This window comes from Lepidochelys olivacea, assembly GCF_965140295.1.
Source record: "Lepidochelys olivacea isolate rLepOli2 genome assembly, chromosome: 9".
Taxonomy (NCBI): Eukaryota; Metazoa; Chordata; order Testudines; family Cheloniidae; genus Lepidochelys; species Lepidochelys olivacea.
This window is the reverse complement of record NC_140419.1, coordinates 4,297,032-4,439,970: the sequence shown is the minus strand read 5'-3', so window position 1 is coordinate 4,439,970 and position 142,939 is coordinate 4,297,032. Positions and strand designations below refer to the sequence as shown.

At 49.3% G+C, this 142,939-nt stretch overlaps 1 protein-coding gene across 4 annotated transcripts; it reads left to right on the top strand.

Moving 5' to 3' along the window:
* The first annotated feature begins 29,716 nt into the window (after positions 1-29,716).
* TPRG1 (tumor protein p63 regulated 1) lies at positions 29,717-136,986 on the top strand. Of its 4 annotated transcripts, none has more exons than XM_084639827.1 (6): positions 29,717-29,764; positions 75,990-76,198; positions 79,604-79,695; positions 92,776-92,952; positions 132,449-132,602; positions 135,414-136,986. In XM_084639827.1, exons 2-6 carry the CDS (start codon positions 75,998-76,000, stop codon positions 135,606-135,608), a joined length of 819 nt encoding a protein of 272 aa, XP_084495953.1. In that variant the 5' UTR covers positions 29,717-29,764; positions 75,990-75,997; the 3' UTR covers positions 135,609-136,986. The 4 variants fall into 4 exon arrangements, with proteins under 4 accessions (XP_084495953.1, XP_084495950.1, XP_084495952.1 ...); XM_084639824.1 differs by lacking the exon at positions 29,717-29,764 and adding an exon at positions 41,336-41,472; XM_084639826.1 differs by lacking the exon at positions 29,717-29,764 and adding an exon at positions 61,801-61,976.
* The last annotated feature ends 5,953 nt before the right edge of the window (positions 136,987-142,939 follow it).

Below are 142,939 nucleotides of genomic sequence, written 5' to 3'. Positions count from 1 at the left end.
AGAGTAGGTTTGGCAGGAATGAAAGTAACCTGATGGAAGGTTGGTTTCCCCCTCCCGATTACTAACAACATTTTAAATTGGGCTCTAGCACAGGGCTGTGGCTTGTTGGCAGGCTTGCTGCACTGCGCACCAAGGTGGTGGTAGCCAGCAGGCGAGAGAAATGCAATCTCCACCCCCCGTGCCAACCCCCGACCCGGGAGGAGGGATCTGAGCCCACCTGACCCAAGCCTGAGAAGGTCAGGGTGTTTTCAGACCCGACCTGGCCCAAACCCAACACTTATAGCCAGGTCCTGCTAGTTGCAAGGCTCTATGGAGAGTTAGTCAGTACCGTGCATAGTTTACCTGAACTGGGGGGATTGAGCTGAAAACAGGATGAATCTGCTCACGGCTTAGGTTGCTCCTAAGCTGCTCTGCTGCAGAGGAGGTGACTTCTGCCCAGGTGGCAGGGTGGGATAACCGAGCCGGGCTCCGTTACCTGGCACGTCAGCCGCATGCTTCGCTTACAAGAGGGGTGAGGCCCGGATATGCCCACTCACGCTTGGAACCCGCATAGACACCTGTGTAACTTCCCTCAGGTGAGTCTCGTTGAAGTCAGGTGTCCCAGTGCCGTGGTGATGGGGGAGAAATAGTTATGTAGATGATCACTAGGTGCATAGGTGATTGCAGGATTGAGGCCTTATAAAGCCTTGTTAATCACCAACTGTTAGCCTTGTTCTTTTCAATCCTTGCCCATGAAATTTAAAAAAACAACCAGAAAGCAATTTTATTATCATTAACCAACATCAGGTTGATAGGTCGGCGAGATATAACATCCCTAATTCCCCAGGATCTCTGAATCTTTTCCAGACTCTGGGCCCGATCCTGGTCTCTGCCACACTGGTGGGAATTTGGGATGGCTGCAGGCCCAGGAATCAGATGAAATGCAGCTGGAGGGAACCTACAGAACCCACGTGCAACTTTACACAACATTTTCCTGTTGCTCGCCCTCATTTGTCTGATCGCTCTTTGAAACCTGTGCATTGATAGCAGGGGCAACATGAATGTTACTTCAGAAAAGGGCCTACTTAAGTATAAGCTTCTGATTCCACATGCAGATTTTACAGATTTCTGCTGCTGGAGGAAGCCGGACAGCCCCTTTAGAATCAGAATCTGAGCGGGGCTGAGGATAAGTCTGAGGCGATTTATAGGCAGCAGAGTGGGCTGGACAGGTTTGCTGGCAGCTGGCGAGTGGGTTGGGAGAATGTGATGACATTGCTGATGTACAGGGTTAGTGCAGGTGAGGGAGACGCCCCACTCAGTGTTAGTTTTGGGAAAGTCACTTCCCCAGTATCCAGCACAGGCTCGGCTATAGGATAAACGGGGCTCATTTCCACCAAACCGTCAGACCCACTTCCTCAGCAGAGCCGTCCAACCTCCTAGCCGCTGGGTTCAGGCGAGCCGAGCCGTGTATGAATCACTGCTCTTCTGTTATGGCGCCGGATCCTCAGAGACCAGGGTGCTCTGCCGCCAACCTAGAGACCCTCTCTGAACCCTGAGCTACTCCTAGGGTAGTGCCTTAACCTGCCTCTGAGCCTTTCCGCTCCGCTGTCTTAGTGTGAGGTGCTGAAATTTTGTATCACCTCAGCTGTTACTTTAGCTTCTGCTATTTTGTGCAAGTATCAATAAAGATTAAATATTGCAAAATCAGCCTGGCTGAATTAATGCAATTGGCCAAAAAAAAAAAAAAAAAGAGAGAGAGAGAGAAAGAGAAAAATGCAGTAGATGCCATATATCTCCCAACCCTGGACTTATGCTGACATTTCCGGCAGAGCTCAGTGGAAAGTACTCTTGGCAACATGAAGACCATACAGATTGTTAAGATGCAGCATTGTTTCTCCGAAAGCTGAATATTCCAGGTGCTCTAAAATTCTCCAGCAACACAGCCCCCCCTACTGTCACAACAGTGAATTAGTTTAGCCCTGAGACAGAAAAAGGTGTAAAACTACCAAAGGCCTGAGCCAAAGCCCAGTAGCTTAACAGGGAGAAGGTTACGGGGTGACTCGGTCACAGTCTATAAGTACCTACTTGGGGCACAAATATTTAATAATGGGCTCTTCGCTCTGGCAGAGAAAGTTCTAACATGATCCAATGGCTGGATGTTGAAGCTAGACAAAGTCAGATGGGAAATAAGGTGTACATTTTTAAGGGTGAGAGTAATTAACCACTGGAACACTTTACCTAGGGTCTTGGGGGATTCTCCACCACTGGTAATTTTTAAATCAAGATGGGATGTTTTTCTCAACGCTTCGCTGTAGGAATTATTTCTGAGTAGCAGCCGTGTTAGTCTGTATCAGCAAAAAGAAAAGGAGGACTTGTGGCACCTTAGAGACTAACCAATTTATCTGAGCATAAGCTTTCGTGAGCTACAGCTCACTTCATCGGATGCAACAGGAATTGTGTTGGTGCAGATCTCTGGCCTGTGTTGTGCAGCAGGTCAGACGAGGTGAGCGCAGGGGTCCCTTCTGGCCTTGGAATCTATGAAGCCAGAAGGCTACGGGGCCTCTTTCTATCCACCGCATCAGGCCCTAAGTGGTGAGTGCAATCTTGGGGGAATTCACCCACCCCACGTACTGACGACGCTCGCTCCTCCTGAGCCTATTGGGTCTGACCCATGTTGTGGGTGCTGAACGGCCAATGCCCTTGCCCGGAGAGCATTACCGCTGCCCTGCAGTGAGTGGACTCCGCCCTGGGTGTGTTGGGAACAGGCTGCGTGTATGTGCCGGGAGCCCTGGTTTGCTGCTGCTTTTTAAAAAACCCTTGTCTGATTTTATTTATTTATTTGTTTATTTATTGCTCAGCTTGCTGAAAGGGAAATCAGAAAACCCAAAGAAACTCAGAGGGGTTTATTTCTTTTTTTGCAAAGCACCAGCATGGCACGTGAAAGCGATCTGTTGTGGGGGGGGGGAAGGGGGAGGGAACAGCCAGGTCAGCTCCCTGGCCAAAGGGACAAGAATGTGTCGCTTTCCGAGAAGCCACCGAGACGGGACCCTATTTGAAAAGCAAGCAATCAAAAGCCCCGGCCGTGTCGGATCCCAGTCCTGGAGCCCAAGGGGGAAGGGACTGAATGGATGCGTTTTCCTCCTGAAGATCTGGCATAGCTTTTAAAGCTCCCACAACTGATTATTTTTTTGATTGTGTTGCAAACCCATCCTCCCTCGGTGAGTCCTCAGACCAGTTCCCAGCATACATTAGGCACAAGAGTAGTGCGTTTTTTCTTGAGGTGGAGGAGGGAATAACGGGCACAAAACTCCGCTGGGGGTGGGGGAAGAGTGTGAGTCGGAAGCTGCTGCCGAGTGACTCACTCTGCAGGACAAATGAAACCTCACTCATCCCTCTGCCTTCCTCCTCCTCCCTTCTGGTGGAAAGCAGAGAGAGCTGTGGAAAAACATCAGCTCTTTTCTTTTTCTCGCCCATGGCATCTGGACGCAGGGAACCGTTCCAAGCCACAGCAGTGGCTTCCTGTGCAGCTTGGGGCATGATCCGTTTCCTTTTAGTAGCCACCTCGGACAAGTCTCCCGGGTGACCTTGGGGAAACGTCTGTGCCGAAGGCCGAGGGGTGTGTGTGTGGGCAGGGGGTCTCGGCCCCTGGTGCATTCATGCTCTGAGGCTTGTCTTTAAAAATGCTTTCCAATGAAATTGAAAAAAAATCAAAGAATCACATTTCTGAGTGGAAGGGGGCGGGGTGGGTAGACAGAGCGGCCTGGCCGTAGTTCCGACTCTAATATACGCCGGGTTGTCAAAGTCGAAAGGGTGCTTGGGGGGGAAGGGGGGAGGCGGCGAGGGGGAATGTGCTGCCTTTCCTGTGCTCAGAGGGGCAATTAGCATTTTTTATGAAGCACAAATCAAAAAGGCTGGGGTTATTGCCGTCGCAAAGCCGCTGGGTTTTTCCAAACCAGCTCCCGCAAATGGCCGGGACGGCCTGCCAGCAGGCCAGCTACAGTGCAGCCTGGCTCCACTGTGGGCAAGGCGGACGATTAGGCAGTGATGTCGCCCTCCCAGCAAATTGCTCTTCGGTTGCAGGGCGGTGGGGTTGAGTGGTGGCGAGGATGGCCCAACAAAACCCTGCTAGGGCAACCTTTCTCTTTCCAGGCTGTAAGTCACCCTGCTCGAAAAGGCCGGGGTTTGTTGGTTTGTCTTAATGATTGGGATCATTTGCATGAAATGGGGCGTGCCTGCCCGTGTGAAAGTGGTTTGGGGTGTGGCGAATCATCAGAATAGCCTCTCGTTTTTCTATGGTGCCTATCATACAAAGGGTGGCAGAATGGGACGTTTAGGGCAAGACCAGGCTAGGCAGGAGCCCTGCCTCACGCACATGCCCGACCCTAGCACCATCCCTGGTTCTTCTGTCTGCCGTTCTTATGTGATTGGCTTCCGGCTGAATTCTCTGCCCGCTCGCCCCTGCTCGCAGGGTTGCTTGTCAGCTCCATCTCTTGGTTTGTGTGTCAGGTGGTCAGCACAGGTTGTGGATCTTCAATCCAGGTGTGTGGGGGAGCACTGCCCCAGGCTCACAGGGTGTGACGAGCAGCAAAGAGCTGTGGGGTGCTGCACAGAGGTGGTGGAAGCCAGCCAAGGATGGAGGAGCAAGAGCGGCAGGCCCATGTATCTGTTAATTCTTGTAGGGCCCTACAAAACCTAGATCCAACATGCACAAATGCCAGGAAATTACTTCCACTGTTTCTGAAGTGCAGCAACCTCTGGGGTGTAACTTGGCACAAAAACGCCACACGGGAGCTGAGAAAAGTAGCTGGTCTATCTAAGCATGCAGAAGGATGTCAAGGGGGAAGGATGTCCTTTCCCAAACAGGGAATACTGGGTTTCGTACCCCATGCAAACACTTTCCCGGTCTTGCAGCAGGTTTGAAGACACTACCCTGCAGTCACATATTTCTAGCCTTGCAGGACCAAGATTGCAGCTGCACATCACAGTGGACGGAGACCAAGTGGCAAATGGGGGTGTGGAACACAATACGGAAACACACACATGCACAGCCCCCTGCTGGATCCATCCCAAGCTCGACACATGGCCTATCGCATGCATGCTGGGAATGGTGAGTCAGTTCCCCGTCGGCTGCCAGCCCGGCTGGCTGTGCTCAGTGAAGCAGTTGGTACCTTACCTCAGCACTGAATTTTAGGGGCTCTCGTCAAAGTCACAGGGTTCGAGACACTGCAACCGTTTGACAGGTGGTTGCTCTGAGCGTGCTTGGGATGTTACAAAGAGAGGCCTGCGGTGACAGCAGTGAGCCACTGCCTGTGGCTGGGCTGGCAGCCCTGCAGTGAAGAAGTCCTCTGTCAATCTAGAACTTGGAGGGAACCTAGATAGAAGGGGTGGGGTGGGGAGTTTGGATGCCATGGCCCATGTGGCTATTTTGTCTCTCTCTCATCTGCGGCGGCTCTATCTCTTTGCTTCCCCCCTCCATTCCTTATTATAACTAGCTCTCTGTAAAGCATTTCAGAGCACGTTGGTAAGGGCTATGCTGCCATGGTATGGTGTCATGGGAAGGCACTGAAGTCTAGTGCTCAGAGCAGGAGGCTGGCAGCTCGGTCTCCTGGGTTCTGTTCCTGCTGCCAGACCCGTATGTAAAAGACGTGTAATAATAACAATGTTTCGCCAGCCTCTCAGAGCTGCAGTAAGGGTTAGCTCATCAGCCATGTTTGCAGATTGCTTTGAGGTGATATTGAAGGGGAAAGGATCTGATTATTACAAGCGTTTTTCTGTGTTTCACTAACAATAGAGATGAGCTTGAGCAATACCCCCTGTGCCCTAGTGAGCATTAGACTCTGATCCGTTATGGTATGTCTCTAATGGATGGGAATATCGGGGGCAGCTCTGGATCAAAACTTCCTGTCTCTAATGAAAAGTTAGATGAGTTCCTTCTCTGCTCAGCAGCTGGTGGGACTGTCTCACGAGACACTATCTCGCCATTGTCTCCAGTTTGCAGATACAACCGGGCCTCAGTTCTTGGTGTCAGACATTGTCCTCTCCATGTCAACCATACGCTAAAGTGCAGGTGTTTTTCAGAGGATCTGTAGTCTCTGTTTCATCCAGACAGGACCATACCATACATGCCAAAGCTCTAAGCAATATTCCATATGGACTTCTTTGCTCTTAGTCCCTAATGCTGTGGGAAGAATAGTCAGGAAGGTGCAACTTCCAGGATCAATTGGATGATGTGTAGGGTGAAATATGGGCCTCTGGGTTCTTTAGTAACTGGCTGGTGTTAATGAGCGTAAAGCACCATGCAGAGCCATTTAGCACGTTAGTCATAGCTTGAATCTTTTATGCTCCTTTTCTAATGGCAAGTATTATCCAGCAAGCCTTGTTCTAGTGTGGTCTGTGGAAGGCAAGGAAGTTAGTAATGATGGTGCCGGAATGCTGTTCCAGAGAGCACTGCTATAATTCACAGCAGATAATAGAAGTCAGAGCCAGACAGATAATAAAACTGACTGAGATCCATTTATTGCTAAGAAACTGTCTGAATATTTCTGTGTAGCCTAGCCCATTCTCCCCTCCTTCATCAGATTTCCCAGGAGAAAAATACAAGCCCAGGGAAGAATGGTAAGAAAGAGATACAGGCAGTCTGCTATGGATCCGTAGGCTTTTCTGTGGCCTTCATCTCCAGAGAAGCAGAGCAACTCACATCGTTAATTTATCCGCGCACCCCAAGAATGGTAGAGAAGGATTACTACTCTCACCAATGGGAGACTGAGGCACGGAGAGACAAATAACTTGCCCAGGTCACACAGCTGGAAATTGACTCCATGTCTCCAGCGTCTTCGCCTAGTGCTTTAACCATGAGTCCATTCCTGGTAACAGCTACGGAAGTTGTGGGCGCTCAGTGATAAGCATCATAGAAAAGTCTACAAGTAAAGCCAGCGGGAGTTGGCGGTACTCAGCACTTCTGAAAATCAGGCCATTTTTATTTGGGTGCCTAATTCTTGCTGTTTGCTGCTTAGCGGCGTGCCCCCAAGGTAGGAAATCTTGGCCTACTGCTGTGGAGTGGAGTGTTAATTGCTGGTTCTTTGCTGCAGCTTTGTTGATCTCATGTAGAAACCCTGTTCTACCAGCCCACCACATGATACATTGTGAAGTCTCAGGTCCACATCCTACTATGCAAGGGGCTCTACCTCCAGAGAGGCTGTTGCAAGATGGAGTCCTCAGATTGTCCCCTCAGATACGGTGCTGCCAGTTGTCATGATTTTGGATGTTTTTCTTAAAGCCCCATTTCCTGGAGTCCTGTGATTACAGGAGAATCTCAGAATTTTGAAGTAAATTTCTAGCCCTCATGATTGCAGAGAAAAGTTTGAAAACATAAATCATAAAGATGCAAAAAACCTGAAGGTCATTTAAGGGACTCCCAATGCTGTTTTTTTAATTCCTGATTTTTAAGCCAATCTCATAATTTTGGGGCCTGACTCATTATACTTGGACGCTTGAAGTTGTCAATACTGGGGATTTTCTCTCTTTTTAAAAAATAAAATGTTTCAGTTATTAATATTTTCTTTCAACAACAAAAATCTCCCATTGCTTTAAGTGAATACAGACACGAGGTGACAACCTCACCCGCTACCATCTCTCCCACCTGCCTAGGCTTTCCATTCTCCATTATACAGCTACCCGCCCCCTCCCCAATCCTTGGTCAGGTTTTTAGAGCACTTGATCTTTTTCTCCCATCAGCCATTGCACCAGTCTCGCTGACGTTCAGGCATATGGTATCCTGTGAAGGTGATGCTGTTGTGCAGAGTTCTGCCTTCCTGGTTTCCATTTCTGGCCACCTTTCTTCCCTTTAACAACCTGTTTTCAAACCTTTCCTGGTGCAGGTTTCTGAGAGAGAGAGAGAATCCATCAAACAGGTAAGAAGGGGGCTTACTTTTAAATGAACGTGTAGGTTACCTTCTAGCTTTCGGGTATTTAGCTCCGCACTCCTGTTTAGGAGCTGGGTATTAGTGTGCATTGACCATGCTCCTTCCCCAAGCCAGGAAAAGAACTAAGGTTTAGTGGAAGAAACAACTTGGGGAGAGAGGCCAAGCATGTAGGTAGCATCAGAAAAAGCTGGAAAGCCAAAGAACAAGAAGTCAGTCAGAGGCGAGGATACCCCCCCGATAGCTTAACTTCTGATTGCGTTACCTCTTCTGGATGTGGCTCAGGGCAGCCATGCCCATTCCTCTCTGCTCCCATCCCTTCTTGCCAGCTCTCCTTTCCACATGCTGGCATGCGTGCCTCCAGCTAGGGAGGGAGCTGGGTGCCACCGGTGCAGCTGGCTGAAGGCTGATGGTGGGGACAAAAGTTGGCTTTTTGCTGAAACACGCTTTTGCTGGAAAATGTCCATTTTTGTCATCCGAATGACTGAGGTTGCTGTTGAATAATTGAACCCTCCCCCCCATGACAGTTTTTCAGTCTTCAGAAGCCAGATCTTTTTTTCACTGAAAATACAAAAAACTAAAATTTAAAAAAACATTTATTTTTTTGGCAGAAAATAAAATCCATTTTTTGTTCTCACGCTGCCCAGCAGCCCCATTGATTGCACAGAAAACCCGTGTGCCTGGCACGGCATATATGTTCCCAGGACAGCTCCGAAAACACTTTATCCCGGTGTTCGACTGGCTTTCGGGTAGGGGTGCAGGCATGTGGCGTTTGGGGTGGGCTGGGGTAAGAGTCTGTGTTGCTGGGTGAGAGGTGGCGTTCCCTGCGATGAGTTGCAACAAGACGCTTCTGCTGAAAAGCAGGTTCTGAAGTGCTGAGCGCTAGTCTTTAGAGTGGAAGCCCAAGCTGGTGACTACGTTTCCTTTAACAATATTAGCACTTCTATGGAGGCACTGGGAGGTTTCTGCTGGTGTTTCCTTTTCCTCCTGCCCTCGCACCTCGCTCTGCCAGCCCAGAGAAAAAGCAAGGGGGCCAGGCTGTATGTGCAAACACCACTTTAAAGCGGTGCCCCTTTAAGCAGCAACAGGGCTGGGTTCCCACGCAACTTCTTCAAGCAGAACAGCTGCTGGAGCTGAGCGTTTTGCGGGTGGGCTCAGGAGGGGGGAGCAGGCTGTGGCCTGGTTGGGTAGCCAAATGCTATTGGCTCCTCAGGGCACACCTGTGTCATTCCTGTTGTGCCAGTGGACAAACCGAGGCACAGAGCGGGTAAGTGGTGCGCCACAAGACAACGTAGGCCCAAGTTCTCCCAGTGGCTAGTGCCGTGCAGTAGCCCCTGGCCTGACTGCCCTCTCGAAGAGACTGGGGTTGTTTGCCCATGCTGATGGTCTGTCTTTGGATGCTGGACAAGAAGTCAGTCCAGCCCTGCCCCCACCCTGCCCTTTGCTGGGAAAGACGAATGTCATAACTGGAGCACGTGCCTGGGAGTTCATGGTCTGAGGCGCTTCTGGCTCCCAGACGTGAGTGCCGTCCAGCTGCAGCGGGTCCTTGCCAAGCCAGCCCACAATGGCCATTTATCTTCAGGCTCTGCATTTTTTGAATTTCTCTCTGAGGTCCTATCCTGGATGGAAAGTTTATGAATGGGCCCCTCCCTGCTTGGCCCTTCGCGCCATGCCCTGTGTTTTGTAGTGCCACGGCAGGGGCGAACCATGTGCAGGGTACAACAATCGTTAGCCCATGTGCAAACCCATGGTGTGGGCATGTGAACGGACAGACCATGGGGATGAGTCATCCCTGCCTTGCATCAGCTGCTGCTGTTCAGAGACACAGCATTGGCTGGGGGCTAAGACACTGGACTGAGGCTCCGGAGAGATGAGGCCTAGTCCTGCCTCTGCCCTTGGGCGAATTACTTGATTTGTGTTATTATTTGTACTGCCCTAGGAGCCCCGCTCACCCACCAGGAACTAAGTGTGCTATAGCTGTACTAGCATGGACAAAAGGCCAGTCCCAAAAGGCCAGCACAGAGCTGACGCTTTGCCTTGCTTTGTCCTCTGTGCTTGTCTACTTAAAGTCTCAGCTGTTTGGGGCAGGGACTGTCTCTCACTGTGCGCAGGGTCTACCCCAATGGGGCCCTTTGGTACGACAAATAGTGAACAATAGTGATAAGGGTGTAACAACCATTACCTCCTTTTCTGTCTGTGCAAACAAATGCACGTGTACGTCCCTGCTTTTATCCTAAATGATCATTTACACCTGTGCGTAATGGGTGTGAAACGCTAGTGAGTCGGAATTTTCCCCTCACACCCAGGCCGATGTTTTGCACTCATTTTGCACAGGTGTAAACGATCACACAAGGTGTGGGGCAAGAAGAATCGGAATTCCTGATCTTAAATCTCCACTCTAACCCACACTGTGGTTGTCCCTATTATGGATTAGTTGTGTCATGGCAGTATCTAGAAGCTAAGGACACATTGTGCGAGGTGCTGTACACATGTGATTATGCTCTTTTGCCTGCAAAACTTCCATTGACTTGAGCAGCCTGTCCCCATCGTGGGAGGCATGTGCAGTTCTCCAGCAGGTGCGAAAATACATCTGTGTCTGGGGAGGCCATTATCCTTACTTCTTGTTTAGTGGCTATGATTCCCATCAGAGGGTTAACTAGAATAAGCCCATTGCTTCTGCTAGTCGCTGATGTTAGTCTCCTGGTATTCATTAGCATTTCTGTGCAACCAACAGGCCTGGCGTTGATCCATTTCCACCATGAGACCACGTTGTACAGCCTGGAATATTTTCTCTCCTAAGGTTAAAGGCAATGACCTCAGGAATCCTGTTTACCTCACAATTATAGGATCCCATCAGTCTGGGTAGAAGAGAGTGTGTTTTTCACAGGATCTGTGTGATACAGTGGAATTCACCCTGTAGGGCTGGTGGAATCTGAATACTCCCAGAGTGTAGACTGTGTTTGAAAGGGATTGGTCTCCCCAAATCACTCCAATCCCAGGTAAATCCCAGACTAGGGTTTGGCATATTTCTCTAACACGTGCTCTCATCTTAACAGGAATTCACCGTTTATGCAGGAGGCATCCCCTACCCTTAAAGCCAAAGGAAGGTGCCATTCATTCAGTTCCTTCGCGTCCACAGGTTGATTCATTTATGCAACACCCTTCCCGAGTCTCATGGCACTTGGCATTCTCCCAAGAGGAGGGATCTGTTGCAAGCCCAGCAGGTGCTGAATGTGTGCATGGCACGGGTGGGTTAACTCGTAATGGAGCCTGAACTTTTTTGATGGCCGCGTTCGGGTATCTACGTAGACCAGCTCCCAAAATATAGAAGGTGGCCAACATTTTCCAAAGTAGTTGCCAGTTAGCTCCAGCTGCAGCTCTGACCCTGGTTAGCTGCGTGATACTGGACAAATCGCTGAACCCTCCATGCCTCAGTTTCCTTACCTGTGGAATGGGCAAATAGCCTTATTTACTGGACGTGCCAAGTGTTATATTATCCTCAGCCATGGTGGAACCTGTCTTTGCCACAGGTTCTGGTGGCGATTTCTTAGCAAGAGCAGAAAAAGAGAGACCCCCCCACCCCCACCCCAAGTATGGCTTTCAGTTGCTGAGCCATGAGCCAGTCTTGGTGGAGACTGTTTCCTGGCAAAGTGAGTGTTTTTTTCCTGTTGCCAGATGTTGATGGCCTGCTTGGATCCTGTCTTGTGCTTTCTGTTAATAGGAGACAATTTCCCTCAAACCGCACCAGCCCCCTGCACACCCAGTGCACTCAGCATGTGCTGAGAGCCCAGCCAAAGTGGGAGCACGTTAGCAACACTACCAAGAATGCAAGGGAAAAAAAATCCTCGTTCAGATCCAGGACCCCTCAGCATGAACTTGCCTTTAAAGATGGCCCAAAATGCTTGTTAGTAAATGCAAAGCACATTAAAGATCCCTCCTCGCCCACACGTATGTTCTGTGGATAATGTATTTCAAACCAAAGCATCTGAAAACCAGTTCCTCCATTGACTTGGCTGGCCTGAAGTCAGGGTGCTATCTCTTGCTCTAGGTGACACTTCCACCCCATGAAGCTGTGTGAGGGATCCCCAGGAAAGTTAACCAGAGGCATATGGAAGAGGGCAGGCTAAACATTGAACCCTGAAGTCAGTTCTTGGTAGTTAAGCTTAGCCACTTGCCTGTAACCTAAGGACCTAAGGATGGCTTCTGATACTGGCTAAGGGGTGATGGTAAGACAAGGGTTAAGGAGATGCTCTGGCGACGGCATGCTGCCCCATGCTGCGAAAGCTCCCAGTGGAGGCAGAGCTCAGAAGGGAGCAGCGCAGATCAGTCTAGGTGGACAGAGCAGGAGGGCAGTTGTGTGGTGCCGCCCGGGCTCCAAGCATCCAGGACCTGGCCCTACGGTCAAGCTGCTGCAGGCCCTTCAACCGTGGGGGCCGCAGATGCCGAACCCCTGCAGACAGGGAGACCCTCCAGAGAGAGCCCCAAGGGGGACCCAAAGACACCGCTGGCACCAGCCGAGGATCCGAACCCAGAGTAGGAAGTGGCCCAGGGAGCAGGCGGAGGGGTGCCCATCTCCTAAGCTGCGGATTTTTGAATGATTGTTTCTTTTGGGCCTTGGGTTGAAACCCGGTGGAGCAGGGAGGGCCCAGGTTCCCCTACTCCTGGCCACTGACACTTGCCATTGGGCACCACAGCCTCTGAATCCTGCCACGCAACATGGCAGCCACTGACCCTCATCCCTGGGCGACACAGTCTGGACCAGCATTGCCACTGATGGCCTTGGACTCAAACGGCCTCCTTTGGCATAAGGCATTAGAGTTCGTTCTGCTGCAAGCCTCTGCAGTGGTCCATTGCGGGAATATCTGTATTATCTGGGTCCACAGCTAGAGCCACTTGAGCGCTATTCACACCTAATTAGCAGTGGCATTAATAGGGTAATGGATGGTTAACAGGACATAGGGAGCCTTTCCCCACTCGGCTGTCCATTGGCATCCAATCCCAGCTGGCGGTAGATGAAACTCGTTACCATGAGTGGCTATAGGCAGCTCCCTGATTGGCAGCATCAATAGACAAGTTCAAGGTCTGAACGGGCCGTGGAGACGGAGCCATTCTTCTCACCATGTTAGCATTGCTCCTGCCTGCTCTGTGCCCATTCTGTAGCTAGACCGGGCAGGTCGCTGATGGAACTTTACACCTGGAACTTTTCCTGAGCATTAAATTAATGCTGTAAACAGAGCTGCTGTCCACTGTCTTGCATCCCAGAGCCTTTTGTGACCGCGGTCTGTCTACTGCCCAGGTGGCCATGTCATTGCAGGGCCATGGCACTTTGCGGGGAGAAGCTACTTCCTGAGCCCAGGGAGGAGAGAGCAAGGGACCTATTGTATAAGACAAATACAGTGCAACCCTGAGTTAAATTGAGGCGGTGTGAGATGGGGCAGCTGGCCTACCCGCCCAGTGGGATTGGCCGAACAACTTGTGAAGAGATTGTGCTCCGGGGGATTGGGTGCTCAGTATACAGTGCGGTGGCTCTCGTTAGCGTGAAAGTGGCAACGCTCCGGATCCGGGGCTCTGGCTGTGTGGATAGGAAGTGACCAAGGCTTGGGGGAACTGGAGCAGCAGTGAAAACGGTGCTGCCGGTTTGCAGGAAGGTGGGAGAGGCCTGTAATGCAGTGAGGTGCCACGAGGCAGCTTTAAAGAGCGTGCACACCTAGTCTCTCAGACCTGGAGGACAAGGAAGAGGCAATAGCTACCTTCACAAGCCAGCTGATTTCACTGCTTCCTGGGGCTGGTGCTCTGAGGTGCAGGCTCTGGCCGGAGAGGGACAGTAAATGTCCCAGGGTCCATAACCCAGTTTGGGCAAGCAAACTTTCAGTCAGCTGGGGTTGCCCTCTACCGGAAATTCACCGCTTTATAGGGGCAAACCACTTAGTGGGACTCTGAAGTGGATTAGACATTTATATTTATATGAATACTAAGAATATCACATGAACCAACACTGCTTAAGAGACAAGACACCCATCCTTCTGCCTCAGGATATAACCAAGGAACTGCTTGGGGTTAGGAAGAAACTTCCACCACAGGCATGTTATTAGAAAAGTGTCCAGTAAGAGAGTTCTCCAAGCCTCTAGGACTAGTAGGGTTGGAGAATGGATTAGATAGACCACTGCTCTGACCCAGTCTGGCATTGCCAGATTTCCTACAGCTCATGAGACACTCTGAACTTGAGATTTGCAGCCCAGTTTAAAGACTGGAGCGATCTGGTTAACCTTCAAAAGAACACTGAAGTGGGGCCCTTTGAGACTGAACTTCCATAAATTATAAATGAAGTTTGGCCCAAGGAGAATCAGAAGTCAAGCCCAGGAATTCTCCATGGGTAAATGAGCTTCCAGGGGCACAGCGCCAGAACCTCAGCTGGTGTAAATTGATCTAATTCCAGATCTCATGGGATTGCACACTTGGAAATTACCAGCATGTAAATAAAGAGAGCGTGTAGTCCCAGTGGTCCAGGTTCTTCTCCATCAGCACCCCAAGATGTACAGAGAGTTCTCATGGAGGGGTACGCCAGTCCAGGATTTGGACTCCTATGAAGTTATGAAGTTCCTGGGTAGTTTGAGACCACGGGATGCAGATGTTTTGATTTTGGCAAACAACGCGAAACTGCAGGCCAGAACTATGCTGAAAAATATCTTGTTGTTCAACAGAGCAACTCACTACTTAAAAAGACTTTATCACACAGCAAAGCCATAAGCCTTGATTGGAAATGTAAACATGGTATACGTTCTCCTGCTGGCTCCGTATTTCAGTAAACGTGCACCCGATGTAAATCCGGTTCAAGGGAATGTTTTTAGGGACATGTCATAAATATAAAGGGAAGGGTAAACCCCTTTAAAATCCCTCCTGGCCAAAAGAAAAATCCTCTCACCTGTAAAGGGTTAAGAAGCTAAAGGTAACCTCGCTGGCACCTGACCAAAATGACCAATGAGGAGACAAGGTACTTTCAAAAGCTGGGAGGAGGGAGAAAAAACAAAGGGTCTGTATCTGTCTGTATGCTGCTTTTGCTGGGGACAGAACAGGAATGGAGTCTTAGAACTTTTAGTAAGTAATCTAGCTAGGTATGTGTTAGATTATGATTTCTTTAAATGGCTGAGAAAAGAACTGTGCTGAATAGAATGACTATCCCTGTCTGTGTGTCTTTTTTTTTTTGTAACTTAAGGTTTTGCCTAGAGGGATTCTCTATGTTTTGAATCTAATTACCCTGTAAGGTATCTACCATCCTGATTTTTACAGAGGTGATTCCTTTACTTCTATTAAAAGTCTTCTTGTAAGAAAACTGAATGCTTTTTCATTGTTCTAAGATCCAAGGTTTGGGGCTGTGGTCACCTATGCAAATTGGTGAGGCTTTTTACCAAACCTTCCCCAGGAAGTGGGGTGCAAGGTTTGGGAGGATTTTGGGGGGAAAGACATGTCCAAACTATGTTTCCCAGTAAACCCAGTTAAAGTTTGGTGGTGGTAGTGGAAATTCCAAGGGCAAAGGGTAAAATTAGTTTGTACCTTGGGGAAGTTTTAACTTAAGCTGGTAAAAGTAAGCTTAGGAGGTTTTCATGCAGGTCCCCACATCTGTACCCTAGAGTTCAGAGTGTGGGAGGAACCTTGACAGGACATATGGGAACTATCAATTCTACGCAATCCAGTGCAGGGTTTAGTGCTGCTGATTGGCATTTGGCTCGACTGTGTGTGAGCGAGGCTATGGTTAGGATGAATTATGGAAAAGTCCCATATCCATGTATTTGGTAAACATGGCAGAAAGGAAAGAACCCAATAGATGGGAAAACACTGTTCCAAACCGAGATGAAAGGAAGAGCAGAACTGAGGGCATATGGAGAGACCTTGGAGTTCATGAAACAGTCTTTCTTGTACCCTGCTTACAAAAGAATGTTTTGGAGTCATACACTGGGGCGAAAGTGTGGGTGCTACTGTTACATTCATGGCCTACACACAGAGGAGTAAATTAAAACCCCAAATACTCTTGCTGGACGGTTGCAATGTAGCATGATTTTATTTCTTAGAACTCAGAATGATAACATACAAGAACCCCAAAACAGAGAGAGACCAAACAGGCTGCTCCCTAAAAAAAAAGAGGCACAATTCCCCCCACTTTGCTATGAGTTGGGTCTCCGCAGACTGACTCTGACGTCACACTTCCTTATCGAACCCGTTAGCCTTCAAGCAGGCCAAGAAAACCCCTTACAAATTAAAGTGACAACCTCCAGTTCCAACACAGATTTCAAATACACCCTAGCTGCCAGCCTGGAATATAGAACAGAAGCTAACTGCTGGATGGCCATCCACAAAGTAAGCAGCAGAAATCATGGACCTGCGCTGTCAGCCATGAGGTGTGGAGCCAAACCTGGCAGGTGCCCTGCTTGTTGCTTAGAGCAAAGCATAGGGGAAATTATTCCTGGCATTGCTCTGAGAGACAAGCGCCCTTCACTAGAAAGGAAGGCAGTTTTTAGCAAATACAAGGATGCAAAGTGATGCCGTGTTAGTTTCACAGCCATAGAGGGGTCTGGCCCTGCCATCCTTGGGTGTCAGCTCAGTCCCTTTGCTGAGTTTTACATTTGTTCCAGAGACCACTGGACTTCTGGGAAAGGCCATCAGAGCTGAAAGAAGATCCCATGGAAGTGTGTGTGTGTGTGTGTGTGTGTGTGTGTGTGTGTGTGTGTGCGCACAGGGGAGGGCTTCCATTGTACTGCTTGAGGATGTCACTGTCTGCAAAGGAGCAGAAAATAAACCATGCACAATGCCTGTCATGGAACATTCCATGTGAGGCAACAATCTATGAATAGCCTCTTATAATGTAATTAGCGCTGATCAGCTTTTCTGTTGTCATCCATTGTGGCAAAGACAATGGAACTGCAAGAGGGTTTTCAGAATGCTGCCTGATTCATTAATGGGTTAATGATTTTTGTGGAAGAAACTGAAATATTAAGCTTCCAGGTGAAAAGGGGAAAAAAGAACATGCATAAAACGATCTAGGAAAGAGAACAACTACAGGGTTGGGTTTCATTTTAGTGAGTCATCTTGTGCTGGGAGAGTAAAAAGTATTTCCAGACCTGGATGCCTGTTCAGATTCCGGGATCGGGGCCCTATTGTGCTGGGTACTGTCGGTGGATGTAATCAAAAGCCAGTCTCTGCCCCAAAGGGTTAGCTATCTAAGTACAAGATGAGAGGAAACGGTGCAGGACAGGGGGGCAGCAGACAGATGGATGGGAGCACAAATTAACAGAGAGGCTGTGATAGGTGGCTGCATATGGTAAAGATGTCTGAGGAGGAAGAGTCTGATAAACAACAGTCACCGTACCCCAGCTGCCTACCCATTGTAAGGTATGGTACGTGACCAGTTACCTGTCATTGCAGAACCCTGGCCAAAATGAGCCTGGATCCTACTCGTCTACTTCTGTGTGACTAATTGTTCTCCACCGGGCCCAGGTTAGTCAGAAAGAATCATTTTCCTTTTACATCAGCAAGTTGGAAAATCTCCCGGGATGGTGTTTTTGGAAAGAGTGTGTATGGCAGCCTCCGAGATTTAAACACAGAGACAAGAGGGATTTGATCTCCTTCGCAGGGTTAGCACATTCCCCAGTGGGCTCCCCTGCCCGGAGACTGTAGCATACTTTCTGTGACTGTTTACACATCACAGCATTTTGCAAGGTCAACCTGACACGGAGTTGAGGGAAGAAGCCACCACCTCCTCCTGTCTAAATGAGCTGGGGAAACAACCTCTCCCCCAGGAGCCAACCCATTCTGAAATAAGGCAAACGCACCTATGTTAATCATGCTGGAAAACAGCCGTCTGGTGGGAAGATTTGGGCAGCCATGTATTGCCTCTGTCATAAATATAAAGGGAAGGGTAAACCCCTTTGAAATCCCTCCTGGCCAGGGGAAAGCTCCTCTCACCTGTAAAGGGTTAAGAAGCTAAAGGTAACCTCGCTGGCACCTGACCAAAATGACCAATGAGGAGACAAGATACTTTCAAAAGCTGGGAGGAGGGAGAGAAACAAAGGGTCTGTGTCTGTCTATATGCTGGTTTCTGCCAGGGATAGACCAGGAATGGAGCCTTAGAACTTTTAGTAAGTAATCTAGCTAGGTATGTGTTAGATTATGATTTCTTTAAATGGCTGAGAAAAGAATTGTGCTGAATAGAATAACTATTTCTGTCTGTGTATCTTTTTTGTAACTTAAGGTTTTGCCTAGACGGGTTCTCTATGTTTTTGAATCTAATTACCCTGTAAGATATCTACCATCCTGATTTTACAGGGGGGATTTCTTTATTTCTATTTACTTCTATTTTTATTAAAAGTCTTCTTGTAAGAAACTGAATGTTTTTTTCATTGTTCTCAGATCCAAGGGTTTGGGTCTGTGGTCACCTATGCAATTTGGTGAGGCTTTTTATCCAACATTTCCCAGGAAAGGGGGAGTGCAAGTGTTGGGAGGATTGTTCATTGTTCTTAAGATCCAAGGGTCTGGGTCTGTAGTCACCTAGGCAAATTGGTGAGGCTTTTTACCAAACCTTGTCCAGGAAGTGGGGTGCAAGGTTTTGGGAAGTATTTTGGGGGGAAGGACGCATCCAAACAGCTCTTCCCCAGTAACCAGTATTAGTTTGGTGGTGGTAGCGGCCAGTCCAAGGACAACGGGTGGAATATTTTGTACCTTGGGGAAGTTTTGACCTAAGCTGGTAAAGATAAGCTTAGGAGGTTTTTCATGCAGGTCCCCACATCTGTACCCTAGAGTTCAGAGTGGGGGAGGAACCTTGACAGCCTCTAAGCAGCAATCAGAAATAATAGGCAGAGTGGCGTTTCTGGGATGCTGTGGAGAGATAACAAGACCCTAGAAAGGGAACAGCCTCTTCTGGATTAGTGGGTAATTCCCAAAATGTGTTTATTTCTTGACTAATTTTTAGGGTGAGTGAAAAGTGCTGGATTGACAGTCCTCGAGTCTGATGTCCTCTATTCAAAGAGGCTGGACACTGGCACTGCAAGCGTCCCCTATCATTCCTCGGCAAAGGGCCCCACCTTTCAGCTTGCAGCAGTGGCTTCTGGGGGAGAACAGACTCTATCCATGGTCCGCACTTGCTACCTGCACTGAAACTATCAGCGAAGAATGGCTAGTGATAAGTCTGTGACAGGTTTCTTTTCATATGGGCACCTTGATAGGAACTGGGTTGGGGCAACCTTTCTGTTTCACTGAGCAGTCACTCTGAGGGCAATGACTTCTGGTTGCTACCATATAGAAGCAGATCCTAACCTAGCTGAGGAAGCATTCATATCCCATTGCTGTTTCCCAGAGCCATTCAATCTTGTCGGGCTTACAATTTCACAGCCTTTCCAGCAGAGGGAGTGTGTAACAGTGTATCCTGTCCTCCTTTAGTGGCTGATCCATGGAGTAGATAAGAGCCTTCTGATGCTACTGGTGGATGGAGTTACTCCTTTAGCCTGAAGTGAGAAAGGTCTTAAGGCTTTAGTGCTGGGTTAAACCCCAGCTGCTGACTCCTGCTGAGGGTCGTTACAAGGAAAATGCAGTGCTATCCAACCATCCATGAATGAGGTCATTCTGTTCTTCTTACGTGCAGATTTTCTCATGAATGTCAATGGTGGGAGTTTCCAGTATGTAGGGCAAGAAGCTTCTGCCAGTTAATTGCTGTAAGACTGAGAAAAATCCAACAGGTTAGGGATGAAAATAGGTGCTCCCCCCGTGAGCTGCATGTGTTCCTCCGATGATCCTCGCCACCTGCACTGCATTGTTTGGCTCCTGAGGTTGCAAAGAGTTTGGAGCACAGGAGTGTCACTTCAAGGGGAGAAATGTTGTCTGAACTGCCCGGTTTATGTTCCTTTGCTACCTGGAGGCTTGGCTGGTCGTGGAAAAGGCCTGCTGCATGTTCCTTGTTTTCAGTAGCTACTGCCTGCCGGTGCGGCTGGTTTGCATGGCTCACCCATGCCGAGGACATGATGGGCTCCATTTGCAGATACACAGGGATCAGGCCGCACCCGATAACATGTGCCCATCTCAACTCCATTTCAGGCCACGAGGAGTCTTGACTCGAAGTCTAGGGTTGCCACCCGTCCGGTTTTCACCCAGAGAGTCCAGTTTTCTGCTTGGGTACCCGGGTGTCATTTGACAAGCCCTGATGTCTGGGTTTTTTTTAATCTGTGGCAACCCTAAGCAGAAGGAAGGAGGCAGCGTGGCAACAGCAGTTGCCTCCGGAGCCAGGCTGCTCGTGCGGCTTGTGGCGGTGCATAGCGTGCAGGGGAAGAGGTGGAGAAGGGGGCAGGGCATGGGGGAAGAGGCGGAGCAGGGGTGGGGTCTTGGGGGAAGAGACAAGGCAGGGGGTGGGGCCTTGCGGGAAGAGGTGAAGCAGGAGCCACCTGTGGGGAAGGGGCGGGGCCTTGGGAAAGAGGCAGGGCAGGGGGTGGGGCCTCGGGGGTCCAGTTACCAGCCATGAGAAAGATGGAAACTTTGAAATTAATGCCGGAGGATTGGCTGGCCCTCTTATAAAGTGAGGTGCAGCAGGTTGTTCCTTCCCCTGGAACAAATCCCAGGGGAGACGGGATCTGGAGCTGCCCTCTGGGGAGAGGGGTTTGCTGCCTGGTGGAGGGGCGAGGGATCAAATTCTGAACCATGATGGGGAAAGCACATGCCAGCCCTGCCTATCCTGGGGCAGTGGGGCGTCTCAGGCCCCGTCCCGCCTCGCTGCCGCACCCCACTGGAAGCACAAGCTGAGGCTGCCCGCACGGACACCTCCCGCGCTCACGTGCCCAGAGGAGCCGGTGAATTGGCAGCATTCATTTCCACTGGCTTTTCAGCTGGTGCTAGCAGGGAGCGTGCTCCATAGAGGGTGTCTTCCCCCAGTACCGCCCTCCTGCCTTGACATGCCCCCCCAACACGCAGAGCCAAAGCCTTCCTGGAGCAGAGGGCAGCCGCTGCCCCACTGTCCTTGGCATGCCCACCCACGCAGCCACCCCCATGCTGTCTTTGCTCTGAGGAGGGGCAGGCAGGCAGCCAAACCAGTGCCATCCTCCTTTCTCTGGGCAGAGGGCTCTTTGTACTTCCTTCCCCCGAGCTCTGTCTGCTGCAGGGTAAACATTTGGCTCTTCACCGAACTCCGTGCTTGGTCAAAGCCTCCACGGAAAATTCCCCTGGTCTTTCTGCTGGGAGCTGACACAGCTTCAGCCTCTCCCTTTGAAGATAAAGACCAAATCAAGGGTGACTTCGTTCTGCTGTCATACCAGTCTCACTCTGTTTAATAGCTGAGGAACTATGGCACAGGGACACTAAGGTCCAGAGCTTCAGAATATGTAGTCACCTAACTCCCTTGGGTTGAGAGTTCAGCCCAGCTTCTCCAAGGTATTTACATGCCCTAGTGACATGCTTGAAGTCACACAGGAAGCCTGTGATGGAGCATGGAACTGAGCCAGGGTCTCCTGCGTCTCAGACCAGCCTCGTAATCACAGGAGCATCCTACTTCTCTTGCCGAGGGGCAGGTTATCACTGTCCATTATAGAGTTTCTTGCCCTTGCCTCTGCTGCAACTGATGCTGGACACTGCCAGAGACCCAATCCTGGGTACGATGGGTCAGCGGTCTGATCTGCTCTCAGCTGGTGCACTTTTCTGTTACTCTTTAAGGTGCCACTGGACTCCTTGTTGGTTTTACCCCCTCCATTGTGCTTCCACCTTGGAAAAACACAAGGGTCTTTTATGTGTAATCTCCTCCTCCTTCTCCTTTCTCAGCTGCGCCATCTGGCGGGTCATATGCTGGCCTCACCTTTTCTGACCCTCGCAAGCAGCTATGAATTTTTGAAAAGGCCCCTATTTTGTTCTGCCAGCGCTGCTCCCCCTCCTACCCCCCACCCTTCCCGGGAGCCACACTGAAGCTGCGCTTTGCTGTTCTCCAGGAAATAAAGTAGGTCATGGTGTCACGTAAAGCAGTATTAATACACAGCCAGGCGAGCGGAGCAAAAACCACCCCCATCCCTGCCAGACTGGAGATGCTAACTAAGCAGCTGTGCGGGATACACATATAAGGAGAGAATTTATTAGGGAGCAAACTGGAAAACATAGTAGCCGGGTGCACGGATGCATCAGGGGAAAGTGCTCAGTGTTGGCTTGATAGTGAGGTTCTGGTTCTCCATTTATCTGCGTGAGACTGTAGCGGAGCAGGAGCCATCATGCCTTTCCGCTGCAGTTTCCAACCTGGTCAGGATGCTCTCTGCTGGCACAGGTGAGGGTCGCTCCCTCCAAATTTCCTTTCTGATCTCTTTGGCAGACAATATTTTTATTCCACCATTGAGCCCAAGTGGGCAGTTGCAGAAAGCTTCAGGCATTCGTGGAAAATCAAAGGCCTGTGATCCAAGACCCTTGGTTGCAAATTGTATATTTTCCCCCTGAGTTTTATGGATTCATTAATCTCCCGCTTCTGCAAAATTTACAGATGAAAAAATCAGCACCTTTCTGTCTCAGCAGCCTCTGGCCATTGTAATTCCTCACCCAATTTTAGTCACTCGGATTTGAATCAATCTCCTTTAAGATGGGCTCAAGTCACAAAACTTCTCTCCGAATCAGGATTTCAAACACTCTGATGGTCAAAGAGGATGTTCAGATCTGGGGATTTGGTTGGGCCCAGTATGAGCATGGAGGCCACTTGCAAAGTGGGGCTCTAGATTAGGATTTCTAGCACCTGCCAACCTTTAGAGGTGCCTGAGGTTTTATTTAAACCCTATCTCAAAAGGCAAAAGCATTTGACATCTGTGTCTGTGAAGAGAATTTGGGGTGTTGATATTCTTGCTGTACTGCAGTATCTGTAGTGACCTTGCATGTCAATTTCACCAGCTGGTTTGCTATGGTGCTGCTCTTGACAGGGATTTCCTCTGAATGTGGCTAGGCTCAAATTACAGGGCTCCCAGTTCTGGAGAGCAGTAGGACTAGGACGGGGTGCGAGTTTGCTTGAGTGCTTTACCAGGTTAACAGAGTCCCCGCTCCAGAAATTGAGAGGGGCACTGGATGAAGCTGAAGACCCCATTGCTAGAAATGTGGGAGTGGGAGGCTCAAATTCTCCCTGCCCGGAAATTTCAGAGCGGAGGCCAAGATCATCCCAGACACCCCATTCCCAGAAAACCGAGCTCCTCTCAGGAGAATGGAGTCTGCATCCTGCTCAAAGCTTCCATTCCCCAACATGTGGAAGCCTCTTAGGGGATTAGCTTCCAGTTCAAACCAGAGGCACCCTTCCCAGGAGTTTGGGGAACCCCCACTGTTCAGTTATTATTAGGTGCCGCAAGTTAAAAACCTGTCACTGTTTCCTTCTTTGTATGCTGCAGGTCTGACCGACGACTCTGAGGGCAGTGCCATCAATGAATAACCATGCCTGGCAGGTTTCACCGAGCCAGGAGGGTAAGCGAAGTTGGCAAACAGTGTGCCACCATCATCAGCCTTCACTGCTTGAGCCACATGGGGAGGTTCTTGCTAAATCCTAGGATCATGGGGCAGCTGTGCCTAAAAAGGCCCTGAAACTGATGTCATCGGTTGTACTCAGCTGCCCTGACTGTCCTGTTCAGTTCTGTTTAGTTTTTAAATATTTTGGGAAGCTGGGGAACAAGGCAGGAAACAGCAGTCTAACCTGTAGTCCTCCTGCCTGGTAATGGTTGGTGAGGTTGGATTTAAAATGATACCGCCTGGAAAGAGCAGGAGAACAAATGGCGTAAGTCTAAAGTCAGGAGCGTGCTTAGCCCCCTGCTAATATTCACAGACGTTATGTCCAGAAGGGACTGTTCCAATCAACTCGTGTGACCTCCTGTATAACACAGGCCAGAGGCCTTTGTCCAGTGAGTTTGGCAGCAAGAGCTGTGGTTGAGAGGGAGAGCATCTTTCAGAATGACATCCAATATTGAGTTAGCCGCCATGGGATGGAGACCCTACCCCAAGCTGTGCCAATGGTTAAAAATGAGCATCTTATTTCCAGTTGGAAGCTGCTGCCTTCCCCTGCCAGGGATATGCCGCACTTCTAAGAGGTCTCTTAGCCCAGGCTCCAAAGCGCTTTGCAGACCTTGGCAGTCCCTCACGACGCGCCTCAGAGAATAGCCGGTGAGCATGAATATCCTCATTGTACAGCTGGGGAGCCAGAGAGGGTGAGGTGACCAAGGTCACGTAGCAAATCAGCACCAGAGCTGGAATTCCTGGCTCCTAGTCCGCTGCTCTAAGCACTTGCCAACTTTCCCTGCAGTCGGAATGGCACAGTCTGTCCTGGAGACACTGGCCTGATTTATGAGAGGAAACAAAGTGCTCACCTAGGGGAACACAGGCACTTGTTACTTCTCTCATCCATTCAGCCTGAGCTCAGAAAGCAATCTGTTGAAAGACTGAGGAACAGACGCACTTGGCTTGGCTCTGCTGGAGTCCTCGGAAATGGCACTCCGTATGCTGAGACTCTGCCACCCTCTCCCTCAAGTTTTAGAGCAGTCAGAATATATTCATCCTCTCGCCAGTCTCACCGCTTGGAGGCAGAGAACGGCAGCAGCAGAGTTCCTATTGCCATTGCAAACGGGGAGGGAAGGAGGGGAGCGGCAGAGATGCCCTTCAGAATGAGCAGCTGGACTGATATCAAAGCACATTCCACGGTCAGATTGCCAACCGAAAGATTCTTTTCGTCCTAAATTCACACTGTCCCTGACAATTCCAAGGCTATAAATCAGCTCATGGCATTTAAAAGGACTCACTCAGGAAATCATCTATTTAGAAGGGTTTCTCCCTTGTGTTACTAACACCTTGTTGGGTTATTAAAACCAAAGGATGTTCAAAATCTGGCCAATGGCACCTTTACTATCTAGTCATTTTCTCGTGTTTCCAACATTACCCAGGGCTGTAATTCCAACTCAGCCATCTTCACCAAATGGATTTTTTTGAAATGTCCCCAATTAATATTGTTTTGTAACAACCACCTCGCCCAGCCGTGGCCTGAGTTCAAAATATTTAGTCACCTCCAAATTTTGCAAATTTATCATGGGTTGAACGAGCACTCTGACTCCAAACACACCCCCGCCTTGGGGCACTCAAATTGTGGGTCTGATTGTTGTGAGTTATGCCCTAAACCATGATGGTTACTTACCCTGTTCTCTTAAGGGATGTCTACACTTCTAGCTGGAAAGGGGCATTCCCAGCTCAAGGAGACATATCTGTACAAGTACTGAGGGGGCTAGGGCGCTACAAACAGAGCATAGTCAAAATGGCACAAGCAACCGAAGGGGCGAGCCTCCCCGCTTATGTCCCTTTGCTTGAAGTGGCAAAGCAAGCTAGCTTTGTCTCCAGAGAAGAGATGGCCCATGAACTCTAGTTTCGGGAATGGAGGACCCCTTCAAGATTGGTGCAGCAAGATCCACGAGGGGTGGGGCTAGATATACATCGAGTCCACGTGAGAATTGCAAACGGCTGTTATGTTTTGCCCCGTACAATAGGTGTCATCGATTCCAAGCCTGAAGGGATCATGATGGTCATCTAGTCCCATCTCCTTCATACATAGGGCAGAGAATCTCATCTAATCATCTACCCCATTAGCTTGGGGTTCAACTAAAAGGACACCCAGTCTCGAAGGGATGGAGAATTCCATTGGAGCCACAGCACGAGGAGGCCCTGGTACTCCAGGTCCTGATTTACACAAGAGTGCACACTAATAGCTGACATGCATGTCGTATCCTTCCCTCAAAGATCCCAAGATATACACAGGTCAACAACTGTTTCATAGTCCTAGATTTTTTTAAAGTCCAGAACCCAGATGGAGCCTCTGCCTTCACTTATTGTGCAACACAGTTACCACGAGGTGGGGTGCGGGGGGGCGCCAAAAAACCCGTCAGGATAGCCAGCGAGAATTCTAAAGATACTCAGCGGTAACTATGGAGGAGCTCAGTAATTACCCACTTGCAGTCTGCTCAGGACACTGGGGATAACACTCCTACTCGTGCCAAAAAGTGCCTTGGGCTTTTTAATGCCCGCAGGTCGTTAGGGCTTCCATTTTACGTCACACCAAAAAACCGGCTTCCCTCCCACCAACCCCAAATGTGGTATAAAGTTTAAGTCTGCAATGTGCTTTTAACTTACCAGGGTCTCTCCATGCCCTACACCTTGAGTTGGCAGCATATCTGAACTATGAGGTGTCCAGGATGTTTCAGGTTATCTGTTGCTGTATTTCAAAGCTGAACTAAGTCACAGCCTCGTGGTGAGATTGCTGAATGACATGTTTGTACTTAGGACGGTTTCATGAAAGAACCCCAGAGGAAACAGCCAGGAACACACACAGAGTAATAACCCCTCCAGAGAAAAGCTCGTGTTTCTTTTCCTCTTCCTATGGTACCGCTTGTCCTTGGTGTGTTTAAAGGCATACCTGGCACAGAAAGCACAAATTAATGAAGGGAGACTTTTTTTTTTTAAAGCAAGGGCAGATGATGATGAATTCTAATACAAACTTTATCTTTCTGTCTTCCTTGGGGTTTTCTTTAGCATCTGTTGCTATAGTATTTAGGGGTTTAGCTTGATTAATTAGCCCAGCGCTTCAAGTGGAACAGGGATTGATAGCTGGAGTTCTTCTGTAGTAGCGTGGGGTCTGAGCTGCAACATATCATCTTCAGCTTAGCATCTGGAAGCCTCTGAAGTTTTCATGGAAGAATGCTTTACAGTGCCCCTTTCTTGCCAAGACCCATTGGAAGTTTCAGTTCTGACAGACAAGTTGGTTAAGCTGAACCCAAATGATCTGTCTCCTTACCTAGTTTCGCAGACCCAGGCTGAGATGGACACTTCCAAAACACTCACATGAAAGTTGCTTTATTACTTTGCCCAGTTTAATTCTCTTGGACTTTCTAGTCTCTGTTTTCCTAAGGGAAATATAGGCTGGATTTCCCAACAGTGATGTCTATTACGCAATGGGATGATTTCCCTAAGGGAGCCTGACTGTGAATCATTTAAAACTGGATTGGACAAGGTGCTGGCTGGCAAATATACAATACTGTACACGCCAGAGACAGCAAGTTCCAGGCACTGGACTAATAGGAACCCTGGACTCTAGTCCCAGCTCCGCCACTGCTTGGCTGTGATCTTGGGTGTTGTCGCTCACGAAAGCTCAGGCTCAGATAAATGGGTTAGTCTCTAAGGTGCCACAAGTCCTCCTTTTCTTTTGCGAATACAGACTAACACGGCTGCTACTCTGAAACCTGGATAAATCATGTGGTTTCTCTGTGACTCAGTTTCCCCATTTGTACAACAGGGCTAGCAGTGTTCACCAACTTTTCTAAAGTGCTTTGAGATCTCCTGATGCACTAGGAGCGTTAAGACCAACACTTCCAAACTGGGGTGTCCAAAATAAGGCAGGTACATCTTATTGATACACCTGCCTAAATGGCCTGACTTCCAGAGATGCTGAGCACATGCTGCTTAGCACCTCTGAAAACTAGGCAACTTATTTAGGTACCTAATTATGGATTTAGGCACCTAACTCTAAGGACTCGAGTTTGAAAATTAACCATTGGAATTTGGGGTTGGGGGGAGTGTCAGCCATTATTAGCAGGTGCCCACGTCTGAGAGGACTCTCTGTGATTTCATCTTGCTTGTAGGATTTCCACATTCAAGCTGGCATGGCACTCTGGAATGAGCTGTTCAGTTTCATTACACTTCATCGTTGACATTACAATACAATAGAAACGGTGACTGCTCTGATAGATGAGTTTAAAATGCTGCTGGCACCCCCACTGACCCCAGCATAGAAGGATATTTACATCCTGGGTCTCGGGGTTCCTATACCTTTGCAAGAACCTAGCCACATCTCTTCTTGAATGGGGCTCGTCCAGCTTGCACAGCAGCTGAAATCACCGTGGCTTGTAATTCAGCAGCGCCAGATGCCAAGTTCCCCTGGAATGTGAGGCCAGCATCGGTGGAATGATTGCTGTCCCCATTAAAAGAGGAGATTTTCTAAAAGATCTACTCCAGAAATTATTTTGGGGAAATTCTCCAGCCTGTGTTCTACAGGAGGTCAGACTAGATGATCACAATGGTCCCTTCTGGCCGTGGAGTCTAGGAATCTATGAATAGCTGGTACTGCTCAGAATAAGGTACGGGCTCTGTTTTTCGTTGCCCTGCCTAGGACACTGCATTGTAGACTGCACTGTGCTGATGGTTAGTTACATGGGCTAACAAAACAGCACTTCTGCACTCCAGCTGTCCATACCACCACCAGGATGCAATTTGACAGCCGTCCTTTGACCTCTGCACCAGAATCAAAACAGTCTTCAAGGTTGGGAATTGTTTCAAATCCAACCCCAGACCTGGATTTGAATTGTGCAGCTGGCTTTTATAATGGATGGCAGATGAGTGGCCAGCTCATGGCGCCCCCTGGTGGCCTCAGGGCAACCACGCATGCAGTGCTGCCCCTGAGTTTCCCTTCTTGGCTCCCCAGATAAACACCTCACAGGGTTTTTCCAGTCCTACCGCAACAGCCCTCCTTAGGGGCTGATCTATTAACTTAACATTCAAAACTAAACACAAAAGTCTCCCCCTGCAGCCTTCAGCCAGGGACAGCCCAAACTCCCCTGGCCTGGTCAGAGCCCTCCCTGACTTAACTGACGACTGAATTCCAGCCCTTCCGAGTGGGACCAATTCCCCTGGTCTCAGGATCTTCCTTGCAGGATCCTCTCTCACCCTTTGCAGTCTCACTACAACCACCTGAACTTCCCAACCTCTGCTCTTTATAGGGAATGTCTGATTCTCCTCAGGAGGGGTCATTCTGTCCACAGGGTTGCCTTTGTCCCAAACTCTCCAGCCCAAGGTCAAGCCACCTTGTTCCATGAACCAAACATCCTTGAATTGGGGGGCAGGGAAATTGAAACATGGGGGGGGGTGTAGAGTCAGAGGTTGGAACCCATCTTGGCTTACACCTGGCGTCCAGATGTGAGAACATGCCTTGAGAGTGACTTATTCTGGTGTCTCCATCTGGGATTGGCAGGGCTGAGGATCACATGAAGGAGCCTCGTCTCTTGAGATTCTCCAGGTTCAAGATGTTCAGATCGTTCAAAGGGCCATGCAAGTGTTGGGCTGCTTCACTTTATTCCAGACTGCACATGTTGTTTGCTCAGATGCTGGGTCAGACCCAACCAATTAGTGTAATCCTCCTCCACCTCCTGGCTGGGCTTGCAGAATGGGGAGGGTAACTCCAGGAAAATGGGTCTGGTGTCAGGAGAGGATGTATCTCGGTATGACACCACGCTGGGGCCAAGCTGCTACCACACAAACTCGAGAAGCTCAGCATGTAACACTGACCTCTCCGCATGCTGAATATAGATCTCTTTCTTACCACTCTGCTTGCCTGCCGCATCATTTATTGCTACTGAAACAAGTGCTGCATTTGGCAGCCGGATGAGGCTTGTTGGCCTTCCTAGGCAGCGACAGCCAAAAGGGAAGGTGGTTGACGCTGACAGAGTCCAGCGAGACTTCTCCTGGTTGGAAGGCAGCGTGTGAAGCTAATTTATATGTTGTGGGACTTGGAAAAATCGGAACGGAGGTTTAAGATAACAGTTCGATAAAATATCCGAGGCTGGTGCTAATTATGTGTGAAAATGCTAACAAGCTGCTGTATTGCTGACTCAGAAACAAACCTTCTGAACCTGTGTGAGGTAAATACAAACGCATCCTTGCTGCTGCTTTTGATTTTTGGAAGGCGTTTGGCGGGGAGGAAGGGACTGATGCAAAGCCAAGCCAAACTGGATTTTTGCGAAATCATGTAGCAGAAACTAATGAACCAACATGGTAAATGCCCTCAAACAAAGAGCACCTGTAATCTCCAGGTAAGAGCATCTGTAAATAACTGGCTGCTTAGAGGCCGGTGGCTCTTTTAAGCGTGTGGGAATGCTGAGGATAGGAACAGCGAGTGAGTGGCAAAGAGACACTCAGAACCAAATGTAAGGAGTATTTAGACCATGATTCATCATCAGGTTCAGTTCTTTCTCTCTCGCTCCCTCTCTCTCATGGGTCAGGGCAGAACTACAGGAGAAGTGCAGAGGACTCTAGGATTTCTTCTTAAAGTAAAACTTAGTCTGTTTGACACTCATAAAAGCACTTCCTAGCAATGCCACCGGGGCCCCCTTCAGGCATTGATAACTCATGCAGAGATCGGCGTTCTACCACTTTGGCAATGAGCTTTCTCTTCATGGGGCCTTTTCTCCTGAGAAACTGGGCATTAGGCTGTATGGCTTCTGGGGCTGGTTTGCCCAGTGTGGCCCAGTGGTTTGAGCACAGGAATTTGTGAGTGCAAATCCCAGCCTTGACACTAACCCTCCGGATGACCTTGGATGAGGCACTTAATTTCTTGCATCTGAGGAAGTGAGCTGTAGCTCACGAAAGCTTATGCTCTAATAAATTGGTTAGTCTCTAAGGTGCCACAAGTACTCCTTTTCTTTTTAATTTCTGTGTGACTCAGTTTCTCCATCTGCACAATGCTTTCCAGGGAGTGTGGTCAGAGTTACTGACTTTTAGAAAGTGCATTGATACTTATAGTTGGCCTGAGTGCTAAGAATTATGACAGTACAAAAGTCCTTGGATAACTTTGTCCCTATCTTGCCTCCACACTTCATGAGAGTGTTTAAATTTAAACTAGCACAATGATATTGCACGTCAATGTAAGCCTTGTTTCCTGAAGCATAAGGAGCTCTCTGCTCCCCATCCGTTGGTGAATAACAGTAAGAAGGGGCACAGAGTTACTTCATCTTCATAAGCTATTTACCCGGAACTCCAGATAGACAAACTCCAGAGGGAAGGAGCTCGCTGTCCCCCTCTACTGATGAATGGGGGGAAATTTTCTACAAAGAGAGCTTCATTTGCATATGCTTTCTATCCAGAATTCCTCCAGTGACACTTTGGGAGTCACCCTAACTGTACACAAACTCAGAATTGGTTGGGTAATGGAAGTGACCTAACTGAAGAAAAGAAAAAGGCTTCTGATATACAATAAGGAGTGTAATAGATGTTTGTGGCAATGACTGCTACTATGTGCTACTCTTCCACTAAAGAAAGCTGAAATCACTATCGCTAGTTTACATGGTGGAGCCTCCAGACAGGACCAGGCAGTGCTTCCCGAAGGACTGGAGAGCAACCTGTCTGAGCCACCGTAGGACTATGCTACCCACTGATATCAAACTGTGAGTGGGGTTTAATGGAAGGGAAGTGACATGGTAAAGAGATTTTTGTCTATTGGATATTTGCACTGGTAGGAGGGGAGCTGAGTTAATAGACTCCTGCCAGAGTTCCTGTGGGGGAGTGTTTTATTTATCATTTGTATTGATAGACTGTTGCTGGGTCTTTCCAAGTCGATGCTGTGTTCCTCTCCAGGAAATTCTCCTTGTTCCAGACTCACTGCTCATTAGTGGGGAAGTATTGCCTCTTAAGGGCTGCCAGGGAAGGTATTTAGTGGGGCCTAGCTGGGGTCTCCAACTGGGGCATATGACATTATCGGGGTTCAAATCCAGACTGGTGAGGGATTGTGTCACTGCTTGCCTGGGCGCCTTACAGTCCTTTGCTGCTGGAGCTTCCTCCTGAGATGCTCACAACCAGTCTACACAAGCATGCAGGTCACACCCTGAGTGTCTGTGAGCTAGATAGCCCTGGTTCAGCAGCTTGGACCCAAGTAGCCTGTCTGCAGCCCCACTATGGTTTCCACCAGCCTGGGTTACAACCAGCAGGGTGACCCCAGAATACTTCCAGCCCTGAATTTCCCCAAACTGTGTGACCTGAAGTGTCCAGCCCTCCCTTGGACAGCTCAGAGAAATCATAAGGTTCATTGCTCCTGCAAAGAGACAAAACCACATCACTACTCATTAACTAAACTGGGGTGGATACACTCTTCCCTTAAACACAGCACTGAGTTGGTTTATGGTAAAATAAAATGCATTTAATAACGATGGGGCAGAGGGTAAGTGATGCCAAGTAGAAGGAATAAGGTTAGGAAGATTTATGAGTAAATAAAAGTGCCTCTAAAGGTCTAAAACTTAATCTAGCAAGATACAGGCCCGTTCAAGATGGTTTCTCTCATCAGACCACCTCCTTCCCAGCCGTGGCTCTTTCCCTCAGTCAGGACCTTCCACAGACACACAAGCTGCTGGCTTCCCTAATCTTTTTAGGTGAAAGATCTTTGCCTAAACAGGTTTCTCAGCTACATTCAGTTCCAGAGACTTCAAAGCCCCTGCCTTGTTGGCTGAAGGACCCATCTTTCTCAGCTTACAACAGCTCTGTTCCCTGGTGTCTGTCTCGCCATGGATGCCAAAGATGGCTTCTGTCTTTGCTTATATATCCCAAAGGCTCTCCTGTGTGCTTAGCTTGCTGTGTCCACCAGGAAGCTGACCTGATACTGGTCTTCCCTTCCTGTGGGTTTCCTACCCCTCTGGGTGTAAATGGGGCTTCCATTGTTTTGATCTTACCTCATGCTTAATTTACAGAGGAGGTAGGTAAATAGCTGCTCCTCTCCTGTCTGGGTGGGAGCTGTTCCTTCCTTTGTGCAGCCATGCACTTTAAAATGAAAAGGAGGACTTGTGGCACCTTAGAGACTAACCAATTTATTTGAGCATGAGCTTTCGTGAGCTACAACTCACTTCATCAGATCCACAGTATGCATCCGATGAAGTGAGCTGTAGCTCACGAAAGCTCATGCTCAAATAAATTGGTTAGTCTCTAAGGTGCCACAAGTCCTCCTTTTCTTTTTGCTGATACAGACTAACACGGCTGCCGCTCTGAAACCTGCACTTTAAAACATAATATCAACAACTATCCAGAATTCCTCCTAGAGTGTTAATACAGACATTTCACAGTGCTATTAATCACCAGCCTGCTACAGGTGTTCATAAATGACCTTAGGTGATACACTCATGTTGTATTCAATCAGTTGATTCAACTGCTTATTATTTGAAGTTTATACCCCACCCCTGTTTTTATAGCTTTGCTAAAGTTTCTCTTCCTTGTTGGGGTGTAGCCAAGCTGTCTCTTCCTCTCCCTTGTTAGCTTGATCGCTTTGTTTATCTGATATGTAAATGCATTCTCATTGTCTTTCAAAGCACTTTGGAAGTAACTACCTGGTGGAGAAACCCTATTCCTTTGTTTAGGGAGTGGGTAACTTCTGAAAGCTCATGCTCAAATAAATTGGTTAGTCTCTAAGGTGCCACAAGTACTCCTTTTCTTTTTGCAAAGACAGACTAACACGGCTGTTACTCAGAAATCTGTCCGAATGACAAACACATTTTAAGGATTATAATTTCAGCCTATGTCTATAACTTTGCATCAGTTGCTCGCACCTACATGACACAATGCTCTCCACAACCAGTGTGCTGTGGACTTTCCAGTGACTTATTACGTGGCACCTCTTGCGTACAGATTTAACAATAAATTGGGGTCTGCTGGGCTGGTCAGGCCGGCAGCTGAAACTCACTGCTAGAAATCAGGATGCCCCTGGTCTTTGGGCTGTATATTGTCACAGGGCAGTTGTTTGTTTTAAGAGGGATCCGTAGCTATTTGAACCAGGTGCTTGCTGCCGCTAACACCTGGCAGAAGGGTCTCATAGCAAAGTGCTCATCCTGTTCCATCTGCTAGCTCTGCAGGTTTCTGCAGGTTTATGTGTGGTTAATGTTCTCCCCGATCTGGTGGGCATCTCCCCAAGCTCCCCCGGCACCCTGCACCCGAGGCCCGATTGTGTCTCTCCAGGCTCTAAATTTTAGCCCTGCAAGGTGACCTTGTTTAGTAATGAATTGAAAATGGGCTCCCTGAACTGCGCCCTGTTGTTCTAACATGGAAGGGTCTGGACCAGCCCTGTTGTTGTGGAGAGGAGGTAGGGGGCGCTGCTCCCCCGCCCCCCATGCTCCCACAAATAGCTCTGGTGTAAGCTGGGTCTGCTCTGAGCAGCTGTGGGCCTGCTAGCTGCCGGTGAGCAGAGAAGCTCTGTGTGCTCCATTGCCTGAGTTCCTGCCAGGCATGGGATCCCCAAGGAGAGCCTAGGAGAGGCCCTCGAAAAAGACGTCTCTCCTCCCCCACACAGTCAGCCCCAGACGAGAGGAAAAATAACAGAGGATGAGAAGAAACTGCTAGTCCTGGCTCCCTGATTCTCTATCCCAGCTCAGGCTAGAGCAGCCTTCAGGTTGCTCTAACCTGCAACAGCTGGCAACAGTCCCCTAGAGCAGCACCACATTCCTACCACTCTTTCTCCCCACCCTGGACTCCCCGTCTGTGCAGGGGCAGTGGGGAGGGAGCTGCAGGATCCAGATGGGGATCCCCAGCAGGGGAATTTGTGACACTTGAGTTGTACAAAGGGAAGTGACTGGGGCAGAGAATCTCCCCGAAACCCAATTGTGGGTTTTTGACCATAGGCTGAAATGGCTGGGCTCCGCTGTCCTTGCATCCGTCCTCGGGCCAAGGAAAGTGACTACAGCCCCTCTAGAACCTGTCAGCCTCACAGCAAGCGACACCCAAGAGGTGGCAGGTCACTTGAGAGCCACCTCCCTTTTCCAGAGATCATATACGCCACTTGGATTTGAACTTGGGATCAACCAGGTGAGGACATACCCACTGGCTGCCGCCATACCAGCCCTTCTCCCTAAGTCATTTTCTTCTGGTCTGGAGGTTCAGTGGCATTTGTCTGTCATGTTGAGAAGGGAAACCTGCATGAGATAGGATTGCTGGGATGAGAAAAGCACAGCGTGATAGTTAGAGGCTGTTTGCCCTGTTGCTGCTGATTGGAGCAACACCTGTCTCTGTGTTAGGAGGGTGCAGTTGTGAACTCCTCAGAAAGGCTGTATTTCTTTGGCTGCTGCTTGCAATACCCATTCAAATGTATCCCTGCACCAGCTACAAGAACCTAATAAACCAGATAGGAAACATCTAGGCTGTAGGGGACAGTCCCACGGTAGCAAATGAGGCAGGGGATGGTTCAGAGCAGTGGCATTAAAAGAGGAAGGCGGCCAGGTGCCAGAGAGCTGCATCTAATGTCTTAAATTTGAGCTGATGGCAGCCGCCCTCATCTTTTCTATGCAGATGTTTGAATTGTGCACAGACTACAGATCCCGGCACGCAGTGCTCCATAGGCCTGGAGGCAGGCCTATGCAGTTCCCATGGGCTGCACCTCCATATTAAAGATTAGGGGGGCATCATTGCAGTGCTGCATTTAGCAATACCTCGGCTGCTCCTGGCTTAGGGCATAAGCACATCCCGGTTCAGGAAAGCACTGAAGCGCATGCTTATGGCCTGGCCTGAATCTGGGCCTTTAAACCTGTGCGAAGTGGGGCTGAATTGAGAATGGTTTGCAGGGTTTGAGCTCACTGCTGGGGGTGACACAAATCAGATGTCAAGAATTATAACATTCATAAACCAGTCGGAGAACACTTCAATCTCTCTGGTCACACGATTACAGACATGAAAGTTGCGATATTACAACAAAAAAACTTCAAAACCAGACTCCAGCGAGAGACTGTTGAATTGGAATTCATTTGCTAATTGGATACAATTAACTTAGGCTTGAATAGAGACTGGGAGTGAGTAAGTCATTATGCAAGGTAACCTATTTCCCCTTGTTTTTTCCTACCCCCGCCCCCAGAGGTTCTTGTTAAACCCTGGATTTGAGCTGGAAATGGCCCACCTTGATTATCGTACACATTGTAAGGAGAGTGATCACTTTAGATAAGCTATTACCAACAGGAGAGTGGGGTGGGGGAGAAAACCTGGATTTGTGCTGGAAATGGCCCAACTTGATTATCATACACATTGTAAGGAGAGTGATCACTTTAGATAAGCTATTACCAGCAGGAGAGTGGTGTGGGGGGAGAGAAAATCTTTTGTAGTGGTAAACACCCATTTTTTCATGCTTTGTGTGTATAAAAAGATCTTCTGTACTTTCCACAGTATGCATCCGATGAAGTGAGCTGTAGCTCACGAAAGCTCATGCTCAAATAAATTGGCTAGTCTCTAAGGTGCCACAAGTCCTCCTTTTCTTTTTGCTTTAAACAGATCTTTAAATGCTTCTGGTGTCCTGGGCTCATGCTGGAGTGGGGGGTTGAGTGCTGGCCTCTGCCCACTATGTGATTGTATCCACAGAGAATTAAGCCAAAGACAGGAGGAGCAACTTTCCAACCGATGGTGGCATGTCCTCCCAGGCATGAATTGAAGAGTTGGAGGAGGTGGCAGGAGTATGTAATACCGTACATGCGGGTTGTGGGGAGAAATATTCCTCCCTGGCTTGTGCAGTGGTCAGTGGTCGTCTCTGTCCAGTGGCTTCCTTGATGTCTCTTTGAAATACAACTCGCTGGTTCGATAGCTGTGAGGCTTAGTGCTCAGCAGGCCAAGTGGAATTTGCAGCACCAGCAGAGTCCTGCTGGATCTTTGACAGAGCCGTCAGTAATGCCGAGGCACAGAAAGGTGTGATAAAATGAGGAGACTTCTTCCCTTGGTTTTTTCCGTCTATGAAACTGCTGGAAATCATCATTCCACTGCAATTTTGTATTTTTTTATTCCTCCAAACAGTACTGGATGTTCTTCCCGTATTGATTTATTTGTGGATTACACAGTGTTCTAGGCAAAACATCAGTACGGGCCACAAAAAATGTAACACAAGAGTTCAGCTATAGCAAAACCACAGTGACCGTCTATGCTGCTAAATAATGACTAAGTGAAATAGGTGCAGCTGTGTGGTCTAGTGGTTAGTGCAGAGGCGTGGCAGTCAAGATTCTTGTGGTGTATTTCCAGCTCTTCTCTTCCTTGCTGGGTAAGCTTAGTCATGGCTGTTTACTTCTCTGTGCCTTGGTTTACCCTCTGCACACTGGACATGATATCTGGCTAGCTGACTTATTGTGAAGTATAATTAATTGTTGCTAAAGTACTTTGAGATCTACAGATAACAGGGGCTAAATAAAGGGGAAATAGGATCTATCTTTTAAAGACAACACATTGAGATCCCAGTTTTGTGATACAGCCAGAAAAAAAAATCATCCTTTTCCCTTGCGAGCGAAGCACTGTTGGTTGGGAGTTGGTGCAAGGCGACATCTGTGGAACGCAATCCTGCCAGTTTTGCAGAACCCCACTGCATTTTAAACCTCAAAGTGTCTGTGGGGGGGAGGCGGGGGGGTTAGAAAGAAGGAAAAAGGGGAGACTGAATTTCATAGTCAGCAGCTGATTTGGGATTTAAACACACCCTCATGGTGCTGTGGACTAAAACACTACAGCGCTCTGCTGGTGTACCAGAACCAGAAAGTGAACTTGAGTGTAACCTGGGAATGAAGCAGACGAGTCTATCCTTTCTGTCTAAGCTGAGTGAAATGCCCAAAGGTAACAAGTCCTATAAGGAGTGGGCAAAGGAAAATTAGATTTTGAGACATTTCCATTTTAACAATCGAATCTGTCATAGGTTGGGACAAAGGAGATGGGCCAGGAGGTGTGGGGGGAAGAGAGCGGTGGGCAGGGCACTAGCCTGGGGCTTGGCACACATGGATTCAGTTCCCTGCTTCGCCACAAACCCTGGGCAAGACACGGGACTGGATTCACCCACAGACTTTGGCGCCTAACTGCCACTTTAGGCACCTAAATCCCAGAGTCAGGCCCCACTGGGGTTCACAAAGCCCCCTTGTTACTTTTAGCCCAGTGGTGTGGGTGCTCCGCTGGAATGTGGGAGACCCCAGCTTCCAGTCCGTCCCCTCCGTCTGTCTGTGTCGTCCCCCCCCGCTTTGTGAATCCCAGTGGTTTTCTCGGCCCCTGAAAGTTAGGTGTGGTGATGCTGAGCGTCACCACACCTAACCTTCTCTGTGAATCTAGCTCTTAGTCGCTTGGTGCCTCAGTTTCCCTCCTGGGCAATGGAATAATGGCCCTGCCCTGCCTCCCAGGGGTGTTTGGGAGAGTAAGTACAATAAAGATTGTGAGGCACTCAGAAAGTGTGGTGATGGGGGCCAGATAAGCACCTTAGACAGAAAAGGAAAACGAAATGTGGCCTTGATTGCAGACAGGTGGAAAGGCCCCTTGCCAAGTTAACTCGGTGGAGTGAGGAATCCAGCCCTCTCTCTTTAGTTTCAGAGTAGCAGCCCTGTTAGTCTGTATTCGCAAAAAGAAAAGGAGGACTGGTGGCACCTAAAGAGGACTAAAAAGAAAAGGAGGACTGGTGGAGGACTAACCAATTTATTTGAGCATTAGCTTTCGTGAGCTACAGCTCAGTTTCCCTTTAGCAGGGAGAAATGCTTTGCCGACATGGGGCTAGCTGTTCAAAGAGCTCAGGGCCAGGTTTCCAAGTGCTCAGAACCCAAAATGCTCAGCAGGTCTGAAAATCTGGCCACTTATTTCGGTGCCTCGGAGGGAGCTGAGGTCTTTTGAAAAATCTGGTCCTTTCAGTCTTATCCGGCACCGCAGTTGTCAGTGGGAGTTTTGCCACTTCACTTCAGTGGTGCTGGATCGGATCCTGCGTTTGAACCTACCCACAACCAGTTCACTTGCCAACTGTGTCCCCGGTTAGGGCTGGAACAAATCAAGATTCTCTCCTCTGACTCCTCTCTCATCCCTCCCCACCCACGAACACGCTGGGATAGAATTCCTGTTGGGTAAATGGTGCCCTCGTGTCGGGCCAGCAATTTGTCCTGGCTCGTACCGTGTGGTGCAGAGGGTTCTGCACGGTGTGTTCTGGCTTCCCCTGCCCAGGACCATCTGGAGCAGATGCTTTGCATTTGCAGCCAATTTGTAAATGTTTGTGACACCCGGGGGCAAAGTCCATTGATCTCACCTATAGTACAAGAGGGCAGAGGCAACAGCCTGAAGGCGCTAAGATATTTTGAAAAAAGAACAGGAGGACTTGTGGCACCGTAGAGACTAACAAATTTATTAGAGCATAAGCTTTCATGGGCTACAGCCCACTTCATTGGATGCATAGATATTTATATACATACAGATAAGTTGGAAGTTACCATACAAACTGTGAGAGGCTAATTAGTTAAGATGAGCTATTATCAGCAGGAGAAAAAAACTTTTGTAGTGATAATCAAGATGGCCCATTTAGACATTTGACAACAAGAAGGTGTGAGGATACTTAACTTAAGGAAATAGATTCAATGTGTGTAATGACCCAGCCACTCCCAGTCTCTATTCAAACCCGAGTTACTGGGATCTAGTTTGCATGTTAATTAATAAGCTAATAAGCTCAGCAGTTTCTCGTTGGAGTCTGTTTTTGAAGCTTCTCTGTTGCAAAATTGCCACCCTTAAATCTTTCACTGAGTGGCCAGAGAGGTTGAAGTGCTCTCCTACCGGTTTTTGAATGTTTTGATTCCTGATGTCAGATTTGTGTCCATTTATTCTTTTGCGTAGAGACTGTCGGGTTTGGCCAATGTACATGGCAGAGGGGCATTGCTGGCACATGATGGCATCTATCACATTGGTAGATGTGCAGGTGAACGAGCCCCTGATGGCGTGGCTAATGTGATTAGGCCCTAGGATGGTGTCCCCTGAATAGATATGTGGACAGAGTTGGCATCGGGCTTTGTTGCAAGGACAGGATTGTGGGTTAGTGTTTTTGTTGCGTGGTGTGTGGTTGCTGGTGAGTATTTGCTTCCGGTTGGGGGGCTGTCTGTAAGCGAGGCCTGGTCTGTCTCCCAAGATCTGTGAGAGTGAGGGATCATTTTTCAGGATAGGTGTAAATCTTTGATGATGCGCTGGAGAGGTTTTAGTTGGCGGTACAGACTAACACGGCTGCTACTCTGAAACCTAAGATATTTTGGTGTCTAAAGCATCTAGTGGAAGCGTTCGATGCATTTCTGCACCTTCGGTGCCTAAATACCTTTAAAAATCTGACCCTAAAGGTTCTCAGGTCTCCTACTGAGCTCAGAACTTCATGGGATTGGGCCCACAGTGTAGGCCAGATAAGCATATTGGCCGCCCCAGTGCTATACAAGACACTGGGACGTGGAGGGCTGGAACACAGGATAAAGGGAACACCCTAGGGCAAAAGGAATCTGTTTATTGCCAGGGTCCCTTCCCTGTAGTATATCAGCACTTAGCTCTATGGGGCCTGATTCTCAATTATATTAGGGCCACTTCATGCAGCTCGGTCACTGGCACCCACTTCAAGGCCCCTTGCGCAGCTGGAGAGGAGTAAAGGAGACTCGGGCCTGTAACAGGGAGACCAGGTGCGTTGGCTTCTGGGAGACAAGACCCCAGATTCTCAACCCCTATTCTGGCCACGTGGCCCCACTCAGGTCATGCAGGGTGGCCATGCTGGGCCCTAGCTGGCCATCTGGCATCGGCATAGAGGAACAGTCCCTGTGCATGGCAGTGCGTGCCCTATAGGGCTGTGTAAACCCACTGGATTGGATTTCTTTGCAGGTGAGCCTGGGCACTGGGGCTGCCGGATTCAAAGCCTTGGGCTGCAGGCCCCACTTCACAGAACAAGCGGCAGGGCACCCTTCCCCAGCTCTGCCCTCTCTGTCCTGTAGGACTCTGTGCTCACCAAGGCCTTGGGCTTTCTACTGGGGCTGCCAGCGAGTGCCCACGGTGGTGGAAGTGGCCTTGGGGATGTGACGTCTGAGCCCTCCAGGAATCGGACAGGTCTCCACTCATCTTCCCCCTCTTATGCAGGCTACAGAGCCGTCAGGCCATCCCTCTCCGCCCCCGTGGCCTTCCCTGGCTCACTGAACTGCTAAGTGAAGATATTTCCTCCTGTCCTCTTGGGTTTTGTAACCCATTTGTCCTGATATATAGCAGACAAAGGGCAATTACTCCTGCTGAGGAGCTAGCAGGGCCCTCAGCTAACTCCAGATTGTAATAACCCTGCAGGGCACTGAGCCTCTCCTTTTCTGTGACAGGGTTCGTAGTCATATACCCCTGGAAGGAGAGAGTATTTAGTCTTATGGGGGAAGCACCTACCTGCAGTGCCATGTACATTATCTAAAACAGGCACAGAGCCATGCTTTACCTCTTGAGGTTGCTTTATATTCACCACTCAGTCCCCACAATGCTCCATCCAGGTGGGGGTAATGTCTCTGGGCATCCTCTCCAAACCAACCTAAGAAAGGACTTTGCCCCCCCTTCTCCCAAGAATCCATCCCAGGTTTTACAGTGCCCATAAGAGGCAGATTAGGGCTTTGGGCATTAGTCAGCGCTTTGTGGATCCTTATGCAGTGCCCAGTTCACCATGTTGTATTTCACTATTGAGTCTCAGAGCTTTAAATTTCTTCCAGGACCCTGGGGCTTTGTAGGAGTCAGATCAATGTTTTCCCCCTTTTGCAAATGCCGAAGTGAGTTAGATAACTTCATCGCGTTGTCCAAAGCCACAGTGGGGCAGTGTCAGTGAGAGATTTACAACTGTGGAGTCAGGAACTCCTGGTCCTGTGCTCTCATGAGAGCCCTTGCCTGTCCTCCCAGTGTTCAGCTCAGATGTTACGCCGAATAATTCCTCTTTTCAAACAAACAACAAAGTTCCTACTAATGCAGAGTCTGCACACTGGGACGAGATGTCAGCCTCATCATGAGGATGAAGATTATTATGGAAGACAGACATTGTGTGAGTATGAAATTATCTTCGCAATTCATAGACCAGCAGATAAATACACTTGCTTCCTCCCAAAATATGTAACAAAAAAGCCTTCCTTGTACTCTGTGAGTTGTGCATTGTCACGTGCTAATTCCCCAGGGCCCATTTTGAAATTGTTCTAATTTATCAAAGGGGGCTGGAGGGAGGGAAATAGTTCTGTTGCAAATGGCATTGATTTGACTGCAAAGTCATGACAGCTGTTCCTGTCTTTGAGGAGAATAAAAGAGGAATTCCTGATTCTTTTTTTTAATTTTTTTAATGGAGGGTGGGGAAGGGGTGAAGGAGTTTGACGCATTGAGAATTCAATGCATTTTGGAAGCCGTTCTGATAGGCTCTTTGATGTTATGTGCGTGAGAATGAACAGTAATAATAATAAAAAAGTTCAGAACACTTTCTGTCTTTCAGATTTACATTTGGGTCTGTTGTAATAGTGATAAGTGAACACCGGCACGGGGAAATGTATTTGAGGCAGTGGGTTGTGGTTGACAGCTTGAGCTTGTCATTTTCGAGTCTTTTTAAAGGAAGACCCTGCAGAACATATAATGCAGCTATTCGAATAGCAATAATAATATTAAAAATACCCTCCTGAACTCTGTTCCATTAAATATGACATGTAAAGACTTAACAAACCACTTTTCTCTGCCTCTCTCTCTCCCACGAACAAAAGCTCCAGCATGGAGCCGGAAATTGCTCTTCAAGGGAAAAGCTCAGGCAAGGATGTTGTCAATGGCTTTTAGTGAATAAAGCATTTAGTTCTAAATGGAGCGTGTCGTCATCTGCCCAGTGCTCAGGTAGAACAGCCATTGTGCTTGCTGGCACTCCATCAGACTGCTCCTCAGGCATAGTTATTGGGGTAAGTGCATTTACACGTACTGAGATGGCTGATGCTGGGAAGAGATTTCTTAAATAACAAGACACAGGCTATTATGTGCATTAGTGTTATTATTTTTTGAAGAGTCTTAGCCCTTTGGAGACCGAAGGTACTTAATAATATGTTGTATTTATATAGTGCCAAGCCGTCCTGGTACCTCAGGTGCTTGATAGTCAAATACAGATTAAACTTTAGTTGTCCCTCTCCTTTCGATCTAGCTGGCTACCCTTACTGCTAGCTTGTGCAGTTTGTGCCCAGCCCTGGTAAGAGGTGGGGTGACTCCATGCCAACCTTTGGGTAGTTGCTGGAGAGATAATCCCTCAGGATGGATGATTTCTCCCATGGGAGGCATGAATTCTGCACCATTCATTAGGGTGGCAGAGATCAGTCCCCATGGTGTGCTGGCCCAGTTCCATGGCCTGGTATGGAGGTGGAGCCATGTCCATGCTCCGCCTCCTCCCCACCCCTTTCCAGCTGATTTGCACCCTGGTGAGCAGTCTCTGTTCACAAGGATGGCTGTTGTGGTTGACACACAGGGGAGGAGGCTTGTTGCATGCTCCCTGCCCCAAGGGCCAATCATAATCCAACCCTTCTGGCAGTGGGAACCGCGCCCATGGGAACCGTCCAATGGTTCAGGAAGCTGCTATAGAGAGGAGGGACAATGGGAGATGGGGAAAGTCTGGACCCTTGGCCACAGCGAAGCCTGTTGTACCAGGCTGTCTTTGCACAGTCAGAAGCAGGTTCTCCAGGGGTGTCTCAGGGACCTGAAATCTGATAGTACCAAAGAACAATAGGGTGAGCTGATATTGGTAATAATGCTGGTGTCTCCCCAACACCACGTCACTTGGCACCCCATCATAAATCCCAGAACGCGAAACCGTTTGCTGAGGGTCCCAGTGTATAATCCATCCCTCAGAAACCAACCCGTGGGATCAGTGCCACTGAACTTAATGGTGCTGCACGGGTCACTGCCGTACAGCTCAGGGGCGCTTGCAGAATCCGTGGGGTGCTACTTGGATTTCCCTTGGCAGCACCTCCTTGTAGTTCTCAGTGCACATGTTCATGGTCAGCGTGACAGGTGGCAACCAATCCCTTCCCTCTGACAAGCATCCGTGAAGAGGCTGCTTCTGCTGAGAATTGAATCCAGGACCGTTGGGGCCACAACCGCTCGCTCTTCCGCTGGAGAAGAGACTCCCTCCTAGGTGGTAATGGTAGTCACTGTTGTGCGCATGTAGCCACTGGTCAGTGTGTATCATGTGTCCCCCCTCCCCTTTCCATGATCCACATAGGTATGAGTCTGCAGCTACAGCACCTGGCTCTACAGAGAACCCCCGTTCAATCCCCGAGATAGTCAAGATGGCAAACTTAGATCATCTTTTTCAGGCCTCTGGCCACTACGTGGCAGGCTCATCAGCACCTGCTGCTCATTCACCTGCTGAATCCGAGCTGCGGAAGTTATTGGTCCGATTTATTTTGCTTTCAGGGAATTTAGTGCTGGTGGGGAAAAGAATCGCCAGACCAATAGCCACGGAGCCAGGCTGGAGGTGTGCAAACCCCCTCCGCACTCCAGTGAGCCGCCACCGTGACATGGAGGAGAGTTCGGTCCATTCAGCCCTAGTTTAGTCATTTCCAGTTCTGACAGTGCACGTGGCACAGTGCCTTGGCTGCTGCTGAGTTTGCCAGCTGATTGTCATGTCCGCTGGTGGGTTTTGGTACATGGAAACCTCCTCACTCGGAAGTGGGCTGAGACCAGCGACCCTTTCATAAAGGCCACCAAACAACAGTCTCAGTGAGGACTCTCACTCGCCAGCGCTCTGGGCTGCATTTGAGCGGCCGAGTCTCTTGATCACAGGGTAACCTGTAAAACAAGGGGGCTTGGTTGTGATCCCCTCAGGCGAGCGTTGTTAGGTTATTCTGCAGCAATCTTATTAGCCAGGAAGAGGCATTGACTGGCTTGCAGGGAACTCAGAAACTGGCAGACACCGTATCATGGGCGTCATAAAATGTCTTAGTTGTGAAGCTGCCTCTGCCAAGCAGGTAGGTATTTCGGCTTTAGTAGGGGTTCGTGAGTTCAGTTGGACCCACAGAAATCATGAAGCCAGGGGTGCCAAACCCGAGGGGCACTGTGATCCCAGGTGACAAAGCCCAGAGTGGGGATCAGGCCTGGTGGGACAGGAGCCACCACTGCAGGAATGAGGATGGAGCAGGCTTGCTTTCTGCCCCCTTCAGGGCCTCCTCTCTGCACTGGGCCAGGGTTAGTGTTGGAGTGCTGGGGCAGAGGAGTCTGCTGGGAGTGGTCGAAGTCCTCCTTGATTACAACTCAAAATCAAGTCCAAGAAGAGTTTAGTATTGTGCATCCATTGAGTCAGGAGGCTACATCGACCAGCAGTATTTCTTTGTTCTTTTCTCCTCACAGTCTGTTTTTCTCTTGTGACCCTTCCACACGTCGTGTGCGGGGGGCAGGGACAGAGAGAAAATTACTGCCGTAAATAGATCCCAAATAGCAGAAGATCAAAATAGACAACCTCTGGCTTTGCTGGATGAGTCACTGCCGCAGCAAGGGTTGTAAAAAAACAAAACTAAAAACCAAAAAAACAAGTGTGTGGACCCTAGTTAGCATTAGCACTCAGGCCTGGAGAAGGAAATAACAGCTCAGGGAGGAGATTCTGACATTTAGGAACTTCAAAGAAACTTTAAAGACGAGACAGAAAGGCTAAGTGAATTCTCAGGAGGATTACTCAAGAGCTGGCTGCGGTGTACTCCTTGGTCAGTAGCAAAGCTATTGTGGAATTATTTCAACAGCAGAAGTTTGATTTCTCAGCAGATGCCGGCTCACGTGGAGAAAGTCAATTGGTCTCCTGGAGCCATCATTCCCGGTATCTTTGCATGGCTTCTCACCTAGTGATGTAAGCAGGGATTTGGGGCAACACGGTTGTGCAATGTGTAGGCTGGAATGTATGTGCCCCCCCGCCTCCCCCCGCGAGGTGTAATCATGTGTGTCACAGACCTGGGTTGCCAAACACCGAGTGAAGGTACAGCTCCGAGAGGGCCGGGGGCTTTGCTTTCGGAGCAGGATTTGGTGCATTCTAATGCTGCCACAGACTTTTGAGTGACTGTGGTATGTGGGCAAGGAAAATATCAGTTCCTAGATGGCTGCATATATGTTAGATAATCCTTAGTCCTGCCTTGAGTGCAGGGGACCGGACTACGGGGCCTCTTGAGGTCCCTTCCGGTTCTTTGATTCTGCAGGTGCAGCCAGTAGAGCCTCCTATAGCAAAAGTTGCCTACCTTGTTCCATGATAAGCTCCTGTTTTCAGTTGCCTGTAATTTTCCCAAACATTCACCGTTTGCGCTGGAATTTTCCATGCTGGGTGTCTACCTAATGCGGAATTGTTTTGGAAATCATAGAATCATACAATACCAGGGTTGGAAGGGACCTCAGGAGGTCATCTAGTCCAACCCCCTGCTCAAAGCAGGACCAATCCCCAACTAAATCATCCCAGCCAGGGCTTTGTCAAGCCTGACCTTAAAAACCTCAAAGGAAGGAGATTCCACCACCTCCCTAGGTAACCCTTTCCTGTGCTTCTCCTCCTAGTGAAAAAGTTTTTCCTAATATTCAACCTAAACCTCCCCCACTGCAACCTGAGACCATGAAAATGTCAGGTAAAATGGTTCAGCCATTTCTGAAAACCAGGTTAGCAAAAAGTATGTTGTTTTCTTCATGTTCAAAAACTCTTACAACCGTTTTGTCGAAAAGTTTTAGCAACCTTGTTTTGGAGCAGGGGCTTGAAATTTGGCAGGGGGAGTTGCTCTGGTGTCATGGATGTGCCTTTTCTCATCTCTATAAACATTCACCCAAATTTCTAAGCCAAAAAAAGCATAGTTCGTGCATGCTCGGGATGGGTTTGTTAGAGTTTGGGTGCTAAATTCTCTGAAGATTCTATCTACATTGGGCATGCTCCAGCACAATGCTGTAGGGGCTGAGCAGGAATTCCCCAGAAATTACTCCTCCCAGCTGTGGGAGCCACTGTAGCAGTGGGTCCTGGCACCAAGAGGAGGGACACACACTCTCTTATGCTCTGAGTCTTGTACATTGGCCAAATTTGGGCACGAAGGCTCATCCATGATGTCACATCAGCCCCTGCTGCCAAATTCCAAGACTCTGCTCCAAAGCAAGGAGTTGCCAGAGTTTCTCAATGAAACCGTTGCATGAATTTTTTAACTTGGGCAAAATAGTGTATTTTTCCCATTTCAGGCTGATGTCCTGTGAAACCAGTAGAATGGACTCATGTGATTAAAGACTGTATCATCACGTACATGCCCAAGAGGGGCAAATTAAGGTTGCACAGGCAACCTTAATACTGGCATTTCTTGTCTTTTGAGTGCTTGACTTTTCAACCTTAATATTCTTTTAACACCTTTCTGTGGGGATGTAATTATAATATATAATCAACCTGTGAATTGAACCAGGACCTCAAATCTGCAGAATTTCAGAGGGATAAAAACCAAGCCCTTCAATCCAAAACACGTTTCTGGGGTTTTGGTTCTGTGATGCACTTACTGCTTGACCTCTCTGCTGAGCCTGCAGATGTGGTCCCAGCAGTGCTGATGAAATTGTTCTCTGGACACCTGTCCATAAGGAGCAAGTCTGAAGCCACGCAGCTCCGTCCAGCTGGCTCTGACCTTTGGTTACTCCATTTGTAAGCAAAAGGTTCCATTTCTTCCATGAACGTTTCCAGTTGCATGTCTGATATGCAGAGGCATTAACCCTCTCATTCTGAGATACTCCATCTTTGCATGGCAAAGACTCTCAGGTAGCATTAAAGTCATCTGCGCTCTTGTAAAGCAAAGGTCACCAGCAGAGCTGGGGAAAGACAGAGAAGCTAGAGGTGAGGGCTGGGTGCTACATGTTTTCCTTTAATCCCCTTTTAAGTGAGCTGGAATATGAGGATGACACCCCATCCCATACACCCACACACACCCCTCCACCCCCGTGGGCCCAGGTGCCTCTCCTCCTAATCTTTGTTGCCTCCACTGAATAATTGTTTAGATCTTCCCCACAGCAAAATGATAGAAAATGTAGCAGTCGCCCTGCTTTGGGCTTGACCCAGAGCCTGTGGAAGTCTTTCCATTCGTGTCACTGGGCTTTGGGCCGGGCCTGCGTTTCCTACGTCTCTCTCGCGCTCCTTTTGCGTTTCCATTTCCCACCACAGCTCCCCTGCCGACAGCCACCTGATCCCCTGGTCTCTTAGTCCCTGAGCCACCTTCCCGCTCTTCCCCTTGGCCAGCTTCATTCAGTTCTGAGGGAAAAGCCGAAGCAGGCCGGACCACCTGGCCCTTGGTCACTAGGCCATGCTGCATGGCAGTTACCAGCCGAATGTACTGTGCACACGAATGCTTTACCGAACTCAGACGGGGTCTGTCTTTCAGTGATTTTCTTGCTCTCCATCCATTTTCTCATGTGTATTTGGCTAAGGCTCAATTCAAGGTCAAGTTGCCTGGCCTGGTTTCTAGTAAGAATCTTGGGCGCCCTCTTGACTCCCCCCTAGTCTCTCATAGAATCATAGAATCATAGAATATCAGGGTTGGAAGGGACCCCAGAAGGTCATCTAGTCCAACCCCCTGCTCAAAGCAGGACCAATTCCCAGTTAAATAATCCCAGCCAGGGCTTTGTCAAGCCTGACCTTAAAAACCTCTAAGGAAGGAGATTCTACCACCTCCCTAGGTAATTCTACCACCTCCCTAGGGTCATCATTAGACCCTTTGCTTCTAGGTGGTACCGAGTTGTATATGTTGTCACAGCTCACTGCTATGGGCAGATACTCTTCAGCAAATAGCCCTGGGCATAGCCTGCAGTATCCAAGCCGAGAGAGGTGTTTAATTTTACCAAGTTCTTGCCATCGGGTTACAGGCACTGTCAGAAACACTGATTCTGTGTACTGTCATCTTGCCCTTCTGCCAAGTAGGTGTATGTTACTGTTCCCGCTGGGAGTTTGGCCACTGTATAGATTATAAGCCCAGAACGGGCCACTCTGGTCACCTAGTGTGTCCTCCTGTAACACTGGTGATAGGACTTCTCTGAAATCATGTGCATATAAGGCCTTAATTCTCCAGTGTCCTTAACCATGATGCCCATCTACCACTGCTTCGGTTGCTGGAACCAACCCAATAAAACCTTTGGGAGTACCCACTGGGAGTCCCGTGTGTCCTTAGCTAGAAGGGCTGTAACTAACCGAGGTGAGGCAGGGAAGTGTCCTTGCACCACGGCCCTGAGGCTTCTGCTGGGGATGGGGTGGGAGGCTCTGGGGCTTCCCCCACCTGGCGGCTTCTGCCATGGATGGGGTCAAGGCCCGCTCAGGGGGAGTGACTCCCCTTGTCCTGTGGCTTCTGCAGGGAACAGGGACAGGGTCGGGGGGGGGGGGGGGCTTCCCCTGCCCTGCCCACCCAGCGCTGCTGCCAGGGAACAGGGTTGGGGCACGGGGCCTCCCCTCCCCCGCCCGCCTCGTGGCCAGGACTCCGGGCTTCAGCAAATTGTTTCTGGGGCCCCTGGGCACAGGCCCCATTGGCCCCATGGCTAATCCACGTCTGTGCATGGCCACAGCCACCATCGTTGGGAAATCTCCCTGAAGAGCTGGGCCTAGGACTCTGATCCGTTAGTTTCAATCACAGCTGAGCTGAAGATCTTCACTTAGCAGGCAGCAATCATAGGTCTGTGGTCTCCTCTGCTCCTCGTCATTAGTGGCCAATATTACAGATAGACACACAAGGCTAATACATTCAAACCTCACACCCCTTGGTTAGGTTAAAAAATGTCTAAGTACCACATGCATCCAGCTCCTCTTATCTGAGTCTTTTGGATTCAGGCTGCTGATTTGCACTGGGAGGATCCGGTGTTTCCTATCTACTCAGTGGGGTGATATTTCTTTGCAGTCCTAATAAGTGCATTCATGCATGAACTTCCTGAGGTGAATGGCACCAAAAGGGCTGGCAGTCTTGGGAGATGTTGCTTTTCACTGGGTGCTCAATATTGTACCCAATCAGTTAGGCTACGTTTTAGTCACAGAATTTTAGTAAAAGTCACGGACAGGTCACGGGCAATAAACAAAAATTCACGGGGGCCGGTGACCTGTCCATGACTTTTACTATATACCCCTAACTAAATCTTGGGTGTTCTGGGGGTGCTGCTGATGCTGGGGGCAGGGGCACCGGGGCTGCTGGTGCTGCGGGGGGCCTCCGGGGCGGGGGTGCCTAGAAGTGCCACGGCTGGCAGGAGGTGGCCTAGAACTGCTGCCGCTGGTCGCTGCCAGCCCCGTGACCGCCGCTGCCAGCCCTGGTGCTGCCGGTGCCGCTGGCAGAGGGTACCCCGTGACCGCCGTTGTTGGTGGGGTAGGGTGGCTGGCCCTGGGGTCAAGCACACCTGCAGGCTGCAGAAGCCCTGGAGGTCCTGGAAAGTCACGGAATCCGTGACTTCTGTGACTGACTTGCAGCCCTACCAATCAGCAATGGTGCTGTGCTCGTGGTAAGCTAGTTCATTAGCTAAAGTGCTGGAGTCGATTCCCATCCGGCACCCTGTGGGGGAGAAGAGGAATAAAACCCAACTAGCTCAGAATCAACCGCAGAGTCGACTGTCTCCAGTTTGGAGGCCGAGGTAACTCAGGGGAAAATCAAATCGACCAAATTTATAAAAAAACAAACGAAGGGCTTGTCCACACTGTCACTTTCCAGCGCTGCAACTCTCTCGCTCAGGGGTGTGAAATAAATAAATTAACCCCAACAGCAGCGCCAAAGGAAAAGAAAGTTGAGATTTTTAAAATGGAACACAGTGTGATGTCCTTAACAACCAAACGAACGAGCTTTGATGTGAACATCCAGTTCCAGCTGTGAACAGAACTTTGCTTTCATATCTTCCACGCGGCTCGACTTCGGCTTGCTCAGCTGTGCAGAAGCCGGGTCAGGCAGCAGCGACTCCCCAAGCCAAGGGCAGGCAGAGCAGCTGCAGTGTGGGGAGCTCCCGGCCCAGTTCTCCCCACAGCTTGCTGGCTTTATTCTAGCAGCCCAGAGCCGGGGCCCACCTCCTTCCTTCCTCCAATCTTTCCTGCCCTGAAAAGGTGCGGCTTTGCAGGAAGGGACATCTAAGGTGGTGTGTTTCTTTCCCTGGTCTGTAACGAGGGACTCTCCATGATCCGCTCAACCAGGGGGATGGATCTGAAATGCACCCATAGCCTAGCACCACAGCTGACAGACGCAGATAGAAAGCCAGCTGCAAAACAGGGCACTACCTTCCATGGAAACTTACAAGGGAACAGACTGCACCTGGAACTGCTGTTACCTCCCTTGAAACGGAAACTGCTATGGGTGCATTCATCCTTGAGTAACCTAGAACATTGTAATCTGTGTCTGGGTAGAAATATGGGAATTTTATACTGGCATAGACTCCTGTCTGGTATCCTGGCTCTGCAGTAGCTGGTAACATACTTTGGACAAAAATGATGTCATTTTCCCACCCTTCCCCTCCCCACATAATGCAGCTGGCTAATTGTGCACCATCATACATGATGTGTGGGGGGGGGAGGGGGTGCTTCCTTCCTGACCCCAGCGGTGATTGGCTGATGCCCTGGAGTATGAGGTTAGGTAACACTTCTCTTTGCTCTAGTAGCTACAAAGATTATTAATGGCTATAAAACGATCCAGCCAAGTATTTGACTTGGTGACTTTCAGTGGCAGTGAATCCTGCAGGTTGTTCTGTACGCTGTGTGTGGGGGGGAATACTTTTCCTTAGGCTTAAGAGGAAGACACAAATACCACATAATGATGCTAACTGTCTGTCACTATCCCACCCGGACGGGGAAGGATTTCTTCCTGATCCCACCTGGCAATCAGCTTATTGCCCTGCAGCTTGATTGTGTTTCGGTAAATCATTTTTGTTCATATGGTTTCACTGGGGTTTTGAAATATGTTTGTTCTAATTATTACTGTATTGGTGCCCAGGGAGGGTGCTGGGCTGCTAACCCTGGAGAACCCATACAGCCCCATCAAAAGCAGCAGCCATGCATGCCATCCCTCTACCACCCTGGCATTGTGCCTCGGGGGCAGGGCAGTTTGGCCTTCATGGCCCAGCCAGTCCTTGACCTCCCTGAGCAGACTGCTGAGAAAGAGGCCAGCGGGTACCAGTTGAACCATGACGTGGGTTTTTGTGATGTGGAACCCTTGCCCACTTGGACTGAGGCCCCCCCCACTATTTCCTGCCAGCTGCTGGAGGAGCTCTTGGTGTCCACCAGCCTAGGCTGATTCCAAACCATGAACCTAGAGGACAACATATAAGCTGCATGGCTCAGAGTCTAGATAAGGCAGGAGCCATTCAAATCCAGAAGACACCAAATACACAGTCTATGAAGCTCCAGCAAAATTACAACCACTGACACAAACTCTCCCAGCTGACACCTTTCTCATCATGCTCTGACATATGATTTCCAAGGAATGTAATTTCCAAGGAGTAAATTCCCCTCCTCTGACTGCATTTACACGCTGGCTGTCAACTAACAAGAGCGGCTCTTGACAGCACTGATATTGCTGTTTGTATCATCAGGCGACTACACGTCTGTCTAGGATTAATAATTTGACTAACAACTCAAGACAATTATTCCTATTATTATTTCGCCCTGGCAAACAAATCCTGCAGCTACTTTCTCCTGCCATCCGCTCCAATTTTCTCTGGAAAGCCAATGATCTTTTTTCCCCCCAACATTTCTGCCATACTCCCCCACATCTTGTAAACTTTACAGTCCCCCATGGCATCTGTGTGCAGTGAACTGAGCTGTTGAGACTAAATGTAATTTGCAATCAAGCTTCTGTTAACATACAAATGTACCGGCTGGTCTCCTGCAATATGGATTCTCATTCTGTCTAGCATATGGTAGCATTAAATCCAGTCCATGCAATGTCTCTTGTTACCAAGTTGTCAATCCTGGTGGAGTGGAGAATCCTAAAACAAGCACATGAGAAACATATTTTGGGAATAGGCTTCCCCCGGCAGAGCTTGACGGGAGCTGTCCAAAGAGATACTTTGTGCCTTGAAAGGAACTAGCTGTCAGCCGCCTAAAGCAGGGTCGTGAAACCGATTCAAACGCCTTGTACTTCCTGAGACAGGTACTGCAAAGGGGGCGAGGAGGGCTAGATGCAAGTGAGTTCATTATTACCAAGTTAAAAAGCTGGAAGCTGCTTCCCCTTCTGCCAGGCTTGATTCAGGAGTTCCTGGCCTAGTCTGGGGCACACAGCCAATATTTACATAAAGCCTTGGAATAAATGTAGGTTAAACAGGGAGAAATATGTCTGAGTAGGCAAAAAAGGCTTTTATTCACTAAGCAGATAATACGAATGTCATTCCAGTTCTGACTCTTCATAGGATGCTTACAGAAATCCCTTCCTTCCCATTGCCTTGTATGTGGTTTTTTTTTTTTTTTATTTTGCATCGTTAGCATTGTTAATAATTCAGCGTGTTTTCTCACTCTCTGCTCTGACGGGCGTTCTCCTCTCTTCACTCTCTCTGGAGCTCTGAGGGGTTTCGGCCTTAGCAAAAGAGATGGAAGCTGGACCCTGTAAGATGAGCCCAAACTAAGTGCTCCCCTTCTGTCCCGTCTCAACCCCCCTCTGAAATGTGGGGACGTTGGCATTTGAAGCTGAACTTTGCAGTTCAGCCCTGTTCCTCAGGGTTGCATGAAAAACCTTGGCGCCCCTAATCTGTACTCCTGTTACGGAACTGCAAGTTCTTCCTTAGTGACCTGAGTCTTCGCCTTTGGAGACCCCTGCAGTTAAAACCTTGGCCCACATGACAATGAGAGGTTTGTGTCTAGCGGGCCCCGATTCAGGTCAGCATCCTTGCGCACCAGCTTCAATCTCAATGACATCAAGAGGCTTTAAACATGAGCATAAAGTTATGCATGTGTTTCATGACTATATTGGCTGAACCACGTGCTAAAGTAATTTCCTGACTCAGAGCCTTAGCTCACTTAATTGTGAACCACTGTAGCCTGTGGGTGGGTTTCTCCTTGCCCACAGGGTGTCACGTTGTGCCTTGTACCATGAGGCTAGCCCTTGTTGGTCAGATTGAGGCTGGCTGATGTGACTGCAGAATGTCTTAGCCGTACGAATGTCTACGACCCGACCTTCTTTTCTGAGAGGTACGAAGTGATTTGCCTCAATAGCATCCAGACGGGCTCTGTCCCAGTTATTTGTTTCTCTGGTAATCATCCACATATTTATGGAAGAAAAAAATGCATTGGAATAACTGTGGTTTTGCAAAGGAAATAACTGGAGAGAAAGCATCTGAAGAGGAGCATTTTTAAAAAAATAAAAGAGGCATTTTCTTTGTTATGAATCTCTATCTGCAGGTTGGGTGGTCTGAGATCTTTATCTTTGCAGGACCGCTGCCCTTTGCCTGGGTCGCGTAGGATGGACAAAAGCAGCATGCCTGAGGTTTTGATTGCAAACTCCACGGGTGCTGCTGGTGCTTTCCATGGAAATATCGGCCGACCTCAGCCCCCGCGAGTTTGCTTGTGCTGTCTGGCAGAGTCCAGCGTTGATGCCTTGGATTTCTGCCCAGACTCCCTCCCAGCCCTGAAAAGCCAGTGGCCTGAGCACTCGTAGTTCCCATGGACATTGACTGCTGTCCTACCCCTTCCGCCCAGTGGTGGGTGCTTAGCATCTCAGGCTGCTTGTGTGCCTGTCCCCTGTGGCACTCACTTGAAAGAGCCCCTGGTTATGTCGTGCCCTTGTTGTTATAAGTGGGCACCTCTCAGAGTGGAAGCTCTAGCTGCCGGTACTTCAACCTTGTGTCACGGGTTTTGGCTGGCCAGAGTCTAAACGGCCCAACAGAACCACTTTCCATGATGAATTCTGGGTCCTGCCTCTGTTCTGGCCTCAGGAACCCACCATTGCCTGCTTTCAATTCAGCTGAGCATGCGCTGACTGACACCGGAGGTTAGGCTGGTTCGAACCTCACCCATGGAAAGCCAAACCCCCCGGCCCTTCCTGGGGCACAATGGGGTGTGTTCACTTGTCATCTGTGCACGTTAGGACCAATCCTAGGCTAATCTCACAAGGTTTGGAGGCTGAGGTTGGATGAGCAGCCTGAGATCCTGATGCCCCTTCAAACGCTGAGCTGATGGCTTTTGAGTGGCCTGGGAAACATTTGCACGTGGCTGCCCAGTCCCTAGTGGACACTGGCAAACTCACCCCTGAAGCTGCTACTAGCTGGAACCCTTTAGTCTGCGGTCTCAGCAGGGAGGCTGAGAGGTGACTGAGGTAGGAGGAATAAACTCCTGTCTCACTCCTAGGGGGGTTGCTGCAGGATAGCTACTTTGGTGGAATATTTCCGCTGCTGCAGTCCATGCTGTACCAGACTTCTTGGAGAGAAAAGTTCATCCGTTTTTGGACTGCCAGTCCAGCTTCTTTCATCAGCACAAATTTCCCTGAAAACCTCCTAGAAAGAGAAGCACTGGGTCAACAATAGAAAGGGATTACAATGCTGACATTCACCTGCCTGCATCAAAGCATGATGCAATGAAAAACAAAGCAGCAGGTATAGAGGAAGTGGATTAAAAGCCAGGAGTTTAAACTTGGGACTTTCTAAAGAGCCAATGAATTTGGAAAGGGGAAGTTAGATGCAGATTCCTGGAGAAAGGGGGACCAGATAATAGATAAAGACATTGCTAAGGAAGAACAGGATTGGTTATAGCAAAGGGCTGGTGCTTCTTCCCTATGTGATATCATCAAGGAAAACCACTTATGGTTCTGATCCAAAGCCCACTGGAGTTAGTGGAAAGACCTCCACTAACATCAGTGGGCTTTGGTTGAGATCGTAGGAAACTACATCACCAATTCTCCCAATCCAACATGTTTCAAAGCAATTTATAATAATGCCTCAAAACCACATTGGAGGGCACATGGAGAAAGAGGATATGTTCTTTCATGTTGGTAGGACTCCCTTAGGGCACAGTTATTCTGGGAACAAATATTTAAGATCACAGGAACTAAGCAGCCAGAGGATACATTCCTTCTCTTATGGGGACTTACAGGGAAAGTTATGCCCCCCTATGCAAAATGCCACTTAGACCTCCTATCTTTTGGTGTCCACCAGATGCTCTATGGCTGGATTTTGGAAAAAGAAATCCCTTCACCCAGAAGTTTCTTCCTTGCTCTGTAGAATCCGAGAAACGAGTATTGGAGAATTATTGGACAGCCCAAGATCAACGATCTTCTGACTTATATACAACCTAGCTTCTGTTTACAGAAGATGAAGGAAAGGACATCTTCACAGTAACCTGCAAAGCAGGCAAGGCTACATCTTCCATTGTCAGCTGATCTTCAATACACTGAGATATCAATTATTCAAAAAAAAAAGTATTTTCTGGGTCTGTAACTTCTGTTACAAACCTTAGGAAAGATATACAGACCTATGCTCTTAAGAGCTGGCTTGCTTGAGAAAGTGAGGATTCCCTCTTTCTTCCCTTTATTCATTTTTCATGTTCGGAAAAGTGGTGAAAATCAGAAGCTAACTATCTGCGTGCGGTCTGCCTACCCGTTGTTTTATTAGGGCAGCATCAGGGCAGAGCAGGTGGAGGTGCTGGCTGCGCTAGGAGATTGTGTTCACCGCCCCAGTGAGCTTGAGTTACTCCGCCGGAGCTAGGCTGGCTGGAGTGAGAGCGGCCATGCTGGGAAATTACGCTCAAGCTACACAGTGTTTGGATTAGCATCTAGTGAGGAACGTTAACTCAAGTTTGTAGTCTGCAGCTGCATCCCCCTTGCATTTCTAGTTCTAGCATTAGTAGCACTTGAGTGTGAATCTCCCCTGGCCCCCAGTGAGCCAGCTAGCTCAAATGTAAAGCCCCACTTACTAGGAGTTAGAGATTTTTGTGTATGGACAGGAATCAGGATAGGGGCACCACTTGAGTTATTCCTCTGCAAGGTATGTTGTTGTCCATAGTCATATCCCTGTAATACATGGCAGATGCGTAGAATCATTGAAATGTAGGGCTGGAAGGGATCTCAAGAGGTCATATAGTCCGTCCCGCTAGCTGACACAGGGTTAAGCATACCTAATCCATCCCTGGGCATAGCTGTGAATCTCACCAATAGGAAGGACTCGACATTAAGTCAGATGATTGAGCTAAGCGACTGGGGTGCCAAGAGAGAAGGGGCATTTGCATCTCCCTCCATATGAGAATCAAGATTATGTAAGCGGGGGAATAGTCCCACTATTGTGGGGAGCTTTCCTGGCTTCTACACGACCCCGGTGAAGTGGACTAGCGAAAGGATCTGAGTCCTCGCTCCCACTTCCTTTACCCAGAGGCCTCCCTGCCCTTGAGGACTCCCCTTCCACCCTCCTGTCTGGCAGAGTCCTTGTAACCCCAACAAGACTGGGCCTAGGATTCCTGGGGGGCTCGACCCCCAACCCTGCTGCGGTCACCTAGTACAGGGGCTAGGGGGTGCTCTCTCTGCACTGGGCACCTCCCTGACCCACTGATCATTACATACAATTTAAAGCAAATGCAAGTTATTTAATCAACAATTAATTAAAAAAAGAGTAAGGAATAATGGAAAAGGTTAAAGGAAACACATCACCCCGCTCTGTGGCAGGGAACATCACAAACAGTGTCTCTGGGATGTCAGGGCGGTTCACAGTCTGTTCCTTGGAAGTCCCAGGCCTCCTTCTCTGGCCCTGGCTGTGCTGCAGGGATGCTGTGGGTTGGACACTTGCTCTGGTGGTGGCCACACGCTCTCAGGCTCCAGGTGGCAGGGCCCTTCTTCCCATCTTTGCCCCCTCCCTGTCAGGGTTACCAATCCCTCTCCGAGTCTGGCCTGCAGAGCCTCCTGGCTGAGGCGTCTCCCTGTGCTGGGTCCACTGCCCAGAGTCCCCCTTGCTCCCCCCAGCTGCTCACAACGCCCGGCTCCAGACTGCTCCAGCCCCACTCTGCCTCAGCTCAGCTGCTGCTCTGCCTCCAGCTCCCTGGGCTGCTTCTCTGGCCCCTCTGGCTCTGGTTGCTGCAGCTCTGCTCCCAGGACAGGGGCTGCTCTCTCTGGGCTGCTTTTCTGGCCCCTCTGATCTGGCCCAGCTCTGCTCCCCAGCTCAGCTTGGTCCCCTGTTTTCTCCTTAGCTCGGCACCACTCTATCCGACCCAGGCATGTCCAGGTCACATGGACACAGGACCTCCCTGGCCTCCTGACTCCCTCATTAGCCTGCCCGCCCTGTCATTCAGGCTGACCTGGAGCATTGGCCTCTTCCCATTGTTCCTGGGGGCTGTCAGTCTCAGGGTCCTGATTTCCCATCGACCCTTCCCCCTTCTTAGTACTGGGAGTTAGCAACTAAAACACCCCCACTGAATGTTAGTAAGGGGGCGACAGTCCCCTTACATTTTGCTTAAAGCATTAAGAGCAAACTAAACAGCAGTTTATTCTCAAGACACCATGCTCGGTGCTTTGAACTTCGAAGGTGTTGGGATATGTGCTGGGCAAACTTCAGCAGCTCTGGAGATGCAGTTCATACAAATACTCTAAAGTTCGGCTGCTTATTGGGATCTCTGGAAACCTGGCCTTGGAAATCTAGAGAGAGCAGGTTTTCCTCACCAGATTTCTGGGACTCTGCTCCTGGCTGAGTTGGAAACGGCCGCGGTGCTTGTCCTTTGGAGCTTGACGGCCTGGCAGATGGAGATGGAAATGAAAAATAACGTGGGAAATAAATTCAACTTTTTTTTTTTTTAAACCTCAGAAAAAGTTTGACTCCGGCTTGGGCTGAGTTTAGGGGACAAGATTTGTGAGACACGTTAGCCAAGAAGGTTCCCTAATGCCCCGTTTGATTTCCAAGTGTTTAGGAGGAGTGTCCTTCCTCCTTTATGCATTTCCCCCTCTGCGTCTGTTTTGCTGCATTCCCTCTTCTGCTTGGAGCAGCCGCATCAGTCTTTGCCCTCCCTTTGCCGGCAGTAACCCTGCAATAATCAATAATCCCCAAACTGCGGCCATCTGTTTTCTGTAGCGGGGCCGATGTTTAAACATCCAAACTCCTGTCACAAAGGAGTGTGTCAGGACGCAGCGTGTGCAATGGGATGGTGTGCTGGCGATGAAGCAATACGACCTAGGTGTCCTAGAGAAGGTAAAGGGGAATGTGATTAGGAAACGCCTAATAATATCCCTGCCTGTCTGTCTTAAAAGAAAAAAAAAAAAAAAAGGCACATGTCCTCAGGGGTAGCTTTGTCTCTGGAACAAAATGTCCTTCCGCTTTGACACGCACAGCATGGTGCTATCAGCTGCCATGTGCTGCCACCGGATGGCCAAATGAGTTACGGCAGCAAGAGGGTGCAGACGTTTACCTTCGCCTTGGATCCCACCCTGTGGAAGGAACCGAGATCCTGCATAATTGGCAGCATCCATCTGATAGGCGGGGGAGCTCCAGATCACGTCCCGGTGGCTGCAGAGAGGGCGGACGGTCTCCCACCTGCTGTGTATTCAATCCTGAGCTGGTGGTGTGAGCTCTCCTGCTAGTATTTCCCACAGTGACCTGTCTACCTTGTTCCCGTCAATGCTGAGTGCTGCTTTCGGCTGCTTCGCCCTCCTCCCCACGCACCCAGGAAGCACAAAGCCGCGCAAGCAGCCGTGCACTCTTGCTGCAGACGCTGCAGTTCCTGCACCCGTAGCTCTCCCTGTAACTTGCCCCCGGATCTCCACTCCCAGCGCTGGCAGCAGGACTGGAGTGCGGGGCTCCGTGACTCCAAGTGTAAGAACTGCGCGCTCGGGGCTCCAGTGAGCCGCTCCTAGGGCCTGGTGACTGTGCCCTGCCTGGAGGCAGTACCCCTGCTCCCTGCGCTGGCAGAGCAGCGACATCTCCCGCATGCCACTTGACAGCATTTCGTTCTTCTGTTTCGATCCCAACATCCCATTTCTGCTGCCCCCGGGTGGGGGTAGGGGGCAATCTGTAGGGCCGGTCACCATCCGGAGCCTGCTGTCATTAGATTAGCACTTGTAACCAATCTCACTTCCTCCCATTTATCCTTCATTGTCAACTGCAGCTCCTGCCCCACCCAGGATGGGTAGAAAGTCAAGTTCAATGAAAGGCAGGGGGAGGCTGAGTGCCAGGGAGAGCCACCTCTTCAACAGCGTCCAATCTAAAAATACATGAGAGAGGGTGCGTGACCGGGGCGCCCTTATCGCTTGTGTTAGCAGGGCCTTGGTCTGCTGGGCGAGTGACATTCTAGTCCTCCTCCATCCGCGATGATTTGTTATTTCCACTGGGGCAGAGGCTAGGAACTCCATCCAAGGATCTGGCCCTCCTGTGCTGGGCACTCTACAGACATGTAATGAAGAAGTCAATCCCTGTCCCAAATTGCTTAGAAGCTACATATCAGACAGGACGTGCGAAGTGGATGAAACGGACAGAGGGGAGGCGGTTGGGTTGGGAGGAAATAACCATAAAGTGAATGGAGTTAAGCAGAAGTTGATCCTTCTTGCCTCTCTTGAGCCAGCTTTTGTTCCACTGCAGAGATGATCTTTCTTTGCCAGCTGCTCTGATGATCTCATTCCTCTCTCGCTGATGCCACCCTGCCTGCTGTAACTCACTCAAACTCCTCTCCTTGTCCCTCAAGGCTCTGCACAACCCTGGACCAGCCTGTCTCTTGGATCTCATTCTGCAATGTCTTCCTCTCCCTCCCCAACACCACCAGCAATTCCGGTCACTGTTCTCCCTTTGTTCCCTTCTCCATGCTCCACCTTGTTGTCCCTGCACCTGTCGGTGCCAATGTGCCACGCCCTTTCAGATCCCTCCTAGGGACTCACTTCCTCTGCAATGCCCACAAACACTGACGCATTGTAATTATTGTTGCTTAATTATGGTAGTGCCCCGCAGGTGCTTTCCGAACACACAAGTGGGATGGTCTCTGCATCTGTGCCTCTGCCCTTTACTGGATGGAGTCGTGTGGACCTACCTATATTCATAGACTTTTAAGGGCAGAAGAGACCATTACGATCATCTAGTCTAACTTCTTGCATAACACAGACCATGGGACTTCCCTGTAGTAATTCCTGCTTTGAGTTCAATAGCTATGCTTGAACTAGAGCAAGCCTTTTAGAAAAACATCCAGGCTTGATTTTCAAAATTGCCCATAATGGAAATCCACTACAGTGCTTGATAAGTTGTTCCAGTGATTTAGTTACCCTCACTGTTAAAAATGTGCACCTTGTTTCCAGCCTGAATGTGTCTAGCTTTAGCTTCCAGCCTTCGGCTCTTGTTAGACCTTAGAATAGGTGGAGCTGGATGAAAACCAGGGTGAATTTTTCATAAAAATATTCGTGAAGCGTCACTCATTTTTTAACTGAAATGTGCAATTCTGATAAGAAATTTTTTAAAACGTCAGCATTTTCAACCAGCCACAGAAGCTGGTTTAAAAAAAAAGATGAAATTTTGGTAAAAGTTTTGTGACAATTTGGACCTATATTTTTTCAGCAACATTTCTAAATGTTTCAGCCAGCTCCACTCATCTGTCCGTTCTCTCTCCTAGCGGCGCTAGGGGCTGTCCACAATCCCGCCTTGTACCATCATCCTCCCAGCTCTGGGACCAGCTAAGTAGGGCTGGCACTTTAAGGTGGATGTGCAGTGCCTAGTGAGGACAGCAAACGGGGCTGCTTTATCGATCCATTTATGACCGTTGACGCAGCTGAGCCAGGGAGTAGATTTCTGCTTGGATCAAATTTCATGACTCTTCCAGGTGTTTTGCTTTGTATGTTGTCCCCTCCCTCCTCTGAATTTCCGAGGAAGAGCTTTGGGGCCTGGTAGGAGACACAGCCCTCCGGCTGGATTCCAAATCCCCTGGCACTTTGGGGGTGTTTGGATCCAGAGTTTCCTTTCAGACCTGTGTATGTTTGAAATGCACAGTAAAATACCACAGCGGAAAACCCCTGAGGAAGGGTAAAATGTGCTGAAGTGACTATATGAGCCTAGAGCCCATTTTCAGAAGGGATTTAGGCACTTTTGAAATTGTTACCTGGGGAGTTTGTGATGGCTGCCAATCCCAGGAACTGTGCTGTCCCCGTCCTGTCCTGTCCTGTCCTGTCTGCTGTAATGTCAGCCTCTAGAGCTGAAAGCATGGGTCTCTGCTCCTTGGACTAAAGAGCCAGACTGTGTAGCTGGGGCTGTGACAAATTCTTACCTTCTGTGGCTTGAGCACAGGGCAGGGTGACTAGCATGTACTGACCCTGATCCATAGTCCCAGTATCTCCTCTGCTACGGGCTGGGTGTGTGCACCAGTCACAAAGCTGCCACTCCTTCGAAGGCAAACAGAGGGAAATCAGCTGCACCCAAGTCCTACCCTGTCCATTCAGAAAACGTTTTTACTTAGCAGCTGCGTGAGCCGACAAATCCCCAGGGCCCTAAAAACAGAGTGAGAGAAGGGCAAACGCCCCTCGCTGGCTTTGGGTGTCTAAACGGACAATAGCGCCAAGCCGGTTCCCCTCAGTCAGCAGCTGAACTTCCTGGTCGGTCTACCTGAAATCCGCCCTGAACCCTTCCCTGACTGGCTGGCAGAGAGAGAGCAAGATTCCTGCAGCAGCTCACCTGAGGCAGGTAAGCCCCCACTGTGGAGTTCACTGTGCTGCGAGCTTCCAGCAGGAGAGCTTGAGAAGTGGGAGCGGGGTGTATATGACAGCTCCAAACCCAGGAAGTCTTTGCCTTTGATGCCACAGCTGCTGTGTGACTGGGAAAGCCATCTTTATTGTTGCAGGGCCTTTATGGTTAATCTTTCCTCTGCCGCACCTTACAGGGACAGTACTTTATTCCTGTAAAACCCATGACACCATTCTAGTCGTAGCCTTCTTTTAAACTAGACAAACCACTTTGTCAGACTGGGTGAAATTCACAAGCAAGGCCTGTAGGCAGCATTTCAGTTAAGGAGGGAGAACCCAGTTCCCCAAATGCCAAAGAGACAAGGTATTTGAATGGACTTGAAAGAAAGAAATGAGGTGAGGGAAAGAATCAGAGCTAAGGGACTGGCGGAAGAGGGAGAACTTCCTCCTTCAGACCCTTCTGCAGACACGTTTTCATCCATTTCTTTTTTTTTCCTGCCACAAATGCTTGTTTGCGCCGCTTGCCTGACCCTTTGCTCCCCCGAGAGTCTGTGCTGTCGTCCAAGCCTTTCTCAGGCTGTTCAGCAGAATGAGGCTGGTAGTTACCTGTGTGGAGTTCTTGCTTGAGAAATGAGCTTTTGTTTAAAAAAATCTCCTTCTCTTGAGGAGAGCTTGGATTTACAAACACTAGAGAGAGAAGCTCAGTGTAACCTCTCCCGCTTCTATCTAGGGACATATCTGCCCTCTCCATTGTTAATACATTTATCCCCCCAACACCCTGGGAGGTAACGAAACAGAGAGGGGAAATCATAGAATCATAGAATATCAGGGTTGGAAGGGACCTCAGGAGGTCATCTAGTCCAACCCCCTGCTCAAAGCAGAACCAATCCCCAATTAAATCATCCCAGCCAGGGCTTTGTCAAGCCTGACCTTAAAAACTTCTAAGGAAGGAGATTCTACCACCTCCCTAGCTAACGCATTCCAGTGTTTCACTACCCTCCTAGTGAAAAAGTTTTTCCTAATATCCAACCTAAACCTCCCCCACTGCAACTTGAGACCATTACTCCTTGTCCTGTCCTCTTCTACCACTGAGAACAGTCTAGAACCATCCTCTCTGGATCCACCTCTCAGGTAGTTGAAAGCAGCTATCAAATCCCCCCTCATTCTTCTCTTCTGCAGACTAAACAATCCCAGTTCCCTCAGCCTCTCCTCATAAGTCATGTGTTCCAGACCACTAATCATTTTTGTTGCCCTTCGCTGGACTCTCTCCAATTTATCCACATCCTTCTTGTAGTGTGGGGCCCAAAACTGGACACAGTACTCCAGATGAGGCCTCACCAATGTCGAATAGAGGGGGATGATCACGTCCCTCAATCTGCTCGCTATGCCCCTACTTATACATCCCAAAATGCCATTGGCCTTCTTGGCAACAAGGGCACACTGCTGACTCATATCCAGCTTCTCGTCCACTCTCACCCCTAGGTCCTTTTCCGCAGAACTGCTGCCTAGCCATTCGGTCCCTAGTCTGTAGCTGTGCATTGGGTTCTTCCGTCCTAAGTGCAGGACCCTGCACTTATCCTTATTGAACCTCATCAGATTTTTTTTGGCCCAATCCTCCAATTTGTCTAGGTCCCTCTTATCCTATCCCTGCCCTCCAGCGTATCTACCACTCCTCCCAGTTTAGTATCATCCGCAAATTTGCTGAGAGTGCAATCCACACCATCCTCCAGATCATTTATGAAGATATTGAACAAAACTGGCCCCAGGACTGACCCCTGGGGCACTCCACTTGACACCGGCTACCAACTAGACATCGGATGCATTTGATGAAGTGAGCTGTAGCTCACGAAAGCTTACGCTCAAATAAATTTGTTAGTGTCTAAGGTGCCACAAGTCCTCTTTTTCTTTTTGCGGATACAGACTAACATGGGTGCTACTCTGAAACCTGTCATAAAATACTGTGTTATTATTCCCTGCTGGGTAAATTGTTTTGGCAGGTTATTTGATCCTCTTCATTGTACTGAAATGAACTGGCTGGTGTATATTTGTACCACCACATGCTACTGGATGGTACCAGAACTGTTTAATTGTGTGTCCTAGGACCTATACCAGACACTGCCTCTGATGATTCTCTTTTCACTTAGGTGGCGGGGGGCCTTGTGCTTTTAGAGCAGGAGAATTTGAGTTCTATCTCATCTGCTGCCATGGACTTCCCAGCGGTCATGCTGTGCAGCAAAGAGAGAAGCAGGAAGTCTGGTGGGTTTCTCACACTGTGTCATACTCCCTAGAACCCTGGGGATAAGTTGTTCCTGGGTGAACAGTACTGAGCTGTTACATCAATTTAAGCTGACCTGAACCTTCCCTTCTCAGCACACGCATTCAGGACTGAGAATGCACCTCATTCCCAAGTGCTCTCTGCCTGACAATTCATGTTCTGATTGAAGTGCCCAGTGTTGAGGTCTGGATCTTGACACGCTTGAATGGGCAATGTCCTCCTCCCCTAATATGTGCGGGCCAGTAGTTGCAGCCGTGTCAGATGGAGTCTCTGAGTGGCAGGAGGAGGGTTGTCTGTGGGTTTAACTGTAAAGTAGTGATGCTGAGCTAATCAGTGGCACATGCAAATGATGGAGTGCCAGGACTGCGGTTCCAGGGCATGTCTGCATACACACATGCTGACTCCCCAATTTCAACTTTCTGAGTGCAAAAGGAATTGCAAATCTGCAATGGCCAACAACAGCCACTAGGTGGCATTTTGTGTAGGCTATCTCAGTGCTTCTCCATTTCTGTCAGTCTGCGCCTGGTGTTGCCACTCTTGGTAATTTTTCACCAATAGTTCTACTTTTGAAAGGCCTCGATGATGAAAATTCGTGGCGACTTTTTGGGCTACCACTTACTTTCTTGTGGCAAAATTTGGGAGATTTTTCTGGAGATCTCTGTGGCTCCCCAGTCCCTGTCTCTGCACTGCCACCTGGTGGCTGTTCAAATGAGCAGCCACTGAGATGCATGCGCTGCTGGACCAACTCCACATCTCCCAGCCAGCAGAAGCCACATGGCAAATGCACCCTTGGAACAGAGCCCTGCTGGCTGCGGCAAAGCAGAGCTTCCTGTTGGCCACAGGATGTATCCAGTCAGATGCGGAGGCAGCCAGTATGGAGGTGGGGGCAGGCTATAATAAACCTGGAAGCAGCCCAGTGAGTAGCAGCTGCTGCTGGGCCCACTTTGTAGGGAAGAAAGGCCCTGCCGGCCCCACCTCCCTTTCTGGCCCCCAGCCATCTTCACATCTGGGTTCACTCTGCAGACTTCCAGGCAGGGCTGCGCAGATCACTGATGGTCCAAAGAACGTGGTTGGAGAACGACTGAGCTGGCGTATCTACTTGTATGTGAGCCAATAAATGTATACCTAAGTTGTGAGACCACTTTTGTAGAAGATCTATGATTTCCCCCCTGCTCCTCATGCCTTGTTGGGCTTCCAGCATAAAGTACTATACAACAACTGGACTTCCTTGGCGGGGCTGCAGGTCTTCAGTAGCCCTCTGGGCCTGCCCTTATTCATAAAAAAAGACAGTTTAGAGATGGGTCACTGGGCTTTAAGGACTTCATTGAAATGAGCAGGGGCTGCATATGTATGAGGTTGGCTTATAGGCAGTGCCAGCTTCAATATGACTTTATAGGGCACATTATGGGTGCAGTTTGATGCCCATGCTGGATGGCATTGCCAGGCAGCAGCGCCTCTGAGCTCTTAACTGCTTTGAGGAGTTTGCACAGAATTGATTCCCGTGGAGCTGGTGAAGTAACCGACAGAGGGGCTGGGAGACCTGAATGGTGCATCTGGTCTCTGCAATCGGGCACATTCTGCTCTCCCAAGCACGGTTCTTATTTTAGTGCCTCCTCTTCTTGGGATAAGATAACGGGGGCTATGGAGATGACGGCTGTCTTCATCTCCTTGAAGCATTAGAAGATATTGGTGAGTGGAGGTGAGCGTCCCTGCTGCAGGTCAGATATAATAACCCATAGCACTGTGCTGGGATGATTACATCCAACCAGTATCTGCACACAGGTGGAATGTTGTTCTCTTGTATGCACTTGCTCTTCCCATGTGAAGTTTCATGCTAATACTACCATCCTCCCGGGCCAAGCTTTCTTGAGAAAGCTTTTGTTTAAACAAACAAAAGGAAGTATTTTTTTCACAGAATGCACAGTCAACCTGTAGAACTCTTTGCCAGAGGATGTTGTGAAGGCCAAGACTATAACAGGGTTCAAAAAAGAACTAGATAAGTTCATGGAGGATACGTCCATCAGTGGCTATTCGCCAGGATGGGCAGGGATGGTGTCCCTAGCCTCTGTTTGCCAGAAGCTGAGACTGGGCCACGAGAAATGGATCACTTGATGATTCCCTGTTCTGTTCATTCCTTCTGGGGCACCTGGCACTGACCACTGTCGGAAGAGAGGATACTGGGCTAGATGGACCTTTGGTCTGACCCAGTAGGGCCGTTCTTATGTAAAGCTCTGTTCGGGCTCCAGCTGTTAAGAGCCCTGAGGCTAACGCTTTCTCCTCTTTGCCCCACCCACCAACTCCACATCTGTGCAGGGCCATCCTGGTGGTGCTCCTGCCATGGAGGGAACTGATGGACTAAGTCCAGGATTCACACTCTGTTAGTCCGCGGTGTGGAATTGCCAGTCGCTAAGTGCCCCGTTCTGAGCTGCTGGGGAGCACAGACTTCCCGGTTGCCGAGCACTCATGCTCTCTCTACCCAGGACTCATCAACTACAGTGATCCCGCTCTCTACCATGCATCTTCTTGACGGGTGCTCAGCGCCCCGGCAGTCTGTGACCTCGCTTGATTGTGTTTGCCCAGATCCTCCAAGTCTATGTCTCAGGTGGACCTTTTGTTCATTGGCTTTTCCAAGTCTGCCCAGGGTATGGAAGATGCATCACTTTTAAAGAACAGAAGGACCATTCTGATCAATCTCGCCTGACTTCCTGTGTAGGCTATGGGCGTCACCTGCTTACTCCTGCATCGGGCCCAACAGCTTGTGACCGAACTGGAGCATGTCTAGATGGAACGCTGAATACCACGGTCCCTTAAGAAGTAACAGCATTCTGTTCGAAAGTGGCCAGAATCCACTCCTACTATACCTGCTATTCCAGTCTGTATCCCCACAGTGATCACCTCGTTTTTCAAGGAGGTGACGCTAGATTGCCAAGCTCTGGAACATCCGGTACATTTCACATTAGTTAATGGGGGTGACATTCTTTTCCAATCTCAGGATCCTGAAGTGTCCACCTCTGGGGGCTGGACTCCTTCCCAGCAGGTGGAGGCAGCCACAGGCAGAAGAGATGGGCCTGACATTGTGGCAAACCCTCCCTGCAGTCAGCCACTCCAACGCTGGTTCCCTTTGTGAGGCTTGTTTACTGAAGGTGAATTCCTCGAGCATACAGAGGGTGTGTGGGGGGTGGGTGCTGCAGGAAGAAACATTGCTAGGCAAAACTAGGGCGTGTGCTGCAGGACGCTCTGGGGCCGGGGCCGGAACCTCAGAGCTGTGGTAAGAAGAAAACCTGGTCTCGGACATCAGGTTGTGGAAGGGGAGTGAGAGGTGTACACTAGGACAATCAATATGGTAACTTTGATCTCATCACATAATGATACTTGCCTGCCGTTGCAAAGCAGTGTAACAGGGCACTGGTCCCTTTAAGGGCCAGAGGCAATGGGGAACAGCCAGCCCTTTTCTGGCCTGGTGAGGATTCCCATGTAGGGATGGTGAAGAAGATCCCCAGCTCCATGAGGGAGCCTGGGACCAGGAGAGGACTGGGTGTGCACTGTTCCATGGCTGCAGCAGAAGCTGAGAAAGGGAAAGCAGGCTCTGTGCACACCCCGGGCTGGGGAAGCTCGAGCCATTCAGCCAGAGAGCCCCACCATCCAGTTTGGGAACAGGGTTATTTCTTTGTTATTGTTACACATTTCCGGGTTTTTTTATTTGCACTGAAGAATAAACAGGGCCCTGCGGACAGGGCATAGACTGAACTGAGCGTGGCTGATTGTTTGTCCCAGGCTGGTGATCAGGTCCGCGAGCACTTTGAGATCTACTCATGGAGAGCAGAATAGGTCAGTGAGGTGTCGTCGTTGTTACTTCTTGTGACGCCTTCCATCTGAGGACCCCAAAGCACCAGAAAAACGTTGATCGATTACGTGCCATGCGGTGAGATAGTGGCAGAGTGAGTAGAACCCTGGTGTCCTCATCTCAAGTCTTTTTCACCATTTGCTCCAGATCTCTCCATGCCTCTGAGCAGGTGGCAGGTTCCCTCCTCTTCAACCAGCAGTTTGGCTCAATAGCCTCTGGGAAGGACTGTTGTCTGGGATTTAGGGCTAGGGCCTGGGTTTCTCTTCCTGGCTCTGTCACTTGACTTGGGTGAGCCAGAGCTGTGCTCTGCCTCAGTTTCCCCAGTTGCAAAATGGGGGATCACAATAGCTTGCCTACCTCACAGGAGCATTTCAATTCTCTATCAGTATACAAAAAGTGTCACTTGATGAAAACATCATGGGAGTGCCAGAGAAGAGGACAAAGTCCTTATATTTGTGTACACTGCCCTCCCAACCATTGCACTGAACTATGGTGCTGTACACCCAAACTAATGCAGGGGTTGGTCTTTGGACTTGTCTACCCAGAACAAAAGCCATAGGTAGGCCACAGTGTGAATGCATTGCTGCCAACAGACTAGTCCGTTCCCAGTTCCTGGGAAGCCAGGCTCCATTGCCCATGAGTTAAATTGTCAAGCAAGCATCTTTGTCCTTTCTCCCATGCTGCCCCATATACCTGGGAGGAGCTCCCTGTAAATATCCCCAAATCTTCCTGTAGTGGGGTGGCTGTTGCATGCTCTGAGAAACCTGTCATGCCGTCGGCCCTTTGATGTCTTCATTTGATTCATGCTATGTGGTAGGTCCTCCCTGAGCTTTACACCTCCATTACACAATTCAGCAATGCTGGGTGGGAATGACTTATTTGTGCTGGAAATGGCCCACCTTGATTATCATACACATTGTGAAGAGAGTGGTCACTTTGGATGGGCTATTACCAGCAGGAGAGTGAGTTTGTGTGTGTGTGGGGGGGGGGGCGGAGGGTGAGAAAACCTGGATTTGTGCTGGAAATGGCCCAACTTGATTATCGTACACATTGTAAGGAGAGTGATCACTTTAGATAAGCTATTACCAGCAGGAGAGTGGGGTGGGAGGAGGTATTGTTTCATGGTCTCTGTGTATATAATGTCTTCTGCAGTTTCCACAGTATGCATCCGATGAAGTGAGCTGTAGCTCACGAAAGCTCATGCTCAAATAAATTGGTTAGTCTCTAAGGTGCCACAAGTACTCCTTTTCTTTTTACCAGTAAGGGAGTCCGTAATTTAAATGCAAAGAGCTGTCTAGGAAAGATGTTGCTTAGATCTTTCACAATGCAAAAGGCCAGGCAACTGAAATATGCTGAAGAAGTCTATTTGTTCGGATACCCAGAAACGCTGACAGGAAGTGGTTAATGTCAGTTTCGGGTTAATTAGCAAACATTCCAAGGACTTTAACTTAATTTCAAGGTTAGAAGTTCCCTGAAGTTGTGTGTAAAGAGAGGACAATGGCTGAGCCTCCTTTGAAATGAGCAAAAGCAAACTCTGTAGATTGCAAAGGAGTTATTGGAGAAGATGTATCTGCCTCATGGGTCACTATATAGCACAGTAGGAAAGCGGGGTTAATAATATTGTGCCTTTGCCCTAGCTTCAGAAGAAGACTCTTGTGGCCTGAGCTGATGCATATATCTCTAGTGCAGTGGCAAAACACACATCTTTTGCAAATTCTGACACTTTCCTATAGGCTGGGGGTGTAGAGCTGAGGGCTTCCCTTGGGCGCACACCATCCTTTTGGGAGGCATCAAATCCCAGATGTATTGTGGCTCTGCCGATCTATTAGCAAATCCAACAGCCTCTACCCTGTAGCCAGCCTTCCTGGTAAACCCTGCGACATTCTGTAATGAAAGCCCAGGTTCTCAGATACATCTGTGTGCTGGTTGGGGCTTCCTTTTCCGGATCCTTTGTCTATCTTGTCTGCTTAAACTGTAAGCTGTTCAAGGCCAGAGGTGCCTTACGGTGTGTGAGGTGGGAGGGGGTGTTGCACGCAGCAGAATAGGGATCTGATCTTAACTGGGGCCTCTTGGCCCTATTTCCTACTGGAATAAAAACGAGACATCTGGGAGGGGGAACTCTGCAAACGAGCTTCCCAATCCCACGGCCAGCAGAGAGAGCCCAGCTGTTGGCAGTGTGTAGAACAGTTTGGGGTGCGAGTGGGCAGCTGGGGATTTGGATGGTGCTCCGGACACGCTCTTTTCCTCCCTGGCCATGGCCCCACGTCCAGTGCCACCAAGAGTGTGGTGCAGGAGCTGGCTTCATTAGCTTTCCCTCACCGAGGAATCCCACCAAACCAGGAAAACCCCAGCTGGGTAGATCCACTGGCTTTAGAGCCGCATCCCAGTAAAAAATGAGGCTACTTGAGGGAAGTTCTTCATGTCCATAACTGTGCACTGAAAAGGCAGCTTGTTTTCCTGTGTGTCCTCTTTATGGTGTAAACAGCCAGCGAGCTCTTCGTTTGCCTGCTGTCTGCACTGCAGCCTGGTCAATAGCACCGAGGTGACCAGTGGCAGAGCGCGTGCATCGTCCACGGTCGCAGCTGAGGGCAAGCTAAGTGCAAGTCCAGTGCCAAGGACCAGCTGAGCTCAGTATCTGGGCTGCAACCTTAGCGTCTGCACCCAGGCTGCACAGAGAGTTCCAGAGGTTAAGCCCAGAAGGGACCATCAGATTTTCTACTCTGACCTCCCGCCCAGTTACCCTGGAATTGAGCCCCATCACTTGGGGGTCACGAATCTGTCCATGGTAGAGCGCCCCCTCCAGGAGCAACACGCGGAGCTCATACATGAGTCCAATTATCCCCCACCCTAACAGGAGTTATGGGGCATCTTTCTAGCAGGCTAGCGCTCGACCTTCTGGCCAAGGCCTCTGGGGCCACGTCCCCCCTCGGGGTCCCAGGCGAAACCACAGAATCACCTGCAGTTAGGAAACGGGGCTCAACCAAAAAAAGGAAAAGAACAACCTGTCAGCAACTCCCTCCAGGATATGGGCCCCTCTGACTCCAGAGAGTCCTGGGAGTGTCACTGTCCATGTCAGAGTCCACTGGGGAACTCTGACTCCTCTTTCCCCTTCTGCTCCGGGTCCTGCACCCTCCTCCTGTGAGGGCAGGGCCTCGGCAGGCTGCCAGCCCTCTCTTCAGAGCTGGAGAGACTCAACAGTCTGGTCCCTCCTCAGGGTTGCCCAGATCTCCTTTTAATGCTTTCTCCAGATTTGCAAAGGCAGAGGGGCAGGGCCATCCTGGCCCCACGCTGCTCCTTAACCCTTCCATGCTGGTGCGGAGGTGATGTACCCCAGCACACTTGCATTTGACTAAAGCATCTCTTCCAGCAAGGCTGGACGGTCTTGAGTTAAAGCCATCAAGAGATGGAAAATCCACCACATCCCTTACAACTCTGTACCAGGTTTCAGAGTAACAGCCGTGTTAGTCTGTATTCGCAAAAAGAAAAGGAGTACTTGTGGCACCTTAGAGACTAACCAATTTATTTGAGCATAAGCTTAGTGGCTAAGCACCCTCACTGTTAAAAATGCATGGCCTAAATTCTAGATTGCATTTGTCTGGTGTCAGTGTCCAGCTGCTGGTTGATGTTCTGCCTTTCTCTGTTAGATTGAAGAGCCTGTTAGTACCTGCTATTCCCTCCCCAGGATGGTACTTAGACAGCATAATGAAGTCACCCCAGAATCATCTTTTTGCAGTTGAACCACATTCAGGACCCCTTGCTAACACCTGTTCTCAGCACTGGGTGACTTTTACAGTGTACTCCAGGAGTAAACTTCACAGGGCAGAGATGCCATGAGCCACCACCCATAGTTACCAGCCTTCTATCCAGCAATAAACTAATCACACACAGAAGTTTTATTCAGGGGCTTACCCCATCAGCTCTATCACTTTATTTGCTCCTGCCCTGATCCTTTAACTCTTTCTATCTCAGTCCCATTCAGCTAGCAAGCTCCCCCAGGGGACACAGCTGTGTCAGTTCTGTGTTTTGCAAAGCACAATACAGTACTCACTCGAAACTTGGCAAATTTGTTTTGCCTAATTTTGAACAGGCTGGAACATGGCTTTGAACTCAAACGCTGACAGGGAGGGTTGGTGGGAAATAGTTTTTTTGTCTCAGGAAAAAGTGTTGAGGTTTTCTGGAAATTTTTCCCATTCTGCATGAAGCCGTTCAAAGCTTTTTGACAAACACCAGAGAGAGAAATCACATCCACCCGAGAAAATCAGACACCGTAGGCACTTGAGCCCAGGTGTCCCTCATCTCAGGTGAGTGCTCAGGTGTGGAGGTGTGAAGAATCAGCATTTTCCAAGAAAAACACCATTTTGTCGAAACTCCTCAACTATCTCTGCTGTTAGATTTGTGTTCCACTGGGGGAGACGTTACAACAGGAGTTGGGTGGCTGAGATCAGCATGCAAAGTGGATGAATAAGTGAGCAGAGTAAAAAACAAATTAAACTCAGGGAAAAAAACATAGAAGAGAGATGATGCTAATGAAAAAAATAAACATATTCTCTTCCCATAGACAGGGCACCCATTCTTGCTCACCTAGCCTTTGAGTGTGTTCTTAAGTCCTTAATACACAGCAGAGTCTTCTCTGTAAGAAGAAAGATTTTTCTTTTTAAATTGACTCGCCTTTGGGAGGAGCCTTTGGTTCAGAGGCAGGAAAAACAAGCTTGCAAACTTCACTTTGTTTTGCAGCCCAACCCTAAATAGTCCCACAAGGATCTCCTGTTCCTAGTCACACACCTGCTAAGTGAAATTAACACAGAACAGAGCACGATGCAGTGACTGCATTCCTATCCTCTGATCAGAGGAAGGTGCAGAGAAGCCCAAGACCCTGGGTTATATCTCTGACAAGTGCTTGAAACAATGCCCATTCAGTGAATCGTTAGAGTAAACAAGTGTCCAGGCTAACGACTGCAGGAGATGCCACAGAAATAAACGGAAACAAAATCTGAGGGCTCATCCTGTGATTTTCCACATATGGTATGCTAATTGCTACCAACTGGTGCAAATTGCTGCTTGCCTTTTCTATGTCTGAGGTTGGCTTTCATGCAGCTCTGCCATTTGCTGTACACTGACTGCTGAATGTAGCCTGTGTTCCTCATTTATTCCCCGGCAAATGCTGTCCCCTTGAACATACTCTCTAGAAAGGGGGATGATTGGGAAGTCCTGTATGTTGTCATCAAAGAAGGACCTAAGTAAATAAATAGATACAACATAACATTGATTTTTGTGTGGTGGGAGAGACCGGTGATTTTGTTTTTGCAGAACTTCTCAGGTGGGCTTTCGATTCGTCAGACCAGGTTTTCTTCTCTTATAATCAAAACTAGATTTGTTTTGGATCCAGGTCCTGTGCTATCCTAATCTTCAAAGATTTCAGGAGTGTGAGGGGGTGTATGCCCCATGCAGGCAAGGAAAGGGCAAATGTGCGACAGAGAAGGAGACCAGTGAGCATACCAGGCTGTACCTGAAGGGTGGGCCAGGCTTAAGGATGAGGAAGTGCAGATGGGGTAGGGCCAGGAGAGGACTGTACATAAGGGAGTTTTTTAGATTAGAAGGGGACTGTAGGTAGCAAGCGAGGAACGTTGCAGTCACTTTCTGGGACTAGAGAGGTTGGGGTGAGCTGGCCCTGGGATCTTCTCTGGAACAGGGAAGTCTGGTAAGTGGCCTGGAGTGCTACAGAGCAGCCACCGGAGGGATACAGGCTCTGGTGGGAAGCTCAAAGGAGAGAAACTGGGGAGGCTATTGAGAGGGATGTAATGTCAGGTCCAAGGAGGGCAGAAGTGGGTTTATCGCTGGCAGTTTGGGAGCTTGTTACGGGATTCCAAGGGAAAGTCCTGCGAGTCCAGGCCCCTGAGAGAAGGGTCAACCTCCACAGCTGAGTAGGAAAAAGTCCAGGGAGCTGCAGGGAACAGTCCTTGGCTGCTGGTTACAGGATCCCTGGGCTGGAGCCCAGCAGTGTGGTTGGGCCTGGGTTCTCCTACTAGCCAGCAGCAATATGGCATGTGTCCAGAGAAGGGGACAAGAATGACAGAGACCCGACAGAAGGGTGTGAGGACAACAGGACCTGGAGTTGAGACTGAAGACCTTGTGCTGGGGACTTTTGGACTTTATGATCCCAGAGGGGTGGGAACAAATTGTCGCCTGACCCGCGGGCTGAGTTACAGGAAGACAGACCCCTGCAGAACCAGACCCACCATCAGCAGGGGGTGCTGGAGTGGTAGAGCTGCTACACCACGTCTGGCCACAAGGAGGTGCTGCAGCTGAGAGTCCACTCTTTTACAAGAAGGTTTGGACAATGGTCTTGGCACGTGTTGGGCAGAAGTATTGTCCATAGTGGTTAAATTACAGGACTGAGCTAACGGAGCTTCTGTTCCCAGCTTTTCCACAATCCAGGGTGGCCTAGGTCAGGCCATGCCTTCCTTCTGTGTTGGAAATAGGAATAACATGTACTCTCATAGAATCATAGAATATCAGGGTTGGAAGGGACCCCAGAAGGTCATCTAGTCCAACCCCCTGCTCGAAGCAGGACCAATTCCCAGTTAAATCATCCCAGCCAGGGCTTTGTCAAGCCTGACCTTAAAAACCTCTAAGGAAGGAGATTCTACCACCTCCCTAGGTAACGCATTCCAGTGTTTCACCACCCTCTTAGTGAAAAAGTTTTTCCTAATATCCAACCTAAACCTCCCCCACTGCAACTTGAGACCATTACTCCTTGTTCTGTCATCTGCTACCATTGAGAACAGTCTAGAGCCATCCTCTTTGGAACCCCCTTTCAGGTAGTTGAAAGCAGCTATCAAATCCCCCCTCATTCTTCTCTTCTGCAGGCTAAACAATCCCAGCTCCCTCAGCCTCTCCTCATAACTCATGTGTTCCAGACCCCTAATCATTTTTGTTGCCCTTCGCTGGACTCTCTCCAATTTATCCACATCCTTCTTGAAGTGTGGGGCCCAAAACTGGACACAGTACTCCAGATGAGGCCTCACCAATGTCGAATAGAGGGGGACGATCACGTCCCTCGATCTGCTCGCTATGCCCCTACTTATACATCCCAAAATGCCATTGGCCTTCTTGGCAACAAGGGCACACTGCTGACTCATATCCAGCTTCTCGTCCACTGTCACCCCTAGGTCCTTTGCCACAGAACTGCTGCCTAGCCATTCGGTCCCTAGTCTGTAGCTGTGCATTGGGTTCTTCCGTCCTAAGTGCAGGACCCTGCACTTATCCTTGTTGAACCTCATCAGATTTCTTTTGGCCCAATCCTCCAATTTGTCTAGGTCCTTCTCTATCCTATCCCTCCCCTCCAGCGTATCTACCACTCCTCCCAGTTTAGTATCATCCGCAAATTTGCTGAGAGTGCAATTCATACCATCCTCCAGATCATTTATGAAGATATTGAACAAAACCGGCCCCAGGACCGACCCTTGGGGTACTCCACTTGATACCGGCTGCCAACTAGACATGGAGCCATTGATCACTACCCGTTGAGCCCGACAATCTAGCCAGCTTTCTACCCACCTTATAGTGCATTCATCCAGCCCATACTTCCTTAACTTGCTGACAAGAAGAACCACAACTCTCCTCAAAGGGAGGGTTGTGAGACCTACCTCATATTTACAGAGCACTTTGAGATCTTTTGGATGAAAGCTGCGACAAACGAGTAAGGTGATGTTATTGTGTCAATGTCATTTACTAACGCAGCTCAATGATATTTTGAAGGCCATAGATATGGAAAAGCATGGAGGTTTAAGCATTCATTTGGTTTTGCCCAGTTGGCATGTGCTTGCATTTCATTTAGCAGTAATACAAAAGATTTGATCAGATGTTCTGGTGGTTCTGTCTTGCTTGATTTTTAGGTGGCGAAATGTCTAACAGTGAGCACAACCAAGAGTTCCAGATGGTGGAGCAAATGGAAGAGATGGGCGAAAGAAAAGCTGGCAATGGAAAAGCTCCAGAGTCCCACCCAAGTGGAGGCATGGGGTCTCCCTCTCTGACTTCTGAGTCTACTCCCTTCCCAAATTCTTACGCCAACCAGTATGCCATGAGGAAATTCTTTGTTACAAGGGTAAGCAAACCCCACCCCTGTTTGTGTCCCTTAGTTAACAGATTGCCCACAGAATGGCTTGGCTCCTGGGTTCTCCTCCTGGATATTCAGTCCCCAAATTGCCAAGAGAATCTGGAGTGATCTACCCTTCTGTGGCTAGGAGTCTATGATTTAGGTTCGTTGGGGGAAAAAAACCTGGATGTGAGTCTAGTCTCCTTCGGGCATGCATGATTTCCACTGGGAACTCCCACAAATCATAAGCTGTGCTCACTATCTTCCCTGCACATGAGCATGAGGTATAGGTCAAACCTGGACTCCCTAATGTTTGGAGGGTATGGTATGGAGTGCAATTTGACGTAACCAACTCTGTGACATTCCCAAGGATAACTGAGAAGTAATAGCTTATGAGAGGGCTTTATCCAATCAAAGGCCGTGTCTAATGTGGGAATTTGCCTCAGTTCCATCAGTCAGCGGCCAGAAATTCCTTGCAGACAAACCCGCAATTTGTACCAAGGTAGCTAGTCCCCTCTCTGAACCCTGGGTAACCTGCATTGGTGTAAATCATGGCTTTGCTTTTCTACGCTTGAAATTTGCATTGATGAAGCTACTCCTTTTGCTAGCCACTGGTGGGCTGGAAAGGGAGTAAATTCCCAAAGGAGAGAAGGCCTCCATCAAATTTATTGTATTTGTGGAGGGCCCAGCAGCCTTGAGTCTAGGAATCCACCAAGGCTCAACAGAAGCGTCTGAAAATTATCATTCACTGATGCAGGCAGCATCAACTAAAGCACCTGACAAGCCCTTTCCTTAATGTTAGTATATACAAAGTCTGATTGCGCACGCAGTCTGTGGAATATATTTCCTTGGCTGTCTCCGATCCACTGTTTTAACGCATTTGCTATTAGGCTCTGATCCTAAGCAGCTCCTGGAGATGCTGAGCGCTTTAAGCTCCCACTGGGCTTAATTGAGCCCTTAATTCTTGCACCTATTTAATGCAGAGTCTTCCTGGATGGAAAAGCAGCACTCAGGGCTAATAACTGGAGCTATGCTGTGGGTAGAATCATTGTTTCAGTGGCGGAGACTGCTGATCCAAAGCAGTGTCTTACAAAAGGAACAATACTTCATCTTCCCTGACTATGTATTTATAAGCTCCCCTCAGATTGCTATCCACGAGCTATCATACCCGAAAGCCGGAAGGGGAGGGGAGAAATTCTCTCTAAATTTAAACTTAAGAATGTAAATTATATGCAGATGAAAGGAGCTCAAACCATTTGATCGTTTACTATTTAATGAACGGTTCCCTGTTGCCTTTTTATAGCTTGCAGTCTCCTGTAGGCAGCAAGTCTCTAGTAAGCAGGCTCCGGCATCCCCTGGTGTTCTGAGACACAGTTGCCTGTATGACACCGGTTTGGCTCATATTGACACCAAGTCTCCCTGCATGCTATCACCCCCCCGCCCCCTGCCCCACAGAGGTCTGAATCAGGCACGGTGCTGCCTGTGGAAGCATCTCCCTGGTCGGAAATCAAGGCGGCTCATAGAGTGAGTTGGCTTTTCATGCTGCCATCCGGAGCAGGCCTTTCTTTCAGAATAACACAGATGCTCTAAGGCTCCCTAGAATGCAGATGGTCTAAGGCTCCCTGGTCATAAGTCCAATGCTTAATTGGCTTGCCAGGGCTTAGCCCCGGCACCTCTGGGCCCGGCAGTTCAGAGCCCCGGCACCTCTGGGCTGACTGCATCCACTATGCATGTAAAGAAGTGGCTTGAGCCCCGCCACGTCTTTTGTTACAAATTAAGCACTGGCTGAGGCTATGGCCTTATTTAAGGGCATGGTCCGTGGCACGTTTAAAGATTCCCATTGACTTCACTGGGCTTTGGATCAGATCCTTGAAGCCTGATCCTGGAAAGCGACTTCAGGGGTGTGAGGGCGCCGAGCACCTTTACAGATAATGCGCTTTCAGTAGAAGGACCAGCTGGCTTTGCCAGTCAAACTCAGTTGCATCAGACCCATAGGTGCTGTCGTTATGGGTTGCCGGGAGTGTGCTTGACCCCTGCTCCATCCCAGGCCCTGCCCCCACTCCACCCCTTCCCCCAAGCCCCCAAGCCCACCCCACCTCTTCCCGCCCCCCTCCGTTCCTTCCCCCAAGTGTGCCCGCCCAGCCCCTGCTCCTCGCCCTCCCTCCAGTGCCTTCTGCACACCGCTGAACAGCTGCTTGCGGCATGCAGGAGGTGCTGCGTGGAGGGAGAGGAGCTGATCAGGTAGCTGCCCCGAGGGTGCTGAGCACCCACTTTTTTTCCCCCCGGGTGCTCTAGCCCCAGAGCACCCACGGAGCTGGCCCCTACGATCAGCTCCCCTGTCCTCTCTGGTCCCCTGTGCTGCTGTCTTTCCAAAGTAACAGCAGCCCTGCAGAGCTAGGCGACCAGTGCTGTGGAAAAGGTCTCTTAGGAAAGGTGAAACCATGTGAGGCTCTCCTGGTTGTGCGTGATGCACAGCTAAGGTTTGCTGACGCTCAGGGACTTTTCAAGTGGACCAGGGCTGGTTTATGGGCTTACATTGAAACCAAGTGAAAGTGGCAGTTTCCTGTTCATTTTGAAGAAGAGAAGAGGGAACTCGTGTTGTGAGTTTGAGTTTGAGGCCTCGCAAGCCCAGTCATGAAATACCACGTCTTTACCACCTTCCTCCCTTTCTGTTGAGTTCCTATCACAAATATAAAAGACCCATGTCATACAGGCCGGATGTGATCTTGTTTACACCAGTGTAAATGTGAAGTACCTCCAGTGAAGTCAGTGGAATCCCACAGACAGACAGACACATACACCCACAAGCCAACGAACAGACGGAAATGGGTGGTACTTCCATAACCAATGGAAGGCCTTTGCATTAACCCGTGAGACCGCCCCAACACGAGCTGCCATCTTGGATTCCCTCCACACACATCCTGGTCATTACTTTGGTAGTTTTGAAAGCTCTGTTCTTGTTTGAACAATATTCTGTTTCTTTGGAGCTGGTATAGTTGTCACCTCATGATGAACCCTCTAACAGCTGGACAATCCTCATGATGAACCCTCTAACAGCTGGACAATCCTCATGATGAACCCTCTAACAGCTGGACAATCCTCATGATGAACCCTCTAACAGCTGGACAATAAGGATGTCACAATTAGCTTGTGTATATAAAATGAACCCCCACCCCCTGGAAGGCAGACAGAGGGCAGATGACTGAGTCATTTCCAAATAAAAAACATGTTTTGAATAGACCCCCTAGTTCTGAGGCTTGAGACGTGGATACTTTTCTTTGAAGGGGACACCTGTATGCACTTAGCGTTGCTCCAACGACGTGGATTAGAATAAGAGGAGCGTGTGTGTTTGAGCTGTAATTTCTTTCCGTCATGTTTATCTTGCTGTTCTTTTCTGATGTTCTCTCTTTCTAGCCAGGAGCATTTGACCAAGCCATAGAAGATCTAAAAATCCACGTGGTCAAGAATTCGGGGGAAACTGCTCAGAGCTTCTGGCTTTTGACCGAGTGAGTAGTCATGACATATGGGGCACTGGCTGAGGTGGTGGCTTTGTTATGGGCTGCTAGAAATAAAGCAAGAATGGGAGGGAAGGGGTGTCACATAGCGTCACTGGGTCAAGCTCTCTGGGTTCTGCTTTTAGAAGTGAGTGCATAGATACATCAGCAGTAGCATGACTTCCTGTTGAAAGGGAGACTGTAGGGAGAGGAATTCCAGGCACGAACAAAGCAGGCCTATACCTCCAATGTAGTGCTATAAAGAGTTGTGTAGAATCTCTTAATATTGATGATCCTTTTGTTAGTGGTTTGTAAATCATGCTGACAGTAAGTGCTGTGTAAGTGTCATTTATTATACTGGCAACAGTGTGTAGAGCACTGGACTGGGACTCAGGAGACCTGCATTCAGTTCCTGGCACTGTCACAGCCTGCTGGGTGACCTTGGGCAGGTAACTGTCCTGCTCTGTGCCTCAGTTTTCCCATCTGTGTTTTCCCATCTGCCCTCCTTTGGTAAAGTGCTTTGAGATCTGCAGATGAAAAGTGCTAGATAAGAGATAGGTGGTGGTGGTGTCTTCGTCAGACCAAAGAAGAGAGACCATGTTAATGTAAATATAACTGTTCATTCTGGGGTCATCTGAGCCTCTTTTGTGATTTTGTAAGAGCTAGTCCAGGGAGGGGGAGACCGAATCATCGCTGATCTTGCTGCAAAGGTCTCTGTTAGCAGCTTCTTTTAAGGAAACTGAAACTTGGATATTGCCCCCTCTGCTATGTTTATTTCTAGTTAAAAGGATCCCAGCAGTGGCAAATGACAAATCCTCAGTCTCACAGACGACACGTCATTCGAGCCCGGGAGCGGATATGTTCTGCAGTTAAGGATCTTTGCAGGTGGCACCCTGGGTTTAGCCGAGATGAGAACAGCATTTAATGTGGCTCCTGACATAGTTGAGCGATTTCGAAAGTACAGAGAAAGAGGCTGGTAGGACCAGGGTTACGTAGGCGGATTTGACAGCCATTACGGCAAAATTTAGAGGTCCCAAATCAGGATCAGAGCTCTGTTGTGCTGGGTGCTCCACATACACACGGTACAGTCTATCCTCCAAAGAACTTCCAGCCTAAATAGACATGACAAAGAGTGGCTGAAAGGGAGCAGTATTTATCCCCATTTTACAGACTGGAAACTGAGTCACAGGGCAGGTTGCATAGGGCGGTTACACAGGAATTCTGGGTTGGAACCAGGAATTGCACTCCTGAGTCCCTTCAGCACGGGACCATCCTCCCTCTTCAATCCCCTCCCTCCCTCCTCACCCTCTGTGCAAAAAAACCCCCCAAAAAAACGGTTTATAGGACAAAATGAACCAGCCCAAGAATCTGCATCTCAATAGCGGAGATGGACTGGTAGGTAGGAGCCCTGGGGCAACCTTCCATAGTCTAAAACCTCTTGTGTATTGGTAACGATAGTGAAATGACCTTTTAATGACGGGGTAAATACTGCTGTGGTGGTGTGTGGACATGGCAAATGTGGCAGATTGCTTGGCAATCCGTGGTTAAGGGCACGGTTACTAATGATTCCATGCTGTGGTCCTGTGACCTGGTTGGCAAGTAGCTCGTCAAGTCTGCCTGTGCTCAACTGTTGGAGTTAGGGAGCCCGTTTAGCAGGGCTGCTGTTTGCTTTGGCCTCTCCAGGAGCTTGTATATATTTGCTATGTTTTTAAAAGCTCCAACCCTCCGAGGGAGGGTTTGCACAGACCAGCTGTGATGCGAGTTGCTCTTCTCTGTGTGAAGCCCGCTCGGTCAGGGAGGATGTCAGACAAACTGGCTCATCCTGTGTGATGAGGCCGCTGGGAGGGGCGGCTGCTGTCGTCCAGATACAGTATTTTGTTGCTGATTGTGAAGACGTGTCAGTGAGCTTCTTTTAAGCTACTTCAGCAGCGCTGGGGCTGGCAGGTGCATGAGATTTAAAGGCACCCCACATCCATTCCTTCTAAAGGCAGGCCGAAATATCCCAGCCCTCAGTCTCTGAATTTCTGCCTGCTGGCGTTGAAAGCTGCCTACTGCACATGGATTCCCAGCATGCATTAAAATGAGTGGCAACCGGGCACCACTAGAACAATTTCCCAAAGGTCGTGGTGGATCCTCCATCACTGGCAATGTTTAAATCACGATGGGATGTTTTTCTAAAGGATCTGCAGTGGGACTATTTTGGGGATGTCCTATGTCCTGTGTTACACCCGAGGTCTCACTAGATGATCACAATGGTCCCTTCTGGCCTTGGAATCTCTGAATCTTTTAGGTGGCTGTGGAAATTCCAGCCCTAGTTTATATTTAATCCCCTGAATTTCTACAGGGCAGTTTATCCTGATGGGTCAAAGGCACTTTACAAGCGTGGGACCTGATCTTGCATGAGGGTTTGCAGGGCTGGGGCCTTAGCGCATTCAAAACCAAGCACATGTTCTTTCTCGATTTGTTTCCAGCTGTCCAAGGTGAGAGTTTGGGTAAAACTTTCAAGAGTCCAAATCCCATTTTCAAAAATCACCTGGGCACTTTGGAACCTAAGACCTGCTGCCCTTCAATGAGATTTAGGCTCCTAAATGCCCGTCACTTTTGAAAATGGGACTTAGGTTCCCAAGTCACTTAGGACCTTTTGAAAAGGTCCTCCCTTTCAGAAAAAAGCTAACGCCAAGAACCAAAACCCTTTTTTTTCTAGCTGAATCTATGTAAGTCCTTAATCAGACCATTGAAGGATTTGTCCAATGACCCCTGGACTTTGCAGTGTTGCCGTACCCCGTGTGTACCTCGTCCAGTGCACTAAATGCCCCACTAACAACGACGTGGGTGAAAGAAGACAATTCTACACTCTTGAATGAGTTCACACAGGAAAATAATGAAAGACAAAAACACCACATCGCCCGGGGGGAACACTTTGTGCAACAGATCACTACATATGTGACCTATCAGTCCTCATCCTCAAAGGAAACCCGCATAATACCTTCAAAAGACAAGCTTGGGAGCTTAAATTCATAACGTAGCTAGACACTAAAAATCTGGCCCGAACAGAGACGCTGGATTTATGGCTCATTACAACACTCTGTAACCCAATAACCTTCCCTCCCCCTTTTTTGTCCTATGACAAAAGTTATAAATTTTGCGAACGATACCAAGATGGGAGGAGTTGCAAGTGCTTTTGAGGATAGCACTAAAATTCAAAATGATCTGGACAAACTGGAGAAATGGTCTGAAGTAAACTGGATGAAATTCAATAAAGACAAATGCAAAGTACTCCACTTAAGAAGGAACAATCAGTTGCACACATACAAAATAGGAAATGACTGCCTAGAAAGCAGTACTGTGGAAAGGGATCTGGGGTCATAGTGGACCACAAGCTAAATATGAGTCAACAGTGTAATGCTGTTGCAAAAAAAGCGAACATCATTCTGGGATGTATTAGCTGGAGTGTTGTAAGCAAGGCATGTGAAGTAATTCTTTTGCTCTTCTGATTAGGCCTCAGTTGGAGTATTGTGTCCAGTTCTGGATGCCACATTTCAGGAAAGATGTGGACAAGCTGGAGAGAGTCCAGAGAAGAGCAACAAAAATGATTAAAGGTCCTGAAAAAATGACCTGTGAGGGAAGATTGAAAAAATTGGGTTTGTTAGAGAAGACTGAGAGGGGACATAACAGTTTTCAAGTACATAAAAGGTTGTTACATGGAGGAGGGAGAAGAATTGTTTTTCTTAATTTCTGAGGATAGGACAAGAAGCAATGGGCTTAAATTGCAGCAAGGGAGGTTTAGGCTGGACATCAGGAAAAACTTCCTAACTGTCAGGGTGGTTAAGCACTGGAATAAATTGCCTAGTGAGGTTGTGGAATCTCCATCATTGGAGATTTTTAAGGGCAGGTTAGACTAACACCTGTCAGGGATGATCTAGATAATACTTAGTCCTGCTGTGAGTGCAGGGGACTGGACTCGATGACCTCTCGAGGTCCCTTCCAGTCCTACGAGTCTATGGCTGCAGGGATGTTAGCTGGCCACTTCACCTTGTTAACTACTCATGCAGTGGTTCTCAACCCGGGGTACACGTTCCTCTGGGGGTCCACAGAGCTCTTCCAGGGGGCACATCGACTCATCTAGAGATTTGCCTAGTTTTACAACAGGCTCCATTAAAAGCATTAGCGAAGTCAGCTAGCTAAAATTTCCTACAGACAATGACTTGTTTCTATGGCTCTGTATACTATCCACTGACATGCAGGTACAGTATTTATATTCCAATTGGTTTATTTTATAGTTATGTGGTAAAACTGGGGAAGTCAGCAACTTTTCAGTAACAGAGTGCTGTGACTCTTTTGTATTTTTATGTCTGATTTCGTAAGCAAGTAGTTTTGAGGTGAGGTGAAACTTGGGCAGGGGTTGGAGGCCGGGAACAGAAGACAAATCCTGAAAGGGGTACAGTTATCTGGAAAGGTTGAGAGCCACTATGCTAAACAATCTCTTCCATCTTGCTTTTAGCCATGACACTCTGAGTACCTTTCCCAGACCAGAAGAAGAGCTGTGTGTAAACTTGAAAGCTTGTCTCTCTCACCAACAGAAACTGGTCCAATACAAGATACAAGCTCACTCTCCTTGCCTTTCTAATGACCTGGAACTTTGTCATGTCAAGTCTGTTGAGGGCTGTAGTTTGGGGCCCTTTGAGAGCCAGCTCAGCCTTTGGAGTTGGGTTCATGACCACAATTCTGTAGCTTGCAGTATATTTTCGGGGGCTATCCAATATCAGCCACTAGCTTTTTATTTCTGACGTGGCACTGGATCTATTCAGCCCCCACACATGATGTGGGTGTGTCATCTCTCTCCTTCCTGCCCACTGCTGCCAGGATTGCAAAAGGGGCTCTCACACTCCCGTTTCTGAAGCTGAGCAATAGTCCTCTTACATCAATTTACTCCAAGCACGGAGGTTCGTAGGCTAGGCTGAGCTGCTGCACGGTCGCTTTCTCTAGTGCATTGTCCTGCCCTCCCTTTAATTTAGCTCCAAATGTTTCTTATGCGTGAGCCATGGCAGTGATGACTAATGGGTCTCTTCTCTTAGCCCTATGACCCCAGAGTCTGCTGTGCTTTCCCATCCAGACGCTTTCGCTTTTCTGCATCCCTCTGTGATATCACTGAAGTCTCACCAGCCAGCTGTCGGCATTAACCTCCATGCATCAAATCACCCCTTGCCTCCTCTTTTCTGCTCCCTACAACTGGTCAGAGAGAGCAGGGGAGAGCTGTTTTTCTTGCTGCTTAGTTCAGCAGTGCAAGGATTGGGTTCTGCATTTTGACCTTGTTTAGGTGTGTATGTGCAGGCATGCACCCAGGGGAAGGGAATCAGTATCTCTCAGGTACTCTTCATCCTGGAGGAATGTTAGAGGAACTGACCCCTAGATCTGGTGCTTTTGCGCAGCTGACCCACTCTCAACTGCGGCCCGTCATTAATTAGAGTAAAAAGAAAAGGAGGACTTATGGCACCTTAGAGACTAACCATTGTATTTGAGCATAAGCTTTCATGAGCTACAGCTCAAATAAATTGGTTAGTCTCTAAGGTGCCACAAGTACTCCTTTTCTTTTTGCGAATACAGACTAACACGGCTGCTACTCTGAAACCTGTCATTAATTAGCGTGGCACTCCTAGGAACAAATCCGTGGCTGCAGGCAGATGGTGTGGATATTGGCTAAACAACAAAACAGAGGCATCGGGCTTAGTCCCAGTCATACTTGGGCTGCAGAAGAATAGCTGTTAGCTGTAGTAACGTTCAGGTTTCCGCTGCTTCTGTAGGCTGCCACTGCTAGAGGACGATATGATCACAATCATGAGCAGGCCTGACGTTACAGCTGGGAGCAGACAGCAGTGACATTCACAGACACTTGTGGGCAGACTGTGTCAGTTAGGGGCTGGCCTCCAGAGGGGTGACGGGGAGACACGCTCCCCATGAGCGGAACGATTGTGCCTCTCACATAACCACACACATACGCTGTCCTCCACACACAAAAGGCAGCAAGTAGCTTGCAAACCCCCACCCCCTGCTCCTCTTCGTGTTTGAGAGAGACGCCTCCTGCTTTTTTCCATCCATGCAATTGAGCCGCCAGATCCACGTGCTGTGCTTCCCATCTCCCTCTCCTGTCACTGTAGTGGGTAGGTGGTTTGAAGGCTCTGCCAGGGAGTGGGTCACCTGTGCCCATTGTGACTAACTAGACAGCTGTGCTGCACATCCCTGTTCCTCCCCCAGACCACCACGCTTACTGGTCCTGAGCCCAGAAAGCGCTGTCGGTCATGAGAAGTTGCTGACAGCATCTTTCAGCCTGTGGGAAACGCTCCTAGTTCCTCACTATCCGGAGCACTGGAGTTAAGCTGAGCCGAGGCTCTGGATTCCCAACCTGCCCGCGATGGGCTTGCCACCTCCACCTTACTCCCACATCGACTCCGTTTCGCTCAGGCCACAAAGTGTGCACAGAATAGCTCCCGGGCTGCTGCAGCAGCATCGTGCGCATTGTCTGCTCTGGGCCTGTCCCTTCTTGCAGCAGCCAGGGGCCATGTGGCTGCTGGATCTGACGCGGGGGGCGGGGATGCACCCCGGTGCGGGGAGGCACTGCTGTATGGCGTAGAGCTGGCATGACACGTTGACATCACCCCCTCGCTGCCCCGGGGCTGTCTTTGTCTGGGACGTGGCCCAAGGCTGTTGTGCTCCAGCAAACTCTGCCAGCCAATGCGGGCCTGGTGGGGGCAGTCGCAGAATGGCACTATGGTCCCTCCTCACCCGCTACAGCTCAGCACGGCCCAGCGCTGGCCTGGCAGAGGGGCTGGCCCGAGCTTGCCAAGTGCAGTCCACGAGGTGGCCTTAGTATACCGGTCAGTATCGTCGTCCTCCTCCCCTTAACTACTGTGGAAATTGCAAACGCTTCTGACCCTTCAGCAGAGACCATCTCAGGGAACCGGGCAGGTGCACACTGAGGTCTGCCCCGGCGCCCATGTCCCTGCGTTAAAGGCATTCGCTGAGGGCACTGGCCGCCTTTCCTTTGGCGGCCATGGGAGTTGGACTAGCCCTTTCCGGGCCTCTGGAGTGTGTGCTTGGATAACTGAGCAGCGTCTCTATAATAGATCTACAGCCATCCCCATCGACAACTCCTCCGAGTCTGCATCTGGGTATTAGCGCTGTCCTTTCCCCCCAAGAGTCAGTGTCTCTTTGTGGGCCTGTAAGAACACTGTATCTGTGTGGGGCACATGAATCCCCAGGATTTCTCAGCTCCTAATCCCGCCTTGTGGGTGACTGACCTCTCTTTGGCGGTTCCTGGCACCTCACCCCCCCACTTGAGTTGCCCATCTCTGTCACCTCCCCTATGGCCATTCCCAGCTCTCCTAGACCAGGGACCGACACAGTGGCCTGCTGGTGCCCTGGTGTGAGACGTGATGGTAATGTCTGGTGTCTGGGCCATGACAGCATCCAGGGAATACCTCCTGTGGCCAGACTGAATTTATAGTGGGTGCGTGGCTCTGATAACAATTAAATGCATAATTTTCCTATGAGTTCCCTATGATGGAAGCATGTGCTCTGAGCTAATGGCTACCCTGGTCTTTATTACATGGTTTCCCAGCGCGGATGAGCATGTAGAGAGATTACGTACAATAGAGACACAGATGTTCATTTTCTAAGGCCAGAAGGGATCACTGCGATCATCTAGTTTGACCTCCTGTGTAATACAGGCCAGAGAACTTCACCCCTTGATATCTTCATTGAGCCCAATAACTTGTGGTGGAGATAGAGTGTATATTTTGAATGGACACCTAATTTTGATTTAACAGTTCCAACTGGTGGAGAATTCATCACATCCCTAGGTAAGTTGCTATCATAGTTAATTACCCACAGCGTTAAAAATCAGTCTTTAAGCGTCTCACTGTAAAGCCTCAAGGCAAATGATTTGTTATATTGGATCAGTTGTCCATCAAGGGCAGTATCTGCCGACCATCAGTGGCCTTTGTCTGAGGCTTAAATACACGTCTTTAAAAGTGGTTCTGGACAGGGCTAGTTATGTAGTTGATAGACCAAAAGCATCTCTGAATTTATTCTGTCAGTTAACCCTGATGAATCAAACCTCAGGATTGCCCCACAGGGGGGAGAAGGGTACCTGTCCATTCCAAAGCTCCTGAGAGCTCAGGGAACAGATACTCTTGTGTGTATTGTATGAATGGGGGTTTTTGTGTGTGCGCACCATGGTGATAATAGATATAGAGTAGAATAGGTCATATCAGAGTCTCTCTTAGCACCTCGGTGTGTGTATTTGACAACCGGAGAGTGGTCAGCGTTTCTTAGGATCTAAGATCGTTGGGAAGCTCCTAGGTCTGGCTCAGTAATTGCCACTAGATAAATTCAGGCTCCTTCCACCAAACTTCTCTTTGCAAAGTTTTTTGCTGCTTACTGTGGCCAGTTGATGGCAGCACAATGTAGTTTGGCTCAGCCTCCTTCAATTCTCCTCTGCTAATTTAGCCCTGCCTCTAGTTACAATAATCCTGGGGGATCCACACCCTGGAGTGGGCGCACTTCAGTGGCATCCCTTAGTGGGATTTTTTTAAAGCTCATCTTTATTCTATACTAGAAAGAGAATCTGCTGTAAAATCATCCAAACTACAATCATCATCATCACTAACAAAACCATCCAAAGCACAGGACTTGGTGGTGATGGGGGACTTCAACTACGCAGACATCTGTTGGGAAAATAAGGGCACAGATTATCCAATAAATCCGTGGAATGTATTGGAGACCATTTTTTATTTTAGAAGGTGGAGACAGCTACTGCAGGGAGGCTGTTCTAGATTTGATTTTGACAAATAGGGAGGAGCTGGTTGAGAATTTGAAAGTGGAAGGCAGCTTGGGTAAAAGTGATCATGAAATGATAAGAGTTCATGATTCTAAGGAATGGTAGGAGGGAGAACAGCAAAATAAAGACAACGGATTTCAAGAGGGCAGACTTTAGCAAACTCAGGGAGTTGGTAGGTAAGATCCCAGGGGAAGCAAGTCTAAGGGGAAAAACAAAAGAAGACAGTTAGCAGTTTTTCAAAGCTGCTCCAGTCTGGCATGGAAGGGGTTAGAGCAAACCAGAGAGGCTGCACAGAGACCCAGCCAATCATGGAAGGGCTTATTGGGAGCCAGGCAAGTGGAGGCTTGAAAGCAGCCAATCAGGGCCAGGCTGGGTCCTATAAGAAGCCTATAAGAAGGCTGCAGGGCAGAGAGGAGCTCAGTCTCTCCCTGGAGGGCAAAGGGAGAAGACCTGGATAAGATAGGATATGCAAGGCGAGGCAAGGCAAGGCAAGGCAAGGCAAAGGCTGGGGGAGCTCTAGGCTGACGACTGCCAGCCTGGGGCCCTGACACAAAGGGGCAGCGAAGTTGCTGGCACTACGAGGAAGCAGCCCAGGGGAGCAGGCAGAGGAGGAGAGTTGGAGGAGGGCACTAAGTGGCTGCCACCAGAGGGTCCCTGGGTCGGGGCCCAGAGTAGCAGGTGGGCCCCTCGCTTTACACCTACTTGCCAATGAGGAGAGTGGCCTAAAGCTGGACTGTAGTCTGCCCTTGGAGGAAGGGGCTAGATGAGGACTGCAGTGAGCCACTGAGGCGAGGGGTAAAACCAGAAGCTGATGGTCCCCTGGACAGGTCAGGCGTTTTGGTTCTTAAATCGCCGTCTGGGAAAACACGGGTGTGCGTTAACCCTGCCTGAAGTTCTTTGTTAAAAAGATGGGCCTGACCTAGAAACAAGCTCAGTTTCCCAGGTGTGGGCCCCGCCACGCCCTGGGGGTGTGCTAGGGGGACCAGATGTCCCGATTTTGTAGGAACAGTCCCTGTTTTGGAGTCTTTTTCTTAGATAGGCTCCTGGTACCCCCTGCCCCCACCCCGTCCTGATTTTTCACACTTGTTGTCTGGTCACCCTAAGGTGTGCACATGTGTGGGTCCCAGCTGCTCCCTGCCCCCCTCATTGAAGCAGGGTTACTGCCCTGGGAACTGCAGGGCTCAGTGGACGTGGGGCCAGCTGAAGACAGGGGCGTGGGGCAGGGCTAGTTGGAGACAGGAGGGTGCGGGATTGGCTGGAGGCAAGGGGGTGCAGGGCTGGCTGGAGACAGGGCAGGGAGTGCGTGCGGCAGGGGATGTCTGCGGGCAGGGCAGGTGGTGCGAGGGGTGGCTGGAGACGGGCTGGCTGCAGGCGGGGGTGTGGGGGTGGCTGGAGACGGGCTGGCTGTGGACGGCGTGCGGGGGTGGCTGGAGGCACGGCAGGGGGTGCGGGGGAGGCTGGAGACGGGGGCTGGCTGCGGACAGGGCAGGGGGCGCGGGGGCTTGAGGCAGGAGGTATGGGAGTGGCTGGAGGCGGGGGCTGGCTGCGGGCAGGGCAGGGGGTGGCTGGAGGCGGGGGCTGGCTGCAGGCAGGGGGTGGCTGGAGGCCGGGGCTAGCTGCAGGCAGGGGGTTCAGGAGGTGGCTCGAGGCAGGAGGTGCGGGACTGGCTGCAGGACAGGAGGTGCAGGGCGTGGCTGGAGGCGGGGGCTGGCTGCGGGCAGGGGGTGCAGGGCGTGGCTGGAGGCAGGGGCTTGCTGCGGGCAGGGGGTGCAGGGCATGGCTGGAGGCGGGGGCTGGCTGCGGGCAGGGGGTGCAGGGTGTGGCTGGAGGCGGGGGCAGGCTGCGGGCAGGGGGTGCAGGGCGTGGTAGGAGTCGGGGGCTGGCTGCGGGCAGGGGGTGACTGGAGGCGGGGGCTGGCTGGAGGCGGGGGGTTCAGGGGCTGGCTGTGGGCAGGCCAGGGGGTGCGTGCGGCAGGGGCTGGCTGCAGGCAGGGGGTTCAGGGGCTGTGGCAGGGGTGGCTGGAGGCGGGGGCTGGCTGCGGGGGTGGCTGGAGGTGGGGGCTGGCTGCGGGCAGGGGGTGACTGGAGGTGGGGGCTGGCTGCGGGCAGGGGGTGCAGGAGGTGGCTGGAGGCGGGGGCTGGCTGCGGGCAGGGGGTGCAGGGGGCTGGCTGCGGGCAGGGGGTGGCTGGAGGCCGGGGCTAGCTGCAGGCAGGGGGTTCAGGAGGTGGCTCGAGGCAGGGGGTGCGGGACTGGCTGCAGGACAGGCGGTGGAGGGGGTGACTGGAGGCAGGGGCTGGCTGCGGGCAGGGGGTGGAGGGGGTGGCTGGAGGCTGGGGCTGGCTGCCGGCAGGGGGTGCAGGGGGTGGCTGGAGGCAGGGGGTGCGGCAGGGGCTGGCTGCAGGGAGGAGGTGTGGGGGTGGCTGGAGGTGGGGGCTGGCTGCGGGCAGGGGGTTCAGGGGCTGGCTGTGGGCAGGCCAGGGGGTGCGTGCGGCAGGGGCTGGCTGCGGGCAGGGGGTTCAGGGGTGGCTCGAGGCAGGGGGTGTGGCAGGGGCTAGCTGCGGGCAGGGGTGGCTGGAGGCGGGGGCTGCCTGCGGGCAGGGGGTGGAGGGGGTGGCTGTGGGCAGGGCGGGGGCTGGCTGCGGGCAGGGGGTGGCTGCGGGCGGGGTGGCTGGAGGCGGGGGCTGGCTGCGGGCAGGGGGTTCAGGGGTGGCTCGAGGCAGGGGGTGTGGCAGGGGCTGGCTGCGGGCAGGGGTGGCTGGAGGCGGGGGCTGGCTGCGGGCAGGGGGTTCAGGGGCTGGCTGTGGGCAGGCCAGGGGGTGCGTGCGGCAGGGGCTGGCTGCAGGCAGGTGGTTCAGGGGTGGCTCGAGGCAGGGGGTGTGGCAGGGGCTGGCTGCAGGCAGGGGGTGGAGGGGGTGGCTGTGGGCAGGGCAGGGGGTGTGTGCGGCGGGGGCTGGCCGCGGGCAGGGGGTGGCCGCGGGTAGGGGTGGCTGCGGGCAGGGGGTGGCCGCGGGTAGGGGTGGCTGGAGGCGGGGGCTGGCTGCGGGTAGGGGTGGCTGGAGGCGGGGGCTGGCTGCGGGCAGGGGGTGCAGGGCGTGGCTGGAGGCGGGGGCTGGCTGCGGGCAGGGGGTGGCCGCGGGTAGGGGTGGCTGGAGGCGGGGGCTGGCTGCGGGTAGGGGTGGCTGGAGGCGGGGGCTGGCTGCGGGCAGGGGGTGCAGGGCGTGGCTGGAGGCGGGGGCTGGCTGCGGGCAGGGGGTGCAGGGCGTGGCTGGAGGCGGGGGCTGGCTGCAGGCAGGGGGTGCAGGGTGTGGCTGGAGGCGGGGGCTGGCTGCGGGCAGGGGGTGGCTGGAGGCGGGGGCTGGCTGTGGGCAGGGTAGTGGGGGCTCGCGGGCAGAGCGGCTCGGAGCTGCCCAGGCCCAGCAGAGCAGCCGGGGACCCCCCAGGCAGCCGTGGGAGCCCCAGGATCAGGGGAACAGCAGCAGCACCAGGGCTCGTGCCCAGGGCCACGCAGCAGCCCACGCGGCTCCCGCAGCGCAGCGCCCCCGGTGGCCGGAGGAGGAATTACATCACTGCGCCCCCTGAGCCCAGCAAAGCCTCAGCGCCCCCTGCAGGGAAGCGGGGTAACAACCGGTTCTAAAACGGCTTCAAAGCGTAACCACCGGTTTGCGCGAACCGGCTCCAGCTCACCACTGGCTATAGCTATACGTACCGAGAACATGAAAAGTCGGAGTAAGAGGCTAATTAATTAAAATGAGCTCTTCTCAGCAGGAGGGTCACTTTTCGGAGAGGCTTTAAAGGAGGGGGGGGAACATCTCTCTGCACTGCCACCTAGTGGACACAAAATGTATTCCTCCTGTAAAAGTTAGTGAACAATACGCTCAAGAGACGTAACGATTGCGAACATGCCCCAAGCTGATCCCTGGGGTTTCCCAGCCAGGGAGCAGACTGTTCTTTTTATTTTAATTATTATTTTAAATTAGAAAAAAAACCAGCTTTCTATTTTCCCACATGGGAAAGTCCTACAGAACTGAAGAGGGATTAAACCAACAGGGGTCTATAGAAATTGCTCCAAAAACCTAGGGACCCATCTATCCTTAGGCACTGGTGTAGACATATCTGGGCTGTTTCAAATTGCAGTGCTGGTTATTTATGCAAACCAAGGTTGGATTCCTGCTCTGATCTTCAGTAATCAGCACAACCCGCTCTCCTCCCTCAGTGGCTTGGAGGGTCGCTGTCTGAACTCTATGCTTTGTCCCCAGGATAGATCATTGGAACAACGAGAAGGAGCGTGTTGTGGTGATCACAGACACCACCCTCCTGGTCTGCAAATATGACTTCATAATGCTCAGCTGCGTCCAGGTGCAGCGGATCCCCCTGAGCTACATCGACCGTATCTGCCTTGGCCAGTTCACCTTTCCTGAGAGGTCTCTGGACAAGTGAGTACCAACGGCAGCCAGAGGCAGGGCTGGGGGGAAATTGAGGCCCCTTTGCTGAGCTGAAAGCTGTTGTGTCCCTGTCATTTCCTGCTTCCCCCTGATGTTCTGGGATCTCTCCAGGGCAGTGAGCTAGAGAGATCCCTCCCGGCACAGCACATGTGGGTGGGATGAGCAAACATTGCAGCCGTAGGACTTGATGGAACCTTTGGGATGATACTGTTACCAGATGAGCGGAGGGGAAGGAGGCAGGCAGGCAATCCGATCCTGCGAAGCCTCATCCCAGGAATATGGGGGGGAGAGGTCAGGTCTCCTGTTGCTCCCCCCTCCACACCCCAAAGACAGAAGTTGGGGAGAGGCTGAGAGAGAATGAACCCCAGGTGACGGATGTTCGTCACATCACTTCGTGCATGACTAGAAGGGGCTCAGATACCGCAGTGATAAGGGCAGCATACGACCCTACACAGACTAGAGTAGCCAGACCCAGAGGCAGTGAACAGCATGCCCAAGACTTCAGCTTATACTGGTAGTAGAGGGAGGTCCCACAACCTAACTACCAGGAGGAGGTATCCCTGGTTCAGAGATGCATACCGCTGGGTATGGCACTACCCTGCACCAGTACAGAATTGGTGGAGCTGCTGAGATTGACTGTGACTTAGAGGCAAGGTGTTCAGGTCCGGTATTCTGAAAGTCAAACCCCTTATGGAGACGGGCCTGAGCCGTGAAGTTTGGATTCACATTTGAACTCTGCCGGAGTGTCGCTGGACTCTCCGTTGTTCCAGTCTGAACTCTGCCGGAGTGTCGCTGGACTCTCCGTCGTTTCGCTTTCGAGTTGGTCTCTTGTTTTTACCCCCGCGCTGTCAATCCAATACGGGTTGGCTGCGCTGAACTCAGGTGGCCTATTGGATGGTGCCAACTGGGAGAGAATTATACAATGCTCCGAGCTTTTCTCCTTGAGCTAAGGGGGGAAAGGTCAGAGTCCTGCCGGGAACAAAGCTGCCATAATCTCACATTAAATGATCATTTGGCTCCCCGTTAAATGAGTGTAACTAACAATGGGAGAAAGAAAAGGAGTACTTGTGGCACCTTAGAGACTAACCAATTTATTTGAGCATAAGCTTTCGTAAGCTACAGCTCACTTCATCGGATGCATAAAGTGGAAAGTACAGTGAAGAGATTTTATATATACACACAGACCATGAAAAAATATACATTGTAAGGAGAGTGATCACTTAAGATGAGCTATTACCAGCAGGAGAGTGGGGTGGGGGGAGATGGCTGCTACTCTGAAACCTAACAGTGGGAGAGCTCCCTGCAGCCTCCCAGCAGAGCACCCCCTCCAGCACCTTTCCTGAGCTTTGTGGGGGTTAATGCCTCTATCCTCTACTGTCATTATATTCTGTTGCTAGAGATATCATGCTCTGCTTCAAGAACTCATCACAATACAGTCTCTCTAGCAGGTAATTACCGTGCATCTTATGAATGGTTGCATGTGAATGTCTGCTCACGCGGCTGACAGCAGCAAGTTCCAACACATCGTGCATACCAGGCATTTAACAACCTCTGTTTTATTTGTTCTAATGGCTCCTTGCCTTGCGCCTTGTTTTTCTTCACTGGCTCTGTTTGGTGTTTGTTTTTGCAAAGGCCAGAGTTCAGGTCTTTGATGCAGAGTTTGGGCTGGGATGGTGGCTTTGATTCACTCTGTTTCCATTGCTGTTGGACTGATTAAAGGGAGCCCTGTCCAGCAATTACGGCATGGGGCCATCTGTGATGAGTTCCTGTTCTGACTCTAGAAAATGTGCCCGAGAGCCTCAGCTGGTGTAAATCAGCATCACTCTATTGAGTCCAGTGCAGCCTTGCTGATTTACACCAGGAGGGTTTTTTCCAGCATTACTGCTTTCCCAGTGTCCCCAGCCCGTTGAATAACCTGGGTTGGGGCACTGCGCATCCTAGCCCTGACCGGAAGTGCTCTCTGATCGCTGGACCACTCAGCTTTTCGGTGCAGCGAATCTCCAAACCCTCCATCATTGTTCGATGGCCGCATCCACAGCTACCAGTCACTGCCTGTTTCCCGGCACTGGGGCCTAGCTGTGGCTAACCATAGCATGCCAGGCTGCCCTCCAGTGATTCCTTACAGCTCCGTAGACCTGCTCTGCTCCTTTCTTTTGCAGGGGCTGTTGCTGATCTCCACCCAGCTGAGAGCAGCAAGGCCCTTGGCAGGCAGACACCCTCAGAGGGGTCCGTAGCTCAGATGACATTCCCTGTGTCCTGGCAGGGTAGCTAGAGGGGCCGGCACTAAGGAGAAAGAGGCACGGCTCCCGATTCACTGCAAAGAGAGGGACTCTGTGTTCAGCACCATTATCCGTCCAGGCTGAGCTGGTGCCTGGCTCTGTGTGCAAGGGGGAGGAGGGAATGAAACCGCTTCCCTCACCACTCCAATCCTGCTAGCGCTGCCGGCGATTCTGGCTCAGCCCTGGTAGGAAGGGCTTGTGTCACTGGAGCACGTGGCTCTGGGTTTGGTCCCAGCTGTTGCGGTGAAGTTCTGCGTGGCTGTGACGGCCCAGGGGGACAGTGAAGTGGGAAGGGGGGCTGGGTTTGTTGCACTACCGTTCCCCTGTGCTGGCTGCTGCTCCTGCCAGAGAGGCCAGTCATATCTGGCCTCTTCTCCAGGGTGGCCGTGTTCCTCACTAGAGTTACAGTGTAATAATGGCCCCCTCCATTGTCTGGGTTCTGGTCTTCCATGTTCATGTGGCTGTGAACATGCCATGGTCACCCTCTGTGAGGATAGGAGCTTGCTGACCGCGTTTTCTCCCAACTCAAGTGGCAGAGGCCTGTGCTTATGGTGCTGAAGTTCACTGGCTGGGTCCTCTCTGTTGACTCATGTCTGCGGCCATGTTGCTGTGCACTGCTGCAGCCCAGAGGTGGCTGCATTTTGGCATTGTGCAAAGTGCTTTATAGGTGTGTCTCTATGCACGTTAGTGATTGATGTGATTGAAAGGTGCTACAATAAATACAAGCTAATGTTGTTGTTAGAAATAGCGTAACTGAGGCTCAATTAAAATAACTGCCAGCCTTCGAATTCGCTCCCTTGGGGCAAAGGAGGAAATTAATTTGGCTGACTTCCTGTAGCTCTGTTTCTTTTGGACTACATTTAAAGCAGACAGCGGGCCGGATCCTCAACTGGTGCAAATCGGCACTGACGTCAATGGAACCTGGCTGGCGTGCACAAGCTGAGGATGTGGCCAAATGAGGCTGCTAAAGGTCAGTGTATGGAGGAAGCAGAGTTAGCCGAGAGCTGACTGCATCGGCTTTTAACCATGCCTCCAATCTGAGGCGGGATCAGAAGGCCTGAGACCTAAGCAGTGTGTGTTCCGTCATTGCTCTCATCTGGCAGCCCTTTCAGACTGTGAGGGGTTACACAAGCACTTTTCCTCGGGTCGAAATCGGCTTTCATCTCAGGTGGATTCCACTGGGCTTGTCTCTGTCTGTGGTCTAATCCCCACTCGAACTGTGCTGGCCTGAAACGCTCGCAAAACCCTTTTCCCGGCCGCTTCAGCAGCGGCATCTCCCATCCAGACACTCTAACTATGAGAAGCAGGGAGCATACAGCAGGGTGCGTGGATAACTCCAAGGGAAACAACGGGCAGGTTTCATCCCTTCCCTGGTCTCCTGCCGAACTAGCTTTGCCAATATTTTAGCTGCTCTACCACTAAGATTATCTGCTCTCAGGAGATGGCCAGGTGCCTCCTGGGCATTATTCATTTGAACTTTGTCAGAGCTCAGTCCATTGAAGTCAATGGCAAAACTCTATCGGAATACAGCAGGAAGATTTAGCCAGTGGACTTATGCCTGATACACACTAGCATAGATGGGATCCGACTCTGACCCGGTATATTTTGCTGTGCAGTTTACACAAGTGTTGTTAAAGCTACTAATTTAGCAGGAGTCTCTCAAAGAAAACAATACACCTGAAATGCTGGAAGCTGTTTACCGTCAGACTCTGTTGATCTGTGCAAGACACTGCACCCAGGGCCACAAGGCAAGAGGAGAAATGTTAAAATGCGAAGGGACAGAATAAAGGAGTGAAATATTCTTTCTCTCCCCTTCTTTAATGTGTCACCACTCCTGTTTTCTTAGCTGTAATTTTACCCAAGGATTGTCTGTGGAATTTAGCAGGGCATTTGGGGATTGGGATATTCTCTGCCACTGCACCACTTCTGGGACTTCCATGGGGTTTATACAGCTCTGTACAGTTGTGGTGGGTGAGAGAAGTCTGCTCTTTGGCTTTTGATTCCAAATCAACAGGACTTCAAGTAATACGTATAACCCATATTTTCCCACAGAAGTTTTACAACATGCACCAATCAGTGCCACTAGGTGGCGGAGCGGAGCAGATATGCTTTGTGTTAGTGAAAAATTGTTACCTTTTTGCCATGCTTTCATGTTTGATTGATGAGATCACATTGTATCTGGTGGCTTGCTTTGGTCCTAACCCTCCATCTTTTGGCTGTTTAAAGTTAGGCTGGACCAGAGGACCTTTGTGCTGAAAGTTGAGGGCGAAAGAAGAACATCCGGAACAGGAAGACTTGACAGACTGCACAGCCACCGGTCAGAATCCCCAGTGTTAGGATTCTTTTATTTGCAGAAAATGGGCTGTAAATATGGGGCTGAGCAGGAGCTATTAGGTTCTGCAGCTGCACATTTCAGAGGCCTGCTCTACATGGGAAAGTTGCATCCGTTTAACTGAAATCCAATTTAAACCAATGCAAACCCCACTGTGTGGACACTCTTATTTCACTTTAATTTAGCTTAATCCTGTTCCCAATTAGTTTAAACTACACTCATATAGGCCCTTCTGAAACCGAGATGAGTGTCCAAGCATGGGTTTGCAGCACTTGAACTAAATCCATTTAAATTCATGCCTTAGGTTAAACCAGCCCAAATTTCCTATGTAGACAAGGCCTGAGTTTGAACAGGAAACTCTCAGGGAGCCAGGGTGAAATCCTGGCCCAATTGAAGCCAAAGGCAAAACTCCCTTCAAAGAAGCCAGAACTTCACCCTGAACAATGCTGTGTCCTGGTTTGACTTAAGGGAAATACAATCTGGTTCTTAGCTGCAATTCAGGCTGGAACTGTGGATACAATGAATGTCCCAAGAAGAGACCATCTCCCTCCTGAGCCTTCATAGAATCATAGAATATCAAGGTTGGAAGGGACCTCAGGAGGTCATCTAGTCCCACCCCCTGCTCAAAGCAGGACCAACCCCAACTAAATCATCCCAGCCAGGGCTTTGTCAAGCCTGACCTTAAAAACCTCTAAGGAAGGAGATTCCACCACCTCCCTAGGTAATGCATTCCAGTGCTTCACCAACCTCCTAGTGAAATAGTGTTTCCTAATATGCAACCTAGACCTCCCCCCACTGCAACTTGAGACCATTACTCCTTGTTCTGTCATCTGGTACCACTGAGAACAGCCGAGCTCCATTCTCTTTGGAACCCTCCCCCCACCCCACTTCAGGTAGTTGAAGGCTGCTATCAAATTCCCCCTCACTCTTCTCTTCTGCAGCCTAAATACACCCAGTTCCCTCAACCTCGCCTCATAAGTCATGTGCTCCAGCCCCCTGATCATTTTCGTTGCCCTCCACTCAACTCTCTACAATTTGTCCACATCCTTTCTGTAGTGGGGGGCCCAAAACTGGACACAATACTCCAGATGTGACCTCACCAGTGCCAAATAGAAGGGAATAATCACTTCCCTCGATCTGCTGGCAGTGCTCCTACTAATGCAGCCCAAAATGCCGTGAGCCTTCTTGGCAACAAGGGCACACTGCTGACTTATATCCAGCTTCTCGTCTACTGTCACCCCTAGGTCCTTTTCTGCAGAACTGCCGCTTAGCTATTCGGTCCCCAGCCTGTACCAGTGCATGGGATTCTTCCGTCCTAAGTGCAGGACTCTGCATTGACCTTGTTGAACTTCATCAGATTCCTTTTGGCCCAATCCTCCAATTTGTCTAGGTCACTTTGGACCCTATCCCTACCCTCCAGCATATCTACCTCTCCCCCCATCTTAGTGTCATCCGTGAACTTGCTGACGGTGCAATCCATCCCATCATCCAGATCATTAATGAAGATGTTGAACAAAACTGGCCCCAGGGCCGACCCCTGGGGCACTCCGCTTGATACTGGTTGCCAACTAGACTTCGAGCCGTTGATAACTACTCATTGAGCCTGATGATCTAGTCAGCTTTCTATCCACCTTATAGTCCATTCATCCAATCCATACTTCTTTAACTTGCTGGCAAGAATCCTGTGGGAGACCGTATCAAAAGCTTTGCTAAAGTAGAGCTGTCCTGGGCCAGTTTAGGGTTTCAGACTGAAACGTGAGATGCTCTGTCTTGTGGTTTGATTCTAAAGCAGGGGGCACAGTTGGTGCTTAGCCGTGAATTCTGCATTGAGTTTCTTTGGGGTTTCTGGAGACCCAGAATTCAAGGCTTGCAACGTGAAACTGGTTGAGGTAATGGGGAGAAGAGGGTGGTAAAAGGCTCTCTCCAGCCTCTGGGAGCTGAAAACACCAAGCGTTGCTGAGCTCCAGACCAAGGCCGCTCTGCCGCTGCTCCGTCACATCACCACGTGTGGGCACACCGACACCGCATTAGGACCGTGTTGAGCCCTGCCTGCGGCTTTCCCTCAGACCACGGCCAAGTCACCCACACAACAGGGTGTCGGGCCATGCATTCCTAGATCCCCACATAGCTGGGCAATTGCCACAAGGTTGCACAGTTGTTAAACATGAAGTAGGAACAGGCAGAAAAACATCATCTGTCCAGCTGGCTGGTTTATTAACTCCTGAGGAGAAGGACCAGAGTGGCAGACAGCTGGGCGAGGACTAGACCGTAGCTGTGTTTTGAGATAAGAATGCAAAGCTCGGGGACGGAGCTGCTGCTGGGGGGGTCAGTGCTGGGGGAGCTGCTGCTCAGTGAAATGTGACAAGTAGGGAAGCTACTTCTTGTTGTTCTCTTGGCTACAATGAAATTGGGTGGTGCTTCTTTCTCTTCTCAATTTGCCGTGAGGCTATTTTCTTTGGTCACAGGCCCTGTGTATCTTTTGGTGGTGAAGGAATGTAGCTAACAAAGAGCCACTGAGTGCTGCGTTTTGTGTTTGCAAAGGGGCAGTGCTGGGAAGGGGGAGTTGTTTCAGTTGGAAAGGGGGGATGCGGGGTATTGGACTCCTCTGCCCCCAGCTTTGCTTTTTGGCAGAAGGACGGGTGGACAGGAGGCTAAGAAAAGGTTAGAGATCACATAAGGTTCTTGAGCATGTTGCACTCGTTGTGAAGGCAAGAGAATAATGGTTACCTAGCTACCACTCTTCATCCAAGTGCTTTACAAAGGTGGGGAGTACTAGGTATGGTCAGACACCACCTGCTTATGGGGAAACTGAGGCACAACGGAAATCAGTGACTTTTTGCAAGTCACACAGAGTTAGGGGTAGAACCCAAACTTCAGAGCTTGCTCTGCTCTTACTCCTATCCACACTCCTGCAATGGAGACTGGGAGTTGTGCAAATGTAACACCGACAGACCACGGTCTTCGGTGGGCGGGATCAAACCTGGGACCTCTGGAGCTTAGTGCATGAGCTAAAAGCTAACTGGCTGTTAGCTAAGGCTGTAGAGCAGACTCATTAATCTTCTCTCTCTCTCTCTCATATGTCTCGGTGCTACTAGATGGGACAGACCACCACACCCAGGTGTGTGGGTTACACAAATTGCATAATAGGAGGGCTAGGGCTTCCCTGAATCCATTGGGTTTTGGCCAGTATTGTAACAGGTAAGTGGGTTACCTAGGCCGTTGGCAGACTGTGGAGTGGCAATTCCTATACACTAGCAGGGTATAAAATAAGAAGCTGCCATTTTCACTGTGGGGCTCACCCTGGCCTTCCCCGCTTTGGGGAGCTTTTCTCCGAATCGGAGCCAAGGGGTCCAGCGAGGCAGCAGGTCATCCCAGCTGGCTGTACTGCTTGAGAGACACAACTCATTGCTCCTGGGGATCATGCCCCCAGGTTGTGTCATGGAGGCAGGGCCCGAGCAGTTCCAGGGCATTGTTACCCCTTCCTTCGAGCCCCCAGGGAGGATGCTGTGTAGGAAGAGGGGCTAGGGATGGGGCAACACACATTGGTGTGTCCCCCATCCTCACCACAGAGATTCACTACAACTTGGGCCTGTGTTATCTTTCCCACCGGGCCCCCATTGCAGCGACAATCTGCATTCATGGGGCTGAGGGAGTCACAGAGCAAGCGTGGAGATGTGGCGTCTTTGCCTCCCCCATATCTGCATGGTCTGAGGGGATCTGCAAACCCCTGAAGAGACCAGTGTGGGGCGTCATGAGCGAACCGTCCCATTCTACTCCTGGTACCCACGCCAAGGGGGCAGAGCCATTGCCTTGGTACCAGGACACCTTGTCAGTGTTCGTGACCATCTCCTCGTGGGTGGGGAAGGGTCACTGTGTCCCCACTTTGCAAAGAGGGAATTGAGGCCCGGAGTGGGGATGTGACCTGCCTGGTGTCACACAGGGGTGTTTGTGGCTGAGCTGGGAACAGACCCCATGTTGCCTCAGCCCAGTGCCCTTGCCACAGGTGGGCAAAGCACGCTGGCAGTGGTGGGGGGGTCTGTGTTCCACCATTCCTATGCAGAACCAAGCTGGAGCGGGGCCTCCAGGCAGACTCTGCAGTGTCTCTTCTATTTGTGGGAGTGCAGGATGTCAGGAGAGGGCCTGATCCTGTAGTATGCCTGGTTGGAGCCCAGCATCTCTTCTCATGAGTTTTGGCTGAGTCCTACCTGTGCACCTAGATTCGTGGCCACCCCGTGACTCCCTCGTGTATCTGGACCCTGCCAAGAAGGGCTCGTGCAATGATCAGCCCTCACCGAGTTCAGCTCCTGCTCCGACGGGGATCATGTTCCCCTGCATACCACGGCCGATAGGGCAGGCAAAGAATTCTTCATAGTTTCTGATGACCTTGCCTCGAGGGGCGACGTGCCAAGAATGCCCCATGTTTTCTCAGGGTGGGGTGCTGTCCACCGCTGATGCCCAGCCAGGCGTGATGACAGGGCTGAATGCATGCCGGGATTGCCAGGGCAGGCGCTGGCGGTCCTGAGGGGGGAGTATCCCAAATGCCGCAATCCTGTTATTTCGGGCAAAGGAGGGAGACAGAGCCAAACCTGTCACAGCTTCGTCCATTTTATGTCCTCGGCAGGAATATTTTGCTATCACTCGGGGTCTACCCAGCTGGGACTCGAGTAGTAACTTACCCGAGGTACTGAAATGCACCCAACATGGAGCCAATGGCAGATGATGTCCTCCATCTTTGGGCCCTGGAGCTCTGGTCCCCAGTAGGCAAAGCTCCTATGTTGAAGTATCACATCCCAGAGCTCCAGGGTTGGGTTTTGGCCTCCCCCCATGGACATACGTAGGTCCCCTTTATAGAGCCTCACTCAGCTCTTCAATTTTCAAAACATAAGGTGAATGGCACCTAAGCCTAGTAACCATGGCGATGCAGGTACAGGTCAACAGGCTGTGTCTGCCTGTTGGTTTTTCACATTGCAGGCTAGCGAGCTCCCGCCTGTACATGGGCAGTTGCTTGCAGAGCAGATGGGAAATAAACAAGCATATTGATAAGTAGCAATTATTTAGCTCTCTCCATTTGTACATCTCCAAGGGGTTCAAGAATGTTGGTGTGTTTATCCCTGCTAAATACAGATGGGTAAACTGAGGCACGGGGATCTGGTGCAACTTGCCCTAGATCACACAGCGAGTTGGGGCAGAGATGGGCTTAAAACCCACATTTCTTGATTCTTCACGTATGTCTACACGGCAGTTAAAAACCTGGGGCTGGCCTGTGCCAGCCGACTCGGCTCACAGAGCTCGAGCTAAGGGGCTGTTTAATTAGGTGGAGGTTGCACCTCGTCATGCATTGACCAGCTGCATGGAGGGGGATAGGTGACAAGTATATTCAAGGGGTGTAGCTGTTTGCATGCTCTTCCGCTCCCTCAGGCAGCTCTGGGCAGCGTTCTGCATGTGGGCTGTGCCTGCCAGGCGCGATGCAACCCCGGGTTACTGAACTGACGCCTCCACCCCCCTCCCAACCCCTCTCCCGGGCACCGCAGGCCTGACTCTGCCCTGCCTCCAACGTGAGTGTCGGACACTACAATGTGAGGTGCGAGGCAAGGGAAAAATCAGCCCTCCTTTGTAGTGTTTTTTTTTTTTTTTTTTTAAAGTACGCAGCATTGAAGGTGAAAATTAAACTGACTCTCAGGCCGTGAGTGTTCCACCTAACTCCAGCTCCTTTCAAGTGAGTCATTTGTCCTCTCCTCCCGTTTCAATCATCAGCCCAGCCCAGCCCTGTCTCCACTGTAATTGTCCTCCTGGATCAGACTGCTGCATCAGGTGCAGTGATCGCAGTGGGAGCAGTTTGGCAGCTGGTACTCTGAGAGAGCATGAGATCTGTGTGCAGCCTGCTTCCAAGCGGTATCTTGCTTAACAGCTTTCCCTGAAGTCTCGAGCTCTTCCCGATCTCTCTAGGTCTCATGACTGAGCTGGGACAGAGCAGAACACGTGGTGTGCCTGCTGAATCGCTGGGCCCAGCCTGTGAAGGATGTAGATGTAAGCAGAGTCAGGATGAGCTCCACCCGGATGGTGAGGTGTGGCAAGTTGTGGAAAGGAACTTCAGGGGCTGATCTCATTTGCATAGACACACCCACCCCGCCTAGAATGAGCCCATAGCTGCCCAAATGGTCACTTTGGCTGCTGTGGGATCCCCAGTGTCTCTGTTATTGGGGCAGGAAGAATAAATTGTTATTACCCTGATTATGGGAACTGTGCTTGGAACTGCACGTGGCCTTTTGTTATGATGGAGGGACTCACCATCAACTAAGTAGCACCCGCTAGGCAAGGGTCATGGGTTCCAAAACTCTGTGAATGGAGAGAGGCTGGGGACAAGTATTAATACTTGGTGGCATGGGCCCCTTGGTGAGGGCCTTACATGCTAATTGCACTTCCTCCTCTCTCCACTGTGGAATATCAGAGCTAACGTTGACTCCTTTAGGAGTCTAGTTACAGGCTGCTGAGCTGAATTCCCTTTGGGCTAATGGTGCACCAGCGCTAAGGCTCCCCTCCTACAAGCTGAAATCACAAAAGAGCTAAAAACTGACTAAGAGCTGAAATCACTGAGCGTTGTGTTAAGTAGTGGGGGAGCCTGAAGCTATATGGTGGAGCAGTTTGTGGGGCAGCTGGAGTGGCTTGTGGACCGGCTGGTGGAGTACTTCATGGGACAATGGGAGCTGCTTCTGGGACGCAGAGCGGTTTGTGGACTGGCTGGTGGAGCGGAGCGGAGCCCTATGGAGCTGTGGGGCAGTCAGCTTCAGATCATGTAAGGTGCCCCTTACCTCTTCCCCTTCCCCCGCCCCCCTCATTTCCACCCAGGTTGGGAGGTAAAACTCTGCAGATAAACTTTCAAACTCTGGGGCTGCCCTGACCAGGGACAGAGACTTTTGGGCCATTGGACTTTTGGGATTTTGGGTGATTTCGGGTTGCTGGACTCAAGAACCCAAGGGAAAGGACACGCCCCAATTTGCTTGGGGTGGGTTTTTGCTCATGGGTTGTGTTATGAATCCTGTTGGTGGTGTTTCCCCAACATAATGCCACATTGTTTCTCTCTGTTATTAAAAGGCTTTTTTGCTACACTCAGACTCCGTGCTTGCGAGAGGGGAAGTATTGCCTCTTGGAGGCGCCCAGCGGGGGTGGTATATATGTGTCCCAGGTCACTGGGTGGGGGCTCGAGCCAGTTTTGCATTGTGTTATTGGAATGGATCCTCTAGATATTGAACCCGGCCCTTGTTGCTGCCAACTCTGATGGGCAGAAGGGTTACATAAACTCTCCCACAAGGGAACAAAAGGAAGAGAACAGGGTTATCAGCATTTTCATTGCCATTCTCCTGGCTCCTCTTCTGCAATTAGTGCAGCACAGTGCCCATTAGTATTCCAGTTACACCTGAGAACCCTGGTCATGAATCACATGTAACAAAGACAAAAGACCCTGTCCCAGACCCAGAGAGCTCACAATCTGCACATCACACAGCAGCTGCACCTACCTTCTCCAGAAGTAAGGAACGAGATGCAATGCTATCGGGCCTGCAGGAGGGGACTTCAAACGGTGGAACACCTCGCCACTCAAAGGTCCCAAATGAGCCATCCGCTCTACGTCAGCTGAAGCCACCAGCTGGGTTGTCAGCCTAGACTTGGACATCTGACGTGCTGTTTTGAAGCCATATGAAAGAAGAAAAAGATTTGTAGGGAGGAGAGAGTGAGGGGGTGGTGTATAGTGTGGGTGTGAGGGAGTATGATTTCATAAGCGACTATTCCCTTGAATTTCTCCTGGGCACCCCCAAGGAAACCCTTTCCAAAGTTCCTATTTGATTTCTCAGGGCAGGTACACACATCTGGCCCTTTTCTTTCCCACAACCCCACAATCCACTCGGCGAAGGGTTCCTTTCCTCTTGGCTCAGAGGGAAGAGGAATGAGGACATTGCAGAGGATAATTAATATTTTCTGTGTCTGAAGGGTGACAGTCTTGCCTCGGTCGGCCAGCCGAGCTCCAGCCAAAGTACTCGCCCTCTGCGGCTGTGAGTTTTACTCCCGACGCCCTGCATGTCTAGGCTGGTTGTGGGGGCTGATGCCGTACGTGTGGAATTTTTGTGGCTATTTGCTATTGTTCTAATGAAAAGAAGAAACCCAGCCATACAATAAAAAGGAAGCTTTATGTTTCCCACACCCGCCTGGAGATGAATGCTTTGGGAATGAGTTTAATGAACACTGTAGCTGGTCTTGACGGCCTTATTTGAAAACATTGCAAATAACACAGCCGATGTAACTGTTTTTCCCCTGGAGGATTCAAAGACCCAGGGGATCTGTAAAGGAAGATGGAACATTTTGGGTCTTGGTCCAGATCTGATCTGAATTTAGCCCATGACATGTGGCAGAGCCAGGAACAGAACCCTGGTGTCCGGTCCGGGGCTCTATCCATTAGACCATGCCTGCTGCCTCCATATTCCACCTACATGACCTGACAAGTGATGGACTGACAGCCCCTGGGTACAGATGTCCCTGATTAGGTATTGGGGGTGGTATAGGGCCGTTTGCTGCATTCCTCCCCACTAACAAGCCTGAGAGAACGCCTCTAGTGAAGAAGCATGTGTATTGTCCCTGGGCAATTCACTCCGTGGCCTCTGCGGAGACTCATGTGTCAGTTAACAAGAGGTGACGGTAACAATGACCCACTGGGAAATGGGCTGAGAAAGCATCAACTTGTTTGACATGAGCGTCCAGCAAAGCTGGGAACAGCTTTCAGTGCCTACTAACTTGGCCATGGATTTGAACCTAGCTGCTGGGAAAGATGCTCTGAAACTCTCTTGCTTTCGTACTCTTGATCTTCCAGACCCTACCCACTAACACAGCGCTTTCAATGTCTGAAGGTGAGACTGCCTGGCGTGGGTGGGCGTTGAGCCATCCAGCAGGAGAGGGTGAAAGTGGCGCAAACGAGGAGGAAGGATGGATGCAATCGACAGAATAAGGCTGCTGCCCTCAATTAGCCCACAGGGAAGTCCCATTTGAAATAAAAACGCAGCAGTTCTCTCACAAATTCCCCCTTGGGTCTTGGTGAATTTGTAAAGTGGGACCACAGTGTAGCTTAATTTCCTGAAATGTCAAGTGGCTCATAAAAAGAAAAGGAGTACTTGTGGCACCTTAGAGACTAACCAATTTATTTGAGCATGAGCTTTCGTGAGCTACAGCTCACTTCAAAGCTCATGCTCAAATAAATTGGTTAGTCTCTAAGGTGCCACAAGTACTTCTTTTCTTTTTGCGAATACAGACTAACACGGCTGTTACTCTGAAAAGTGGCTCATAGTGGCTGCCTGTTCTGTTGATGTTTTTCTTAGGAATTCTTTGCAGCAACTGGAGTACAATGTGTTCCTATCAGCTCTTGATAGTCACTTAATAAGAATGATCTGAAAGGCCAGGGAAACTTCAATTCCTCAAGATGAATTCGGTGTCTGTTCACACTCTCCTGTGTGGCCTGGTTTGCTTTAAACCCACAGCAAAGGATAACACTGATCTAGGACCAGACCCTATAAGGTACTAGGATTCCCGTGGGATGCTCGGAGCCCTTGACTCCTGTCCACTTTGGAGGGGGTTGAGGACCCTGACCATCTGGCAGGATTGAGCCCCCCGTGGATACTGGAAAATGGGAATCATGGGGAAGTTGTTCACTGACTACAGCATCGCCATCTCTCACAATTGGAGGACCAGTCTCACAATATGAGGTGTTTTTCTTAAAGCCCGAGCCCCTGGGGGCAGTGGGTTATGGGAGAATCGCAGCTTCCAGAAACAAAAGGAAGTTTTGGCCCTTGTGGGTGAGGAGAAAAGCCTGAACGTGTGGCCCAAGGGCAACCTAAAGGCTCAAAGACTAGCAGGCAAATAAAATTATCATAGAATCATAGAATATCAGGGTTGGAAGGGACCTCAGGAGGTCATCTAGTCCAACCCCCTGCTCAAAGCAGGACCAATCCCCAACTAAATCATCCCAGCCAGGGCTTTGTCAAGTCTGACCTTAAAAATATCGAAGGATGGAGATCCCACCACCTCCCTAGATAACGCATTCCAATGTTTCACCACCCTCCTAGTGAAAAAGTTTTTCCTAATATCCAACCTAAACCTCCCCCACTGCAACTTGAGACCATTACTCTTTGTTCTGTCAACAGCTACCACTGAGAACAGTCTAGATCCATCCTCTTTGGAACCCCCTTTCAGGTAGTTGAAAGCAGCTATCAAATCCCCCCTCATTCTTCTCTTCCGCAGACTAAACAATCCCAGTTCCCTCAGCCTCTCCTCATAACTCATGTGTTCCAGTCCCCTAATCATTTTTGTTGCCCTCCGCTGGACTCTTTCCAATTTTTCCATATCCTTCTTGTAGTGTGGGGGCCAAAACTGGATCCAGTACTCCAGATGAGGCCTCACCAATGTCGAATACAGGGGAACGATCACGTTCCTCGATCTGCTGGCAATGCCCCTACATATACACCCCAAAATGCCATTGGCCTTCTTGGCAACAAGGGCACACTGTTGACTCATATCCCGCTTCTCGTCCACTGTAACCCCTAGGTCCTTTTCTGCAGAACTGCTGCCGAGCCATTCGGTCCCTAGTCTGTAGCGGTGCATGGGATTCTTCCATCCTAAGTGCAGGACTCTGCACTTGTCCTTGTTGAACCTCATCAGATTTCTTTTGGCCCAATCCTCTAATTTGTCTAGGTCCCTCTGTATCCTATCCCTACCCTCCAGCGTATTTACCTCTCCTCCCAGTTTAGTGTCATCCGCAAACTTGCTGGGGGTGCAATCCACACCATCCTCCGGATCATTTATGAAGATATTGAACAAAACCAGCCCGAGGACTGACGCAACCCTGGCTCCGACCCTTGGGGCACTCCACTTGATACCGGCTGCCAACTAGACATGGAGCCATTGATCACTATCTGTTGAGCCCGACAATCTAGCCAGCTTTCTATCCACCTTATAGTCCATTCATCCAGCCCATACTTCTTTAACTTGCTGGCAAGAATACTGTGGGAGACCGTGTCAAAAGCTTTGCTAAAGTCAAGGAACAACATGTCCACCGCTTTCCCCGCATCCACAGAGCCCGTTATCTCGTCATAGAAGGCAATTAGGTTAGTCAGGCATGACTTGCCCTTGGTGAATCCATGCTGACTGTTCCTGATCACTTTCCTCTCCTCTAAGTGCTTCAGAATTGATTCCTTGGGGACCTGTTCCATGATTTTTCCAGGGACTGAGGTGAGGCTGACTGGCCTGTCGTTCCCAGAATCCTCCTTCTTCCCTTTTTTAAAGATGGGCACTACATTAGCCTTTTTCCAGTCGTCCGGGACTTCCCCCGATCGCCATGAGTTTTCCAAGATAATGGCCAATGGCTCTGCAATCACATCCGCCAACTCCTTTAGCACTCTCGGATGCAGCGCATTCAGCCCCATGGACTTGTGCTCATCCAGCTTTTCTAAATAGTCCCGAACCACTTCTTTCTCCACAGAGGGCTTGTCACCTCCTCCCCATGCTGTGCCGCCCAGTGCAGCAGTCTGGGAGCTGACCTTGTTCGTGAAGAGAGAGGCAAAAAAAGCATTGAGTACATTAGCTTTTTCCACATCCTCTGTCACTAGGTTGCCTCCCTCATTCAGTAAGGGGCCCACACTTTCCTTGGCTTTCTTCTTGTTGCTAACATACCTGAAGAAACCCTTCTTGTTACTCTTAACATCTCTTGCTAGCTGCAACTCCAGGTGTGATTTGGCCTTCTCGATTTCACTCCTGCATCCCCGAGCAATATTTTTACACTCTTATTACTCTGTGTGTGTGTGTGTGTGTGTGAGAGAGAGAGTGTGTGTGTATTTTTGTTGTTAGAAATATCATAATTTTTAAGCCAGTCTGATTGGCTTAAACTAGGCTTGACTCAGGATTGTTTACGCCGGGGGGTTGGCAGTACCAAGGCCGTGACTCTCAGTCATGCTCACACGTGTTCGATCGCCTCTAGCAGCAAAGGCATCTTTGTTTCACACTGAGGTGGGGGCACTCAGTAAAGAAAAAGAAATTTTCTTTTTCATCACAACTCTTAGCTGCCTGTTGCCACGTAGCATTCTCTTTCTTGCTTGCCATTTTCAAAGTGCGGTGCGAATATTGACCAACGGCGCAGCTCAGGACAGGGAGGTGGGCAAGTCAGAACCCCCTAGATTATTAACTCTGCATGAAGGTTAACTCCTTTCCTTTTTGCTGTTTGTGCTGTGTGTTTTCCTTCTGAATGGCACTCAGCTTCCACTCTGAAACTGGACTGCTCAGTTTTGCATTCTGCTTATAGCCCGTTTCCTTTCTGGCTCTCATTCCCTTGCACAAGACTGTTGTATTTGGGTTTCTAGCACTGCAGGTGGGAAAAGACCCAAACTGACGTAGATGAAATGTGTCTTTTTCATGACACAACCATTTCTAGGTACGTTAGGTAATACACTTTCCACTCCCTCCTCTCTAAACTTTGAATCCTACATGGCTTCCCAACATCCTTTAAAAGGGGTGTTCCCGTCTGTGGCACAGACGATGCTGAGGCGTAGCAATGCCGACAAAGATGTTTTAAATTGAAAAAAGAAAAGGCCTGGTTTGACCTGGAGCCGCAAGATGCTGCAGCAGCCTTCTCCTTAGGGAGACAAGTAACTCCCCTGATCACAGGTGTAAGCGTCACAGGAAATACATGAGCAGATACCACACATCAGCTCAGCGCCCCTCCATCTTGGTGCATTATGGCAGCATGGAACTGGGCATGGGAAATCATCTGATCATACATTGGAGGGTTGGACCCCTAAATACTATACACTGCTGGAGTAAATTAAACTTCACGAGGGCAGCCTGATGCAATGAAGAAATTAATTACATAATTTTTAGTCTGTTTGTATCCTTCAGTCATCTATGTGTGTGTGGGTGTCGGGGGGGAGGTACGTAGTTGTATTTCTAATCACATTTATTTTATGTAGCATGACATTCTAAAGATTCATATTTGTTTTCTTTAAAAAAAGCAAAACCACCAAAAATCCTGCCACCAAAGAATTAGCAGCAAGGGCATTGCTTCTGCATTGTGCAGTCATTTACACAAGTCAAAGTGAGTGCCAAGCAGGTGTAAGATAAAAGAATCAAGTCCTTGTTTGTCACAGTGCAACAAATGCCTGGCTGTCTGGTCCTTCACAATTTTTACTAGGGCTGTTCAGAATGTTTTTGAATTGAAATTCAATTCAAGGGGAATCATCCATTAGCTGTTAGCAGTATAGGGCATACGATATGCAGGTCAGTAGTTTTGATTTTTACTTAGTATAGGGCAATGGTGTGAAAGCTTGCACAAGCATACACAGTGCAGACTGGTCATTTCAACATTTTATTTTGCAGGTAATGCCTTCACCACGCCTCGTCCCTATACTTACCGTTTTAAAAGGGTTCTCGGAATTGAAGAAAGTGAGGATTTCTGGGCTTCACTAATATATTATTTCTCTTTCTGTACTGGCACCCCAGATATTCTTTGTCCATGAATGAGTTGGAAATGACTCCCTGTGGCGCTGGTCAGTGCTGTTTTGGGCTTAGCTAACTGGGGCCCTTGAGAGCATCTCAAAGAACTCACTTGTCCTCTCCTAGCTGAAATGACTGAGAGGTTTCAATAGTCCTACTCATATTGAGGCAGCTATCTGACACAGTATGAAGCAAAAGTGTAAAATTAATTTTAGCTGTTAGCCATATGCTTTGCACAGTGTTTAATCTAGCAACTAAAGGGCTAATTGTCTAGATTTTATGCACATGGTCGAAATGTGAATTGCTGTTTCTGTTGTCTAGAAGGATCTGATAACTGGAAAATGTGACCTATTGTTGCAGCTAATGTTCTAGCCTTCACCTGTGTTTAGTTGGATGATAGAGCTGAGTCTGTAGAGAAACTGGAGATCTGCTGTAGGAGACCACTAAAAAGATGAATTAGATATCGTGCTGTTTGGACTCTCTTCTTCTGTTTATAGAAGTTATGCATTTTGTTAAGAAACCGTGAGTGTGGAATAATATAACAAAATGAGATTCATCTGAGAGAAAGCCAGGCTAATACCACTAGGGAAATGTCAGCTGGAATGTTTGTGTGATATCTACCAAGATGCTGGTGAGTGTCTTACACACTCACACTTAACGGGAAAGGAGAGGGAAATCTGGGAAACGATAATGGTGGAAGACCTAGGGCTGACAGTGGATAACAAATCAGATGGAAATTTGCAGAACTGTACATGGCAATAAAGACCAATGTAGTTTTGACCTGCATGAGCCAAGCAAAGAGGTAACAGATCTTCTCCAGAGCTATGCAACGTGTCTGCACCTGGACCATTACACTAAAACCTGGACATCCTGCTACCACTAGAGATATTGACAAATTGAAGGGAGTTTAACTTGTGGAAGGCATTTGGCTGGTACATTTCAAAACCGTATAGGGAACAAAATCCATATTGCCAACCTCATGTTTTCAAAAATCCGTGAGTCAGGCCATGAGATTAGCTTAAAAGTCATTGGATTAACCCCCACACCCTCAAAACAATACATTTTACAAATATAAGAAAGGCCACACTGGGTCAGACCAAAGGTCCATCTAGCCCAGCATCCTGTCTTCTGACAATGGCCAATGCCAGGTGATTCAGAGGGAATGAACAGAACAGGTAATAATTAAGTGAACCTTTCTCTGTCGCTCATTCTGAGCTTCTGGCAAACAGATGCTAGGGACACCATCCCTGTCCATCCTGGCTAATAGCTATTGATGGACCTATCCTCCATGAACTTATCTAGTTCTTCTTTGAACCCTGTTATAGTCTTGGCCTTTACAACATCCTCTGGCAAGGAGTTCCACAGGTTGACTGTGAAGAAATACTGTGTTGTGTGAAGAAATACTTCCTTTTGTTTTGTTTTAAACCTGTTTCCTATTAATTTCATTTGGTGACTCCTAGATCTTGTGTTACGAGAAGGAGTAAATAACACTTCCTGATTTACTTTCTCCACACCAGTCATGATTTTATAGACCTTTACCATATCCCGCCTTAGTCGTCTCTTTTCCAAGCTGAAAAGACCCGGTCTTATTAATCTTTCATATGGAAACAGTTCCATACTCTAATCAATTTTGTTGCCCTTTTCTGAACCTTTTCCAATTCCAATATATCTTTTTTGAGATGGGGTGACCACATCTGCATGCAGTATTCAAGATGTGGACGTACCCTGGCTTTCTCTAGAGGCAATATGATATTTTCAGTCTTATCTATCCCTTTCCTAATGATTCCCAACTTTCTGTTAGCATTTTCCACTGCCACTGCACATTGAGTGGATGTTTTCAGAGAACTGTCCACAATGATTCCAGGATCTCTTTCTTTGAGTGCAAACACTCAAGAGGTTTTTCTCTTTAGTTTCAAGTTTCTGAACCTTTAGGTTACAATCCGGTCACATTTGAACTCCTTTCTCCAACCATGAGGGCTAGAAACTTACTTCTTTAAAATGAAATCTGAGATTATTGTGATATAACATGAGTCTTAGAGTAGGGGCTTTAAACAAAAGACCCAATATCATGAGACTAATGATAAAATCACACTGCTTACTGCAGGAAATCATCCTGCCCAGGCCAGGAGGTAGACTAGCTAGGCTAACTGCTACTTTCCTTCTCTGATTTCTAGGCTGTGTGATTCTCAATACATTATAGCATCTAGGGAGGCAGCATTAGCTAGTTGTTAGAGCAGGGACTTGGCTTCAGGTGTCCTCACTGCTTTTCCCTACTCTGCCACTGAGTCATGGCCTGACCGTGGGCAAATCACTTCACTTTCCTGTGCCTCAGTTTAATCATATCTGTAAAATGGGGCTAGCAGTTACCTACGGGGCCTCCAAAGGTGGCTGTGAAAACCTCGGGGTCTTCGGAGGACTGATGCTATGTCACAACCTTTCCTTGGGATCAAGCCTTCAGTTCCGAGCAGTAAAATATGGCAGAACATGTTTTGTTTTCAGAAAGTCTAGAGGGTATGAAATATACTTGAACAAACCTCAAATGTAACACAATCTAGATAAACTAACTCCTGTGGCTTTAATGTCTGATATCAAGGGAAAACTATTTTCCTTCACTGATTTAGCGATGTTAATAGGTTCTGAAGTGAGGCTAGTAATTAACATGCTACACTGCATGCAGTAAGGCCATGGTGTGGCATTGTTTTAGGAAAAATGCCCTTTGTCTTGACAGCAGCAGCTGCCTATGCAGGAGTCATTCAGTGGGTTAGGGCCAGGCTAGGGTAGGACTTTATGCAGTGTCTGGTCTCCTTTCCATTGCTCTGCTTGGTAGCAGAGACATGAGCTCACTGCAGGCAGATTGCTAATTGCCTGATGCCATTCATCAACGAGCTTTGCGTATTTAAAATCTGAAAGGCTTTAAAGCCAGCTTGTGTGAGGAGAGCCGTACCACCCATCGTCTGCTGTTGTTCAGAGTTTATGGAGGAGGCAGTGATGTCCTGGAAGAGTCATCATGCCTGGGGCTGCTGTGATTTCATAAGCTAAGTAGGGTTGGGCCTGGTTAGCTTTTGCTCAGGAGACCTGCAAGGAAAATTCATTTGCGACCGTAGATTTGACTGGGTGATTCAGTAGGTGATGCTGGTCCCTTGGAATAAAGTTTGGAGTGTGGTCCCGGGTGGGTGTCAGGAGGTGCTGAGCTGCTGGGATCGTTGCCTTTCGGAAGAAAGGCAAAACCAATGTCCTGATCACTTGACATTGACGATCACGTGCCTCGGGGGGTTAGCCCTGGCCAAATTCTATCAGCGATAATCGCATCCTGTCAATTCAATCCCCGCTGTTGTTTCAAATGGACACACACAGCATATGTTGCGTCTTGTTTCTTAGTCCAGAGGTGACAGCATTTCATTAGCAGGTGACCTATAAAGGTGTTAGAGAAGAGTAAGATATTTTGCTGCACATAGGACGTTTCTGAGAACATTCGTAGGGCACGGCCCGAGGAATAACCACTTTATAAAGAATCCCATGTATATGAACGGAAGCCCCATGCCGATTGGCATGTTACATGCAGGTCTTGTTTCACCAGTGTATCCTGGTGCTCTCAAGGCAAACCGAAGTGCGGCAATATACCTGCCCCATCTCAGCGAGGCATAAAGGGTTTGCGTAACTATTTTTCTACATTTCTAAATGCACCTGGGTCAAATTCAGAGGTGCAATGTGTGATTTACCAGTGCATGGGTGCAAAGTGCCATAATTTTATGTACTGAGCGGTTGTAAGGCAGGATTGAAGCAGGAAATGCAACCAACAGGAGGGCATCAGATGAAACATGGGGGAAGGTCACTGGAAGGAGACTAATTGCTTTGGCCTTGTCTCTACACAAATTTGCTCTGGTGTATGTAAGTGCTCTTGTGTGTGGATGCCCTTGTTTTGGCTTAGCTTAAACCTGTTCCTAATCGACTTAGCCTAAATGAGCCCATGTTGGAGGGTCGTTTTGAGAAGGATCAAGACCAGGGCACCTCTGCCATATCAGCTGACCCGAATGAGCTTTCAAAGAGGGCGCCGGGGCCTACAGACAAAGAGAGACACGGTGAGGGGGAGCCTGGGTGAATCAGGCTGAGAGCCAGCCAGGAAAGAGGCAGAGAGAGCAGATGTGGGGCTCTCACTGCTGGCTCCCTGGGAATAGGGAAACTTGGAGAGCTTGGGCTGCCAAAGTCACCTGGGAAGGAGGCAGCTGAAAGGACAAGGGGGAAATTCCCCAGGAACTGTAGCCCAGGGTGGGCGGCAAAATTGTTTTGGTATTAAGTTGGACAATAAAACTCTCTCTTTGAGATTGTGGGAGTTGGGGAGAAGTCCTGCCTCGTTGCACCTGGCAGAGAATGTGGGCCGGTCATTGGCTCCTGGAATTGAGGGGAAATTGAAGCCTGCATTTGACAGATACTCCATCCAGTTCGGGGGACCAGGAATTGATGGAGCTGAAGCATGTGGAAGCAGGCTTTGCTGAAAGAAGCTCCATCCTCCCAAGCTGCTGCATGGGGCAATGGCAGGAGTTCCTGCTCCAGTGTCCGCAGGCAGCCAGACGATAGAAGCAGCAGGAGGTGCAGCCAGAGCTACAGACGTGACTGACCATGCTTAGGGAACAGCAGCGGTAGCTCCTGGAGATCCCACACCGGGAAAGGACCGGTGGGTGCAGGTATAAAGCAGGAGAGAGGGGCTTGAGGACCCTGAGGTGTGAAGCTCAATGCAGGAAATGTTTTGGCTGTGGGTGACTCGGGCACGTAAAAAGCATTTGCCCCTGTGTGAACTGTGCTTTAAAGACTGTGCAGCAAATGCAGAAGAAACGGAGGAGACTCTGGTCCCATGGCCCCAAAAGGGGCAAGGACGGGGGGGGGTTCTTGGGGGCTGTATGATTTTGCTGGGGGGAGATGGGGCACATTAGAAGTTATTGCCCCACTAAGAGCTCAGATGGTGGGAAACAAGGATTCTGAAGATTTGGGTGCCCAGGTGGGGGTGCGATTACTGAGAGGTTTGGACCAGGACGGGTAGGAGGAGGCCTGAGTGTTTATGGGATGCATCGGGCAGTTCTGCCCGTTGACGAGGGAACTTGGGAAGAATGACATCCTGTGGAGAGTCCTGCAGAGCGAAGGAAATACCTCCCCAGATAGAGGCACCAAGGCAGAGAAGGGTACCGGGGAGCAGAAGCTCCTGGCAAAGGCCAAAGACAGTACAAAGGGGATGCAGACAGGGCCTTGGGCTGATCAGCATGCAGTGGGGATGCAGACAGGACCTCATCAGCACACAGGGACTCCGATAAGGGCCCAGGGCAAAAGCAGGGGTCCTTTGTGGGAGGAGAGACAGAGGACTCCGGTTTTATGGGTCCCGTCATGAGGACTGGGGATCGGCCACAGCAACAGGCAGCTGTAGAACACCCGCTACAGCTGATACGGTGAGAAAAAGAGCAGCTGGCCGGCAGAGCATTGGGCCATTCAGAAGGAGAGGGTCGCCTGACCCTTGGGGCTGGTAAGCTTGAGGGAGAGGGAAATGCTGGGGCAGAGACCTTGAAGACCTGGAGAAGGAGCTGAAGGTTTATGGTCGGTGCCCTGGGAAGGGTATGGACAGTGAAGGCTTTGCCTAGGGGTGGGCATGGCTTTACAGGGATGGGGAGCAGGGTCAGTGCCCTTCCTCTGCATCAGCTGACCCAAATGAGCTTTCAAAGAGAGCACCTGTGCCTACAGGCGAAAAGATCTGGTGCGGGAAAACCTGGGTGAGTCAGGCTGAAAGCCAGTCAGGAAAAGGGAAGAGAGAGTGGATGTGGGGCTCTCACTGAATAGGGAGACCTGGGGAGCTAGGAGTGCCAGAGTCTCCTGGGAGGGAAGGCAATGAGCACCTGTGAGGACTGGGGAAAATGCCCCAGGAACCATAGCCCAGAGTGGGCTGAGGAACTGTGTTGTGTTTAAGTTTGGATAATAAAATTGTCTAAAAGAGGCTGTGGGTGTTGCAATGGGTCCTTTAGGAGCTGGTGCAGGGGGCGGGCGGCTACAATCTGCATGTAGAAAAGCTCTTAAACTGACACCTTTGTATCCCTTCCTGCTCTTCTGGAACAGCACCACTGTTCTGCCTTGCACCCGTTCCCTGATGTGTAACTAACGTTCTCTCTCGGCTTTGTGAATGCATGGATGTGAATTAAAAAACCTCACCCAAAACAAAGCAAACACAGTCCCCGACACACCATCCTCTTGGGAAAAAGCACAGGGTGAACAGAGCCTATGCCAAAAGAAAAGGAGTACTTGTGGCACCTTAGAGACTAACCAATTTATCTGAGCATGAGCTTTCGTGAGCTACAGCTCACTTCATCGGATGCATACCCTATGCCTATGCCCTGAATGTAAGCTGTATCAGACCAGGACAAGGCATGAATCGTTGAGCTGAGGGCCTTCCACCAATGATGCCAGATGCAGATTCTCAGAATCCCCCCTGCAGATCTCTGTTCTCCTGGCAGTGCAGGCAGGGAGAGGATGTCTCCAAGACTTAGCTCTGCCTTCTGTATATTCCTTCCCTTGCATGTTGGGTCTTGACATGCGTACTATGCAAATTTCTAAGTGTGGGGGGAAAAGAGCTGACATGTAACACCAAAAATTCATCTGAAGGCTAAATCGGTATGTTTGTAGGTGGGTTTTTTTTTTCTCCAGTTGAAAATAAATCAACATATAAAATGATGATCTAGTTAAATATCCTCATTACATGTTCCAGGCAGAGTCTGAGTCATGGCATTTGCACTGTGCTTTTTAGCCCTGCGGGGCATGTAAACGTTCCCCTTCTGAAATACCTTTTGGCCCACCCCAGTCAGATATGCCAGGTATCAGTACCAGTGTAGTCTAGATGTAGAATGTGTTATAGGCAGCATGTGTATCAATTCTGTCGATGGGTAAAACTCCTTCCTGTGCAGTGGGGACCAGCTGAAGGTCTGTGTACCACTTGTGCCATATTTTGAGGAGTTAAGCTGTTTGTTGCTGTTATAACTTGGCCCTGTCCTCCCTCTGGGCAGACACCACTCTGTTGTAAATGGGCCCGAGTCCTGGGCCCCACAGTCTCCTAATGCCCCTCTATCTGAGGAGTGACTTAGTGGTGTTTCTAGCCCTCCGTCTCTCATGTGCACTTCCAGATGCATGCCCCATGCCTGATACCCTCCTTGGGCAGCGGGAGCCTGCATCTGCCGTGACTCATAAACCTGTGCCACAGTCCTCTGACGTTCCTAGTTCCGTAGATATGTCCCCCCTGTGTCCACCTGGCTGTGGGAGCTCTGGTTTCTAGTCAAACCCTTCCGGGACAATGTGTCAGGAAAGCAAAGAGATACCAGCTTAGCAAAGGAATTTCTGAGCCACATACACTTTTACTCTTACAGCACTAGAAGGTCACAGATCTTTCACCAACAACAAAATCCTGAACACACTCCCTCTGAGTCTGATCTTCCCCGCCTGTGTGTCTGAGGTTTGCTCAGCTTCCTTAGGGTATGCAGCCCTTCCTGCCTTTTCTTTCCTTAGCCTGGTTTTCTGGCTTGTGGTGGTGGTCTGGCTGCTTTGCTCGAAGCAGCAGCCACTTTTTAAGACAGTCTCTGTCCCGCTTTTTGCTCCTGTGTTTCAGCTGTGGGAATTCCCGGCTGCAGCTCCTTGTCAACTTCTACGTAGAGTCATTCAAAGACAATGGCCTGGTCAGTAGAAAATCCATTGTTCCAGCAGAGATGAGTCATGCAGCAATGATGGCCCTTGATGGTTCTCTCATTGGTAGCCTTCTCTGAGGTGTATAGGGTAGACTGGCCTTGTCAAGAGTAGACTGGTTTGCAATATAAACTGGATGTCTCTTAATCCAGCATAGAGGTTACAGTCAAAAAGGGGTTCACAAAACAAAAGGCACATCCCCAATCTGTCACAAACACTTTGTTCTCCACACAGAGATGAATTTAACCATATGTGATGACCCAGCAGTGCCTTTCTGGGTGAGTAGTGAAGGCAGGGGGTCCAGCATCCAGTGTGATGGCTTGGGGGATATGTCCACATTGGCGTAAGAATTCCATTTTGATTTTGTGAATGCCATCTTGTATTTCAGCCTCTATTTTGAATGTCACCTTGAGTGTGTCTCATTCATATTGTAGCAGGCACTGGGCACCTAGTGGACAGACTATGTCTGGGAAAAGGTGATAGAACAATCAAAGACTAGCTACATGGAATGGCTCTACCTTAGTGAAGCAATGGGTTTGATACCAGCAGGGCCATTGACTTGGAATGATTTTCTACCTAGACATTGACAGGGGGTTGGAGCCTGGAAATTCCTCAGTAGAAGCACAGGGACACAGACAGTTTTAAGAGGAATGGTTTCCTAGGCCTTGTCTACATTAGAAAAGGTTTGCCAGTATAGCTATATCGGCAAAGCTTCCTAGTGAAGACACGGTTACACTGATAAAGAGTGCATTTGCCAGCATAGCTTATACTAGTTCCCTGAATGAAATAAGCTATACCAGCAAAATGATTGTTTTGCTGCTATGACTGTGTCTTTGCTAGGGCTTTCACTGGCAGAGGGATGTGATTTTTTTTTTTCATATTCTAACTGTTGTAGCTATCCTAGTAAAACCTTTAAGTGTAGCCTGAATCAAAGGAGGCTATTCCACCACCAGAAGCAAGATGGCCAGGCCAAGAGGGCCAGAAGAGTTGCCTGCCTAAAGGAGTTGGACAAAACCCAGAATTCACAGGGGTGGTGACGATGTCGAGAGGGTTTGAGTTCAGGAGCTAGTCATTTTTCATAGGGCTGTAACTGTCTTGTGATTTTTAAGAGTAAAGTGTTTGTGGTTAAGAAATTCCTTTGGTGAGGTTGTGTTTCCTTGCTTTATGGCCACGCTGTCCTTGAAGGATGTCACCAGAAAGCCCCCTGCCCACAGCCAGGTGGATGCTGAGGGGGCTGGGGGCTCAGGAGGGCTGTGACTCTGGTTCTGGGTTCTAGGTGGCTGGACTGCAGGGTCCTCCTGTCCAAGATAAGTGTCAGACCCAGGGTCTGCACCTATGGGTGAACATGAGACTCTAGAGCTAGAAACAATAATTAGTCACTCCCCAGATTCAAGGGACCTAGAAGCATGGTGAGATCCAATGGCTGGATCCGCTTGCAATGGATCGGTAACCATCCAGAGTTGGACTGGGCCATTTATAACATCCAATAACTAGAGATGAGCCTGAACAAAAATCCCTGGATCTGCACTCTGGAGATGATTGAGTCTGAACCCAGATCCAAACTTGGCATTTGGTCCTTACAACTCTCTCCCTTACAAATCCCTCCACTGGCTCCCCACTTCCTGCCTCCAGTCAGTTGATGGTCCCAGCCTTCATTGCTCTCTTATTACAGTTCCAAACCAGCACCTCCCATGCTTTCTCCCATGCTGCTTGTCTCACTCAGAGGAGCTCCCTGTAGCCCTCAAGAAAACTACCTCATTGTCCTTCACATCCCTCCTTACAATTCCGTGGCTACGAAGCCTACAAAAATCTTGACAAGGTTGACAGTGCTGGTGTGCTGAGACTACAGCCTGCTATGTTGACCAGTACTGTCATGGTTTCCTTGTCCTCTCCCAACCGTCGCTCTCCATTTGTCTCTTGTCTTCTATTTAGATGATAAGATCTTTATGGCATGAACTGTCTTTTTGTTCTGTGTCTGCACGGCGCCAGGCACAATGAGCTCCTGATCCATGACTCGGACTCCGAGTGGTCTGGTAATACAAATGATAAATGATCATAGAATCATAGAATATCAGGGTTGGAAGGGACCTCAGGAGGTCATCTAGTCCAACCCCCTGCTCAAAGCAGGACCAATCCCCAATTAAATCATCCCAGCCAGGGCTTTGTCAAGCCTGACCTTAAAAACTTCTAAGGAAGGAGATTCTACCACCTCCCTAAGTAACGCATTCCAGTGTTTCACCACCCTCCTAGTGAAAAAGTTTTTCCTAATATCCAACCTAAACCTCCCGCACTGCAACTTGAGACCATTACTCCTTGTCCTGTCCTCTTCTACCACTGAGAATAGTCTAGAACCATCCTCTCTGGGACCACCTCTCAGGTAGTTGAAAGCAGCTATTAAATCCCCCCTCATTCTTCTCTTCTGCAGACTAAACAATCCCAGTTCCCTCAGCCTCTCCTCATAAGTCATGTGTTCCAGACCCCTAATCATTTTTGTTGCCCTTCGCTGGACTCTCTCCAATTTATCCACATCCTTCTTGTAGTGTGGAGCCCAAAACTGGACACAGTACTCCAGATGAGGCCTCACCAATGTCGAATAGAGGGGGACGATCACGTCCCTCGATCTGCTGGCTATGCCCCTACTTATACATCCCAAAATGCCATTGGCCTTCTTGGCAACAAGGGCACACTGTTGACTCATATCCAGCTTCTTGTCCACTGTCACCCCTAGGTCCTTTTCCGCAGAACTGCTGCCTAGCCATTCGGTCCCTAGTCTGTAGCGGTGCAGGACCCTGCACTTATCCTTATTGAACCTCATCAGATTTCTTGTGGTCCAATCCTCCAATTTGTCTAGGTCCCTCTGTATCCTATCCCTGCCCTCCAGCGTATCTACCACTCCTCCTAGTTTAGTATCATCCGCAAATTTGCTGAGAGTGCAATCCACACCATCCTCCAGATCATTTATGAAGATATTGAACAAAACCGGCCCCAGGACCGACCCCTGGGGCACTCCACTTGACACCGGCTGCCAACTAGACATGGAGCCATTGATCACTACCCGTTGAGCCCGACAATCTAGCCAACTTTCTACCCACCTTATAGTGCATTCATCCAGCTCATACTTCTTTAACTTGCTGACAAGAATACTGTGGGAGACCGTGTCAAAAGCTTTGCTAAAGTCAAGAAACAATACATCCACTGCTTTCCCTTCATCCACAGAACCAGTAATCTCATCACAGAAGGCGATTAGATTAGTCAGGCATGACCTTCCCTTGGTGAATCCATGCTGACTGTTCCTGTTCACTTTCCTCTCATGTAAGTGCTTCAGGATTGATTCTTTGAGGACCTGCTCCATGATTTTTCCGGGGACTGAGGTGAGGCTGACTGGCCTGTAGTTCCCAGGATCCTCCTCCTTCCCTTTTTTAAAGATGGGCGCTACATTAGCCTTTTTCCAGTCATCTGGGACTTCCCCCGTTCGCCACGAGTTTTCAAAGATAATGGCCAATGGCTCTGCAATCACAGCCACCAATTCCTTTAGCACTCTCGGATGCAACTCGTCCGGCCCCATGGACTTGTGCACATCCAGCTTTTCTAAATAGTCCCTAACAACCTCTTTCTCCACAGAGGGCTGGCCATCTACTCCCCATGCTGTGATGCCCAGCGCAGCAGTCTGGGAGCTGACCTTGTTAGTGAAGACAGAGGCAAAAAAAGCATTGAGTACATTAGCTTTTTGTCACTAGGTTGCCTACCTCATTCAGTAAGGGGCCCACACTTTCCTTGGCTTTCTTCTTGTTGCCAACATACCTGAAGAAACCCTTCTTGTTACTCTTGACATCTCTTGCTAGCTGCAGCTCCAGGTGCGATTTGGCCCTCCTGATTTCATTGCTACATGCCCGAGCAATATTTTTATACTCTTCCCTGGTCATATGTCCAACCTTCCACTTCTTGTAACCTTCTTTTTTATGTTTAAGATCCGCTAGGATTTCACCGTTAAGCCAAGCTGGTCGCCTGCCATATTTACTATTCTTTCGACTCATCGGGATGGTTTGTCCCCGTAATCATAATACAGTGGGTCAAATCAAAAGTTTGAAGTTCTTTTGCTAAACTTTAAGATGTAAAAAAACAGAAAAAACACTCAACATTTGGAAGTTGGGATATTTTGCTAAAGCATTTAATAGAACAGAGGACGTGAAGTACCCTGCTAAGACCTCCAGGAAACGTACAATTATCGGGATGAAAATACCTTCCATAAGTGACTTAGCTCCTAAAACAGTGAGAGTAATTAACGTACTATAAAAGACAGAGCTGCAAATCCTTGCAGGATTATCACAGCAAGGCAGTAGCGAGGCATTGTCTAAAAAGATGTCCTTGGATTGGACGGTAGAAGCTCTATGTTGTGCAGGCATTATCCAGGGTGTTCCTGTCCTGCCAGAAGTGGGCACATTTCAGATACCATGTACAGTGCCTGATGACTCCAGTGTTTCCTTCTGGCTTCATTCCCATGGCTCTAACTGGTAGGAGCTTGTCATATCTGCAACCCCTTCCAAGAGGGAGCATGTTGGTGCTGCAGCTAGACTTTGGGCTGTTTTTTAAATCACTCACTTATAGGGTGGCCAGGTGCCCGGTTTCTGGTCGAAAAGGTGACCTGACAGTGTCCAGTCAGCTCTACTGACCAGACACCCAAAGTCTGGTTACTACAGGCGAGGGAGTTGGGGAGGTGCTGGGTCATCACACATGCCAGCCCCTACGCAGCTGGGGCCACCTCCTACCTGCGTCGGGCAGCTGTAGCTCCCAACCTTGGCAAATCAGGTGAGTCCCTCCTGACCTGAGGGGTGGGGGATGATAGGGGAAAAGCAGTGAGCGTCTGGGCGAAGCGGAGAAGAGGAATGGACAAGATGGAGCCTTGGGGGGAAGAGGCGGGGCAGGGGAGGTTCCAGCCGTCCGGGTTTTAAATATTACCAAGTTGGCAACCCTACGAGTCAGTTAATGATGCCGAGGTGTAAGTATCACAGTTCAGGGCAATGGCGCCTGTATTTCCCCGTAGTGGTTCCGTGAGGGCACCCACTCTCAAACTCCTGGCTCCCTGGTGGTTGCTTTTCTTGGGTGGAGCCTCGTGTCTCTCTCCCTTCTGATCGGGGTAGTTCCAGGTTGCACAGTTCCCTGCCTTCACTGTGTTATTGCCAGCCAAAGACAGTCTGCCTAAATAGGCCTCCTTGCTCTCTCTTCAGTTCTGAGAGTAGCGGAGAGATGGCCAACAGTTATACGTTACCATACAATGCTTCCTGGGCAAGTCTATTTTATTCCTAAGGTAAAAGCACTGCAGAGGAAACATTAAAACAATAAAAGAACCTACATGCCTGCTATAGGGTTACTGGACATCCCCTCCTCCCCCACCAAAAAACTATCTCCAACAGAGGTTCTGGCAAGTGTGTCCTTCAAATCACTAAAGGGGTCTTTTTGTGTTCACAAACGTGTAACAGCCTCAGCTCAGAACAAGCACACAGTCTTATGGGGCCTCAGTAGGCCCTGTCCTTCCAATCCTTCCCTAACGATTGGGGCCCTCTGTGGAGCAGGGGTCCTGTGCATTTGCTGGATCAGGAAGCCGGGCCTGAGGCTGTGTAAAACCAGGCTATTGATCCAAAAATCCTTTCTTTGTCTGTGGGTCCCTGGAGAAACCCGTTTAAACTAGTATATGCGAACGTCCGCAGGGCGTGGCTTGAAAAGGCTGATAACCAGGGGAATTAGATTAGCATCCCCCTCCTCCTAAATTGCATACAATCTCACATGAAAATATAAAGAGTTGTATTTTTGATACAATAGACTCCAAAGGTATTAAACTCAATTCAATAAGATTTGTCCGGGATATTTCAGGATATCGTTATATCTGTCACAGAAAGTTCATGGGAGGGGGAAAGAGACTTCACTGAGAAATTTGTCTTCTGCATGCATTCTCCACTCACTTGAAGGAGTTTCTTGCTGTAGCTGTATTGTGGTTACATCTACCATAGGAGCTGGACCAGGCTCCTTGAGAACCTCAGCGAGGAATCCAGCTAGAAACTAAATAAGCCCCTATCCCCCAACAAGAACGGATTCTCATTGAGTTCAATGAGATTAGGCACCTAACTTGCTTAAAACCTTTTGAACATCCCACTAGGCACCTATCTGTATCTTTAGGAGCCTAACTGCCTTTGAAAATCTGGCCCATGGTGCATTATGGGATGGAATTTTCCTGGGGCAATATACCACACTATGCTGTATGGCTGTGGTCTGTTTCCATACGTCTGTTCTTTTCGTAATTCTGTGCTATTGCAGTGTACAGGGGAAATGAGTCACCAGACTAACCAGAGATGTACTGAACCAAGATCCTTGTGACTTTGTATATCCGATGAGACCGGATGAATGCACAATGTAAAACTATGGAAAGGAGCTGTGGCTGAATTGATCTAGGGAGGAGCTTAAAGTCCTCCATTGTCTTTGGTCCAAACAACAAAGCAGCTTTACTTTATTTTTTTAATCGTGAGAGAAAAAAATAAATGAAACATTCATTTTTGCTTCCATATGGAAAGAGTGGCTAGGCAAAAAGTTTGGATTGGGCCCTTTGGCCTCAGTGGGGTGAGGAAATCTTGACATACGAGAGGCTGGAATCTATGGTGTTGTGACCAAGGGCTTATCTAACTGCAGAATTGCACTGGTTCAATTTAAGGTGTGATTTTAAACCGATTTAGTTAAAACTGTGCAAAAAAGGCTGGATGGGCACTCTAATTTTAGAAACAAGGTGGGTGAGGGAATATCTTTTATTGGACTAACGTCTGTTGTGAGAGAGATGAGCTTTTGATTTACACAGAGCTCTGCTACATCTCTGTGTAAACTTGTCTCTTCAAGAAGTGCAAGTTTCTGAGTAGACAGAGTTTTGGTGTGTAGAGACATAACTGCATACTAAAGGGTGAAAACTCCCTTAAGGATTGGCCTGGCCATGAATATAACAGACTTTAGACTCCCGGGCAGCAGTGGGGAAGTCTGCCACTGATGTGATAGTCCCAAGCATGCCGGGAGGCCTATTATAGACGTCAGAGGAGCTTGTGCCTGCTCTTCCATTATACGTGCGCTGACATTGTGCTTGGTGTAATATGAGATTCATCCCAAGTAGTTTACAGTGCTGAACGCCAGGGAGACGGAGCTAAATGCACCGAGACACCCAGGAGAAGGTTCTGTCTTAGTTCCTTCTCGTTCAGTACAATGCGCAGTTGACTGTATATTAACTGACATGGGGGCATTTGCAGTCTGAACAGCAGGACTGAGTACGGAGGAGGGGCGGGATGTGAAGGTAGGAAGGAGGGCTGGCACGCAGGGAGGAGGGAATTCCAGGCATAGGGGGTGGCAGGGAGAAGGCAAAGGGGGACAAGAGAGGGAGAAGGAGATGAAGGGGGAGAGGAGATGGGATTCCGTGCTAAGAAATGAGACTGGGTAGTGTGTAGGCTGGGACAGAGTCATAGGCGAGGATGCGTTTCACTCAGGATTTAATGCTGTCTGTCCAGCTGGGCAGAGGGGGCAGAGTAAAGGGGGAATTAGGAAGGAGGAGATGGAGGCAGAGTCCAGAACTGATGAGTGAACTCCAGGTTGATAGGCAGGGCCTCTGTTTCCAAGCACAGTCCCTTGTGAGTCCCCTTAAATCTATCTTTACCTTACTCCACAACCAAGCCTTCCGAAAGCATGACTAACCCTTCACTGGGTTATTGGTAAAGCCCCTTCTTTATACCCCACCTTTAATTCACTCTTCCTAGGCTGTGCTAATAGCCTTGTAAATAGCGCTGTTAAGTGTGTAATTATCATTCTTCCAGGTTGTGTGATATAAAGGGTGTAACCTCTCACAGCATCTCTTGGAGGCATATTACCCAAGAGAGAGGAGCCAGTGCACGATAGGCCCAATTAAGCTAAGCAAAGAAGCGAGGGTATGAACCACAGATATTCCAGCTCCTAAGGAGACTATTTTCCCAAAGCTGGGCCATGGAGACTGCACTGCAGTCCCTAAGAGGGTCAGAATGAGGCATGGGGGGCGGGGGGAATACTAAAATGGACATGGGGTAAGGAACCTGTTAAATGTACCCACCTCTGCTTATAATACACAATTCTGTGACTTTCAGCTGTTTTCTCTAGTGTGTCCCTTTGGCCGCTGATCTCATAATCTGACCTGGTGATTGCCCCCAGGGTTAGCTTTGGGTGGAGTTTGTCAGAGCTTCCAAGGGACAATGGTGATCCTCTAGTCTGGCCTCCTGCATAACACAGCCCGGAGAATGTCACCCAGTGATTCCTGCCAACAGCCCAATAATGTGTAATTGAGTGTATCTTTTAGATAGACATGCAGTCTCCATCCTAGGACTCCACAAAGAATCCGCCACATCCCTTGGTGAGCTGTGCAATGGTTAATTACCCACTATTGAAAATGTGCACCTCATCGCCAGTTTGAATTTGTTTCGCTTCAACTCCCAGCCACTGGCTCTTAGTCTGCTGATTTAAAGAGCGCTCTACTATTCGATGTATTCATGGTATATGCCACTGGAGACATGACAGCCTGGTGTTGCCATCTCTCCCCCTGGGGTTATAAATGTCCCTGAGGTTCCTTGCCCCTCTGACTGCCAGAGTCAGCAAATAGTTAACCTGTCTGAGCCCAAAGCCTCCGAATGGTCTGGTTAGGAGCCAGGTGAGCAAAGAGCAGATAAAGGCAGCACCTGCCTATGGGTTTGGAACAGCCCGGGGCCATAGGTAGAATGTAAACACACTCTGAAAATCTTACTGTCTGACTCAGTGCCAGCGTCTTCTGGGCTCTTGTAATGGAAAATATTCTGTCTGAGGTCATTCAGTGACTAGAAAACCAGCATTTAATACCCATAATATTAGGTGCCAACTCGCTTCTTCCTTTGTGTCGATAAATAAACAAAGTGGGGTAGCATTTTGTATTGCCAAGACCTTTGTTTTAATGGGAAGGGTTTAAGTTTTTCTTCTTCCTCCTCCTTTTAAATGCATGGACTCTGCAAATTTCTGCTCCATTTGCCTCTATTTGCTCCTTTTGGCCACATGCACACACCCAGCCTTCTGAGCAAGAACAAATGTCTGTGCTTCCTTGTAAATCTGTGTTTGCTGCCCCAGGCTATGTTTGTAATTCCCTTGCTGAGCTTTGAGATGAGTAGGGGAGAGGTGCAGCTAGCTGAGATGATGGAAGCTGCCGTTTCCCTCCTTTCGTCAATTAGGCTGCTTCACTTGGCTTCAGCTAATTATTAAAAATTTCCATTGGAGATGGATTTGCACTTGCATGGCAGGTCGCGGGATGTGGGACTGAGAGACCCGAGGAGGAGAGTAAGGTGGGCTAGTCCCTACTTGTAACCCTGGGACAGAGAAACGACATGGCTTTAGAACAGATCAGTGCAGTTTGCTCCCTTTGGTATATTTGTTGTTGCTTTTGTCCAGTCCCAAGCATGATAATTCTAGCAGGACTAGTGGCACCTTAGAGACGAACCAATTTATTTGAGCATAAGCTTTCATGAGCTACAGCTCACTTCATCGGATGCATTCCACTGGATGCATTCCAATGAAGTGAGCTGTAGCTCACGAAAGCTTATGCTCAAATAAATTGGTTAGTCTCTAAGGTGCCACTAGTCCTCCTTTTCTTTTTGCGGATACAGACTAACACGGCTGCTACTCTGAATTCTAGCAGTAGGCCTTCCACCAGTTCCCCTGGGGAAACTCGTCCACTCTCTCCAAAATTACGGCTAAGGAAACTTCTCCGGTGAAGTGAGCTGTAGCTCACGAAAGCTTATGCTCAAATAAATTGGTTAGTCTCTAAGGTGCCATTTACAACACACACTTTGCTTCTCTACAAAAGAAAAAGGACACTAAACTATCTAAACTACTACATGCCACAAGAGGCCACAGCAATGGTTCCCTTAACCCACCCGGCATAAAAAAACAACCTTCCACGCAAACTTCCTCGTGGCTGGACTTTACAAAAACTAGCGAATACAGACTAACACGGCTGCTACTCTCAAACTTTTCCGGTTTTCACGCTGAACTTTCCTGCCTTTGGTTTTCATCCAGTGACGAATCCCCCATTGTTCACAGAAGGCTGGACCCGCACGTGGCATTTAGTGAGGGGGAAGAGGTGCTTGCAAACCAGAAGATCTCTAGGAGCAGATGGGAGCATCGTCAGCCAGAGAATTCATAGCATGTAGGGGTTCCCTCCAGGTCCTTCTTCCACAGACATCAGCATGGTGCCTGAGTACCTTATGGACATGGCCTGTGTAATGAAATGCAGTAGAAAGCCCTATCAGTTGTTTTAAAGCACAGTTCCTCTGTAAATTATCACATACATTTGCAGTGCAGTGAACAATAATGTGAAACCGTGGACCGAATTGGCCATTTAAAACCAAGCTCTCCCCACTTACCGGGATGGGGAAAATGAGCCTCCATCCCTCCTCTCTTAAAGATCAACATATTTTTTGTATCATCCCATCTAGAGGCAGCTGAATCTCTGCCAGGGATTTCAGCTCACTCACAGCTTTTAGAGCTTATAATTCAGGTGAGACATGTTAATGCTAACTGTAATATCACACCGCAATCCGCAACTCATAGTAAAGATGGCAATCAATGCTCATCTCAGTCTCAGTGGGGCTTTTGGTGGTAGTTGTGTCTTGCCCATGGAGATTCTCCTTTAGCTCAGGGTGGTGGAGACATTTGGAGCCGGAAAGTAGTAAATTCTGTGCCACGCCTACCATTGTGGTGACAATTTGTTAGCCAGGACTCTGCCATCAGGAGCAGTTTACTCCTCCCCTGCTAGCGTGTGGACTTTAAGGCTCATGTTTTCAAAGCTGTCTACAGGATTTGGATGCCCAATTCCCATTAAAATTAACTTTAAAAGTCTCAGCCTAACTGTTTCACTTTTCCTCATGCTTTCGTTTCTGATGTGGCTGCTTATCCCATGTACATCTCTGCAGCAGAAAAGATTGCCACTGCTCCCCATCAGGGCTGAGACATGCATGCAGATCTCAAAATTTTGAAGAAACAGAGGTTTAGTTCAGCTCCATGCTCTGTATGTTACTATAATTATGAAACTGACAGTGTGCTGTAGGTGAGGGTCCTTGGGACCCTGCTTATGAACCTAACTCGGCAGCTGACCTGGCAGGGGGAATTGGCAAATGTACATTCCTTTTGGACAGAATGAAATCTGCACGCAAATTGACACGTGACGCAGTTAATATTCCATTGTGTGAGATCTCTGAATGGACTGAAGCCTGAATGCTCCATTAACTGCACACACGTAAAATATTCCCTGAGCTTGGGTTTTGTTGCCAGGCTGGGGAGTGGGGAGAAGTGCTGTATTTAGAGATAAAAATGTCAGTGTTGAAGGTACATACTGAAATCCTTTCCTTTAAAAAAAAAAATTTTTTTTTAGAGAAAGGTCTCTAATCTTCAGGAAAAAAAGAGAGGATTAGATGCAAAAATTACTGAGTTTCAAATTTCCAATATAATTGTCCGAAGTCTGAAAGCACCTCTCCTATTTGTGCCAAGATCCTTACTATATTTTGCAGTGTGTACACTCTACAAAGAAAACCCTGGATCAGTCTGTTTTTTTGTTTTTTAACATAGTAGTAAATGCAGAAACCACAATAACATCCCCAAAGGGGCTGTACTCCTAAGTAAAGGGCTAGGTTTCCTAAACACAGGAAACTCTGAAGCATTGCGGTGGCAGAGCAGGTAGGTACTAGCTTTTCTTTCCTGAAAGCCCAGATTTTAATTTATAGACAAATAAAAAGATCTTCTCCTGTTCTGGGCTGGTTTCAGAGGTTTAGAACAATAAGCCTTCCGGTTTCATTACCTACATATTGTATAGCTAGCGAACACTTAGAAGGGATTCGGTTAAAAAGGGTTGGCTGAATTGCTGGCCGCCATTTGAATTAAGAACCACGAATGAAACCATAAACTCACATTTCAGAACGGTCAGGCCTGGCGAACTTCTCGTTGTATTTCCCACCATTGTATTTACCACTGCTCACAAAAAGAAAAGGAGTACTTGTGGCACCTTAGAGACTGCTCACAGTCACTCTCCAGCCAGGGGATTGTAATGTTGTCCTGGGAACACATGAGATTACCTGGGCACATTATTGTTCCTTTGCCATGGTACCTACAAACCAAGGACCTGATTGTATGAGGTCATGACTGCCCTCAGCTTCCACTGGCATACTTGTAAGGGGACCATAGCAAAACTTGGGCCTGCAAACCCACTACTCACCAACATATGTTTCCTTTTATATGTACATAACATGCTGGCTCACCACTTAAGGGCTGCAGGGTTTGGGGCTAGTCAACTGTGATTACCACTGAGGCACACCTGGACTGGATCTGGTAATTCCCTTTGAAGGGCAGCAGGTGGCTGCAGTGAAGGGGGAAGCTCGGAAAACTGCAGGAAGTAAGAAAGACCCTGATACCTGGGGGCTGGGCATATGAGGCTCTAGCTCTGTAGGGGCCTGGTCTGCCAAAGCAGGCAAGGCCCAGGCGGGGGAAGGCCTGGGAGTAGGGTGAGTTGGAGAGTGTTGGGATTGAGCAGACTCCAGCCGAAGGACCTGGGATGAGAATTTTCCCTAGTGAGATTACAGGCCTGGGACTGACCCAACCAGAGAGTAAAACCAATGGATGGTGTCTAGGGACGTAAGATTTAATCTTGGAGCTTTATTTATGTGAATAAACTCGGACCCCAAAGAAGGGCTGGGGAACGGGGAAGAAAACCCTGTGTGGAGTTTGTCACAGAAGCCTGTTGAGGGAGAAATCGTTAGCAGGGCACGTCTGCAGAGGCACTGCTGACCATGAGGGGGTGCATGGGAGGCTTCAAGCACATAATATTGTATCCCTAGAAGCCCTGATTCAGCAAAGCATTTAAGCACATTATTAACTTTAAGTACATGCTTTGACCTCAGGAAAGTGCTTAAGTGCTTTGACATTTAAAAATAGATCTACAATTAACAATAGGCCTGATTCTCCACTGGACTGCACTAGTTTTATGCTGGTGGAACTCCAGTGACTTCAGCTTGGATGTAGGATTTGGTTTTAGGATGTTTTAGTTTTGCAAAACAAGGAATTTGATATCCTGGAATTGGAGGGAGTTTGTGTAACTGCTTCTGTTTTGGGCCCATAGTTTTTAAGGGAAGTCCTTTTTTAACTCTACTGATCAAGTGACCTATTTGCCCAAGATGAGGTCTATAACTACCAGCACTCATGTTCTGAAAGCTAATCACCGACCCTATCCAGTGGTTTATAGCACTGGGGTGCCCTTACACTATAAAGAGAGACAATATGGGAGAAGAAAATGGGGAGACAACTTTTAACTGTACTGAAATGTAGTGAAGTTGGAGAGCTTTTTGGAGGAATGCAGCTGAAAACCCTAAATTTCTCATTTGAAAGATGGGACTGTCCATCCCAGATATGTTAGACCTTTTTCTGCTAGAGTGAAGAGCCCACTGTTAAGTATTTATTCCCCATGTAGATAGCTATAGACTGTGATCAAATCAACCCTTTTCCAAAAAAGCTACCTGTCCAGGATGATTGATAACCTTTCCGTTACGAGTTGCCCGACGTAATACACCTTTCTCTGTCTGAATTGCTCGTTCTCCAGGAGGGAGGGAGAAGGCCTGAGGATCTACTGGGATAATCTGAAAGAGCCATCTGCCCTGTCCCGTTGGAACCCATGGGCCACAGATATCCCTTATGCAACTTTCACAGAACATCCAGTGAAGAATAGCACTGAAAGGTTCAGTGCCATCTGCCAGGTATGGAGCATGGCTTCTCCGGATAGCAGGAGAAATACATACTTGTGGAATGCCTGGAAGGTGAAAGGCATGTTTGTTTGGGGCCTAAATTTCTTAACTGTACCCTTTTTAATTCTCCTTGCATTCAGTAATTCAAGTGATAGCAATACACTGAGAGAACTTCTTTATGAACCAATGTGATCATATGAGAGAGACGAAAGCTTGTGCATTTCCCTCGGGAACAAAAATATACAGCCCTGCTATAGAAATGCTATATGAGTAGCAAATGTGTTTCACAAATTAGACTTACTGATTGTGTAATATAAAGGCAGCCCTTTTCGTATGACAGTATATGTACAGATTTAACATATGCGTAGAATAAAAAAGGGATATAAGACATGTTAAGTCTGAACGGAGCTAGGATCTACTCTGAGTCAAGGGGGCAAAGGTCGATCTTATAGTTGAAGCATTGGGCTGGGACTTAAAACATCTGGGTTCAGTTCCTGGTTCTGACAGAGATTCCATGTGACTTTAAGCAGGTCACATGGGACCAGATTTTCAGAAGAACTCAGGGGCAGTTTTTCACGTTCAAAAAGTGCTTAGCCCCTTAGCAACTCCCGTGGTTTGGGATGTTGGGAAGAGGAGAGGGGAGCTGTCCATTATTCTCAGCTAGAGCTGCGGGGGACTGCAGCATCTGTGAAGAGAAAACCACTCACCCCAGTGGGTTCTGGAGCAGGTGCCCCCCCCAGCAAGGTCCCCATTGGTGCTGGGCAGAGCTGTATTTAGCAGCACGCCGGGATCAGTGCTGCTGGCTCGCTGCTCCATGCTGATAGTGGGGAGGGATTTCTGCCCACTGCCAGGAGGCGCCAGGGGCTCATCCGGAGATTGGTGCTGCTGATGGATCACTCAGCGCTGAGGGGAGCCCGTGGCGGTGTAGGAGTGCGGTGTAGTCCCCGGTGGGTGGAGCAAAGGCGCTCAGGGCGAGTGCGGCAGCTCCTGTCACAGGATGCACGGGGCTCCCTGCGGGCAGGAGAAGCTGCCCCAGTTCGCGTTACCTTCATTCAGGAGTGACGGTACCGGAAGGGCCTTCCGACACATCTTGTTTTGGGACTCGAGCACTGGGTGGGGGTGGACGGGTTTGGATGCTAGGTGTTGGTTCAGCTGATGATGGGGATAGGGCACAGCTGTTAATTTCGGATCCAGGTTCAGTTGCTGACCCGCCCCATGTACACAAACGCTGCGGGAGACTAGGGGGAAGACAGGGTTCAGATCTAGGGGTTGGGGTCAGGTTGACCTCTGCAGCAGCTGGAAGTTGCTGTCTGTGTGAGAAGGATTCAGGGAGGGGGCCATCTGAGTGCAGCTGCTCCCAGAGAGGTGTCCATTTAAGAAAATCCACCGCTACAATTGTCGCTAACTGGGAGTCTGAACAGAGTGAGCAATGGGCTTGGGGCCTGACCTCCCCTCCCCTCCAGGTCAGCGATGAAGCACAGGGGTGGCAGTGCGTTGTTCTGACACATCCCAGGCTGTGGAGAAACAGCACATCAGTCTCCAGCGCTGTCGGCCCAGAATGTCTCACCAGCCCTGCGTTTGCTTAAAAAGAGAAATGGGCCTGAAACATAAGCCCGGATCAGAACCTGGGTAGGGATCCGAGCTCATTGCTCGAAGCTGTTGCTGTGGATCTAATCTGAGCACTGAATCCAAATGCTTTTCAAACTTTGGGATCTGGAGCCCAAGTCTGGGGATGTTTGGATCCTGGGTTTTGGTTCTGCCCATTCTAGAAAGACAAGCTCCCGACCTGGGGTTCTAGGCCTAGGTCCACTTAGAAATCTTTTCCCCCTTCTTTTTTAATATTTTAATATTTTTAATAGTAGCTTCCCCCCACTTTACTATTTACCCTCTTCATTCCTAAATCATAGTCTCTCCAAACCGAGACAATGCTGTGCCTCACTCGGGTCACTGGTGTTCTTGTTGCTCTGGCTATGAGACAAGGAGCCTTCTCTCTCTTTCTGTTATACCACAGATATGTCACTTGGAGGATTCTCAGCTCACTTTTACACAAATATACTTTCTTCACAAGCTCCTTCCTGAGAGCTCTGACTGTGATTAATGAGCCCATACTCCTGGTGTTCAGTTCCATTCACATTGGACAAACTTTCTCCCTCTTCCTTGTCTCCATTGTCACCACTTTCTCACCTATTTTGGCTTCCTGTGTCAGTTTTCCACCCAGCCTGTCTGTCTCTTGTTTTTTATGCACCTTGCTTGGCTTCTTCACATTCTCTGGATGGCTTTAAGGGCTGGAGGTCACTTCCTGATCTCTCTGGTCCTTGATCCTCTACAAAAAGTCCCTGTCTTGCACGCACAGGAAGTGGATCCCTAGAGCTTAGAGAGACAAGGTGGGTGGGGGAGGTATTATCTGTTATTGGACCAACTTCTATTGGTGAGAGAGACAAGCTTCCGAGCTTACACAGAGCTCTTCTGCAGGTCTGGGCAGCCCAGAGACCCAGACATTGGTGTTAAAATCTTTAACCCTTGGGCCTCTGCCATTTTTCCACTGGGGTGGACAGAGGAATGTTCTTTGGGGGTGGGGGAGGGAGAGGGGTGGCTGAGGGACAAGAGGAGATGCCTGTATATATGCATCCATAGCAAACTGAGGAGGATTCACTTACACGGATTATTTGCTGCAGACAGTTGAGCGCTCAGTGCACGGACGAGACAGGTTGCTTTCCTTTCAGCAACTGAAGCTTAGAGAAAGGAAGCCAAACACAACATGCAGCTCTTTCCGTAGAACTTCACATAATTCTCACTCTTGTCATCTCCTCCTTCCTTCCATAGATGTCCGAGTTCACTACTCAGTTGGTCCGGGCCATTCAGACCGCCCAGAGCAAGAACCCGGCGCCAGGCAAAACCAGCGGAGTTGTGGTCCTGAATCAACCCCTCCTGATCAACACCTACACGGGTTTTATGTCTTTCATCGGGAACCGAAACAAACTTGGTTATTCCCTTGCCCGTGGGAGTGTTGGCTTTTGAAGTTCTCCATGGTGGGGAGTGCTTTTTATTTGTTAATGTCACTGTTCTTTAAATTCTGCATATAGCCCCATTTCTTTTAGAGGTTAAAAAGATGCAAAGGTTAAGTGATGCATAGGTCTTGTGCTGGCCCTCTGCCCAGGGGCAAATTTCCCTCCCTTTGCAACGTTTTTCCTGGGCCTTTCAGTCCTTACTGGGTATGAATATGGATGCATTATAAACTCTTTACGGTGTGTGCAATAGAAATGAATCAAAACCAGGACTCCACACCTGAACCCTGCCAAACTCTGGGAGAAGTTCAGATCTGAAGTTGAATCTTTGCAGCTGTTGCCCATCTCTTGTGTAAAAACTCCACCCCAAACTAAGCTGTCTAGCCCAGCCGGCCCATTGGTAATGTCAATGCAGTGGCTGCACTGCTTAAAACTGGGGCTGTGTCCGCACGGGCTCTCTCAGTGATAATGCTTTAGTCATTCAGGGGTGTGAAAAAACACCCCCCCGAGTGACAAAAGTTTTAGCACTTGAAAAGCTCCGGTACAGACAGCGCTTTATCGCCGGGAGCGTGACTACACTGTCCCCGTCACAGAGCTGCTGCAGCCGCGCTGCATTGTGACCCGTGTAGACAGACCCGCAGTGTCCCTGGAAATCTGCAGTGCAGGACCTACAGCTACCCATTGCCTCTTCAGTGACCATGGGGCTCTGAAGTCTGTTTCCCATCTCGGGGTTCTAGGAACTTTGCAGCACAGTAAGTAGGTGCTTGCTTCAAACGTCAGAACTAACATTCACGCTACAGAGAAATAGTTTAACTGATCTCTGGAGGTGGCCCAGAATTGATACGAGCCTTTAGCTATCTGCACTCTCTCACATGCCGGATATATTATTTTGTGCTTGCACCTATATCTGTCAGTCCGTACCTGGAAATGACATCCTACACTATCCTCAGTGCTGCCCTTTAAGATCTCTCTTGTTTTTTTAAAGAGCCGCTGTGTTTGAAATTCTGTTTGGATCACTTGGAGAATCTCTGGAGTAACCCAGTGACACATCTGGAAAGGAATTTTCTCTGTTTCTCTGGTCACATGACACCTGGTCCAAAGCCCTTCAGAGTCATTGGAAAGACTCTCATTGCTCTGAACTCTTTTCAGATCAGACCCATTGCAAAAGACAACAGTGAAATAAATATCTTGAAACAAATCTTAAAGGATAAAAAAAAATGTTTACTCATAAACTTTTCATATTCTGCATAAGATGTTAGAATGGGGGAAAATCCAACAAAACCAGACACATTATTTTTTGGACTCTTCAGAATATTTTGGCTAAATAGATAAGTGGCTAGTATAATTGGGTCTCAGAGTTTGTTGTTTTTTAAGGATCAGCATCACAGTATATTGTCATTTGAGATTTTAATAAAATAATCTCCTCAGTGGTTGTGTTTCTTTTAGGTTCCAGGTGGCAGATAAGTGAGTGGACAATGTTATTTTTCTTTTTGGGGGTAGGGTTGTCTCCAAGGCTCTCCCATTTTCCTCACCTACAGGCCCTGCAACATACTGCTTTTCTTCTCTATGCCCTGGCTCTGCACTACAGTGAAACCTTCCCGAGCCAAACAGTTCTGTCATCTAGAGAGGGCCATTAGAGACTTATGGGATGTTCTCCATTTTATTCAGTATCTGATGTCTCTGCAGCATCAGAGAGTTCAAGGCCAGAAAGAACCATCAGGGTGCTGGGGTGGTGTAGAAAGAAATAAGAACAGGATATAAAATCTGATTTCCTATAGTCTTCACTGATGGCCTACGCCATGGGCATGTCTTCAGTGGTTGCATTTAATAACTGGCATTGATTAATATCACCCATCCTTTAAGGACTGTTCATCAAAAGCCCATGGAATATCTAATGCAAACCACAAATGTACCATATAAGTTGTAGCATCCTGTTTGCTTGGCATGCCACCAAAACCAGAAAGTGGGTGAGACCATTGGTCACACCAGAAGGGTTGTCAGCACACAGGACTCTACAGATTCTTGAATCCTTGAATTCTGTGTTACCCTTAATGGATCCATCTCAACCCAAAATATAACAAAAATGTTTTCAAATCTAACCACCTTCTCTGACTCCAGACTGGGCAGCAGTTGAAGTTCCAAGCCAGGAATGAAGCAAATGTGTTTTATTTTTCTTCTCTGCATCCGTTACAGATTCCCCTCACCCTTTAATTTGTTATGTCAGTTAGCATTGCCCTCCTCAAGGCAAGAACTTTTTATTCAGCCTGCAAGAGGAAATGTTGCAATGTTGGAAGAGGTGGGATGAGAAATCTTTGGCAATTGTTCTTAGGAAGGCATCACTGGCAACTTAGCACAATAATTTTGCACAAGAAAAAAAAATCCTTGCCTAGGAAACTGGGATCTTGCTGAGAAGGTGTTAGGAAAATAAATATCTGCTTTTAGTTCATGCTGTTCCCTATTGGGATTTAACATTCTGCTTGTGTAGCTCTTTCATACCAAGCTAACTTTCAAAGTAACCCCCTGCCATTCCATTGCCAATGTGCTTTTAAAGACACAAGCCGAGCTTTATTTGCTAAACTCCACCTTGTCAAGAATATTTTGAACTTGTTTTTGTTTCTGATTCAGACAGAGTTACTGGGCTTCAGAGCCTCCAAAATGTAGGTCGCTTGATTGAATCCTTCCCAGGAACAAAGGTTATTAACACTGGGTTTCTTGAGGACCTGTGTGAGGCAGGTCCTACGGTTACCTGAGACAGGTGTTCACTTAACAAAAGTATACTCACCATAATTGTGACTGGCTTTCACTCATTTGCAGCCTAAAGACTTAACAGTGCTTGGAGACTGAAGTCTCCACTCTCCCCTGGAGAGGGTCCCACCAGATCAGGGTGCAGAGACTTTTCAAAGGGGCACTCTTGGGAAGTTTGAACTGCAGTTACTCATGCTTATTATATGTGGATTTTGGCTCACCGATGTCCATCTTCAGGGCACATTACACTAGCACTAAAATGCCGAGGGAGAGGGCTGGAAGATTAACGAGAGCGTTCCATAGCCTAGTGGGATGGAAAAACACAGAGCTACCACCAGTGGGACTGTTCTGGCCACCGTTGAAGTTGGTGGTAAATGTTCATTCACTTCAATGGGGCCTAGATTCTTCTCCAAGCCATGACATTCAGAGCCTGTTCTGATTTTATCCAACCGCAAGGGAGTTCAGATCCGGGATGCTGGCTCGACGTTTTACCAGGTCCAAGGGGAGAGAGGGGATGGGAGACAGTCACAAAGTCTGGACTTTGGTTTCATCCTATTTGTCCTTTGGATATTGTATCACCACTTGGGAAGCCATTCATGTCTCAGTGAATTTCTCTGTCAGGAAGCTTTTTCCTGATGATCGTCTCCTTTCTTATTGACGTCAGCGTGCTGATAGAGATGTCTCACGCAATGACCTAAATGCTGTACTGCACGATTTCAGTGCAAGAACTGTATTAGTTTCAACCTGTTTCTGGAAACGTGCCTTTTATGTGGTTTGTGTATTACACACTAACCTCAGATTTCTTTCGTGAGTTCAACAATTCAACTTTAATGAGTTCAAGGGCTTTGCAGGAACTGCAAAAAAGTATTTTTGTCAAGCTTTTTGTTTTCAAGCCCATTTTAGTTTCTAATGTCTGATTCGAATATTAATAACCACCGCAGGGAAAGAAGTTTGCGGGGGGGGGAGGGGAAGCAGGTTCGTTATACCTCCTCAGCACGTAGCGTCCTTAGGAATGAGCTGTAACAGCACAGTTGCAAACTGGTGCGTCTTTTAGTGAAAATGGCCACAGGAGTTTCCTTCGGGACTCCTTTGTTTCTGATGCGGATTTGATCCTGGAATTTTAGCTGCTGCTTCAGGCACCTATTAAATAAATGTGCACAAGGTCCTTTTCAGTGCCTAGCATGATGTGGGTATAAATTAATGAGAGCATGATGTTTAGTGATCAGAACTGGGGCGGTTGGGTTTTCTCCCTGTCTTGCTGTGTGAACCTGGGCAAAATGCTTAGGGCCCGATTTTCAGAAGGGGCTTCTAAATACTGAGCCCCCTACACTCTGACGGGGGACAGTGGGAACCGCCGGGGCTCAGTACGGCTGCAAACCAGGCCTTGGGAATCTACAGATGAACACCCAAAAACAGAGGCACCACTTCCTGCCTCGCTATCCCCAGCTCTAAAACAGGGGTCACAATGAGTACCTTCTGCACCTCACAGGGTGTGGTATGGGTTTACCAAACAGAGTCCCTCTTATCTGGTGACAAGTGCTTCTCTTCTGCAGCCCCTGCTGCCTGCACCTCCTTCAGCCGTTGCCTGGCAAGGCTTGATTTGGTATTTTCAGAACAACGTGTAGATCAAGCGACTCTCTGATGCCGCTAGGTTACCCTTGCTAGGCCCTGATATTTATGCCAGACTCCCGGAGCCCAACTCCTTCTTTGATGTGGCCGTGCAGCACCTCAATGAGTATTTCAACTCTGGAGATTCGGTTCTGCTAAGGTGGGAAAACATTTTTGGAAACTCACCAGCAACCCAATGAAACCCTATATGACTTTGCAGGTTGTTTGTGGCATTTGGCCCAGGACTGTGAATTTGGGGATGTTATGGCTTCTGCCATCTGACGGGTTCAGCTGCTCCCAGATGCGAAGCTTCAAAGGCAAGATCTGTTTCCAAAGCAATGAGGGGCTCTAGAACGGAGAATTGGTGCGGCCTGATATGCCACATACATGAGACAAAATGCTCCTCCTTTGCTGCCATGGTGCCTTGGTGTGCTCCCAGCAAAGCACCATCATTCTGATGCCATCGTGCAGAGGCCGATCGGCGTCCCCACGTGTGAGATTGCTTTTGCTGTGGTTTCCAGGCAGCGGAATATATGCGTCAGGGAACAGAATGTCCCTGCCACATTCCCAGTCTGCTAGCCTCAGGAAATGGAAGAGCCAGGGATAAAACCTGCAGGGATGGTTCCCATTCAAATCAATGGGTGTAGCCCAAACACCTGCTTTACCTCCCCACTGTGCAGTCAGCCGATCCTTCCCTGAGGAAGAGGTGGGGGACCCACTCCTTCCCTCTTTCTCTTACAGGAATGATCTCCGTGTGAGTCACTCCCAGCACCCTGTGGACCTTGTTTCCCTGGAAATGGGGCCCTGCCCCAGCAGCCGCAGGGCTCAACTCAGCTCTGACACAGCTTCCGGAGTAGGGCAGGGCACCGACGGACTAACACATCCCGGGGCAAGGCTTGACCACACTTCAGTTGCACATGTGGCTGTTGACTTACTGCAGAAAGTGCTAAACTCAGAAGCAGAGGGAGGGTGGGACTGCAGCGGGTCCATTTTCATCGTTCTAGATCTCTGCTTAGCATCCTTCCTGGGTACCGCCTAGGCCCTGGGTGTCAGGCTTGAGGGAGCAATCAGCTTGCTGCTTGGGGATGCTCACTGTTTACTGTAGCCCAAGGGAAGCTGTTGATCCAAGATCTTGGATTATTGACCAACATGGTGACGGTTAGGATGGCTGGGGATTACTCTCGAAATCTCCACTCAAGTAGCAGCCTTTGTGCTGTAAAAAACTGCCCCCTTCCTGATTCCTCCTTTCTGGTTTTTGATCTCATCTATCGCCCGACATTCCCAAACATCTGACACATTGACGCTGCCTTTCCCTCGCTCCCTCCCTCCCTCCCTCCCTCCCGGGCCTGCGCACACACTCCCCCAAAGCCTTGTGCTTCAGCTGAGTGACACGTTGGGCGGTGAATGAACGGGCACAGCTGTGTCGAAGCATCCGAACAATGAACACATTCCAAAATAGAATGCGCTCGTGGGGAACAGGCAAACCCTTCATGTGCCAGAGACGAAATCCAGAGAATGCTGGGCTGGATCGCTGGCTTTTCACGCCTCCTGCTAATTAAACCCTGCTTCCATAGTAGCTCTCCTGTCTGCTCCATCCAGAGTCGGTGGCTTCCTACCAGCTTAACGGAGGCATTTCCCTTGGGACCTCTTCCAGTAATGACTGAAGTCCTCCCACATCACCTTTAATACAGACAGACATAATTAAGTCATTTCATTTGGGCAGGTTGATTTGCTAAAGGCCCATGGTCCACCATCGAGTTAAAGGGGCAGTTTGTCCAGCTTTTAACCTCGGCTGGGATTCTGTTACACATAATCCTCCCTTGATGGCCTTTGCACCGTGTTCTGAGTAATTTAAATGGTGTGGCTTAAATCTATTTAAAAAAGAAGGGGTGGAGTGCTCATCCTAGTCATTCCAGCTGAGAAACAAACCCAGGCCAGCCAAAATGCTTCGTTTAAGGATGGGTGAGTCTCAGAGCACGCCGAGATTTGGTTTACTTACGAATCCAATTTTGGAGCCTGGAATCCTGTTGCGGATTTGTCATTCTGCTAGCCAACTGCTGTCTATGGGCAAAGGGGGAAGAGTCACTCTTGCAGCATTGCCAGCGCTCACCATGACATCGTGAAGCTGGCCATGTTTGGTATTTTTCAGAGATCCCCGCTTTAAGAGAGAGCGGGCTCCAGTGCACCTGTGTCTGATCACTTGCTGCAGTGCTGGGCTTAAGGAAAGGCTCCTAGGGCCTATAAAGGGACAGCAGCAGGGGGAAAGGTGCGATGTAGGGAATCTCTCTCTTAGCCCAGGGAGGTGAGGGAAAGAGCTGCAAGGGTTCTCGAAGGAAGTGCCTGGGGAAGCTGCTGAGAGCCCAGAAACACAGGCCCAAGAAGGAGGGTTGTGTAGCCCCCGGGAAGCAAGTGGAGAGACTGCAGGGCTGAGAGACTTTATTCTGAGTGAGGGTGGAAGGGTGGAATTTATTTCAAATTTTTGTGGACTTAATAAAGTAGAAAAGGCTGGGGAAATTTTGTCTCATACCTTATGCCCTGAGAGAAGAGGAAACAGAGGCAGAGCACTGTAGCGGGTGCATACCCTTTTACACCCTACTCCTGGACTCTGTGAGTATACGAGGCTTTCAGCTCTCAGAGGTATATAAAAGCTCTAGCCCTCACTGTTACAAACAAAAGCTTGAAAATGGGACCCACGTTCCCCCCAAGAGGCTCCAAAACCAAAAGGCAAGTAAAAAGGACCCTGAATTAATTACTGCTTAAAAATCTCAGAGTTTTTAAGACAATCTCATGATTCTCAAGGGCCTGACTCATGGCTTTTGAATAAGCAATTCTGCTTTGAATGATCCGTAGATGACCTGAAGCAAAAGATCTCATGACTCTTGACTAAGCTTGCATGACTCCAAATGATGTCAATAATAAAATGCTCCCAGGTGACAGGGCTGTAACTAAGGTTTGATCCAAAGACCACTAAAAGGAAACAGGTTTCAGAGT

Coding starts and splice junctions, on each gene's coding strand:
- TPRG1 (XM_084639824.1), top strand. CDS start 41,346: ATGTTACGCCGAATAATTCCTCTTTTCAAACAAACAACAAAGTTCCTA. Junction 76,199..79,603: donor GGAAATTCTTTGTTACAAGG/GTAAGCAAACCC, acceptor CTCTCTTTCTAG/CCAGGAGCATTTGACCAAGC. Junction 79,696..92,775: donor AGCTTCTGGCTTTTGACCGA/GTGAGTAGTCAT, acceptor CTTTGTCCCCAG/GATAGATCATTGGAACAACG.